Source organism: Nomascus leucogenys, chromosome 11 (genome assembly GCF_006542625.1).
Source record: "Nomascus leucogenys isolate Asia chromosome 11, Asia_NLE_v1, whole genome shotgun sequence".
In the NCBI taxonomy this organism is placed as follows: domain Eukaryota; kingdom Metazoa; phylum Chordata; class Mammalia; order Primates; family Hylobatidae; genus Nomascus; species Nomascus leucogenys.
In genome coordinates, this window is record NC_044391.1 from 51,106,008 (window position 1) to 51,250,186 (window position 144,179).

Here is a 144,179-nt window from a genome sequence, read left to right on the forward strand (position 1 = left end):
CTACACACTGCTGCTGCTGCTGCTGTGGGCTGCTGGGCTACGGAGCAGCCACTTTGCTTTACCCTGATACTGTGAGCCACTCTCCCTACGGGACAGCCCTGCTCTGTGAGCGGTCATTCTGCTGTCCACTGCTACTCTGGGCCACTCTGCCTATGGGACGGGCCTGCTCTGTGGAGTGGTCGTTCTGCTGTCCAGTGCTACTCTGGACAGCCCTACCTGGGATGAGTAGAAAAAACAAGTTTATAGCACCTTCTCCAAATGGAGAGTCTTCAACTTTAATTATATCTTCCTATGGTGCTTGGAAATTTTACTAGCAATGTCTAAGTGACCGTTTAAAAATTTGCCTTCCTATACGTTGGGTGGATATTTTCAACTTGAAGACCCATGTTTATTTTCAGCACTGGAGTTTTTTTATTGGTCATTTTTTTGTTAACTTTCTCCTATACAGTTTATCTTTTCTTTCATACTGAAACTTATTATTGGAATATTGGCTCATCTGTATTGATTGTTTATCAGTTTCTAATTTTCTTTTTCCTCTGAGGTTTACTGTATCTTTAAATCCTTATCTTTTTTTCTAAGAACGTTACTCTTGTATTCAAGCCCTTGTATAAACTTTTTCAATTCAGCAACCATATTTTTAACCAGTAAGAATATTCTTTGTTTCCATTTTTTAAAAAATCATTATATTGTTCCTGTAAGCCAATGGTAATATCTTTTGATAAAGTTCTGATAAGGTTTTTGTTTAAAAGCAGAGTTTTGTTTTTAAATTATTTTCTGTTCCCTGAATTATCTTTATTTTTCTGTGAATGAGTTTTTGTTCATTTTCTTGTCTGTCTTTCATTTTTACTTAGTTGCTCTGCTGAACATGTAATACATGTCTATTTACTATCAAGCTTGCCTATTGTTAACTTGACATGTGAGGGGAAATTTTCTTCCATTCGCAGTGAGTTCAGGTGTGCTGTTTATTGCTGTTTCCTCAAATGCTGCAATAATAACAAAGAAAACTCCCCACAGGTTTGCTCAGTTCTTCAGTGAAGACATCTACCATTTTGTATCCTGGGGCTATAAACACTAGACAGTATGGTATTTTTCAGTTATGTAGTGTACCAAAAGATACAGCTGTTTCTCTATTAAACTTCAACTAACCCCCCTGTTTTCAGCACCTCTCCTCATCTTAGCCCTGCAACAAACTGCCAAAGAGAAGACTACAGCCTTTCCTGGGTTTGACCAGGCATTCTGCATTTGTGACATACTGGCATCTTCTTATCTGCCTCATCCATTAGCATTCTACCAGTGTCCAGCTACAGAATTTATTTTATAATCTCTCATCCACTTAGAAAGACCCCTTTCTTCTCTTTGCTGTTGTTTCCCTGTTTCTATTATTTCAATGGGCCATTGGGTGTGCAGTTGGGAAATAATGGTATTTAAATGCTTATTCTAAGTCTTCCATCTTAAATTACAAACCTGTACGTAACATTTAAGTGCTAAATTGCATTTCTTTTAAGATACATTTACCAGCACAGAAAAAAAACCTCTTGAGCATTATAGTTACCAAAAAAATTTCAAGAAAAGAGAGCAGATATCTTGTCTGTGTTATTCTTCTCATGACAATGAAATTACAGCAATAATTTCCCCCAAAGAATTAAAAAGGGAAAACAGCCATTGGATTCTCTTAAGTTCCTATAAATATAATATTTTTAAAAGACTCCTTTCTATGACTTTGCACTCATACAAAATAAAATTTTCTGAGTTTCTGAATATTGCTGATTTTATTGTGTTGATATTATTGTGATCTTAATGTACTGATTTTCCTGATTCTATTTTGGCTACATAAAAAAACTGTTATTTTAAAAACCTGAAGCATGTAAAAGAATGTCACATTAAATAATTCAAATGATGTGTTTGAATACCATTCCTGTATCTATATATGAAGCATTGTGCATAAGAAAATGATAACATCATTATGTATATGTGTATACATATGGTGTATGCGTGTGTGTGTTTGTAAATATATATAATTTAGCTAGACTCCAGAATGATTCTTCTCATTGATCTGTTATTAAGAGTTTCACTTGGGCAAGGGATTTTATTTCCCTGGTTTTTAATTCTCCACCTGAGAAAACAGGGCCCATGCTAGATAAATGTATATTTTCCCTAGGATTTTACATTTATGAAGTTTATGCTTTGGTCTATGGATGCAACTTTTGTTTGGAACATCAGCAGTGAAGTTGAAGAATTTCTACTTTCAGTGATCTATCATATTTGCGAATTTTTGAATATCAATAATTTTTTAGTTACTGAACTATTTAATTCAATAAATGCTATTGAATCTTTATTTCTGTCAAATCACTGAATTTATTTTACCAAGCAAGCTAAAGCTATTTTAGGGACCATCTCAATACACAGATCAAATACATTGGGAGCCACATATATTAAGAATGTGCATGCATGTGCTAAAACTACTGTGAAATTTATATACAAAGAAAAATTAAAGTATTTATTAGATTGGTGCAAAAGTAATTGTGATTCTTGCCATTGCTTTTAATGGAAAAAAAACGCAGTTACTTTTGCACCAACCCAATATTTGGCAGGACCACGTGTGATAGATACTCCAAGGTAGACCTACTAATGTTCATTCTCTGTATATATTTTTTCTAATTGAACTTGGACATTTTCCAGAATTATAATGCACCAAGTAAGAATTATTTAACATTCTAAATTCCCATGCAGTTAAATTTGTATAACAGATCTATATCTGGCCAATAATGTATATAAGCTTTAGTCCAGGTGGCACTTTCAAAAAGCTGTTGATATCCTAAGAAAATATATCAGACTTAGGTGGCCCTCTTCTTTTGTAATTCACTTCCTTTCTGCATGATAATTATACATGCCACTTATAGATACAGCAACCATCCTTATAGTGTAAGGTAACAAGCAATAGAGTACGGATACTGAAAAAGTCAGATAAAACCACTTTTGGAAACTGATCAAATCATTGAAGTATTCACACCAGTCCCGCAATTCTTATGCCTATTTTGGCATAAGTTATTCTGTTACATGAGAAAAGTTTCCATATGAACAAGTCTCTACAGGTTTATCTGCATTATGTGAAGCTGACCATTTTATTTTTAGTTTCTTCATTTTTCAAATAAATAAACACATGCTGATTTAATAGCATATGAATAGTATAACAATATTAAAATTATCTGTGTATTATTGTAAATGAGGGCAGTTGGATTATGTGTGTATATGTATATACGTGTGTGTATACGTACACACACTCACATACATATATACTATGGAAATTCAAATAACATCAATATTTTAAGTCTTCTCAGAGAGGTGACATGCACTTGCTAGAAGGTGTGATTTCTAAATATAGATAACAGCAGTACTGAATTAGCATAATTCACAGACAGCTTTAGGAAAAAGAAAACTAGCCATCTAATTACCGTAAAACTTGACTGTGGGAATAAGGAGAAGTTTGTTAGGTGTTCCAAATGTGAAAGGATATTTAAAGCAGAAGGATCACCATGTCCAAATATATAGAGAAATAGAATTGCTTACTGTGTTTAAGGCATGTGACACAAATCAGTCTTTCCTAGTAATCTATGAGGACTGGTGATTTTGTAAATCAGATTTATCTGTAACATTTAGCACTGTGTGTAGTACATAAGAAGCACCTTCAAAATATTTATTAAATAAATAAGTGGATAAATAAATTCATAAAATTTCCATATGGTTTGGATGTGAGAGGGAAGAAAAAGACAGAGACTATATTTATCCTTGTTTAATGATTTTTTTTTTTTACCTGGTTGTAACCCTCAAAACCAGGCTCTTACTATTTAACATAAAAATAATTATCTTAGGAAGGCAATGTTTCTGTGAAAGAGAAAACAATATAACTATATACATCCAATATTAATTAATGGGTATAATTTTTAGGGGTTTACTAAACATTTAATATGTACCATGTCAGACATAGAATTTGAAAAACAAATGCTAGGTAATGGCTGTATGCCTCAGAAAATTAATCAAGATTTCAGCATTTTATGAGTTTTAGTATTTCGGTATATGAAGATATATAAATTTAAAACATATTTCCAGAAGAGTTTGGTTCATAAAATTACATTTAAGAAATGCATGTGACTAGTACCAGGTCAGATGAATTATTTAAAACAAATAATTTAGAGATTTAAACTTTCTTGATTTATATAAATATTTCCTGTAAGATAACATACATTCTTAAAAATTAAATCTGTCTGTCTAGCCAATCTCCATTTCATTCTGAAATATAGCTCACTTTTACATAAAGTCATAAAAATTGCATTCCTCCAATTTCAGTTGGTAATCAACTGTGACATTAAATGGCATAAATCTTTGTTCAATTCATTTCCTGCTTCTTCAAAGAAAATGAAAATAAAATACATCTAAAATGGCGATTATAGCAAGCACAAGAGATTCTAACTTTTGTTGCTAAGTTCTTGAAAGTTTCTACCTGGATTTAACTTCTCTTTCCATGTTATCTATAGCAATAAAGGAAAACTTGCTTTATTCTTGAAATAAAATGATAATTTAAACTTAAACTTTTTTATTATTTCAGATCAATTTGAAAGGCATCATTCAAACATAGTCCTGTGTTTTTTGGAGCAAACTTCAGGCAAAGCCTTTGAACGTTACAGCCTAATGTGAGGGTAGCTGGGCAGCCGGAGGAGACGTGTTCAAGCCAGAGATTCTCCCGAGACGGGCTTGTTCTGTTGCATTGGGCACATTCCTAAACCTCTCTATGCCTAAAGTTTTTCTTACCCAGGAAAGTTCAATGATATTATCATATCTACCACTTGGAAGGGATAATCTGTAGACTTAAGGCTTAAAGAGTATTTTTGAATCAGAAAGATTTTTAAAGTCATAAATTTGGGGGCAGATTTTTATGAAGAAAAATTTCAAACCTACAAAAGTAGATAAAAGAGTATAATTAAATCCTTAATGCCCTTGTTAAAGGTTCAACGATTATCAGTATTTCTCTTCTTCTACTCATTATTAAAGTGTCTATACTAAAAATGTAAGATAAATCTCAGAACTTGAATAATTTCACTTTGTGTATTTCATTTAACATATGTTTTTAAAGTGGGCATCTTATTACCAAAGCACTGTACTTACATCACACATACATATATTTACACCACCACCACCAATAACAAGAAATGTTTAAAATAATCATATATCCAGTTTATATTAAAATATCACTTGTTATCTCAAGCATGTCCCTTTTAGAATTTAAAGTAAGATTTGAATGAAATTTATTGATTACTTTTAGTTATTAAAATCTTTTAAGTCTCTTTCAACTAAGACTTTTCCTCCCCTTTTAATGCCATTAATTTGTTGAAGAAATACAGTGTTTTAATAAAGTTTTGTGTATTATAATAATATTTCTCTCTTAAAATTTAGTGGTATATTTTAAATCTAATTTTCCAATCCTAAAAAGTCTTTTAATGCCAATGATACTAGCAACATGAATTCTTAGCTTATGAATCTAGCTTGGAAATGCTCACTAGGATATGAGCTTACCTGTAGCTCAAAGCCTTCTCCAATTCCACCCCTATCATGTCGGTATCTTATTATTTTTTAGACACTCAGGGAAGGGATCGCAACAATGGAGGGAAAAAAAAAAAACAAATTCTCAGAAATGAAAATCTTCTCTTATTTAATTCTAGCCTTCTATACAGAACTTTATCATCATGCTTAGAGCTAGTTCTGACTACTTGTACATGCTGTGGATGAAAGACTGACAAGTACACTCTGATCAGTCAAGATGGTGCATTATTCCATGAGGTACTAGGACTTGGGCGAAGATTTGGAGTAGAATGGCTGTGCTGCTGACTCTGTTTTGCAATCTACCATATGAACTTCAGGGAAGAAGTATTCATGCCTCTAGATTCAGAGTCTTTATGAAGACAGAATTTATTTATCCTTTGCTCTATCCCTCTTTCCATTGGATATTAAAGCTATCTATCTAAGCCAGATGGAAAAGCATACCCCATGCCATCTCTTCCATCCCCTTCTATTTACTTATCCCAGATTCCCTTGTATTAATAGCCTCTCCAAAAAAAATGGAAGAAGCAAGACTTCCTTTTTGTTATCTATAAAAGACCCCATACATGTGATAACATCTGGGTTATCACTGACCTCGTTGACCTTCTTTTTAGCAACCAGAATATTGTCTGGGCTCCACTGGAAGACCCAATAATGAGCACTTGATGGTATTAGGTGAACAAGAAGAAACACATAGAATGAAATGTGAAGCAAAAATACATTCGTAATTTGGATTGGCTAGAAGTGGCATTTCAAATAAGTGGGAAAACATTGTCGTCACCTTTTAAAAAACAATGATAAGAATAAACTTCACTCTTTATATTAGTATTAACTTCAGACACCAAATATTTGCGTAGAAGAATAAAACCATGTTTTAGATTTACCAAAAAATATTTTAAATTTCAGCTATAAAACAATTTAAAAGTCCTACAAACAAAAGCCTACATGCCAGGTTGGGAAACATATTTCTACTCATTTTACAGAGAAAGAGCCATTTTTCATAATATATAAAGAGCTACAATACAACAATGAGAAAAATTCATAATGGTAGATTTTTCATAATATATAAAGAGCTACAATACAACAATGAGAAAAATTCATAATGGTAGAAGAATGAGCATAAGCTGCAATGAGATTTCTCAGGGGAGGAAATGCAAAGAAATCTTAAAGGATGAGAAATGTTCATTTCACTCATTATAAAATATATATTAAGGTTACACTAAGATTACATTTTTTTTCTATTTTCAAATTGATAAAGATGAAAAAGTGAGTACATAATGGGTTGACAAAGCCTGGGTAAAACAGACCTTTGTTTACATTATTAGGGTATGAGACATAGCGAAACCTGGAAACAGTCTAAATGTCTATCAATTGGAAAATGGTTAAATAAATCTGGTGCATCAATGTAATAAAAATGTATGTAGTTGGTTAAAAAATATAAGAAAGCTTCTCATGTAATGATTTCTAAGATACATTGTGATGTTAAAAAACTGTCCAACAGTGTGCATAATATGCTATCAAGTATGCAAAAAAGGAGGGTGTGTGCATGAGTTTGGATGCACATTTGGTTATATAACAAATCTTTATGCAGAAAGTAGCCACCGAAAATGATAACATAGGTTGCCCTTAAGGAAAGAAAGTGTATAATTGTAGATCAGGTATTTTAAATAATATGTTTTTCACTGTTGTTCTTCTACATCTTTTGAATTTTGAACTATGTTAATGTATTGCATCCATAAAAATTACTAATTAAAAACTTTAAAGTTTCAAAAAATACAATGTATGGAAAATGCAATGTACTAGCAGTCAGAATTTTTTAAATCACATTAGAAATTTGTTTACTCAAGTATATTCATTTAGACTTCTGCCTCCCTCTTCTACATTTAAAGGACATTAAGATTTCATGGGGCTCACTCAAATAAAATAAGATAATGACCTGATTGTAAGGTTAGCTTGATTATCTGCAACCCTAATTCTCTCTTTTCATATAACGATGTCTTCACAGGTTCCAGGGATGAGGATGTAGATATCTTGATAAGGCCATCATTCTGCCATCCACAACAGGTAACCGTAGGAAATGCCTCCACTTTCCTCATGTGTTTTATGTGGATATAACAACCTTAAAAGCAATTTATCCTTGAGCTCGTTTGCTATACAGAAGTGTGAATGATACTATTAAATAATGTGTGGTTAAGAGTCAAAGAGGTGCAGCTACTAAGACGAGATACGTCTGTCATCGTCCAGACATGTGACCTTGAGGCATTTCCCTCAAATTTCTTAACTTTGATTTCTTACCTTTTAATATGACAATAAAAATATGTACTTTGTGATGATCTTCTGAGAGTTAAGTGAAATAATGTATATAAAGCTCAAAAGACACGGTGGTGAGACTATTTCAACAACATAAATTAATCTTAAAGTTTAATGTTGAATAGAAATGGTAGAAAACATATATTACCATTTTTGTAAATTTGAAAGTCAAAACTTTCATGTTTAGAGAGCTACATCTACATGGTAAAACTATACAAAAATCTAGGAAATATAAATTCAAAAGTTAGACTCATGATTGCTGCTAGGGTTGCTTGGAAGAGAGATACATACAGAAGCATATAAGCATTTTCATGTATTGAAAATATTCTAATTCTTAAGTCATAAGTGAATTCACAAAGGATAAAATTATAATTTTATTATTATAGTTTCAAACATATAAACAGGTTATCAATATCTATCCTGTGTTCATCAAATGTTATATAATAAATATATAATTAGTAAATTTCCCATGATTGAAATGGATAATAAAAATAGCCTGTTAGAAGAAAAATGTCCACTTATTATGAAAAATAATCACTGCATTATCTTCCCAACACATAAATTAATCTGTTCATTATTTAAATGTAATAAGAATAAGCTCCTCTGATATAATAACAGTAGGAAATTAAATAATATCAAATATTCTTAGGGAAATATTGATTCCATTCATTGAAATCTTCTCAATTAACATTTTTTATTAAATTATCAATACTCCTCTTGATTCTAATTTCCTCTCTTGAATTGGATCCTACAGTCCAGTTCACTCCTGGGTTTACCCCACAGTAAATCTTGGCAAGTGGACTCAGCATACACTTCAAATGAGGAAAAGAAAAATGAACCTGAAGAAAATTGACCTGCATCCTTCAATTGACTTTGAAACAACCACAGAGCATTTTAAAAATCATGTTTAGGACTATTTATCCTAGTAGAAACGTAGAAAGAAAATGCTCTTTACACTAAAGGGGGATAAAAAAAAAAAAAAAACCTGGCTCCAAGGAAGCATACAGATTAAAAGCTTCTTATCAATAAAAAAGATCTAATTACTATTGTCAGGATTGTCTTTTATGTAGCACCTCCGCACTCAAGAGAGGATACCATCTGGGTAGATTTCAGTTAGATGGTGAAGGTAACCTAGCAGAAATGTCAGCAATAAAAACTGCTTTCTCAAATCTTTCAGATTCAACACTCTAGCATAAATTTACTCAGAGTTATTAAGGAAACAATTGAAGTTCATTTGTTAATCCTTGAAAAGTTTAGTCCTGAAATCCACAAATTGTTTGAAGTCTATTCTGTAATCTGATTTGCATTACACAACCTTAATCGAACCACAATTATGATTTTTGATGATGTGATGAAATAAGAATGGTGCAACTCTCTATGATGATTGAAGGATCATGTATCTTTAGCGCCTCAATTCTTTTTTATAAGGTTCTTGGTTTGCCAATGAACTGAAATCTGTAAGACTGCATTAAAGCAGTTAAATAGATATGCTTTACACAGTGAAATGTGTCGAGGGTGTACTAGTTTCCATTAAGTCTTCCTCCAGTATAAAAATACTGTGAGATAATTCTACCATATGAAGTTCACCCATTTTATTACCAATAAAAAGACCCTCTTTATGGAATTATTCCATCTCCTTTCCTTCTGGAATAAATCAGAGCTTGATTTGAAAGTATGCCAATGATACTTTGTAAAATCAAGTTGGGATCAGAATAGGATTTGTGAATATGTGGGAAAGCCAAATATCCTTAGCATAACATTCTAACATAATTCATATGCACAGAAAAGAGAAAGAGATTTCTTCCCTTTAAGCTCATTTGGGAAAGACCTATTTTCAAGCTTTTGACTTTCTTATTTTCCTGTAGGAAAAAAAATGTCCACTCTTCTCTCCTTATATAGTTTTTCAAAAAAGATGAACTTTTCCCAAAATAGAGTATTTTCTCTTTGAGCATGCTATCATTGAATCTTGATGCTCATTAAATCTGTTCATCAAGAATAATCCAAATATGAATTCCGAAAATGATCCCCATACGGAACTACTTACTGTCATTCATAAACTGTAAGTGCAATGACCTGCCTGACTCTCTTGTCTTTCTTTATATTTACTCAGCTTTTTCCTTTACCCTTTGCCTTCAGGTTGATTTTCATTATAGCTTTGGATTCGCTGTGTTCAGTCAATACATGCAGGGAGGTTTTTTCAATATTAAGCAGACTTAAATAAAAGTAAACATAAGTCATGTCTTAATGTCAGAAGCATGCCCTGTTCCTACATTGTACACCAATGCATGGGAGACAAGGCTCCCACATTACTAGTCCTCCTCACTAAATTTCTACCTTGATCTCCCATATACAGCGTGGGGCCTCACTCTCTGTTCCACATATTCCTAGAATTACATCTTGTCATTCTCTGTGTAATTCCTGCTTGCACAAGCTGCTTTGTCTTTGTTGTACTGTGTTACCTGCTAGGACATCTACTTGTTGCTTCTTTTTAAGTCAGAACACACCTACTGCTATGACTCAGTATGGAACTGGTATGGATCACTAAATCATCTGTCATACCTCTGTGAATATCAGCAGGTAAATTGAACTTAATGTATAGCTGACTCTAGTAAGCATCACTATTTTCCTAATATCTGACTCCCGTAATCTGGCCTATCCTACTACTGACAGCTTCGAAGCACATTTCTGAAAAATACTGAGTTTTTATATTCAATTTTCCAGATAATTGACTAACTTTTCAATTTTAACATATAAGTCTATTGATGAAAACAACATTGTTATGAACAATCCCTGTGGATTAAAGGATAACTTTTATCTAATATTTATTCAGAAATACTTAAATGTTTCCATCTAAACTGAACACTGCGTCATGGGGAAAAGAGTTGAGGATTAATGGTGACAGCTAGAAAATCTCTAGAATACAGACTGCAATCGAAAAGTTTCCCTTTCTGTTTTTCTTCAGCGCTAACTGAAGTTTATGAGTAGCATTAAAGGGTGTTATGCTAGTTTCAGCACAATGGGTTAGGCAGATAAATCTAACTTCAAATTCAATCATCATCACTTCTCTATATCTACATGTATCTATCTATCTATCAATCATCTATCTATCCATCTATATTTTCATTAATGTTAAATGATCAATGCTGCTCATGCTAATCACACCCAAGAAAATCTAGTTTATACCTCTTATTTCACAAATGACAAAAGTGTAATAACCTGACCAAGGTCATAGGCCTGGCTCATTAGTGGCAATCCACAGGTCTATCTGCCCTTCACAAATTTATGGAGCTAGAGTGATAACTGCCCCATTAATGCATCAAGAGGATAATGAAATCTTTTCTGTTTTGATGTAGTTTCCTTAAATTTGCCTTACTGATAATTATTTAATATAAAAGAGGTTTCTTAGTATTTGCAGTATTTTTAGGTAACTTATTGAATTATTACACAGCAGTTTGGCTTTTGAAAAGTCTAATTTGTATTCCTTCTACACATATAAGGAAGGTAAAAATTATACAAAATTTTTAAACATATGAAAATAACTGTCATATATTATTCTCATTTAATATATGAACATATTGAGATTTGACAAAGTAGAGTGATTCATTTCAAATTTATAGAAAGTTCTAAACTTACACAAAAATAGAATAAAATGAATGAGTATACAAATCATCTTGATCCAACAACTATTAAATTATAGCTAATTTTTTTCATATTATATCATTTCAATCTTCCCAAATTATTTTGCAATGCATCCCAGAACTTCATTTATTTGCCAATGTGTGTACATTACTACTGAGTTGGTCATTCTTTCCAGGCTTTTCTGTAATTAAAGTTTAAAAATATATAATTTTGTTAAGATATAGGGTGAATTCACAATTCTGCTAATTTCAAATGATCATTTCAGGGTGTTTTACTTAACTGGTATATGTTTTTGGTTATATTTTATATTCTAGATTTCAACCATTTCAACTTTTTCTGACTCTTCTAAAAATATCTTAGTGTTTACTTATCTTGGCTTTGTTACAGAGTTCAGAATTGGGATTCTTACTGTTGTAAAATTCTTCCTACCACTCCATGTACTGTAAGAAATACAGCATCTTGATACTTGCGAGAAATAAAATGTATTCAAATAGGAAGAGAGGAAGTCAAATTGTCTCTGTAGATGATGTGATTGTATATTTAGAAAACTCCATCGTCTTAGCCCCAAATCTCCTTAAGCTGATAAGCAATTTCAGCAAAGTTTCAGAATACAAAATCAATGTGCAAAAATCACAAGCATTCCCATACACCAGTAATGGAAAGAGAGCCAAATCATGAGTGAACTCCTAGTCACAATTGTTACAAAGAGAATAAAATACCTAGGTACACAACTTACAAGGGATGTGAAGGACCTCTTCGAGAAGAACAGAGGCCTCAGAAATAACACCACACATGTACAACCATCTGATCTTTGACAAACTGGACAAAAAAAAGCAGTGGGGAATGGGTTCCTTATTTAATAAATGGTGTTGGGAAAACTGGCTAGCCATGTGCAAAAAACTGAAACTGGACTCCTTCCTTATTCCCTATACAAAAATTAACTCAAGGTAGATTAAAGACTTAAACATAAGACCTAAAACCATAAAAACCCTAGAAGAAAACGTAGGCAATACCATTAAGGACATAGGCATAGGCAAAGTCTTCATGACTAAAACATCAAAAGCAATGGCAACAAAAGCCAAAATTGAAAAATGGGATTTAATTAAACTAAAGAGCTTCTGCACAGCAAAAGAAACTATCATCTGAGTGAACAGGCAACCTACAGAATGGGAGAAAATTTTTGCAATCTATCCATCTGACAAAGGGCTAATCTACAAGGAACTTAAACAAATTTACAAGAAAAAAACTATCAAAAAGTGGGCAAAAGATATGAACAGACACTTTTCAAAAGAAAACATTTATGTGGCCAAGAAACATGAAAAAAAGCTCATCATCACTGGTCATTAGAGAAATGCAAATCAAAACCACAATGAGATACCATCTCACGCCAGTTAGAATGGCGAGCAATAAAAAGTCTGGAAACAACAGATGCTGGAGAGGATGTGGAGAAATAGGAATGCTTTTATACGTTGGTGGGAGTGTAAATAAGTTCAACCATTGTGGAAGACGGCGTGGAGATTCATCAAGGATCTAGAATGAGAAACACCATTGACCTGGCAATCCATTACTGGGTATAGATCCAAAGGATTATAAATCATTCTACTATAAAGATACATGCACATGTATGTTTATTGCAACAGTATTCATAATAGCAAAGACTTGGAACCAACCCAAATGCCCGTCAATGATAGATTGGATAAAGAAAATGTGGCACATATAAACCATGGAATACTGTGCAGCCATATAAAAGAATGAGTTCATGTTCTTTGCAGGGACATGAATGAAGCTGAAAACCATCATTCTCAGTTAGTTTGCTAACACAAGAACAGAAAACCAAACACTGCATGTTCTCACTCATAAGTGGGAGTTGAACAATGAGAACACACGGACACAGGGAGGGAAACATCATGCACTGGGGCCTGTCGGGTTGGGGGGCTAGGGGAGGGACAGCATTAGGAGAAATACCTAATGTATGTGACAAGTTGATGGGTGCAGCAAGCCACCATGGCACATGTATACCTATGTAACAAACCTGCATGTTCTGCACATGTATCCCAGAACTTAAAGTATAATAATAATAATAAAAAGAAATACAACAAAATCCTATATGCTCATTGCTCATTAGGGAATACTAGGAAAATTCCCCATGTTATGCCTGATAGTGTTTATGATACATTCTAGTAAATCCTAATAGATGATCTAGAGCCTGGGTCAAGTCATGCAAAATATTTCCCTGTTGATTTACTAAAAATTCTTTTGTTGCACCATTCTGAACTATAACAGTTATGATTCAAGAGTAGAAGGGAGTATTGTCTAAAACATCTTAGCTGTACTTTGTCTCCGCAGTTATTACATTTCCCATATGAAATAGCTTTTCCTGATATGGGTTACCTGGGTTTGTAGCCAGAGTCATACGCAGATGAAAAAATCACATATTTATTTATAAAACTTTGTGAATAAAATAATAATATCTGTCTTTTTACTATGTTCAATCTATATAGAATATATTTATGTAAAGAAGAGATGAGAGTAAAAAAAGGCAGGAGACACGGTTTCCTAGAAAGCGTGGAAGATTAAATGTGGAAGAGACTGAAGTGATTATTATTGTTCAGTATTTCTGATACCTGGTTATACATGAAATCACCTGGGAAGCTTAATAAATTAAACTCTGTGCTTGGGCTCTATTTTCAGAGGCTCAGACTTACTTTATTTGGAGTAAGGTGTAGATTTTTTTTTAAAGCTCTTTGGGTAAATTTAATGGGCAGCCAGTCTTGAGAACCTATGATGCACTCTAAGCTCCTCATAAGATAACTGAAGCCCAAAGAAGCACACATTGCTGGTTAATGGCAGAGTTGGTCTTACGCACGAGCGCATATGTATCATATATCTGTATGACATGTGACCTCTTGGTGCCTTTCTAAATTCTTTGCTTGGTAAATCATATTTTTCCTCTTGTATCACTGTTCATGTGTAGTCACCATGTGTATTAGGTACTCATGCAATGAGTCAGGAGGCATTTCCAGGAAGAAGCAGACATCTTGGCAATAGTTCTTTGGACACTTTTTACTGGCAGTCCTGCCTATCAGGCTGTGTGTAGGCAGGGTTGTTCATGGAAACAGCTTCAGAGGATAACCAGCTACTACTAATCAGGATGTTTTTTACATTGATAAAAGGCTTTGTACTTCTAAGTCTTCACTACATCTCCTGGAACTATATTAGCTCCAGTTAACTTACTGCATGTAATAATATCCAAAGGAAATGACAATCTGTAAGAAATTATGGCATTCACCGCAGGGATTTTCACAGCTTGCAAAAGAAATAAAATAGCACAAACCTGCTCATTTATTGTGGGATTTTTTCCTCTTTATTTTTCTATTCATTCTTGTTGTACTTGAATATTTTAATACTGTGCTGTCTAAAGCCCAGGGTATATATTTATCATCTTGCTAACCTGAAATATACATGCTGCAAATACTGCAATACCTTTCACTAAGAAGTCACTTAATTTCAGCAAACCTTCACCTTGAGAGTTTTCTAGAATTATCTGGAGAGTTATTGACATATTATCTCTGAGAGAACCTCACAGTTTCAGTCCATGACTACAATTTTTATTTAGTCACACAATTGAAGTAAATAGCAGCAATGTCTCTTTTGTAAAATCAGAAATGATATTTTCATTAGCTACTCAATCAAATGTAACAAAACAAAATTCAAACTTTATGTCTAATTGCTTAAGAAAATTTATGATTTGAGATCATATTGTACAATAGCCAAGAGAAAAATAGTTTAGTAAAACCAAGGTCATCCTTTGCACTAAATCTGATGGGTAAATTTCATCTTTCCTAGATAGCACTGTATTCTAGGGCCATGGTTTTTATAAATTCTGTGTGCCTTTGATTTTCCTGAAGATTTAATTTAAAAGCTTATTTTAATTCAGTAGTTTCAGGGAGAATCCTGAGATTTTGCATTTCTAGTAAGGTCCAAAATATTCCCTGCACTGCTTGTACATGGCACCTTCAGAAACCTAGGATCTTCTTATGTAAGAAGTTCCTAGGGTACTGAGAGAACGTCACAAATCAAAGATAATTTTTTTGACTATGAAGAGATTGTAATAATATCAAATGTCAAATTTTCCAGCTTGCGTTTTATGAACACCCTCTCAGGCCACTTATACTTACTTGGAACTAGCTGTACTTCTATTTACAAAACCAGAGTTACTATATAAATTATACCTAAATGAAGTGGTGAAACTAGAACAACAGTTTAATAGCTATGGGTTTTTCAAAGACAGAAAATGGCCTACGGTTACTTCCTCTCCTTCATCCCTATGTTAGAATCATCTCTATATTATAATATCTATGAATTTGCTAATTGAATACAAAAGATTTATTTGAATGTTGTCACAGATCTTTACTTCAAAGTGAATTACTTTTCAAAAAGGAAAGCTCAGACCATATCTACGCATTCAAGTCTGGTGTAATGGATTAATCTGCAGAATTTTTATAAACAAGTGAAAATATTTGACATCATTCTTTCAAGATTATAAAACAGTATCTCTCTAAAACCACATCTACTTTTCTAAATCCAGCACTATTTTAGTGCATTCAATTCTTAAAGGTATTTCAAGAAACATGTCTTGTGTCAGGGAGTGAGGAAATTGGTGATCCATCTGATCTAGGCTTTTTTCCTCTCTCTTTCTCTCTCTCACAACAAAAGTTTCTTTTTACCGAAGTTTCTTTATCAAAAGCTTTACCAGAAACTTTACCAAAGTTTCCTTAGAAAAGTTTACATCTTTTCCTAAATAACTCTTCAACATTTTGAGAAATGAACAATTTTGGAAATCCTTGAAATTCCCCATAAAAAAATTATTCCAAATCTATCATGTATAAGGCTGTAGCTAACGTGAAAGTACTTCTAGTGAGGGATGTATTAACTGTAAACATCTTCCAACGGTCTCATAAAACATGTGGTTGTCAAATTGAAGTCCAGGAAAGAAAAACAACTGAATTCATATTCCAAGACCTTTATGTAGCACACACATTTTCAAAAGTAATTAGATTTTACGTTTTTTTTTATAAATAAAAAGAACATTACACTTGAGATTATGTTTAAACTACAGTTAGTTGGATCTAATTAGGGTAATGATCATCTATCAGTGTGAAACTAGAAACTGTGTATTAAATTAACAAGATTATTTTTCTGAGCAAATAATACTGTGAGATTTGATGGAAACCAATATAATTTGTGACAATAAAGCCTTAAGAAAGTGGCTTTCTAAAATCATATGGAATATCTTCTGGTTTACATGAAAAAATATTATGAGTGTAGTTGCTATATTGGTAAAATCAAAAGAAGGATGAAGAATAAGAAAAGTTATTCACACATTTTAATCTCTGAAAACATCTGCTAACTTTTTATAATGTCACATACCTCACTTGACTAACATACAAACTCATTACTAAATGAGCTTCAAGTCTTAGGCTATTCTAAAGTGCCAAGGTTCATGATTTATTATTATTATAACCCAATGATTAATATTATTATTACCCCAATGATTATAACCACCAATTAAAAAATGATCAATATATATCAATAACCAATGTATTAGTCTTTCTCAATATGTAAGAGTATAACCCTTATTGTAAAAAATAAATCTCTCAGATCCATAAAGTTTCATACCAAGTATTCTAAAATGAGCAAATCTTTCTCTTTGTTTCATCCAAATAGTAGAATGTTACCTTCTTCTCTATTCTCAATGAGATACATATTATTTTGCACCACATGGAGATTTGAAAGACCAAACACAAGGTAAATGATCAGAGACAGAAATTACTTTCTTTAATATAAATCTTCATTTTGAATGAGTATAAAGAGTTTTGTACTTAAGAACAGAGGAAAATTGTATTCTAGTAGAAAATATGAAGAATGAGCTTATTTTCTTTGAAATATTTGACACTTGAGGAAGACTCAAAATTAATATCTTTTCTCATAAAAATTGAATGAAAATGATAAAATACAATGAGAAATCATAAGCAGAGAAGATTTCTATATTTTGTTTGCCATTGCACCATTTTGTATTGACTATTTTCCATTATTTTATGTCAGAGAGAACTATCAAATACTATAGGAGCACAAATGCACAACAGGAAAAGAACACTATATGTTTATTTCAGATTAAGCAACATGAATGATAGGAGATACTTAAATGGCTTGCTAAAGATTCTCATGAAAACACAGTATTAAAAATTATAAACCATAAACAGACATTGGGAAATGTCTAACTTAGAAATATTAGAACTATTGTGGTTATCCATAGTACCAAAGTAAATGAGATTTTTAAGAAATATATCTTCGAGCAAATACAATTTTATATTTAAAATATGCTCCAAATATAATAGTAAAACACTTATAAATGCACTATGAAATTTAAATAAAATTACAATAACTGGCTGGTGTCCATTTATTATTTGAAGTATAAAATGAAATAAAAGGATGAATTAGATATGTTACTGTGATGAGATTGTTTAATATATTTGCTGTTTTGGCATCCATCTTTATTTTATTTTATTTTATTTTATTATACTTCAGGTTTTAGGGTACATGTGCACAATGTGCAGGTTTGTTACATATGTATCCATGTGCCACGTTGATTTCCTGCACCCATTAACTTGTCATTTAGCATTAGGTATATCTCCTAATGCTGTCCCTCCCCCCTCCCCCCACCCCACAACAGTCCCCGGAGTGTGATGTTCCCCTTTCTGTGTCCATGAGTTCTCATTGTTCAATTCCCACCTATGAGTGAGAACATGCGGTGTTTGGTTTTTTGTCCTTGCGATAGTTTACTGAGAATGATGGTTTCCAGTTTCATCCATGTCCCTACAAAGGAAATGAACTCATCATTTTTTATGGCTGCATAGTATTCCATGGTGTATATGTGCCACATTTTCTTAATCCAGTCTATCTTTGGACATTTGGGTTGGTTCCAACTCTTTGCTATTGTGAATAGTGCCGCAATAAACATACGTGTGCATGTGTCTTTATAGCAGCATGATTTATAGTCCTTTGGGTATATACCCAGTAATGGGATGGCTGGGTCAAATGGCATTTCTAGTTCTAGATCCCTGAGGAGTCGCCACACTGACTTCCACAATGGTTGAACTAGTTTACAGTCCCACCAACAGTGTAAAAGTCTTCCTATTTCTCCACATCCTCTCCAGCACCTGTTGTTTCCTGATTTTTAAATGATGGCCATTATAACTGGTGTGAGATGGTATCTCACTGGGGTTTTGATTTGCATTTCTCTGATGGCCAGTGATGATGAGCATTTTTTCATGTGTTTTTTGGCTGCATAAATGTCTTCTTTTGAGAAGTGTCTGTTCATGTCCTTTGCCCACTTTTTGATGGGGTTGTTTGTTTTTTTCTTGTAAATATGTTTGAGTTCATTGTAGATTCTGGATATTAGCCCTTTGTCAGATGAGTACGTTGCAAAAATTTTCTCCCATTCTGTAGGTTGCCTGTTCACTCTGATGGTAGTTTCTTTTGCTGTGCAGAAGCTCTTTAGTTTAATTAGATCCCATTTGTCAATTTTGGCTTTTGTTGCCATTGCTTTTGGTGTTTTAGACATGAAGTTCTTGCCCATGCCTATGTCCTGAATGGTATTTCCTTGGTTTTCTTCTAGGGTTTTTATGGTTTCAGGTCTAACATGTAAGTCTTTAATCCATCTTGAATTAATTTTTGTATAAGGTGTAAGGAAGGGATCCAGTTTCAGCTTTCTACATATGGCTAGCCAGTTTTCCCAGCACCATTTATTAAATAGGGAATCCTTTCCCCATTTCTTGTTTTTGTCAGGTTTGTCAAAGATCAGATAATTGTAGATATGCGGCATCATTTCTGAGGGCTCTGTTCTGTTCCATTGATCTATGTCTCTGTTGTGGTACCAGTACCATGCTGTTTTGGTTACTGCAGCCTTGTAGTATAGTTTGAAGTCAGGTAGGGTGATGCCTCCAGCTTTGTTCTTTTGGCTTAGGATTGACTTGGCGATGTGGGCTCTTTTTTGGTTCCATATGAACTTTAAAGTAGTTTTTTCCAATTCTGTGAAGAAAGCCATTGGTAGCTTGATGGGGATGGCATTGAATCTATAAATTACCTTGGGCAGTATGGCCATTTTCACAATATTGATTCTTCCTACCCATGAGCATGGAATGTTCTTCCATTTGTTTGTATCCTCTTTTATTTCATTGAGCAGTGGTTTGCAGTTCTCCTTGAAGAGGTCCTTCACATCCCTTGTAAGTTGGATTCCTAGGTATTTTATTCTCTTTGAAGCAATTGTGAATGGGAGTTCACTCATGATTTGGCTCTCTGTTTGTCTGTGATTGGTGTACAGGAATGCTTGTGATTTTTGTACATTGATTTTGTATCCTGAGACTTCGCTGAAGTTGCTAATCAGCTTAAGGAGATTTTGGGCTGAGACGATGGGGTTTTCTAGATATACATTCATGTCATCTGCAAACAGGGACAATTTGACTTCCTCTTTTCCTAATTGAATACCCCTTATTTACTTCTCCTGCCTAATTGCTCTGGCCAGAACTTCCAGCACTATGTTGAATAGGAGCGGTGAGAGAGGGCATCCCTGTCTTGTGCCAGTTTTCAGAGGGAATGCTTCCAGTTTTTGCCCATTCAGTATGATATTGGCTGTGGGTTTGTTGTAGATAGCTCTTATTATTTTGAGATACGTCCCATCAATACCTAATTTATTGAGAGTTTTTAGCATGTTGAATTTTGTCAAAGGCCTTTTCTGCATCTATTGAGATAATCATGTGGTTTTTGTCTTTGGTTCTGTTTATATGCTGGATTACATTTATTGATTTGTGTATGTTGAACCAGCCTTGCATCCCAGGGATGAAGCCCACTTGATCATGGTGGATAAGCTTTTTGATGTGCTGCTGGATTCGGTTTACCAGTACTTTACTGAGGATTTTTGCATCAATGTTCATCAAGGATGTTGGTCTGAAATTCTCTTTTTTGGTTATGTCTCTGCCAGGCTTCGGTATCAGGACGATGCTGGCTTCATAAAATGTGTTAGGGAGGATTCCCTCTTTTTCTGTGAATTGGAATAGTTTCAGAAGGAATGGTACCAGTTCCTCCTCGTACCTCTGGTAGAATTCGGCTGTGAATCCATCAGGTCCTGGGCTCTTTTTGGTTGGTAAGCTATTGATTATTGCCACAATTTCAGAACCTGTTATTGGTCTATTCAGAGATTCAACTTCTTCCTGATTTAGTCTTGGGAGGGTGTATTTGTCGAGGAATTTATCCATTTCTTCTAGATTTTCTAGTTTATTTGTGTAGAGGTGTTTGTAGTATTCTCTGATGGTAGGTTGTATTTCTGTGGGATCGGTGGTGATATCCCCTTTTTCATTTTTTATTGCATCTATTTGATTCTTCCCTCTTTTCTTCTTTATTAGTCTTGCTAGCGGTCTGTCAATTTTGTTGATCTTTTCAAAAAACCAGCTGCTGGATTCATTAATTTTTTGGAGGGTTTTTTGTGTCTCTATTTCCTTCAGTTCTGCTCTGATTTTAGTTATTTCTAGCCTTCTGCTAGCTTTTGAATGTGTTTGCTCTTGCTTTTCTAGTTCTTTTAATTGTGATGTTAGGGTGTCAATTTTGGATCTTTCCTGCTTTCTCTTGTGGGCATTTAGTGCTATAAATTTCCCTCTACACACTGCTTTGAATGTGTCCCAGAGATTCTGGTATGTTGTGTCTTTGTTCTCGTTGGTTTCAAAGAACATCTTTATTTCTGCCTTCATTTCATTATGTACCCAATAGTCATTCAGGAGCAGGTTGTTCAGTTTCCATGTAGTTGAGTGGTTTTGAGTGAGTTTCTTTATCCTGAGTTCTAGTTTGATTGCAGTGTGGTCTGAGAGACAGTTTGTTATAATTTCTGTTCTTTTACATTTGCTGAGGAGAGCTTTACTTCCAACTATGTGGTCAATTTTGGAATAGGTGTGGTGTGGTGCTGAAAAAAATGTATATTCTGTTGATTTGGGGTGGAGAGTTCTGTAGATATTTATTAGGTCCACTTTGTGTAGAGCTGAGTTCAATTCCTGGATATCCTTGTTAACTTTCTGTCTCGTTGATCTGTCTAGTGTTGACAGTGGGGTGTTAAAATCTCCCATTATTATTGTGTGGGAGTTTAAGTCCCTTTGTAGGTCACTGAGGACTTGCTTTATGAATCTGGGTGCTCCTGTGTTGGGTGCATATATATTTAGGATAGTTAGCTCTTCTTGTTGATTTGATCCCTTTACCATTATGTAATGGCCTTCTTTGTCTCTTTTGATCTTTGTTGGTTTAAAGTCTATTTTATCAGAGACTAGGATTGCAACCCCTGCCTTTTTTTGTTTTCCATTTGCTTGATAGATCTTCCTCCATCCCTTTATTTTGAGTCTATATGTGTCTCTGCATGTGAGATGGGTTTCCTGAATACAGCACACTGATGGGTCCTGACTCCTTATCCAGTTTGCCAGTCTGTGTCTTTTAATTGGAGCATTTAGCCCATTTACATTTAAAGTTAATATTGTTATGTGTGAATTTGATCCTGTCATTATGATGTTAGTTGGTTATTTTGCTCGTTAGTTGATGCAGTTTCTTCCTAGCCTCGATGGTCTTTACAATTTGGCATGTTTTTGCAGTGGCTGGTACCGGTTGTTCCTTTCCATGTTTAGTGCTTCCTTCAGGAGCTCTTTTAGGGCAGGCCTGGTGGTGACAAAATCACTCAGCATTTGCTTGTCTGTAAAGTATTTTATTTCTCCTTCACTTATGAAGCTTAGTTTGGCGGGATAGGAAATTCTGGGTTGAAAATTCTTTTCTTTAAGAATGTTGAATATCGGCCCCCACTCTCTTCTGGCTTGTAGAGTTTCTGCCGAGAGATCAGCTGTTAGTCTGATGGGCTTCCCTTTGTGGGTAACCCAACGTTTCTCTCTGGCTGCCCTTAACATTTTTTCCTTCATTTCAACTTTGGTGAATCTGACAATTATGTGTCTTGGAGTTGCTCTGCTCGAGGAGTATCTTTGTGGCGTTCTCTATATTTCCTGAATCTGAATGTTGGCCTGCCTTGCTAGATTGGGGAAGTTCTCCTGGATAATATCTTGCAGAGTGTTTTCCAACTTGGTTCCATTCTCCCCGTCATTTTCAGGTACACCAATCACACGTAGGTTTGGTCTTTTCACATAGTCCCAAATTTCTTGGAGGCTTTGTTCATTTCTTTTTATTCTTTTTTCTCTAAACTTCCCTTCTCGCTTCATTTCATTCATTTCATCTTCCATCAGCGATACCCTTTCTTCCAGTTGATCGCATCTGCTACTGAGGCTTCTGCAATCTTCGTGTAGTTCTCGAAACTTGGCTTTCAGCTCCATCGGCTCCTTTAAGCCCTTCTCTCCATTGGTTATTCTAGTTATCCATTCTTCTAATTTTTTTTCAAAGTTTTTAACTTCTTTGCTATTGTTTTGAATTTCATCCCGTAGCTCAGAGTAGTTTGATCGTCTGAAGCCTTCCTCTCTCAACTCGTCAAAGTCATCCTCCATCCAGCTTTGTTCCATTGCTGGTGAGGAACTGCGTTCCTTTGGAGGAGGAGAGGTGCTCTGCTTTTTAGAGTTTCCAGTTTTTCTGCTTTGTTTTTTCCCCATCTTTGTGGTTTTATCTACTTTTGGTCTTTGATGATGGTGATGCACAGATGGGTTTTTGGTGTGGATGCCCTTTCTGTTTGTTAGTTTTCCTTCTACCAGACAGGACCCTCAGCTGCAGGTCTGTTGGAGTTTACTAGAGGTCCACTCCAGACCCTGTTTGGCTGGGTGTCAGCAGCGGTGGCTGCAGAACAGTGGATTTTCGTGAGACCACAAATTCAGCTGTCTGATAGTTCCTCTGGAAGTTTTGTCTCAGAGGAGTACCCGGCCGAGTGAGGTGTCAGTCTGTCCCTACTGGGGCGGTGCCTCCCAGTTAGGCTGCTCAGGGGTGAGGGACCCACTTTAGCAGGCAGTCTGTCCGTTCTCAGATCTCCAGCTGCGTGCTGGGAGAACCACTACTCTCTTCAAAGCTGTCAGTCAGACAGGGACATTTAATTCTGAGGAGGTTCCTGCTGACTTTTTGTTTGTCTGTGCCCTGCCCCCAGAGGTGGAGCCTACAGAGGCAGGCAGGCCTCCTTGAGCTGTGGTGGGCTCCACCCAGTTGGAGCTTCCTGGCTGCTTTGTTTACCTAAGCAAGCCTGGGCAATGGCGGGCGCCCCTCCCCCAGCCTCGCTGCTGCCTTGCAGCTTGATCTCAGACTGCTGTGCTAGCAATCAGCGAGACTCCGTGGGCATAGGACCCTCTGAGCCAGGTGCGGGACACAGTCTCCTAGTGTGCCGTTTTCCAGGCCGGTTGGAAAAGCGCAGTATTGGGGTGGGACTGACCCGATATTCCAGGTGCCGTCTGTTACCCCTTTCTTTGACTAGGAAAGGGAACTCCCTGACCCCTTGCACTTCCCGAGTGAGGCAATGCCTCGCCCTGCTTCAGCTCGCACACAGTGTGCTTCACCGACTGTCCTGCACCCACTGTTTGGCACTCCCTAGTGAGATGAAACCGGTACCTCAAGCAGAAATGCAGAAATCACCCGTCTTCTGTGTCGCTCAGGGTGGGAGCTGGATACCGGAGCTGTTCCTATTCGGCCATCTTGGCTCCACCCTTCCCCCCCCCCCCCCCGATTTGGCATCCATCTTTAGACCTCACATAAATTTCCTGAAACTTTGCTGTTCTTGGTCACTTTTGGCCTATTTAAAACTTCCCCTCCTTGTGTGGTTGTTTGCGATATTGTCCCCTTATTTCTTATCTCACTGAGCCAAACCCAACATACCCCACAGATGCTGATCATGATAAAACTTAATGGTTAACACAAGAGTGATGTAAATAAGATTCTCTCTTTAGTAGTGTTTCCTTTAAACTAGCCAATCCACCAACCTCCTTGGAAAAACCTGGGATAATGCCCATGAGTGGTAATAAAAGATTAATTTTACAGGTGTTTTTTTTTTTTTTCTTTCTCTCTCTCTCTCTCTCTCACTCCCCACGTGCTGGTTGAGCTCCCTGCCACCTCTGACTTCCCACTGGACTCTGATCAGCACCCCTAACTTGTTCGGGAACTGTAAATAATAAATTTCTTCTGTTTCATGTATTTTTATTTCAATTTTTCATTGTGTCTCACCTGACACACACAGCTGAACTTAACTTTCTTCCTGGTCAGGACTGGGCTAGAACTTATGGCCACTCTGAAGAGATAGATATATCGCTAGACCAAATTAGAAAGAAATCATAAGAAATTAAAATCTAAACCTTTACTCTGTTCATGGATATTCAACACAGGCCTGCTATACACAAGAGAACTGAAACTGTAAGATAAGGAGAGCTTTATCTAAGCTAAAGCACTAACATTATGCCTCTCTAAATTAGTATTTTCTCTTTCAAAATAATCTTCTTGCTTTTCTAAAATATTTTAATTAGGCTATTAAAATTGTCTTCTCTACCAGAAAAATAATTCAATAAATGAGCTGAAGAATATAAAAATTTTACCCTTTGAGATTCAATTCAATTTTATGATAAAGCCAAATATTATTAAGTTAATACTAAGCTCAATCAGAGTATTATTATTGAAGGCCAAAAACAATGCATAGCTGAAAAGATTGAGAATATTTTAAAATGTGGGCTACAGGCTAGTTCTGAAAACACTTCCACTTAGTGTCAGAATATTTTGATGAGTGGAAGTGTTACAGAAATATTAAGTTGCTTCTCAAATGCCTTTCTTAATTGGATATCCCCTATGTGGCTCTAAATATTCTCAACATTACTTTTTAAAAAGTGAGAATCCTTTGTATTAATTAAAATCTCATGGAAGTAGGTGAATACAGAATAATCAACATTTTAATTTTTACATAATTCATATAATTTTAATGTAAGTTGTATAAAAAATAAAACCAATGGAGGTAGACAGTAATGGCAGCCTTGTTCCCTGTCTACTAATATTGCCTCCCAAAACAATACCAAACAACAAAAGAAAAAGATAAATCTACAGGAACTTGCACTCAAAATGACTTAAAGAAAAAGAATGACAAATTTCTAATTAACTGTGAATAAAAGGAGAAAAACACCAAATCCCTGTACATGAACTTGTATTCCCAACCCAATTTGTTGCTGCTACAAGTCTTTCTCTGTTCCGTCAAGGGAAGCCTAAAATTTAACAAAAACAAAAAGTAAACAATAATACAAAAGAATCAAACAACAAAACAAAATTTTAAAAAGAGTGTAGGAAGAAAGCAAAGAGGAAAGTTAGTGAAGGGGGGGCCCCAGTTTCATTAGAAAGTGCCACCAGAAAGATCAAGGCTGAAAATACTAAAAATGTATCCATGCAGATTAGATTATAAACCACAGGGAATAAACCTCAAAGTACATCTGATTTCAGCCTAGCCAACATGGTGAAACCCCATCTGTACTAAAAACACAAAAATTAGCTGGGCGTGGTGGCATGCGCCTATAATCCCAGCTATTCAGGAGGCTGAGGCAGGAGAATCGCTTGAACCCAGGTGGTGGAGGCTACAGTGAGTCAAGATCTTGCCATTGCACTCCAGCCTGGGTGACAAGAGCAAAACTCCGCCAAAAAAAAAAAAAAAAAGAAGACATTTGATTCGAAAGGATTAGGTATGCTTTAAAGACAAGGGCACAATTTAATGAGCCAGATAAAATTTAAAAGCTAGACATTGTAATGCATACATTCTAGCTGTCTAGCTGCAGGCCACTTGGGTGGAGAACATACAAAAGAAAACAATGACTTTTTGTCATTGTTTCCTGTGGGGCCGAAGCCCCCCAAAGAAAGGAGAAGCACCCTTTGGCATCGAAGTAGTGAAAGAAACAAGAAGAAATAAGGAACATTTTAGAATCTGCAAGACAATAAACAAATCCATGAAATCAGAAGACTCACAACTACATTTCCACCAAAATCCAACCAACCAACCGACCAAAATAATCCCACAAATCTACCTATGGTATTTATACTGACAGAATACCTGTACTGACAGAAGAGGGCATCATTAAACTAGGATTCTTGTAAAATGCATAAAAATGATAAAAATAAACAGGAAAGCCCAACTAACACAAGTAATTGCAGGAATTCAGGACATAACATTTCATGCAACTGGGGAATTTCACAATTTCAATTAAGGGAGATCCTCCTGTTCCCCCTCAAAAAATCAATGAAGCAGGAAAAATTTAAGTCAGCAGTCCAAAGAAAATTAAATATACTTGCACAAGCATTTAATTATGTGAAATCACTTTGATTCAGAAACTTACAAATTACAAGCAGAAATGAACAAAAATCATAGAAAATATTTGAATGAATTTAGCAAAAAAGTTTAAAAAATCAGATATAAATAATAAATGAGAAGTTTAAAGTGGAAAAGACTGAAATGATAATTTAATAAAGCCATTTCATAAAGAAAGGAAAATAGCCAAATAAAATAGCATAAAGAAAGAAGTGAAAAATAATCAGAAAGAAAGGAGTAGGAATGTTGGAATGATATTGGAAGTAGTGAAAATGCAAAGAAGAATAATTGCAGTATCACAATCCCTAAGAGCTAAAATAAAACAATTTAATACAGCTATTATTTAAAACTACAATCAGAAAATTTTATGGAAATAGAAAAGAGCTAAATTTAACATTAAAAAGCCTCAATGAATGGATACCTAACAAAATCAACTTCAAGGAATCAACTCTGAGTTATAGCCTAGTAAAACTTTTAGATTTCAAAAATAAATAATATATCTTCTAAGCCTGAAGGCAAAGAGTTTATATAATTAACAAAGGCAAAAGAATTAGATGGAATGGCTTAAAGCTTTTCAAATAGACTTACAGGACTTCTTGCTTCAGCACAACATAGGCATTTCTTAGAAGTAAATACTCCAGGCCTTACAACAAGAAAAAAACTGAACAAATTGAAAATCAGTGACTTCTTAAACCCAGTGGAGAAGTGATGTTGCAGAACAAAGTACCACACCTGCATGATGAAAGATGGGCAAATCTAGACAGACATAGCTGAGATCTACTTGGGGCAGAAGCTGATGAAGCCATAAATTGATAGGAACACATAAATAGTAACTTCAATGAATTAATGGTGACTGAGTGTGGATTAGTTGGAGAATGGGAAACTTCTGTGGGCCACAATCATAGCAAAACCTCCATATTTTTGTGGGGTTTTGGTAAAGAAACTCCATCAAGTTCTCATTGTGAAGATCCAAGAAAGATCCTCTCCCAGTTCTCACCACCATACCAACAAAAATCCAGTATAATAACAGTGAATTACAGCTGAAAGAGTTGCAAGAGACAGTCCCTTTCTGAAGAACAGTACTTTGAGAAACCCAAAAACAAAATGGAGGCAAAAACAAGGATGTTGCAGTAAGACAAAGTCTCTGACACCTAGAGCTACAGCAAACATTAAACATACCTCAAATACTAGCCTCATAAACATAACACTTAACACTAAAGGTCTATTTACAGGTAAACCAGAGAAGGACACCAGGATTATCCATCTGCTAATAGATTACAGTTGGAGACATTACTATGAAACTTTGTTTAGCTTAATATGGACACAGAGGGTTTAGAAGTAATCACATCCTGGCATAAATGAGTATCTCTCATATTCAGATGTTGGTTTCTGCTATCAATCATTTTCCCATAAAAGCCTTTCCCAAGGCTCCTTGGTGAAATAAGTGATTCTATCACTGGGGCAGCATTATACAAGATGAGCCTGGAGCATTTTTTAGTAGCAGAAAGTAAGTAAGGGCTCAAAGCAAAGTAACAAACAAAAACATCTCACAATGATGTCACAGAGATACAGCAGCCAACTGAAAGAGTTCTCAATGGCCAAAGTTAGAATAATTTAAGGAACAAAATAAATGAAATAACATTGGAATATAACCCAAAGTATAAAATCCATGTCCATGAGTCTATACCAATATACATAAATCATAGAATAAATAAATAGGGAAAAATAGACAAATTTCCTATTCAGAAAAATTTCAAATAATTTATGTAGATAATTCCCCCCATGAGGTACATAACTCCCCACTCCTTAAATGCAGACTACACATAGTAAATTCCTTCAAAGAGTTCAATATGAAAGGGTGAGAAAAACACCAATAAGTTTATGCTAGAGAAACATAACATCTGCCTTAGACAGATGCTCAAGCTTTGCATCAACAGAAATACATCATGTTGATAATAAGTAATCTTGACAGGATATGATGTAGCTGACACTTTACCTCCACGATCTTTCTCTCCAAAACATCTAACTTCAACCCAGTATAGAGGAAACATCAGAAAAATCCCAACTTAAGGCTTTCAATTCATCAAAATAAGGAAAGTAATGAGAAATTGCCCCAGCTAAGAAGAGCCAAGGATATGACTGCTAAATGTAGTGTGGCACCCTGGATGGCATCCTGGAATAGTAAAAGTACAGGAGACAAAACCTAAGAAACTTGAAAAATATGTTGACTTTAGTAAAAATATATCATTATTTCATTATTGGGTCATTAATTTCAACCTTGCTAATGTCAGATATTAATAAAAGTGGAAAATGTGTGTGAAGAACATGGGACTTCACTGCACATCACAACTTTTTTGTTCTAAAATAAAAAGTTTATTTTAAAACAATAAAATGTAAAGAAGAAATAAGATAATATTTTGTTTAAATACATTGAAAAAAGTGTAAATCAAGGATTTCTATCTGAATTCTTCTTTAATTCTTATGGTTGTATAAAAAAGGTTTTCAGCAAAAGCTAGAAAAACATGTACCCATAAGCCTTTCTTGAGGAATCTACTTACATAAGTCTTGGCAAACTCTTTTGTCAAAGCATCAGTTGTCAAATATTTTAGCCTTTCAAGAGCATAAGGTCTCTGTTCCAACTACTCAGCTCTGTCACTGCAGTGTCAAAGTAGTCACTGACAATACACAAATAAACCCAAGGGCTCTGTTCTAATAAAACTATATTCGTAAATATGTTTGCAAGGAGTATTTCATATATTTTTCACGTTGTGAGATTTTAATCTTCTTTTGAATTCCTTAAACCATATAAAATGTTAAAAAAGAAATTATTCTTTTTAAATTGGTTGGCTGGATTGGCTCAAGAACTAATTTTTCAACTATTACAATTATGATAGAGGATGAGCTTTATCTAAACAAATGATGACTGGGAAAATTTCAGCAAAAGAACTAATGGTGAGCATTTTAAAACATATAAATGTAGACTAAAGGTAGCCTCTAAGACTAAAGGTACTATCTCAATTGATAGGCAAACATTCTATATATTTCCATTCACATTAGGAACAAGTAAAGATGACCCCTAGCTCAGTTACTATTCCAGAATGTACTAGAGATGCTTGCCATTCGAAGAAAAAAACTTTAAAGAAGAAATAAAATTATATTTTCAGATCAATGATAAATATCTCATACAGGATAATTCAATACTAGTGCGAAATATAAAAGTAAACATACGAACAAAACTCAATAGCCTTCATCCAAACAAACTGTGACCAGTTAGAGAACACAATGGTAGAGAAAACCTCATTTGCAATGACAAAAAAAGAAAGAAAAATAAAAACTTAGGAATAAACTAACAAAAGTATGCCAAAGAAGAAAATTTTAAAACACCCTCAAAAGACACCAGAGTGAGAAGTAATTCACCTTTCTTGTATGGGATGACTCAGCATTATAAAAATTTCAGTTTCCCATAATTTACAAAGGTAACGTTATCCTAATAAAAACGTCAACAAAATTTTCCTGGATTAGACAAGCTGCTACTGAAGTATAAATGAAAAAGTAAGCATAATGTAAAACCAAAAGAACACAATAGGGGAACTATGCCCTCCTAACATTGAGAAATATTATAAAGTCACTATAATTAAGACAATGTGGCATTGGTGTATGAAAAGACAAATAGAACACTAAATTAACTATAAAGACTGGAATTAAAACAACATATAGGTGGAAATTTAGTATATTATAAAATAGTTCATCAAGTCACTGGGGGAAAGCTACGTGTTTTAATAGTGGAGGGGGCAACTGGGTAACTATTTGGAAATAGTTAAATTGTGTTTGTATCTCATACACTTAGCTAAAATAGTTCAAAATAGGAATCTCCTGGTTAAAAAATGTAAATGTTAGAAAAAAATGGGCGAATTTCTCTTTAATCTTGGGATAGGGAAAGGTTTTTTTTTTTTTTTTTTTTTTTTACCTATACCTTAAAAACAATTTGAAAAATTTGATGAGTGTATCTCTGCATGTGTGTGTAGTACATGCCTAAAAAAAAGCATAAATTAAAAAAAAATTGACAATTTGTGATGAACATTAGAATATATATAACAGACAGAGCTATATGCCTTACATGTTAAGAACTCTTACATGTTGGATGACAAAAAAACTAAAAACTACAGTTAAAAGTGGGGAAAACCTGAATAGACAATTCAAAAAAAGAAATAGAAATGGCCCTCAGACCAAAGAAAATATCTTTAAACCTATTCATTATGAGAAAAATGAAATTGAAATAACACTGAAGTGTCTTTTCTCATATATCAACTTAGCAAAGACAAAAAAATATTCTCCTTGCGAAGCTCTGGGGAAACAGGCAGTGTAATACACTAATATATAAAATGGTTTGATATGTAAACTGGTCAAACTCTCTGAGCAGAAATTTTTCAAGACTAACAAAACTACGTATGCACTTCCTCTTTGACTCAGCATTCTAACTTGTAGGACTCTATACTGGCAATACAGCTCCATCTATATGAAAATAGACAGGCACAAAGTTATTGATTACAGCATTTCTTGTAATTGCAAAACATCAGAAATACCCTGTTTGATCATTTATTAACATGTGGCTAAATAAATGTTGGTACATCCTTAAAATGGAATACTAAGGCTCTGTTACAAAGAGAGAGAGAGTGAAAAGGAGAGAGAGAGAGAAGGTAACTTCTATTGAGTTAAATATGGAATATTTACCAGAATATACTATTGTTATGGGCTGAATTTTGTCATCTCAAAGTTCATATGTTGAAATTGTAACCTCAGTACCTCAGAATGTGACTGTTTTTGGAGATAAGGTCTCTAAAGGAGTAATTAAGTTAAAATGAAATCATTAGGGTAGGCCCTAATCCAATACAACTAACACCTTCGTAGAGTAAGGGAGATTGGACATGCATACACACACATACACAAGGAAGACCATGTGAAGAGATGGGGAAAAGATGGTGATCCACAAGAGAAGAACAGAAGCCTCGGAAGAAACCGTCCTTGCTGATAGCTTGATTTCAGACTTCTAGCCTCCAGAATTATAAGACAATACATTTCTGTTTGCTAAGCTCCCAGTCTGTGGAACTTATTTGTGGAAGCCCTGGCACACTAATGCAACTGTTAATTTACTTAAAACAAGTTTAATTTAATTTAAAAAACAAAAAAAGTTTTTAAATTTAATTTAAAATAAAAAAAAACAAAGTGCAAAAGAGCACAATAAACTATACTTCCCGAAAGAGAGAAAATACACATTTATTTTTTCATCCATGCAAAAGTCATGCAGAAACAATAAACTGGAAAAGAAAAGGATTGCTTAACTACAGGTATTGAGGGGAAAGAATGGAAAGAAGAGTGGAATGGATATAAGGTAGTAAGTATTAGGGAGCAGTGCCTCCCTCCTAGTGTAGATTTTACATAGCCATCAACCTTACCACCATAGTAGTGTTTCAGAAACCCTCAAAATAAATAGAACAAATCAGAGTGGGGCTGGCAAATGGAATAAAAACAATAACAAAAGAACCTAACTGTATTATAAATGGATAACATAACTACCTTTGAGCAAGAAAATAACTAATACTTTACTTTGTGAAATCGTATCTTTACTAGATACTACTATGGAGCTAAATAGCATCTTTACTAGCTACTACTATGGAGCTAAAGACAAAGGACCTCTACAGAAATACTGAAGTACAGCTAGCAAATTGTTTTTTGACATAGATACAGTTTAGCAATTCCGAAACTCCAATATGTATATATAGAATTGAGAATACATGAAGATGCATTGTATGTATTGAACTTAATTTTTCACATTTGGAAAAATCCTCCAAATAAGGCAAAGAAGCAAGCTAGAATAAACACTATTTAATGAGAATCAATGATATTAATATGAACTCATGTTTTTCAATATGTAGATGTATAGATACAGAAATAAATATAGGGGTGTGTATATGGTTGAATTAATATGGATACATATATTTGCTAGTTCTGTCAACTGAGAAAGCCTAGACCCTGCTACTCCAGCAGAATTGAACACTCGTAGCAACCACATTTGGGTTTCTAAGCACCTTTATGCAATAAAAATAACCAGGTCTCATAACTGTAGCATCTTTTGATGGACCTCATTTGCAGCAACTATAAATATGATTATTTAAAAGGTGATTTTCTAGTTTCCTCTTTCATTTTACATTAATTAGAATTTTTCTGCAAAAATGCATTCTCATTCTATTCATGAGAAGATAAACAAACAAATAAAAAATGAGGGACTAACCAGTATTCCTGAAAAGTGCAAATGTCACGAAAGGCAAGGAAAGACAAAACATATCACAGATCGGAGGAGACTAAGGAGACATAAAAACTAAATGTAATATGGATCTTGGATTGGATTTAGGAACATGAAAAAAAGCATTAGTAGAAAAACGGGTGGAATTTGAACAAGGTCTATAGTTTAGTTAATAATATTGTACTAATCTCACTTTTGGGGTTTTGATAATTTTATTATCATTCTATGAGATGCTTATATTAGGGGAAGCTTGTGAAATGTACACATAAATTCTCCATACTATATTTACAAGCTTTTTCGTCTAAAATTATTTCAAGAAAAAAATTAATATATATTAAATGCCAACCAGTATCTGAGTATAGTGATTTAAGGTAATAGACCACCTTTAACATAAACTAGGACAATCATTAGATGTCTTCACTAGAAACAAAGAGGGTAAAGAATTCATGCTATATACTGTATGAGGAAAGGTACTATAATTTCACTGTAAAATGGGTTAAAAGAAAGAATGCAGTTATTCTTATAGTTTTCTAGTTTTGCTGAAGTATACTTTACAGATAAAAATTTTATATATTTAAGGGTTACAACATGATGTTTTGATATACATACCTTGTGAAGTGACAATCGCAATCAAGCTAATTAACATATCATTATTTCACATAGCTGTAATTTTTGTATGTGTGGTGAAAACACTTAAGACCAACTCTCTTAGCACAATTCAATTATACAGTATGGTATTATTAGCAGTCAGCATGTTCTACTTTATGTCTCCAGAGCTTATTCATCCTATATCACTGAACATTTGTGCTGTTTGACGAAAATCTCCCCATTTTCCCCATCCCCCAGCCCTTGGCAGCCAGCTGCCTTTCTACTCTCTGCTAATGTGAGTTCAACTTTTTAATATTCCACATATAACTGAGATCATGCATTGCTTAAGGATAGGGATATGTTCTGAAAAAGTCATTGTTAGGTGATTTTGTCATGCAAATATCACAGAATGTACTTACACAAACCTAAATAGTACAGCCTCATACACACTTAGCTCTACCGCTCCAGGCTACAACCTGTACGGCATGTTACCGTGCCAAATACCGTAGACAACTATAACACAATGGTAAGTATTTGTGTATCTAAACATATCTAAGCATAAAAAGATACAGTAAAAATATGGTATGAAAGATTAAAATTGGTACACTTGTATAGGACACTTACTGTGAATGGAGCTTGCAGGAGTGGGTGTCAGTGAGTGAGTGATCATGAATGTGAAGGCCTAGGACACTACTGTATACTTAGGTTGCGATACATTTATAAAGACCGTTTTTCTCTGCAGTAATAAATTAGCCTTAACTTACTTTTTTACTTTAGAAACTTTTTTACCTTTTTTCAACTTTTGGACTGTATGATAATAACACTTAATTTAAAATGCAAATACGTTATACAGCTGTAGAAAAATATTTTCTTTCTTTATATCCTTTAAGCTTTCTCTATTTTTGTTTTGTTGTTTTTGTTGTTTTACTTTTTAAACATTTGTGTTTAAAATGAAGACACAAACACACACATTAGCCTAGGTCTACACAGAGTCAAGATCATCAAGACATCACTAGGTAACAGGAATTTTTCAGCTCCGTTATAGTTTTATGGGACCACCATTGTATATGTGGTCCATAGTTGACCAAAGTGTTATTTTATGCTGCATGACTGTACTTTTCTGCCTGCTTCTGTTTTATTTCACTTAGTATATTGTCCTCCAGGTTTATCCATATTGTTAATGTCAGGATTTTTTTTAAGACTAAATAACATTCTTTTGTGTGTATATATATACACACAGACACCACAATTTATCCGTTCATCTGTTGATGGACAATTACGGTGTTTCCATATCGTGGCTATTGTGAGTAATACTGCAGTGAACATGGATGTGCAAATTTCTCTTCAAGACTGATTTTCTTTCTCTTGGATATATACCAGAGTGGGATTGGGTGGGAGCCACACCTGTCTGTGCCCTTGCTAACAGACCCACCAATCTGAATTCTCCACTGTTAATCAGACAGCAGACGTATGACCTATCTCCCACCCCAATCAACTGCTTTTCAGGAGGTAGCCCCATCAGTTTTGGTTTCCAGGAATCTTACAGTTTTGGTTTCCAGGAATCTTACAGTTTTTATATCTAAAATATGTATATAGATATATAAAATATTTAAAATATCTGTAAATATTTTAAGTGCTGACCTGTGATAATAGTTTTAAACTGGTCCACGCAGTCGTTCCTATGATGAATTGCTGGTAGAGTTAAAAAGTTCATAATCCTAATAGCTTCTACCTATTCATTGATATACATGGCCAATTGATTTTATGGCTCTCATATGATATTCAAGAATACATAGCTTCCACTCCCCATTCAATTTATAATGTATGCAATAAAATTATTTATGGAAATTCTGGAACCTACACAAAGTCTAAATCTCCTTTAAGGGAAAAAGTTCATGATAAAAGCTTTTATCTAGAGTGTTTTGCTTTGTGAATTTGTGTTTAACGGAGATGTTTAAGAATACACAGGAATTCCTGAATTATGTAGGAGGTCAGACCTGATGCCTTATTAAATCCCCTTCTAGCCTACAATTTAAAATTGCGATTTTTACTTCAAGTGTATCTTTAATGAGATAAAGAGATATACTGAGCATTAGAAGGCAGAACTTAGAATCTACATTGTTTTCCCACATTTTATACATAAGAATTCTTGGCTTTTAAATTATGCAAATTTATAACAAAATTCTACTCAAGAGTTATGACTCTATGATACCATAGAATTAAGAAATATTCTTGACAATAAAACAGTAATAAATGTTAAACATATTTCCTTTAATGTTAGGCATTTGAAGGTTTATGAATCATTGGCATTAGTAATGTACACAGGCATTTTTTGTAAATATTTATTTTTGACATATAAGCTATTTTATATTTTAACCATTGTAGCAAATAAAATGTTTTGCTTTTTTTTTCTTTGCTTGATTTATGGTGAAAGAATTAGACCCTAAATGCTCGAAAAAACTACTATGTTCAGGTACTTTGTTATAAACTACCAACTACTGCTCCTGTGGTTCTGTATTTCCCATATCTGGATTTGATCTGTGGCATCTTTCTTTCCTTACTATTGCGAGAATATATGTTCAAACCCCACCCAATCTTGCATTATACTTGGCTCTGACACACAATTCTCAAATTTCTAGGGTAATAAAATAGAGCTCACATGTACCAAACTTTGGATATTCATTAAGGCAATTAGTAATGTAAATTAAACTTCAAATGCTGTAGGAACAATGCATACTTTTGTAGAATACACAGTATAATTACTTGATTTTGTTTTCCAACCTTCATTTCTGCCTTCTAAAATGTTATATGCCTTAGATCGGGAAATGAAAGGCAGGTACACTAAAAAGTAATCTCATTGCCCTGTTGGGATTTACAAGAGTTAAGAACGATATAGCTATCAGTTTTATGCCCTTTGATGTTTTTGGCATTTATTTTCTGATTCTATAGTTTTGACAATAATATGTTGTAATGTTCAAATTATATTTGAGTTATTGGTAGCTTTTGCTGTCTAGAGTTCTTCTTGGCTAATTCTCAATAGGCAGCCTAAACTTTGCTAAGATTTACTGTGACACTGAGCATATTAAATAAGGCTATGCCACGCAAAGCAGAATATAATTAGTGCCAAGGTGATATGGTTTGGCTCTGTGTCCCTACCCAAATCTCACCTTGAATTGTAATAATCTCCACATGTCAAGGGTGGGACTAGCTGGAAATAATTGAATCATAGGGGTGGTTTCCCCCATGCTGTTCTCGTGAGTTCTCACAAGATCTGATGGTTTTATAAGGGGCTTCCACTTTCGCTCTGCACTCATTCTGTCTCCTGCTGCCCTGTGAAGAGGTGCTTTTTGCCATGATTTTAAGTTTCCTGTGGCCCCCCCAGCCATGCAGAACTGTGAGTTAATTAAACCTCTTTTCTTTCTTTTTTTTTTCCCCACCTCTCTATCTAGATATTGTTCTACTTTTTTTTTTTTTTTTTTTTTTTTTTGAGCCAGAGTCTCGCTCTGTCACCCAGGCTGGAGTGCAGTGGTATGAACTTGGCTTACTGCAAACTCTGCCTCCAGGTTTCAAGTGATTCTCTTGCCTCAGCCTCCTGAGTAGCTGGGATTACAGGCATGTGCCACCATGCCTAGCTAATTTTTGTATTTTTAGTAGAGACAGTTGGCTCACGCCTGTAATCCCAGCACTTTGGGAGGCTGAGGTGGGCAGATCACGAGATCAGGAGCTCGAGACCAGCCTAACCAACATGGTAAAACCTCTTTTCTTTATAAATTACCGAGTCCTGATTATTTCTTCACAGCAGCGTGAGAACGGGCTAATATACAAGGCATAGTCCAACCTGCATATTTATCATCTAAACTACTGAAAAGCGCCAGACTGATTCAAATAATCAAATCTTGCTTAAAATTTCAGTGACCTAATTTCATGGAATGGAATTGTGCTCCAACTGCTATCAGCAAAATGTCTTCAGTTGATTTACAAAATACTGATATAGCAAATATTATAACTGTTATCAGGAAGGCTCTAGGGACATTTTCTGAATTTACCCATTCTTCATCTTGTCATTTGTACTCAGTGAGGACAGAAACAGATATAAATTTAACAGAAAAACATGCAATTTCTATGACTAAGCCAAGTTTGAAGCATTTCATTTAAATCAAGTTTGACTTTCCTTCGGGTAATTAACAAATATTCAAAATGTTCTTCAAAATTCAAAGAAAAGTAATTCTTCTTTTCAACTGATTTTTGCCATTTTGAAATTTACACAATTAATGCTCATTGTAGAAAAATATAAGCAAACCCAGGATAACAAAAGAAGGGAAAAAAAGGGTACTTATTTCTTGTATCTAAGAGATGTTGTTAAAATTTAATGTATATCCAACTAGAATTTTCTAAAAATATATTGTGCAAATATTAAACATAGTGTTTTATTGGCTATAAGTTGTTCTCATTTATGGTTTATTACTATAAACAGTTTTTCAATTAACTTTCTACACATACTTATTTGTCTACTGTGTGATTATTATCTAAGGATAGATTCATAAAATAGAAAACTTGGGGTCAGAGGGAAAACATATCGTAAGAGTTTGATGCAAATTAGCACTTCTTAAAAATAATTAATGTGAATTTTTCTGTCACAAAATATTTGTCATAAAAAACTAAAACTATTTTTAAAAATTAATAAAAGTATTTGCTAAAATTTTCCCCATAATTTGTCTGGAAGAAAAATGTTTTATATACATATTTGAGAATATAGTTTTAAAAACTATTATTAGACACATTATTCTCACTAGTAGGAAACTATGAAAAAGATGTATTTCATTAAAGGGGAAAATAACAATGAAAATAGCATTGATTGAATGACTTATGTGAGATCAGAACAAAAATCAATGCTTTTGTATATATTATCCTATTTCATTTAATCCTCACAATCACCACATAAAAGGCACATTACAATCTTTTTTTCTCTTCAAGAAGAAGACAATACAACACAGTGATTTTAAATAATGATCACTGTTGACATAACTAATGAGTAGGAGAGCAAAATGTGAACTCACATTTGTATGACCCCACAATTTATGGTTTCTATAATATAAATTCCACAAATTTAAATTTGAAATAACTTTTTTCACTATAATAATAAAATATTTAGAAATCTTTTTATACAAGACAATTGGAACTTGAGACCTATAAAGTAAAAGATTTCATAACAATAATAAAACTCCTTCCAGACATCTAAAGGCTATTCTAAGTTAAACAGAATAACTAATATCACATTTTTTAGTCTATTGTATACAATGTCAAATGGTATACTAGTACAAGTAAAAATTAATAAATGAACACCTGGTTAAAGAATCTGGGGAAGTTTGAGTTACACAGGATAATCACATTTCTTTTAAGCATGTCTTGAATTAAGTTTGGGCTGCTATAACAGAATAGATTGCTTATAAACAACAGAAATTTCTTTCTCACAGGTCTGGCAGCTGGGAAGTCCAAAATCAAGGTGCTGGTAGATTTGGTGCCTGATGAGGGACTCCTTCTGGTTTCATAGATGTCCCTTTTCTCCTTGTATCCTAATAAGGCAGAAGAAGTGAGCTTTCTGAAGTCTTTTTTTATAAAGACACTAATCCCGTTCACGAGGATGCACCTAATCACCTACCAAAGGACTCACCTCCTAATACTCTCATAATGGTGGTCAGGATTTTGATATATGAAGTTTTAAGGAACTAAAACTTTCACTCTATAGCAGAGCAAGACCTTATAATGCTTTTGAATTACCAGTATGCTTTGAAGACTTCAAAGTGAAGGACATAATATGCAGAATTTCAAGAACATGTATTTTAAAGGAGGGTTGCAAGACCAATGCTCCAAGGAATATACTTTGCAAAAAGCTTTAGCTATTTGGATGAATGAGGTTTACCTAAAATTATCGGGTCAAATTTCCAATCCAGAAGGATGGGAGGAAGTGCAAAGCCATTTATGATTATTACCACCAGACTAAAGGCAAGTGATTGACACGAGAACCACACTAGCTCCTGCTAGAAACTCTCTCTGATGTTGCCACACTGCTTACCTTTCTCAATATCCACAAGGAATAGTTAGCTTCTACTCAGGATGCATCTACCTGCTTCTATTCAGCCTGTCCATTTTGCTCTATCTATTAATTTGTTTTAGGATTGATATATCCAATAATATATTTGCTTATCCCCTGCTGTTCTCTCTCCTGCCTTTATCTTCACCTTAATTCGGAACTCCCTTTGTTTCTGTTCCCTTGGATCCCACCTTATTGTCTCCACCCACTTGTTACCTCACTTCTGAAACATACGAAATTTCTATGTGTTTTCACCTTCCCAAATCAACACACCACAATTACACGTTTCTAATTCAATTTTCAAGAAATCTCATGTAACATACGAAAGATTAATAGCATCTTATCAAAGTCACCCCAAATAGGATGAAAACCATTCAGTGTCAAAATAATTCTATCTTTCAACATATACCATTACTTTTGTAAACGTGTATTGTGTTTCTGGGCCTTAAAGCAATGATACTAGGAAAAAGGATGAATGCCACAGGTGGTACTTTACCTACATGAGCAAAAACCATCAAGAGGTGCCTTATGATTTCCATTTCTGGGAGAACTAATTCCCACACACTGTTCTTGACCAAACAGCATTATTGTTTACCACAAGAGCAGTTTTAGAAGTGTCTGGATGCATATGCTCTCCCAGCCTCAAATTAAGGACAAGGCCCACAGCTAATTTAGTGAACAGTGAGTTAGGAACCTAAAGCAAGGAAAGCTGAAGTGTAGGTTGTGGGGTAAATAAAAAGACACATGACTCCTTTAAACAATAGGAAGAATGCAAAAATTGTACAGTATGCCTCTCTGATTAGAGCACTAGACACATGGTAATTTATAGCTATTTCAATGAAGGGACAGTCCACTATGTGGAACCAAAGATGTCAGGCAAGGAAAACATCTCATTAAGATCAGTGGGATTTGAAAAGAAATCTACCCCTACCTTCTTTGAGTAGATTTTGGCTGTATATGAAGCACATATATAGAAACCCTGTAGACAATAACATTAAAATTGTATAATGTGATTTTTAAATATCTGGCTCTGCTACTCTTCCTCATAAAGTTTAGCTAAGGTTTCTATTTTCCTTCTGTCTAATTTACAGCATCTTAAAAATACCCTTTAAACACTTTTCAAGTTGTAAATATTAGATCCAAGCACAGATAGTTTGCTCCAATTTTTATATGTTCTGAGTTACTATCCAGACACTTTGCATTTATGTGCTATTTCTTTCCATTTTACATGAACAGACATTTTCTCCACAGAATGAAAATGTAATATTTAGTTCAGTTGTTAAATACTACAAGCAAGATTTCATAAACAAACAGTTTCAAACTACATTTATTTAAGGAGTACTTAGTTTTGTGAAAATTGCACAGGTAAAATGGGCTGTTGACACCTTGAAATGTAAGGCTTTTTTGTCATGTTCAGCTTTGTTTAACTTGGGGAAAAAAAGTTTGCTTATTTTTTTAGGAAAAAAAGGAAGGCATGGTTTCTTTATTTGGAAAGTTTTGTCTGTGTTTAAATTAGATACTATCTTTTATACATAAATCAGAAATAACTATACAAGTTATCTATAAAGTATTATCCCACACAATTAACATAAATGTTAAATAGCTTAAAGTATGAAATGTCAGATTAATCATATAGTATGAAATACATTTGAAAAATTTTCTTGATTAGAAGAGAGATAAAAAAAAAACCACCTGTATTAGTCCATTTTCATGCTGCTGATAAAGACATACCCAAGACTGAGCAATTTACAAAAGAAGGAGGTTTACTGAACTTACAGCTCCACATGGCTGGGGAGGCCTCACAATTGTAGCGGAAGGTGAAAGGCCCGTTTCATATGGTAGCAGATAAGAGAAGACAGCTTGTGCAGGGAAACCCCTGTTTTTAAAAAAATTCAGATCTCATGAGACTCATTCACTATCACAAAAACTGTGCAAGAAAGACCTGCCCCCATAATTCAATCACCTCCCACCAGGTTCTTTTCACGACACATGGGAACTGTGGGAGTTACAATTCAAGATGACATTTGGGTAGGGACAAAGCCAAACCATATCATTTCACCCGTGGCCCCTCCCAAATCTCATGTTCTGACATTTCAAAGCCAATCATGCCTTTCCAACAGTCCTCCAAAATCTTAACTCATTTCAGCATTATTGCAAAAGTCCCCAGTCCAACGTCTCTTCTGAGACAAGGCAAATCCTTTCCACCTATGAGCCTGTAAAATCAAAAGCAAGTCAGTTACTTCCTAGATACAATGGGGTTACAGGCATTAGGTAAATACAGCTGTTCCAAATTGAAGAAATTGGCCAAAACAAAAGGGCTACAGATCCCATGTAGGTCCAAAATTCAGAGGGGCAGTCAAATCTTAAGGCTTCAAAGTGATCTACTTTGACTCCATGTTTCACATCCATGTCATGCTGATGCAAGAGGTGGGTTCCCATGGTCTTGGGCAGCTCTGCCCCTGTGGCTCTGCAGGATACTACCTCCCTCCCAGCTGCTTTCATGGGCTGGCATTGAGGGTCTGCAGCTTTTCCAGGTAAACAGAGCAAGCTGTCAGTGGATCTAACATTCTGGAGTCTGGGGCCCTCTTCTCACAACTCCACTAGGCAGTGCCCCAGTAGGGACTCTGTGTGGGGCTCTGACCCCTAATTTCCCTTCTGCATTGCCCTAGCAGAAGTTCTCCATGAGAGCACCCCCCTGCAGCAAACTTCTGCCTGGACATCCAGGCATTTCCATACATCCTCTGAAATCTAGGCGGAGGCTCCCAGACGTCAATGCTTGATTTCCATGCACTTGCAGGCTCAACACCATGTGGAAGCTGCCAAGGCTTGAGGCTTGCACCCTCTGAAGCCACGGCCCGAACTCTACATTGGCCCCTTTCAGCCACAGCTGGAGTGGCTGAAACATATAACACCGAGTCCCTAGACTGCACATAGCACATGGACCCTCAGCCTGGCCCACAGAACCACATTTTTATTTTAGGCCTTCGGGCCTGTAATGACAGGGGCTGTCATGAATACCTCTGACATACCCTGGAGACCTTTACCCCTCTCTTGGGGATTAACATTTAGCTTCTCATTAGTTATGCAAATTTCTGCAGTTGGCTTGAATTTCTCCTTAGAAAATGGGATTTTCTTTTGTATCAGATTGTCAGGCTGCAAATTTTATAAACTTTTATGCTCTGCTTCCCTTATAAAACTGAATGCCTTTAATAGCACCCAAGTCACATCTTGAATGCTTTGCTGCTTAGAAATTTCTTCTGCAAGATACCCTAAATCATCTCTCTCAAGCTAAAAATATTACAAATCTCTAGGGCAGGGACAAAAATGCCACCAATCTCTTTGATACAATATAACAAGAGTCACCTTTGCTCCAGCTTCGAACAAGCTTCACATTTCCATCTGAGACAACCTCAGCTTGGAGTTTATTGTCCATATCACTGTCAGCATCTTGGGCAAAGCCATTCCATAACTCTCTAGGCAGTTCCAAACTTCCCCATAATTTCCTGTCTTCTGAGCCTTCCAAACTGTCCCAACCTTTTCCTGCTACCCAGTTCCAATGTCACTTCCACATTTTCAGGTATCTTTTCAGCAATGCCTCCTCTACTATTACCAATTTACTGTATTAGTCTGTTTTCACGCTGCTGATAAAGGCATACCCAAGACTGGGCAATTTACAAAAGAAAGAGGTTTATTGGACTTACAGTTCCACATGGCTTGGGAGGCCTCACAATCAGGGCAAGGTGAAAGACACATCTTGTATGGCAGCAGACAAGAGAAGAGAGCTTGTGCAGGGAAACTCCTGTTTTTAAAACCATCAGATCTCATGAGAGTCATTCATTATGAGAACAACACAGAAAAGAGCCACCCCCATAATTCAATCACCTCCAACGTGGTTCCTCCCACTACATGTGGGAATTGTGGGAGTTACAATTTAAGATGTGATTTGGGTGCGGACACAGCCCAACCATATCACCACCTATACTGAGAGAAAAAGAAAATTGAATTAAAAAAAAAAATGCACAGTAAGAGCTATTGGCAATAAAATCAAATTTAAGGACCTAAAAACCTGTTAATAAAGCTAAATAAATGCTCATCTACATGACAAAATTATTTCAAATACTAATCTATATGAAATGAAACCAAAAAGTGGTCAAAAATGGAACACAGAAGTAAAACTTTTTTATTATACTTCAAAAATATAATCACGCTAGTAAAAATACATAAAATAGAAAATAGAGAAATTACCATTACAAAAAAGGAAAAATGATGTGTTAATAATTTAATTATATTAATATATTTTTAAATAAAGGAGACATATATGTATACTTAAAACCATCAGGCTAATAATAGTATTATATTTCTGTTTTCAAGCCTTCAGTTTATGAAGTCGTCAATGGCTTTATCAAAATTGTTCTTCGAATATTCGTTTTCAAAGATTGTACACCCAAATTTTTCAATCTGCTTTCATGTGTAGTTGATCAAAGAACAATTTTATAAACTTTACTTTTGAAAACTTTTTTTCCATAAATAAAAGACATACTGAAAGGAAAAATCTTATAAATAAAGAATGTGTTTGGTTTAAATAAAAATCCAACTCTCAATACAATGCAGAATTTGTTTTTACATTCAAGTGATCACATAGAAGGATTGCAGAAACTTAAGTTCTGCTTCTTTGTGTTTTAAATTGCCATTTTATCATAGTTTATTCCAAATTACCATTTAAATGCAGGATGTTTAAGTGGTAATTTTATACCATTTTAAATGGTAAAATCGTACCACAATGGTTGGAGACACATACTGTGCCCAAAGTAAAGTTAAACAAATATGAAATTATTCTTCATGCAGATGCCTAGAGTTGAGTGTATATGACTATATAACTGGGAATTTTCTGAATTAACTTTGATGTGTAATACAATGATCATTAAAGGATTAGCAGTAAAATTTTTCTAATTTGAAATATGTATAGTATTGAATCCAGTATTCAAACCCAAATCTACCTGACTCTCAAATCTATAAAATGCAAAGCAATGTAAAGGACATTTACACAGGGTGGAAAAGATAAAAAAGCATAAAATATTTTGGAAACCATAAGTAACAATTCAAAGTTATGGGTATCTAGGGATTATTGAAAGACTATGGTATGAGAAAGGGCTAGAATGGCAAATTAGATCCATACTACAAAAAGAATTGGAAATACTTGGTGAGTCATTAAAGGTCTTTAATTAGGTGAGAGGGCAGATTTGTGTTTATAAAGAATCCTAGCAGAAGAATGGAAATAGATTGCAACGGAAATACTAGAAGTGAAAAAGATATTAATATGCTTTTACAACAGACTGTTGAAGACATGATCAAAATGTCAAATCATGATGATGATAGAGAGAAGATGGTGAGAGGTTTTAGTGAGTTGAGTCATGAGGGAGAGGGAACTGTTTATTCTCTTCTTCTTTGTAAATACTTACGGGTGTGCCTCAAATAACCTCAGTGCCATTATCAAGAAATCTAAAAACATTAGCGAGAGACAATTTGGCTTTTTTTTCTCTAAAAGCTGATGGCCAATATGACAGTAGTTTGACACAGTCCTGCAATGTGGATAAGAATTACCTATATAGGGATTTTCAGCAGCCAGAAAACTAGTAGGAAGCTCAATGTAATTTTTTAAATAAAATAAACAAAATTAGTATCTAAGTTTTTGGTTTGAAATTTATCTCTTCAGTCTTTATCTGACATAGCAGTTTTGAAGGATTTATTACTTTTACCTATAGTTCTTAACTAATACTTAAAATATTCCTTCTTGCCTTCTAGAAAATCATGTGTCCCTGATTTTTCGCTCACCCATTGTTTATTTCTCCTTCTCAGTAATGGACTCAATATTTTTTTGCTTTCACTTCGTATACAGATCCCAATCCTAGATGGTCCATTCTTCTTTATCTGTCTACTTTCATGGTGACCACCCAAACACTCATGGTCTCAATGTATACCTATATAAATTGTTACTCAAGTCTGTCTTTCTAACTTAGAAATATATGTTAAAGTCTGATTTCCTATTTAACACATCCGCTTGTAAATTCTATAAGTCATTAGCTATATGCTCATTAACTCTATTTTTTCTTCTAGACCTGCATCTTTATTCTATGTACTGAATATTTAGGCTATATTCTAACACTAATATATCTATTTTGTAAGCAAAATAGATCTGTTTTGGGAAATCTATTATGGGAGGTTGTGTTTCACAAACAGTATTTTGATACCACACCAAAAACATGATCCATAAAAAATGATAAATGCCATTTAATCAATATTTAAAACTTTGCTCCTGGAGATATTATTAAGGGAATTAAAAGATAAGCAACAGTTTGGGAGAAAATAACTGCATATCTCACATATGATAAAGGGCATTTTTTCCTCAAAATATGTGAAGAACTCTTAAAATTCACAATGAGAAAATTATTATTTAAAAAAATAAGAAAACATCTATAAAGTCAATTCACTGACAGAAGAAAAACAGATGGTAAATATGAATATGAAAAGATATTCAACATCATTAGTCACTATGGAAATGCAAATTAAAAACACAATAAGATACTACTATATGTCTATTAGAATGGCTAAAATAAAAAATACGAATAGCTGATGAGGAAGTTGGACAATTGCAACTCTCATCCATTTCTAGTGGTAATGCACAATAATACAAATATTTTGGAAATCTAGGAGTAAAATTTATTACCAAATTACCATAAGACCCAGCAATCTCACCTTAGGCATTTATCCAAATGGATTGACAACTTATTTTCTCCACTTCTTTCCCCAAACCAAAATCTATTATCTATCTATCTGCATAATTTTATAGTAGTCATTCATATCAACAAAACTTGATGCCAATTTAGATGTTCTTCAATAGGCAAATGGATAAACAAAATATACTATAACCATATAGTGGCATACCTCTCAGCAATAAAAAAGAATGCACTATTGACCTACGCAAAAACTTGGATGAAACTCATCTGCTTTTTAAGTGAGAAAAGCTAGTTCCACGAGTTTCAATACTATAGTATTTTTTACAAAAAAGAAGTAGACATAGAAAACTGAGACCATATTATCCGGGGGACATATATTCAAAAGTCCGCAAGGGATGCTAATCTACTGATACATATATAAAGCAGGTGCTGAACTGATAGTATTATAACCCAATTTTTCTAAGTGTCATCCTCTTCCAAAACACAATCTAGACATTAATAACAACAGCAAAGGCATGTTTAATAAAACGACTCCCATACACAAATTTGGACTCAATTTGGCTCCTAATCTAACCTGGAGAAGAAAAAACTTACTCATAGCTCACCTACTGGAAGGGATGCTAACTTCAGAACATGGTTTTACATTTCCGTTCGGGTCAACATATAAATAAAATTATGAAAATGTTTGTGGGGGAACATTTCTCTAAAACACTAGTACCAGGTTTAGTTATCAAAGGATATTACAGAGCATTTCCCCTGAAACTTCTATAGCTATTTTAATACATAGTTTCTAGCCGAACTCAGAAATCTCTACATGTTCATTTTAGCCTTCTGTGAATCTGACGATTGTGAGGGTCTACTGTGCATACTCAGTTGTTTAACCTAAATCAATTCTAATATTGAATTTCTTTAAATATGCAACATTCAAGTCAGCATCAAAATCAATAGCACTGGCTCCTCATTGTCACCTGCCAAGAAAACATTTATGAAATATAGCTCAACACTCATTCTCTCCTTCGTTCACAGTCACTAGTATTCTGCACATAACATTCACCCTAACACTCTGAATAAATGTGTGCTATTCAAGTGATAATTTTCCAAGTAGGAGATCAGTTTGGATTTGACAATTAAAAAAATGTGCAACCTTTCTGAAAATAAAATAAGGCCAAACTTATATGTTTTCTATTTATCTACAAAATGATCATGCATTGGGGTAATTCAAGTGAAGGAGCATCATTCATAAAACCTATATTTGATCCAAACCATAAAACATTTTTAATGCATTGCATCAAAATATCAAAGTAACAAGTAATAGCCTAGGTTTCTGGAAATATTTGACTTTCAGGAGGACAGCCTGGGTACACAGAATGATTATACAAACATTGTAGCAATACAGTATTAATTCTACGTTTATCCTGTCTTCAGTGTGACTGGCAAAGCAATTGGTGAATGTATTCACCATGCAGTGACCAGGCTCTGCATAGGACTGAAATAGCATCATCAACAATGCATGGTTATTTGAGCTGAGTGTTCAAATTATTTATTATTTGAGTAATAACTATCAAGATAATAGACAGAATTTAGTTTTAAAACTATACATTATATGAATATCTTAAACATCATATGAATTATTTTTTCCTAAATAATTTTTCTGTTTTTCTTTTTAAAACCTTAGTGTATTTATTTTTGCTATGGGTGTTCAAAGTAAAGTTAAACATAAAACGAAAATAACTATACTTGGTGGCATTGCAGTGAGTTTGTATTATTGGAAAGTAAGTTATTTCACAAAGAAAATTCAATGAAATTCAATAAAATATGACACAATTCCTATATTAACTTTAATGAAGCTCTCCTGGAGCTAGATGCTTGGAGAGTTTTAAAAGCAGGTAGCTTGGATGCCAGCTGGGGTTTTCTCAGCTCAGTCAGATTAAGCAAAGAACACTTGCTCAGCTTTATTAACACACACAATTTAGCAGAGTAACAGTCAGGCTTCTCTATTTCATGGGTTGGTTGCTTACTGGTAATATCATTCCTGGGAGAATTCAGGACTTTTCATTACGCTGTGAATAGTTTACAGTATTGAGCTACGAAATGGAAATTAAACTAAGGACATTTTATTTGTGAACTGGTTAATTAAATAGCAGACAAAAGCAAGCTACACTTGTATAAAACCTCAGCAGATTTGGTTTGCCGGCCATGTGTAAAAATATTTTTTTCTTTTTAATTTCAATCAGTAGCCCACTGCACTGAACGGAAACTGAGTCAAAAATGGGTTTTGAACTTCTACGTAGTCACATAACATGAACCAGACTTTAAACACTCATTAGATATTCACAACCCTCAGTAAATCCACTCTACCTTTTCAAGTTTATATTAAATGGATACATTATGACTCTTGAAAAATACAGCTCATTGCTAACTCACAGTATATCTAAAATGATATAAAAGGGGGAGGTGTTTGCATGAAGCAATACAATTTTACAGAGTTGATGGAAAAGCTACTTTCCAGTATTAGACAATAATAATAAAATTATTAAAATCTGATAATTAACAATATAGCTCTGAATAATCTCACATACATTTAAAGAAAATTGTTAAACCTCTGCTGTATACCATGAGTCATATTAGATGTTGTAGATAAGTAAGATTTAATTTATTTTCTTAAGGTTCTTTTCCAGATAAAAATCTGATCATTTAGTGACCTGGTTTAGTGTCCTTCAGTGACCTCTCATTGAGATAGTGATCAAAATCTTTCACCAGGTTTAAAAGACTCTGGAAGAGCCTTGCTCTATCCATATACAAGGCCTTGCTTGAATCACTTTCCTGCGGTGTTCTCAGGTCTGGCCACGTGGCCTTTCATTTCATCAAATGTGCTAGGCTCTTTCCTGTCTCAGAGCCTTTGCTGAATCTCTTCCTTTTCCTCCGAAAACTCCCTGCTCCCACTTCAACTTGTTTCCCTGTATTTATTCTTTATAGTTGACTACAAATGACAGTTTATTTAGGAAACCTTCATGCACCACACCCAGATTAAAATCCCATTAACTCTTTCTAAGAAGGGACTATTCAATATTGTCTCTCTTGAGCAGGTAATTGTGTATATGACTATAAAGCTCCGGGAATAAGTTTAAGGTGGAAAGATCAATCTGGGAGTCAGATTTATCTTATTTATTTAAATACAAATGAATTAATATTTAAATGAATGTCAAGCCCAGAAGCTAAACGATAGCATCACAAGGAAGTATTCAGTTTGCCAATTTTTTCCTTTTAACTGACCAGCTTAGTACATTTCTTTTAATTATTTAGATCTGCTTCAGTAACATAATTTGTTATATCAGCTTATTCTGGTCTTTTGTTTATTTTAATCCTTCCTTACTTAAAAATAAAACAGTACTTTTGTTTTCAACTTAAGAATAAAATAACTTCACGGAACATTATTAAAACTCTTGATAACTTCCCAACTGCATTATTAATATTACATAGATTTATAAGACTAGGTTATGAAAGATGATAAATAGATAAAATTAGTTAGATAGATAATAGATTAATTTAAACAAATAAATATAGAGATACATGTTTTAAGATAGTGGCAAATGTTTGTAAGATACCTGCGCAGATTTTCTTCAGATAGCTCCTTAATCCATGTCTGCTGGTATTTATATACTTTATACATAAGCTCTGTTCAAGGCGGTTTTCATGTAACAAAGCTTCTGAAGACTTACATAACTGAGAATATATTTCATGCCCTCTGTTTAAATGACAATTTGCTGGATATAAAATTCTAAGTTTTTTTTTCAAACTCTAGAAATATAATTGTATCATCTTCTTTCATACAGTTTTTATAAGTTATTGTCAATCTCCTTTCTTTTTTTCCCTTCCAAATTTTATTTTAGGTTCTGGGGTACGTATACAGGTTCGTTAGATGGGTAAATTGCAAGTCACTGTGCTTTCATGTACGAATTATTTTATCACCCAGTTAGTGAGCACAGTATCTGATAGGCAGTCTTTTAATCCTCACCTTCCCCCCACCCTGCATCCTCATGTAGGCCCCAGTGTCTATTGTTTCCTTCTTGGTGTTTGTGTGTACTCAATGTTTAGCTCCTACTTAAAAGTAAGAACATATAGTATTTGGTTTTCTGTTCTTGTACTGATTTGTTTAGGAAAATGGCCTCCAGCTGCACCCATGTTGCTGTGAAGGACATGATTTTGCTCTTTTTTTATGGCTACATAGTATTCCATGGTATATATGTACCACATTTCCTTTAACCAGTCCACCACTGTTTGACATCTAGATTGATTCTATGTCTTTGCTGTTGTAAATAGTGCTGCAGTGAACATATGCATGCATGCGTCTTTATCGTAAAATGATTTATTTTCTTTTGAGTATATACCTAGTACTAGAATTGCTGTCAAATCGTGGTTCTGTTTCAGAATCTTTGAGAAGCCTCCAAAGTGCTTTCCATAGTGGCTGAAATAATTTTTCTTCCCACCAACAGTGTATAAGTGTTCCTTTTCCTCTGCAACCTCATCAGCATCTGTTATTTTTTAAATTTTAATAATAGCCATTCTAACTGGTGTGAAATGGTAACTCGTGGTTTTGATTTGCATTTCTCTAATGATTACTGATATTGTGCATTTTTTCATATGCTTGTTGGTCATATGTATGCCTTCTTTTGGAAAGTGTCTGCTCTTGTCGTTTGTTCACTTTCTAATGGCATTTTTTGTTTTTTGCTTGTTGATTTAAGTTCCTTATAAATTCTGGATATGAGACCTTTGTTGGATACAGAGTTTGCAAATATTTTCTCCGATTTCATAGATTGTTTGTTTACTATGTTGATAGTTTCTTTTCTGCACAGAAGCTCTTTAGTTTAATTAGATCACCTTTGTCCATTTTTGTTTTGTTACAATTGCTTTTGGAGTCTTCATAATGAAATCTTTGCCAGGGTTGATGTCTAGAATCGTTTTTGCCTAGTATTTTTTTAGGGTTTTTATAGTTTTAGGCTTTATATTTAAGTGTTTAATGTATTTTGAGTTGATTTTTGTATACCATGAGTCATACTAGAGGCTGTGGATAAGTAAGATTTATTTATTTTCTTAAGGGTTTTTTCCAAATAAAAATCTGATCATTTAGTGACCTGGCTTAATATCCTTCAGTGACCTCTCACTGAGGTTTGGGAATCTCTACCTAGATTTCAGAGGATGTATGGAAACACCTGGATGTCCAGGCAAAAGTTTGTTTCAAGGACAGAGCTCTCATGGCGAACCTCTGCTATGGCAGTGCAGAAGGGCAATATTGGGTCAGAGCCACAACACAGATTCCCTACTGGGGTGCTGCCTGGTAGAGCTGTGAGAAGAGGGCCACCATTCTCCAGACTCCAGAAATGGTAGATCGAATGAAAATTTGCATTGTGTACTTGGAAATGCTGCAGACACTCAATGCCAGCCCATGATCTCATCAAGGAGGGAGACTGTACACTGCAGAGCCACAGGAGCAGAGCTATCCAAGACCATGGGAACTCAACTCTTCTATCAGTGTGAGCTGGATGTGAGACACGTAGTCAAAGAAAATCACTTTGGAGCTTTAAGATTTGATTGCCCATCTCTAGGGAAATGCTTCCAGCTTTTGCCCTTTCAGTATGATATTGCCCTCTCCTTTATCTTGCTCTTTTTGTCTCTAATCTTCTTTTCCTCCCTGCAATCTTTTCTGTTCGTCTTTGTACATTAAATTTCCGCATATATGTAGAACTGTGTGTTTTTTTATTTCTCCCTTTTGGCAATTCATAAGCCCTTTCAATATCAAGATATTTTATCATTTTATTTTTTTAAATTTCAGTACATTTATGTCTATTGTTTTTTCAAATATTTTTTCTTCTTCATTTTTATCTTTCAGTTCTTCTGGAATTCCTATTACCCACATGTTACGTTTCCACCTTTATTCTTCATCTCCTTTGTATTTTCTTGTTCTTGGGATGTTGCTGCCATAGTTTGGATAGGGTTTGTTTGGCTGCTCCAAATCTCTTGCTGGAATTTAATCTCCAGTGTGGCAGTGTTGGGATGGGGCCCAGTGACAGGTGTTTGGGTTTGGGGGCAAATCCCTCATGAATCACTTGGTGCCATTCTCACAGTAATGAGTGAATGTCCACCCTATTACTGCCCATGAGAGGTGGTTGTTAAAAAAAGCTGGCATCTCCCCTCCTCTCTCCTGTTTCCTCTCTCATCATGTGATCTCTGCACACACTGGCTCCCTGCCTTTCACCATGAGTGGAAGAAGTTTGTGTCCCTCACCAGATACAGATGCCCAATTTTGAACTTTTCCTGACTTAAGAATCATAAGCTAAATAAAACTCTTTTCTTTATAAATAACCATCCCTTAGGTATTCCTTTATAGCAACACAAACAGACAAATCTTTCTTCTATGAGGCTTTTGATTCTGGTTTTCTCTAATTCATTCCTCAGCTGTATCTATTCTATTTAATATGTGTTTTAATTCTCACATATTTCCATGTCTAGTATTATAACTGGCTTTTTAATGTTTTCATGACAATATACTTTCTTATATAAGTTACTATGATTATTAAGTGAATAAAATTCTAGAACTTTTTTATATTGATATCTCTTTTCTTGATACAATGTGTGTAATACAGGGCATTTTTTGTTATCTGTGAAAATAAAGGTGGTCTTCAAATTTCTTGTTAGTTTGGTTTATGGGCTCATTTTCCTCTGGAAAAGGTTTCTCTGTCAAAGAATGTGTATGGGGGAAGGCCAGGCATAGGTCTGGTTATTCTCTATGGGCTTAAGGAGTAGTGGCAGATGAGCTTCAGAGTCCTGTCTTGGTGAAGGGGCTCAGCAGTCATATTGTTTGGTATTGTTTTTAGAGCACTCTGAGTTTTAGAAGTCTGGAAAATGGGGAGAAAACATCAAATGGAACTGTTGAGGAGCAATGAGTGGGAAAGAAGAGAATCAAAGAGATGATGGTGTGCTGACAGAAGAAAATGTTTCAAGAAGGTAGCACCAATCACAAAAATGTAGAACAATGGCCGGGCACAGTGCGTCATGCCTGCAATCCCAGCACTTTTGCCAAAGCAGGTAGATCACAATGTCAGAAGTTCGAGACAAACCTGACCAACATGGTGAAACCCCGTTTCTACTAAAAATGCAAAAATTAGCTGGACGTGCTGGCACACGCCAGTAGTCCCAGCTACTCAGGAGGTTGAGTCAGGAGAATCACTCGAACCCAGGAGGTGGAGGTTGGAGTGAGCCAAGATCATGCCACTGCACTCCAGTCGGGGTGACAGAGCAAGACTCCAAAAAAATTAAAAAAAAAAAAGAAAGAAGAAGGAAGGAAGGAAGGAAGGATAGAACAATAACTAGATAGGGGAGTGGGATCCAAATATGTCATTTGTAAGTCTGGGGAAATTAAATAATACAATTTGTGTGCCAATATCAAGGTTTTTCTCTAGAATTATGAGTCAGTCATTCCCAAATAATGAGATAGTCATTGTAAACTTGATAAACTCAATAAAATTGATACTTTTATTTTAATTTTTAGTTACAATATATTGCCTGATAATTTAGGACTAAAAATGCATTCTTTCTTTCCAGAAAAAAATCTGTATTTTGCAACTTCAAAAAATACACATTTCATAACAAAATGTTAAACTACTTCAATATATAATTTTACATTCTCTTTAGATAGATCATAAGGGAATTTTATTAACTATCCACATAAGTTTTGTAAATGTTAATACACTTGGGTTTCTTATTTTAGCACTGTTTCTGACTTACATAGTTTATAAAAAATTGAGTAATTCAGAAGGCAAATCAGAAAATGTATCATGGCTTATTTAATTGCTATTCAACTATAATACATGATGATAGATGCCTGTTTTGATTGTAGCTTAGCATGCCCTTAGGAAATAATGTGTTTGTACATATTCATTGTTATAACTGACCTGTTACAGCAACTGGCTAGCAGTAATGCCAAAACAAAGGTTCATTATAAATAGATCAGTTTATTTTAGTAAGAGTTTAATTGTGACTCCATAATCATTCAGTTTTACATGCCAGTTAAAAATATCAAATAATTCTCCCACTACTTTGGTTTTTATAAATGAATAGTGACTGTGAACCATCTTGCCCTCTCTGCCCTTATCCCACAATTCACCGTTATGTTTATATGTTTATATCTAAATCCTTAGGTTGATGGGCACAGCTTACGGATAAGTGGGTGGTTTGCATGTCTTCAGAATGGCTCTGAAGGCATATACTAACAGAAGCACTAATTAGTGAAGCGTATTTCAAAGTAAACAATTTGGTGTAGAGAACTTCACCAGAAGCCTTGTTCATGAAACTAGACACATAATTGCTAATATAGATGACCAGGTATTGCTGTTGTCTTCTCAAAATCACATGGGCAATTCTAATCAATTCTGAACTGTTGTGTGTTGCATCTTTTCCTCTGAAATACATAAGCGAAATTACTGAGCCAATTTCAGGCTATCAAATAACAGAAAAAAAGGGAAGTTTTGCAATCTAATAAAGCTAAACTTTGCCTTTGGATTCAGAAAGACTTTAGTTCACAACTCATTTCTGGTAACCATTAGCTGTGTCTGAGGAAAATTATTTATCTTCTATGAATCTGTTTGCTTATTTTATAAAATGTAATTGTATACTTCAAAAAATTGTGATATATAAAAGTCAAGAAAAATAAAGAGGTGTAAGGCAAGATATCTAGTACAATCCTTTTCACTCAAGAAATGCTAGTGTTTTTAAAAGTTATTATTAAGTCTACATATAACAGGTTGAATGAAATACAGACAAGGGAGAATTTGTAAATTTGTACTGAAAATTCGTATTTATTTATTTTCCTCCTTCTCTTCCTCTTCTCCTTTTTTTTCCTCTCTCTCACTTACCCTCTCCTTGTCCTCTTCTGTGGAGTCCTGCAAACATTCCTACATTTGCAGAATTCTCTACTTTTTTATTATAATTAGTACTACCTAACAAACAATCTCAAAATGAAGTGACTTAAACAGCAATTTATTATGACCTCGCATGTCCGTGAATTTTTTGGGCTTCCTGGGTTCATTTGATTAGTTCTTGTTTATGGTCCCTCAAGGGGCTGAAGTCATATGTCAGCTGAGAACTGGAGAGTCTTAAAGTTTGAGTGGGCACGGTACCTAAGATGGCTCACTCACATGGCTGAGAGTTGAGACTGTTAACTGAAAGTTCAACCAAAGCTGTCAACCAGATTCCACACATGGCTTCTCATGTTCATCACAGTGTGGTGGCTGGGTTTTAAAGTAAGTAACTCGAGAGTGAATGTCCCAAAAAGACCCATGTGACAGCAGTAAGAACTTTTCTGACCTTGCCTCCACCACATCCTGTTAGTCAAGAGTGAGTTACAGCGCCAACGAGATTTGAGAGGAAGATACCACAAAAGGATAGATGCATACACAGAGAAGATGGCATTTTTTAGATTGGATGCCACATGTCTTATACTCATTCGGGGGAAAATAATGCCAGGAAGAAGCAGAACATGCCAAATATTTATTTTCCTGGTGTATCTTGCTTCAAGAGCATAGACATATGCTCTAGATTCAGCCAAACACATATAGCTGCCCTAATCATAAAAGAAGTTGCTAAGGAAGTCATTTCTGGCAGGAGCTTTAACAATGGCAGTATCGCTTCTTTTCCACAGGCAGTAGTGCCTGAATTAGTGCATCAGTGACATCAGCAGCTTGCATCAGTGACAGTTGGATACTCCAATGAACAAATCAGAATGGTCAGGACTAGGGCACAAGTTGTGACATCTAGTCCTCAACCTTGAAAAGAAGATCTACTTGTTTGTATCATGCTATTGGATATGACTCTGTCTTCATGTTTTTGAGCCTCATACATCAGGCTCTTCAATGATTCTTTTTGCTGCCAATGGTCTTTTATTATGTTATTTTTGCTTACTTTAGTCAGGTATAATTTTATTGCTTATATCAATAATTATGTTTCATGAGATTTTTATATGAGAAAACTTCCCCAGGTCCAATGCTAAACTATATAATCTGTTCATATTGAGTAACCTCTACAGAATAAAACATAAATACTTGCATTATTATAACATTTAATATCTTAATATTATATTATAATTAACCATTTTACACTGTATCTTGAATATTTTTTATTTTATTTTGGTTTCTTAAGATAAATATCATGCTCCATAAATGTGGTCTCATAGCAAGTACACAGCTTAAGCCTCTAGGTGCATATATTCTAATACAGAAATAAACTTGAAAAACAAAAAAATGGAAATGGTGCTGTGCAAGCTATGTATATAATGGTTAACTTTAGGTTTTTCCAGTTTTGTCTTCACAATTTTTGCTTTTATTTTTTATGGTCAAATATATTTTAGAAGAATCCTAAGAAGAAAACCTGAGGCAGAGCAACTGTTCAGTAATATTTTAATGGAGCTGAGTCATCTAACCTATCTGCGAAAAGTCAGAAAGCTAAATAGTTATGGGACTTGTATTATCAGGGGGAAGGAGTGAGGGCACATCCTCACCAAGGGATAAGCAATGAAATTATAATAAGCAATTATATTAATAACAGTTATATAACAATTATAAGCAATGGAATTATACTAAGTGAAGAAAGGACATGCCCTAGGGTAAGCTCCTCTTAAAATATCTTTAGCAGGTTACTTACTGACTATACATCAGATTTTCTCACAGAAACAAAGATGTTACAACAAACATTACCTAGCAGAGTATTGCTAGCAAAGACATATTACAATGTTAACTCTCATTCTGATATTCAAAGAAAAATTTCCAACAATATATAACCAATTTGGAAGATACACATAAATGCAAAATTAAAGAGGGAAAAATGATTAACAAATACAACCTGGGTCCCCTAGTCATTGCAGTTAATTCAAACAAACATCAGACTAGCAATGAATATGCCTCATGTTTGATTCCAATATACTGCCACATTTTTCTGACCTACTCTTTACCTGGCTTATCTTTCAATAAATAGATGATTTAAATTCTCTGTTTAACATACTTTGTATCAGATGAGTGTATGTGTGCGTATGTGCATGTGCATGTAAAAGAAAGGGAGAGGTATGAGAGTTAAGAGTGAAAAATATTATGAAGAGCAAAAATAATGCAAATTCTAGTTATATCAATACCTTTCCATTTTTAGCAGCAGAGTCATTTACCAAAGCATGTATATCAAGGCATTGATTGAAATTCCAATGATGCCATAATATTTTCCAAAGAAAAAAACTAGTAAAAGTGTGTTTTTTCTCCAAAGGGACAGCTCACTAAGTTTTATAAGGGAGTTTCTTGGTTTTGGTGAGACACCTAAAAATTCATTAATAAGAGAGAATAAATATTGCAAAATATAATGTTAATATTTTAATTGAACTAACCTATGCCTGACTTCTGAAAAATAAGTTACATTCTAATGTTTTCCCATATTTATACATGAGAATATCTCTTAGGGGACCACAACTATGTTATAAGCATACTTTATGTTCTTTATCACGTTCCTCCAAGCACTTTTCTCAGCATTAGGCATAAAGTATTGTCAGTGAGCATTTACAGTGGTCATGCCAATATCACCATGAATCACGTTTATGAACATTTAATGAAGGCCAGTTTATCAAGTCACAATCAGGGTAGAGATACCTCATGACTCCCACACCAATGATTTTTTAAAAGTTACTAATGCTCATGTAAGATATTTATTTTAATGAATTTTCTACCATTTTCTAGAAATATTTCAAAAGAACTATCAGAAATGATCAAAACAACATATTATTCTAAAAATATCTGGCAAACCCCATAGAAATAATAACTTTGCATATGTGTATAATGGGCCAGATGTTCTCTTCCATTCTTTTTTTTTGAGACGGAGTCTTGCTCTGTCACCCAGGCTGGAGTGCAGTGGAGTGCACTGCAAGCTCCGCCTCCCGGGTTCATGCCATTCTCCTGCCTCAGCCTCCCGAGTAGCTGGGACTACAGGCGCCCGCCACTACGCCCGGCTAATTTTTTGTATTTTTAGTAGAGACGGGGTTTCACCGCGTTAGCCAGGATGGTCTCAATCTCCTGACCTTGTGATCCGCCAGCCTCGGCCTCCCAAAGTCCTGGGATTACAGGCGTGAGCCACCGCGCCCAGCCCGTTAATTCTTAAAACAACCTCAATGTCAAAGAATTACCATGAATCCTGATTTTATTTACAAAGAGATTCAGACACAAGCAATTAAGTAACTAGTCAAGGGTTACACATCTCGTGAGTCAGAGGGCCAAGATTTGAATCTGGGTGATCTGGCTCCAAAGCCCATCTCTTCGAGCTCCGGAATCTTGTCTTTATGGAGATCACTATATGTGTCAATTCTCCTGGCAGGGTCTCATAATGTATTTCTGAGGATTTATTAACTTGAGGTTATTTTATTTTCATTCATCATTAAAAGTTATTCAATTACTTAAAATTCCAAGCACTGAAGACTGCTTTAGTGATTGAAACAGGAATTGTACATAGGAAATGAAGCAAAATAGCATATTAAGAGACAAAAGCTTATTTTGAGTTGAGATGTTGTGAATCAGTGGAATAAGATTGATAATTGTATTTCTATACTTGAGATTCTCTGATTATGACACTATGATTTCTTACAGAAAGTCAAGTGGGCACTTAATATAAAAGGATGGTCCCTGAAGCTTTGCTATTTATTATGTTTTCTCTCAGAGAGAAATGTTACCTTTTTTGACTCTAAGTAAAGACAATAAAATATGAATACTTAGGATATTCCAAGATAATGCCATTTGGGTATTAGCATTTCTCAGTTTATTTGCCCAGTGTGCACAATTTAACTGAAACATAAAATGACAAATCTTGTTGTTGCATAAACCAAAACATTATCTTATCTTTTAGCTCAGGAAACTTCTGTCTGGTCATAAGATAATCCAAAAAGTACATAAATTATGATTAAGATTAGGTAAAATGTCATTTTCTTTCTATTTTTAAATTCACTCACCATTTAGAAAACAGAAACAAAATTATTCTTCAGCTTTTAAAATAATTTTTAATTTTTATTTTTACTTTGATGCTTTCATTGCCCTTTCTCAGTTGCTCTGTAATTTATGGAAGATACCCAAAATTATTTTCTCTTGTGAATAGTCTGTAAACATTTGAAAGTGCTATTAGTGCTACTGCAACTTATTAAACTACCAGTTTACCTAGTTACAAGTTACCTAGTTTCAAGATCATTTGAATCTCATCTCCATTTAAAATAAAATTTGTCAGTCATGCTCATTCAGCTATTTAACATTTATTGATTGATTAGTTTTATATTCTCAGAGCAGGTAGGAATGAACACACAAAGCTCATGCTTCAGTAGAATTGTATTCTAGAAGAGGGAGACAAAAATACCCAATTAAATAGATATAATGACAATTAAATATAATATGCATTTACATAATTGCTATGTCAAGAAATTAACAAATTAGGCAATATAGAGTTATAGGATGGTGATGCTACTCTAGTACATGTGGTTCCAGGAACCTTCTCTAATATGATGGCATTTAGGCAGATTTAAATGAAATGAAGACATTGGCCCTCTTGCAGGCCACTAAGTATGGGACAGGAAGATTAAGTTCCATGATAGGGGAAGCTTAGAGTGTCCAATTATATGTAGGGCAGAGGCCTGGGAGCTTGAGGGAGGTGTCATAAAAGGTAAGCAGACTGATTTGACTTTCATATAGCTATTATGAAAAACAGTCTTGCCAGTGACAGGTAAGAGGTTAACTTTGCAGTCATGGAATCTCTAAAGTGTCAACTGATATCTCTTCCCATCAAAAAACACATAAAACAGCACAAATATCTCATTATTAGAACATGACAATATCATATATGGACATCATAATTGAAGTATGACAGGGAACAAAAGGACAAAATTATAATAGGTGGGCACTTTTGATGTCTGCATAGTTCTCAGGTAGAGATAAGATGTGAATGAATACTCCAACTTAATTCCAGTACAGCAGGGTATTATTAACTGGTCATTATACCTTCATTTCCTCCCCCTCAAAGGCCACCATGCACACACAAAGTCATGTTTTGGTAACATCTTTTCTTTGAATAGTGTGTGGATAGAGTTTAAGATTTAGGCATTGGTAACTGAAAACATATTTTTTTGTAAAATATCACCTTAATATTCTAATCCATGAAAATAACAATAGCAAGCCCTTAATATGGTATAAACATACTTTAAAACATCCTGCTGGAAACTACGTCATTTAATTTGTATAACAATTCTATGAAATTGTATTTAAAAATCCCATTTTTATACCCATTTTACAGATGAGAAAACTGAGGTAGGGATTACTGTTTAGCAAAGTGACACAGCTGGTGATGAATACAGTTGGAAATGGAACCTGAGCTAATACACTTTAGAATCCATGCCTTAACTGCTATGCCATGTAAAACTTGGTAAAAACAACAAAACAAACAAAATATGTGAAATACAACATAACGAAATAACAGAATTTTAAAAATTCACTTATAATTTTGCCAGCCCAACATTCACCTATTACATTTTTTTCATGTGCATTTTCTATGTTTATGAATATATATGTTTTAATTAATTCTAACTGGAGTGCTCTACAATTTTCTGTTCTATTTCAAAGGTCATTGAAAACGTCAATGTTTATTTCTGCCTTCATTTCATTATGTACCCAATAGTCATTCAGGAGCAGGTTGTTCAGTTTCCATGTAGTTGAGCGGTTTTGAGTGTGTTTCTTAATCCTGAGTTCCTGTTTGATTGCACTGTGGTCTGAGAGACAGTTTGTTATAATTTCTGTTCTTTTACATTTGCTGAGGAGAGCTTTACTTCCAACTATGTGGTCAATTTTGGAATAGGTGTGGTGTGGTGCTGAAAAAAATGTATATTCTGTTGATTTGGGGTGGAGAGTTCTGTAGATATCTATTAGGTTCACTTTGTGTAGAGCTGAATTCAATTCCTGGATATCCTTGTTAACTTTCTGTCTCGTTGATCTGTCTAATGTTGACAGTGGGGTGTTAAAATCTCCCATTATTATTGTGTGGGAGTTTAAGTCCCTTTGTAGGTCACTGAGGACTTGCTCTATGAATCTGGGTGCTCCTGTGTTGGGTGCATATATATTTATGATAGTTAGCTCTTCTTGTTGAATTGATCCCTTTACCATTATGTAATGGCCTTCTTTGTCTCTTTTGATCTTTGTTGGTTGAAACCAACGAGAACAAAGACACAACATACCAGAATCTCTGGGACACGTTCAAAGCAGTGTGTAGAGGGAAATTTATACCACTAAATGCCCACAAGAGAAAGCAGGAAAGATCCAAATTGACACCCTAACATCACAATTAAAAGAACTAGAAAAGCAAGAGCAAACACATTCAAAAGCTAGCAGAAGGCTAGAAATAACTAAAATCAGAGCAGAATGAAGGAAATAGGACACAAAAAACCCTTCAAAAAATTAATGAATCCAGGAGCTGGTTTTTTGAAAAGATCAACAAAATTGATAGACCGCTAGCAAGACTAATAAAGAAGAAAAGAGGGAAGAATCAAATAGATGCAATAAAAAATGGAAAAGGGGATATCACCACCGATCCCACAGAAATACAATCTACCATCAGAGAATACTACAAACACCTCTACGCAAATAAACTAGAAAATCTAGAAGAAATGGATAAATTCCTCGAAAAATACACCCTCCCAAGACTAAATCAGGAAGAAGTTGAATCTCTGAATAGACCAATAACAGGTTCTGAAATTGTGGCAATAATCAATAGCTTACCAACCAAAAAGAGCCAGGACCTGATGGATTCACAGCTAATTCTACCAGAGGTACAAGGAGGAACTGGTACCATTCCTTCTGAAACTATTCCAATCGATAGAAAAAGAGGGAATCCTCCCTAACACATTTTATGAAGCCAGCGTCGTCCTGATACCAAAGCCTGGCAGAGACATAACCAAAAAAGAGAATTTCAGACCAATATCCTTGATGAACATTGATGCAAAAATCCTCAATAAAACACTGGCAAACCGAATCCAGCAACACATCAAAAAGCTTATCCACCATGGTCAAGTGGGCTTCATCCCTGGGATGCAAGGCTGGTTCAACATACACAAATCAATAAATGTAATCCAGCATATAAACAGAACCAAAGACAAAAACCACATGATTATCTCAATAGATGCAGAAAAGGCCTTTGACAAAATTCAAACCATGCTAAAAACTCTCAAAAATTAGGTATGATGGGACGTATCTCAAAATAATAAGAGCTATCTACGACAAACCACAGCCAATATCATACTGAATGGGCAAAAACTGGAAGCATTCCCTTGAAAACTGGCACAAGACAGGGATGCCCTCTCTCACCGCTCCTATTCAACATAGTGCTGGAAGTTCTGGCCAGAGCAATTAGGCAGGAGAAGTAAATAAGGGTATTCAATTAGGAAAAGAGGAAGTCAAATTGTCCCTGTTTGCAGATGACATGATGTATATCTGGAAAACCCCATTGTCTCAGCCCAAAATCTCCTTAAGCTGATTAGCAACTTCAGCAAAGTCTCAGGATACAAAATCAAGGTACAAAAATCACAAGCATTCTGTACACCAATCACAGACAAACAGAGAGCCAAATCATGAGTGAACTCCCATTCACAATTGCTTCAAAGAGAATAAAATACCTAGGAATCCAACTTACAAGGGATGTGAAGGACCTCTTCAAGGAGAACTACAAACCACTGCTCAATGAAATAAAAGAGGATACAAACAAATGGAAGAACATTCCATGATCATGGGTAGGAAGAATCAGTATCGTGAAAATGGCCATACTGCCCAAGGTAATTTATAGATTCAATGCCATCCCCATCAAGCTACCAATGGCTTTCTTCACAGAATTGGAAAAAACTACTTTAAAGTTCATATGGAACCAAAAAAAGCCCACATCGCCAAGTCAATCCTAAGCCAAAAGAACAAAGCTGGAGGCATCACCTACCTGACTTCAAACTATACTACAAGGCTGCAGTAACCAAAACAGCATGGTACTGGTACCACAACAGAGACATAGATCAATGGAACAGAACAGAGCCCTCAGAAATGATGCCGCATATCTACAATATCTGATCTTTGACAAACCTGACAAAAACAAGAAATGGGGAAAGGATTCCCTATTTAATAAATGGTGCTGGGAAAACTGGCTAGCCATATGTAGAAAGCTGAAACTGGATCCCTTCCTTACACCTTATACAAAAATTAATTCAAGATGGATTAAAGACTTAAATGTTAGACCTAAAACCATTAAAATCCTACAAGAAAACTAGGCAATACCATTCAGGACATAGGCGTGGGCAAGGACTTCATGTCTAAAACACCAAAAGCAATGGCAACAAAAGCCAAAATTGACAAATGGGATCTAATTAAACTAAAGAGCTTCTGCACAGCAAAAGAAACTACCATCAGAGTGAACAGGCAACCTACAGAATGGGAGAAAATTTTTGCAACGTACTCATCTGACAAAGGGCTAATATCCAGAATCTACAATGAACTCCAACTAATTTACAAGAAAAAAACAAACAACCCCATCAAAAAGTGGGCAAAGGACATGAACAGACACTTCTCAAAAGAAGACATTTATGCAGCCAAAAAACACATGAAGAAATGCTCATCATCACTGGCCATCAGAGAAATGCAAATCAAAACCACAGTAAGATACCATCTCACACCAGTTAGAATGGCCATCATTTAAAAATCAGGAAACAACAGGTGCTGGAGAGGATGTGGAGAAATAGGAAGACTTTTACACTGTTGGTGGGACTGTAAACTAGTTCAACCATTGTGGAAGTCAGTGTGGCAATTCCTCAGGGATCTAGAACTAGAAATACCATTTGACCCAGCCATCCCATTACTGGGTATATACCCAAAGGACTATAAATCATGCTGCTATAAAGACACATGCACACGTATGTTTATTGCGGCACTATTCACAATAGCAGATTGGAACCAACCCAAATGTCCAACAATGATAGACTGGATTAAGAAAATGTGGCACATATACACCATGGAATACTATGCAGCCAAAAAAAGGATGCGTTCATGTCCTTTGTAGGGACATGGATGAGACTGGAAAACATCATTCTCAGTAAACTATTGCAAGGACAAAAAACCAAACACCGCATGTTCTCACTCATAGGTGGGAATTGAACAATGAGAACTCATGGACACAGGAAGGGGAACATCACACTCCGGGGACTGTTGTGGGGTTGGGGGAGGGGGGAGGGACAGCATGAGGAGATATACCTAATGCTAAATGAGGAGTTAATGGGTGCAGGAAATCAACATGGCACATGGATACATATGTAACAAACCTGCACATTGTGCACATGTACCCTAAAACCTAAAGTATAATTAAAAAAATAAATAAATAAATAAAAATAAAAGAAAACGTCAATGTTACTTTGGGAGGCGAAGGCAGGCGTATCACGAGGTCAGGAGTTCGAGACCAGCCTGACCAACATAATGAAACCCTATCTCTACTGAAAATACAAAAAATTTAGCTGGGCATGGTGGCGGGCACCTGTAATCCCAGCTATTCAGGAGGCTGAGGCAGGAGAATGGCTTGAACCCGGGAGGTGGAGGTTGCCGTGAGACGAGATTGTGCCATTGTATCCCAGCCTGGGTGACAGAGTGAGACTCCATCTAAAAAACAAACAAACAAACAAAATAACAACAACAACAAAAATAAATACAAAAAAGTCAATGTTGGGATCATTTACAAAGTAATTATTTCAATATCTCAATACTATCACATTGAGTGGACATGACACTCAATCATTTGGGGTGATTCCAGCATTGCAAAAGTCATCTGTTTTTTTTTTTTGCATGAAGATATCTTTACTTTTTCAGAACATTACCTTGAGAAAGCATTCTAGAAAATGAGGTTGGAGTAGTTTAAAGATACAAACACATGTACGGCTCTTGATACACGTGCTGTTTATAAGATATTTTATTTGCCTGATACCTATTGTATGAAAATTGATGATAATCAGTAACTGTATAACTGTATCTTGTCTAATCATTCTAATAATATATTCTGTTATGCTAAGGCTCAGTCCCAGAAGCTGGGCCGGTTTATGAATTTTGCTAAAAGAAAATAATACAATACAGGTGGTAACACAATAGTAAACATTTAGAAGTGAGTAAAATGTTAAGCACTTGGAGAAAAAGAGTGAATACTATCCCGAACTGAGAATTTGGTATCTCTTTTCTGATTTATCTCACTTTAGAAAAAATTGTAACCCGACCTATTAGTGAATTAGATACCGCCTATGTTTTCAAGACAGCTAGATAAAAATTACAGAACAATGCAATTTAATAATCAAAATATTTTCAACAACATAATTTTTCTAGGAATGATTAACGTGAAAACTAGCTGAGATGACTTTATGTGTTGCTGGAATTATTGCATATCACTCAGACAAAACATAATAGTCTGCATACGCATTACGCTAGAGCATAAATATGACAAAGTGTGTGCCTTTCCAGAATGCTGAAGAAAGTTATTGGTCTTTCCATCATTTTTGATATTTAATGTTTAGTGATTCATACTGAATTTTTTTATGAAATATTATTATATGTGTTAAAAATTAAGAGTGGTGCTGTCAGGAAACTTCATGAGGTATTTAACATAAAAGCTAATATTTTCCATAAATATTTCCATGCATTCACATTCACATCTTTACTTATCTCAAATGAAAGCCTATGGAAAAGACTTCATTTAGGCATTCTGAAAAAGATACTTACTGAGAGAAATAAAAACAATGACTAACAAATAGCGTCATTTAATACCTTGAAACTAATGGTTTTACCATTAAAAGAAGCTACCAACAACATTGCATGAAAAGATCTTCATTAATGTAACAGCACCCTCTATGTTCAAGAGTCTGTAGTAGAGAGTAGAGTAATAATCTTTGAATAGTTAACAGAACCTGCTTTTTCCATATCAGTTTTTATACCTTAGGGTGAAATTTTCTTGTTTATCAGTCATTTTTATAGTCCACCTTCATAAAGCCAAAATAATATAATTAAGATTTTATAAGGAAAAAAATGAAATAGAATTTTAAATCCTACTGTCAATTTCTTTGGAGAAATGCCATTGACCTATCATGTTTGGATATTAAAAGCAGAAATAATTTTTTGAGCAGGAAAATAATACATTTTAATAGATATAATTAATGTTTAAAATCTTCTAAGTAATAAAAAAGTATTAGACTTTGACATAAACCACAGGCACCAATTATAGGTTTCATTCATAAGGCAAATTGTAAGGCAAGCCTGGCTGAATTATATAGAAACCTTTTACTAGAAAAATATTTTACTATAAAGATTTTTATCGTAGAAATAATACCAGAGGAGCATATAAAAGTACCTTCCAGGTAAAAACAAAACAAAACAAAACAACAACACCAAAACCTTTATTTCCTGTCTACCCTTTACTATCTATAATGTGTTCATAAATTTTCCAGTGTAAAGCTTTGACTTATTTCACTAACTTTGTCCTTCATCTGTTAAAGGCAACATAAAAATTACAATAGTAAAGGCTAGGTTTTGTGAGGGCTTACTTAAATAGGAATAGTTCTAAATGCTTATTTGTTTCTATTAGGAATTTAAAATGCTTGTTCATTTAAGATACCTATCAGTTTATGTTAATTGTTTACATACTGAGGCCATAAACATTTAAGGATACTGAATTATCTAACATTAAATGAAATGCAAAAAATGAATGATACTTGTTTGTTTGTTTGTTTGTTTGTTTATTTAGAGATAGGTTCTCTCTCTGTTGCCCAGGATGGTGTGCAGTGGCATGATCATTGTTCACTGCAGCCTTGAATTACTATGCTAAAGTGATCCTCCCACCTCAGCCTCCTGAGTAACTGGGACTACAAGCAAGCACCACCATGCCCAGCTTTTATTATTATTATTATTGTTATTATTATTATTATCATGTACAGACACAGAGTCTTGCTATGTTGTCCAAGTTGGTCAAAACTATTAAGAGACTGTGACCATTTGAAGAAATCATTCTCCACATTGTTCTCTAAAACTGCCAAACTTATTCTACATGATTTATAATACAATGTTACCAAATCTTGAATGTATAATACTTGAGATGAAAAAATAGGCAAAGTAAAACAAATAAATTTAACAGATGAAAAGTTAAACATGAATATGTCCAAGTTTATCCCTGTGATTTCCATCAAATATACAAATAAGCTATCTTATGGCTAATAAGAAATTAACCATTGAGATGCTAAAAATTATCAGCAATGTAAGAGTAGAATCTGTCAGTTCCAAAATACAAACTCACAACCTTTCATATCTCCAATTATCATCTTTTTTGAAAAAATGAGGGGCCTTAAAGTAGAGTTTATAAATAGAGGACCTATGCTTTTATTTAAGGGATGTGGTAAATGAATAAATTGTTTTTCAAATTATAAGTATATTCTACCCTTAATGTTCAGAAAATTATTAAATTGTTGAAGACATTTACTTTTCTAAAACCAAAAATATAATTTTAAAAACATAAACTCTATAAAGTTACATAATTTTAAATACTAAGAAAAAAAGGAGTGAATTTATTTACTTTTTTATTTCAAGGGTATGGAAGAAAATTCAAACAACATATATTTGAACACTTTGTTTAAGATACGGTGAGGGGAGCCAATACTTACATATCAAATATAGAGCAAATCTGTCTATACAAGAATCAATTGCACAGTACAAAAGATATGCCTGCTGTTTTCCTATTTAAGAAAATAATTAAGACTTGACCATGACTAATTACCTTAGAGATAGGTTTCCTGCCTCTATTGAAAATTAATTTGTGTCACATAAAGTACAAAAAAACATGCATTACATTAGGTATTTAGTGTCTGGTAATCAATTCATTAAAAAATAATTTAAACACTTGTAAGTATATCATTGATGCCTTTTCTACTTTTAAGAAAATTTTATCAGAAATTATTGAAAACTTTTAGCTTGATTCTTCAAAGTTTAAACCCTTCATCTGTTATACAACTGAATTTACAGTTAAATATCTACGGTTTGTGTATAGGATTAAACAGTATCACACTCTTCATGGTGTCTAGCCAAGTAGATTAATTGGAATTATTTCTGAAATGCTTCTTAAATATCAAGTACAATTCTAGGAACTAAGGGCTTAATAGTAAACAAAATGGAAAAAAATCCCTACCCACATAGCATCTTAACAGAGTACCAACCTATTACCTCAGTTTCATAGGTCAGAAGTCAGACTCGTTTTGCCTGGGTCTCTGCTTAACTTCTCACGAGAATGAAACGAAGTTGCCAACAGGGCTAGGCTCTTACCTGGAGTCTCTGGAGAAAAATGTGCTTCCAAGGTCATTCCAGCAGTTGGAAGAATTCATTTCCTTGCAGTTGTAGAGTGAAGTCTTCATTTTTTGGTTGGCTGTCAACGAAAGGTAACTCTCAGCTCTTTGTAGCTGTTACTTGTACATGACCCATTCTATTTTCAAAACCAGCAGTGACACATCCAGTTCTTCTCATGTTTCAGGTATCTCTGACATTCTTATCTGCTATCAACCAGAGGAAATTATGTTTTTAAAAGGCTTATCTGATTGAGTCAGTCCCATCTAGATGGATAATCTCTGTTATCTTAAAGTCAACTGACTTGGGACTTTCATTACATTTGTAAAATCCCTTCACAGAAGTACCTAGGTTGACGTTTGGTTGGCTATCCTGCAGACAGAAATCTTGGGAGTAGGCATCTTTGGAACTCTGCTTACCACAGAAGACACCAATACTTAAAGAAATAAATGAAATATATACTATATCAGATGATAAGGACTATGAAAAGAATAAAACAAATAGAATACAAGAAATGCTTACGTGATGATGACAGGCTAAAAGGAACATTGAGAATCCCCCTAGAATTTAAAGCAGGAGGTACTGTGATAAAGCTGAAAATGTCAAATGCGAAGAAAAAGGGAGGGATCTTGGCAGGAGTATCTAGTGTTTGGTCACTCCACTCTTAATTCCTGTTAGTGGTTACTGGCAGACAAGGTGGGAGCGGCATCTTACAAAAAATATAGACTAAGCTGTACCAATTTAAGAAAAATGCAAATAGAATCTGTACCCATCCATCCTCAGGTGCATTTTCTTCTCACCAGCCTGAATGTGTTTGTTATTATTCCAATGCATGCTCTTATTCTGAGCCTTGAAACAGAAACTATATTTTCAAAACTATATTAGGACTCACAAAACAAATAAATTGTACCAAAGCATGACACACAAGACAAACTACCTAAGCTCAAACCCGTTTATTCAGACCTATGTTCTACGCTAAAGCACAGATCAACTGATCTAACAGTAACTCCAAAACATATATTTTAAAGATAAGACCACTGATCTTCCAGCAGCTTCTTATTTTACAAAATCATATCAGTCCCTATGAAGACCATCTGATGACTAATTCCAGTATCCAAAATCTATAAATGACCTTCCCTGATTCTCCATTTTGAAAATCTTCATGGTTCCCCATCGTTTGCATTTTCTTTTCCTGTAGCAAGCTAATAAACTTAACAGCAGAGTGTCCCTAATGGTCTTAGTCTGTTAAAGCTTAACAAGCAGAATCCTCAATGAGATTTGTCAAGTTCCTCACTGACATCTACAGGGACCTCAATTCTGTAATAGTGTGTACAACTGATACATGTGGCATCAGCCCCTGCTCAAGGCCACCCTGCCCATGACTATGTACTTAAGTTTTACACCGAATCTGAGCTCCAACTGTCTCACAGAGTCCTCGATATTAGGTTTACTTCTTTGTCCTGAGAAAAGAATGTCCCAGACTTCTTGGTCATTTGGTCAAATTTGTACACAATTTCTTTGTGAGGATTTTCCAAAGCTTTCCTTTGCAACTAACCATCTTCTCTGCCAATCGATTGTCTGTAAGGCTCTATGTCTAAAAAGCTTCAGCAAATATGCTTATGTAAACAGTCAGATAGTAAATGTTTTAGGCTCTGTGGACCAGACCATTTCTGTTGTAACGACTCAACTCTATTGTAGCAGTAAAACATCCATAAATATGTAAATGAATGAATAAGTCTGTGTTGCAATAAAACTGTATTTACACAAATAGGTCTTGGTCTGGATTTAGCCTCCATTAGTGTAGTTTGCTGACACTTGGTTTATAAAATGAAGTTTAAAGGTGAGGCAGGAGAATAGGGTCTGGAGGCAGAGGGAACCTAAGGCCGATTCACACTGACTTCCTAGAACTGAGTTAAAAGGAAAACACCATGTCTCCACCCCCAAGTAACAAAAAGATCACCAGCTACTCTCTTTGCAATCCCCACCCCTTTTTCTTATTACAGATGAAAAATGAAAATACCTCTGTTTGGTCTCCTCCTGCAACTATTCAGATTGGTTGCAGGCCAAGTCTTCCTGTGTAACTTTGTATTAATAATTTCACTTCAGCCTCTGATTGGTCATGTACCACAACCAATCAGACTGGTTGCAGGGCATTATTTCATTTACATAAGGTATAAACCAAGTAACCAATGGGAAACCTCTAGAGGGTATTTAAACCCCAGAAAATTCTGTAACTAGTGCCCTTGAGCCTCTTGTCGCAGCCTGCTCCCACTCTGTGGAGTGTACTTTTGTGTAAAAAAAATTGTGCTTTTCCTCATTGCTTTGTGCATTTTGACCAATTATTTTTCCAAATTGCCAAGAACCTGGGCACCCTCCACCAGTAACAAAGGGAAGAAGGCAGATAAAATGTAAGGTAAATTGGCCTCCAAGCTAAAATAGCAGCTGAGTGCTTCAAAATTTCATGTTCCACCATGTTCTTTGGACAAATTTTATGTCAATTCACCTTTTCAAAACCTTCTAAGAATATTTCTTAGTATTGCCTTTGTGTTCCTCTGAAACATTTTATTTAATTCCATGTGCCAGAGCTGGAGGTTTCTTTTGGGCCACAAATTGGTGATTACTAGTCTATGGCCATGTTCTGGAGACACATGTTTTCTTGAGTACAATCCTTACTGATATTTGCAGTTCTCATGGAGCCTTTTAAATCTGTGTTCCCTGCAGACAGAAAACGTGTTTCTCTCTTGCCTCATATTGCAATCTTAACTCATATGTAAATCTCTCTAACTGGTATAATTTCACCAAGGGCAATTTGGAATTGCAGTGACATTTAGAGAAACTTTTAATATGAATAAGGTTGTTCATTTGAGAGGCTTCATAAAACAGGCATTTAATGACTCAGATTATAAGGTCTTGTACCATCTATTGAATCTTATGTAGGTATTTATACAAACGTAAAATGAACATTAAAAGAAATTTTTTAAAATGTTTAACTCCCAATGCTTTAAGTATTTTGACTCTTCCAAGGAGCCCTTCCTCCCCACATCCCAAGTAGCTCAAAAAAATGTTTTTTGTTTTAAAATTCAGTGAATAAACCTAAAGGTCTTGGCCTTGGTTAGCACTGAGAATTCCTGGTTGGCACTCAGAATTTTTAAATATAATTTTTAAAGTCTTTTAAAATTTGATTCATATATATAGAGTTTTATAACTTTTATTTTTTAAGTTCATTTAATATTTCTGAAGAATAGACAAGAAAGAAAGTTCTTTTTAAAAAATTAGTGCGACTATACTGATTTTAAAACAACCTTGTCCATGCCTATGTGCTGAATGGTATTGCCTAGGTTTTCTTCTAGGGCTTTTACGGTTTTAGGTCTAACATGTAAGTCTTTAATCCATCTTGAAATAATTTTTGTATAAGGTGTAAGGAAGGGATCCAGTTTCAGCTTTCTATATATGGTTAGCCAGTTTTCCCAGCACCATTTATTAAATAGGGAATCCTTTCCCCACTGCTTGTTTTTGTCAGGTTTGTCAAAGATCAGATGGTTGTAGATATGTGGCATTATTTCTGAGGGCTCTGTTCTGTTCCATTGGTCTATATCTCTGTTTTGGTACAAGTACCATGCTGTTTTGGTTACTGTAGCCTTGTAGTATAGTTTGAAATCAGGTAGCATGATGCCTCCAGCTTTGTTCTTTTGGCTTAGGATTGACTTGGCGATGCAGGCTTTTTTTTGGTTCCATATGAACTTTAAAGTAGTTTTTTCCAATTCTGTGAAGAAAGTCATTGGTAGCTTGATGGGGATGGCATTGAATCTATAAATTACCTTGGGCAGTATGGCCATTTTCACGATATTGATTCTTCCTACCCATGAGCATGGAATGTTCTTCCATTTGTTTGTATCCTCTTTTATTTCATTGAGCAGTGGTTTGTAGTTCTTGAGGAGGTCCTTCACATCCCTTGTAAGTTGGATTCCTAGATATTTCATTCTCTTTGAAGCAATTGTGAATGGGAGTTCACTCATGATTTGGCTCTCTGTTTGTCTGTGATTGGTGTATAAGAATGCTTGTGATTTTTGCACATTGATTTTGTATCCTTAAAACAATGTGTTCTTCTAATTTTATCACGGAGTAAACAATATTCTACTTTCTATAAGGCTAGGGATTATTTTATCATGATTTGAACTCTAAATTTTCTATGTTGAACTCTAAATTATCTATGTTGATTGGGGCTCAGAAATTTGAATTTTAGTAAAAGCATCATACTGATCCAGACTATCCATATGCTCGATTATACTTGGACAAACACTGGGCCCCTATTGTAAGATGCTCCTTATTTCACACACATACCAGTGATCTTATCCCTTTAGAAAGATCCCAGAATATATATTCTGTTTTTTTTCCCAAATTTCTACATAGTGCCTGCAAGGATAGGCACATATGGAAGACAGCAATTCATAGATTTCCAGAGTAATTAAATGCATCAAGTTAAAAGGTATCACTAGAATCTTAGCAAATATTAATCAAGAAGACCAACATGATACACAAATTTTATAAACCAGTTACTTAACCACTTATGAAGTATTAGCATCATTACATTGAACTTGGTCTCTGACCATAAACTAAGTACTGAATGAAATCACAAGGGGTTTTCTGGAATGGGGTGTGTGTTGCAGGGGTAGGAAGGTAGAATTAATAGAAAAGGGACAGAAACAAATTTTCACATGTGATGGAAATGTAAATCAGAAGAGAGGTTTAATATACCATACACACATTTGTCTAAAATCATTTAACTTACACTTAAGATCTACACATTTCAACCTAAGTTTTACCTTATTAAAGCCAATAAATCAATAGACAAACACTGTGAAATAATGTTCTACTTTTTGCCCCTTCTTTACACCACCCTTCAACTCTGGTCAGAGTTCTTGGCATTTTCTGTTTCCGTAACCACTGAAAAGAAGTCATTAGGCATGTAGCAATTCTGGAAACTCTCTGTTTGTATCCATTCTACATGAACTTCTCCAAGTCACCACAGCACATCACTTAAATGTACAGGTTTCGAAAATTCTGTTAAAGCAACATTAATGTATCGAGAGGTTGAAACAGATTGTGTGCATTCTTTTATCCAGCTTGTATTTATTTAGGCACTGTGTAAGAAGCAGGAACATATAGAATGGCTTTTTCACCACCAAGGGGCTCAGTTTAGCCAGTGAGAGTGATAGTTTGACAGTGGGCAAGAGCTTTTGTCGCCTCTGCTATTTTGAGATAGAGTGTAAATAATGCGCATACAACTTAGTTTCTCTCCAGAAATTACATCTCCTCAGTAATACTATAGAAACCAACCTGAGGAAACTCAACAGAGGAAAACCAACAAGGTGCTGTAAAGCATGACTTGGCTCATAGAAAGAAAATGTATGTAATATAAATAAGAATATAAATTTGTCATTGAATTTTATCTAATGTAATGGTTTAAAGGTCAATTTTTTACTCTAACCTTTGACTTCTATACATCTTCTCCTTGCCACATATTAAATGTAGAATAAGAACTGAGTATGTATTATTCATTTGACGCCATATTAAATGGAAGATAATTTTAAAAACCAAATAATACAAAATTACTGAACTGATAAGAACTTTAATCCAAGAAACTCCAAAAATTAATGTTTTAAAATAATTTTTGTTTAATTACTATCAGAAGAAAAACATTTTCATTTACAATGTCTAAACTAAAACAAAATAGAGGAGGTGACAACACATGGAAAAAAAGCATTTAACTCTATTAATTCTATTCAAGCTCCCCTCCTCGTAAGCACTGCTGACTGCCTAAGTCTAGTGACTTCATAAATAATGGCAATCAATAGCAATGTCCTTTGAAAGTAAGAGAATGCTGATTTATTAACGTTGTATTTATTCTTAATGAATGAAAATCTATATTCATGAAGTATAATTTATGTGTACAAATAAAAATAAAGAGTAAGTATGACCGGAATCCAGACATACAAATGAACAAGCATGCCATATCAGAATTTGTTAAGTTTAGTTTGTGAATGAAATAACCTTATAAATTGATTATTACAGATGAAGAGAAAGAGCTTAAAATGCAGCTTGAAAATGTGAGCATAAAATTTCAACATGTTTCTTACAAATGTTATATGTAACAAGACATTTCAAACGATGAGCAAACATGCTATACACTACAGAGAGAAACACACCAAAAGATGATGAATGAAAAGAAGCATGAATAAAAAAGTAAATAACTCTGTTTTTAAAAAAAACTGCTCACAGAGAAACTATAAAGATAGATTGGTTAGTGACAAGAATCTTACAAACATTAAATTTGAGATAACAATTTTGCTAATATAGAATATAAATGTTATAAAATGGAGTAGTAATAGACATAAGAAAAAAGGGAAAGGAAAAATAATATATAAGAAACACCTCCACTACATGCATTACATTCACACACACACACACACACACACACACAAACACACAAATCAAGAAAGGGCTATTGAAGAATGATCATTAAGTCTGGGTGCAGTAGCTCATGCTTGTAATCCCAGCACTTTGGGAGGCTGAGGCAGTCGGATCACCTGAGGTCGGGAGTTTCAGACCAGCCTGGCCAACATGGTGAAACCCTAAAAATATAAAAACTAGCTGGGCATGGTGGCATGCACCTGTAATCCCAGCTACTCAGAAGGCTGAGACAGGAGAATCACTTGAACCTGGGAGGTAGAGGTTGCAGTGAACCACAATTGCACCACTGCACTCCGGCTTGGGGACAGAGCAAAACTACAACTAAAAAAAAAAAAAAAAAGAATGAGCATTAAGAGGAATATCCTCTCAATGATTTACAAGGACTTATAATGATACTTTATTTAATTACCTACTTGTGTCCTTCAATCTGGTTTCAGTATTTCAGATAAATATTAGTGATTTTTAAGAAAAGAAAGTTTAATAGAAACAAAGGTATTAAACATTTTTAACAAATGGATTAATTTGATTAATAATGCATATAACTTTTTAACATTTGAGAGATAGAAGAAATATTGCCTTATATCTTTCTGTAGAAATATTTGACATCCAGGAAATAAGTGCTTCTTTTTAAAATGATTCAAGAGAAACCATGGTAGATGATGATGGGAAAATATGCCAAATAGAAAGTGAATTTGAGAAACAAATTATTACGGTAGAAAGAACCTCAGTCTAGAATTCAGAAGACTGGGAATCCCAGCTCTGCAATGTACTTACTGAGGCATCCCGGTTTAATTGCTACCCTTCGCTAAACTTCTATTCCTGTCTCTTTAAAAAGATGATTAATACTAAAGACATAAAGTAGTGTTAACAATTTTAAAAGGCAATGTTTATATTTCCTTATTTCTTAGTCCTCTGATTTTGAAATACAAATTTACCTCTCTTGAATTTACAGTTCTCACTGAATGGCATCTATTCTATTCACTTATTAACAATGGACATTTCACATATTATAAATTAGTACTAGCCCTCTAAAATTTGGAGCAGTTGGTTGCAATACATTGTTCAAAATAATGAGGAGAGTGACTTTCATAATCAAATTTCCAGGTTATAGTATTACTCATCTTAATATGCAATAATGCAATTTCTATGAAATAGGTAATATTGAGGTTTCGTCAAAGATGGGAAGATATAAAAGGATTAGGGCAGTGGTGTACTGGTAAATATTTAGTAGCTGGCTCTATAGTAAAATCTTGGATTTATAGCCTTTGTCAATCTGTATAATGTAACTACTTCCATCATACTCCATTCAAAGGCACCAATGTGACGTGACCTTGGAAACAGATGTGCAGCAGTATACCATTTACAGTATTTCCAGCATATAGATACAAAAGATAAAAATGACCTTAACAACACAGATAATAGTAAAATGTGGCAAAATAATTAGGAAATTATGATGTTTATATTTTCATTACCAGTTATTTTAACATCATTTATTTAATTGAAAGTTCATGTAATTTATTTTCTAATAACATCTATTTCACAACCAACTCATACAATTTTTTAAAAATTATGATTGGCTCTTGCTAGTCAGTATGAACCTGTTCCAGCATACCCTGAGTAAGGCAGAAAGTAATAGGAAGAGGGTACCATGATGGCCTAACCAGCTACAATGATGCTACAGTTTATTCACCAACTCTAATGGTCACCTGGGCCACAGGTGAATAAATATTAGCATGAAACTAGGAGATGGTAACTTACAACTATTCAAGGATGCAGAGGTGTGGCCAAGTCTGGAAGAGATGTTATAATCCACAAAAAGCAAGAGAGAAGCAGACAGAGGAAGTCTGGCTTCTTCTCAGACTTCAGTTGTGTCAGGCAGGTTTGGAAATACTAACCTCAGCATGTAAGGCTTTTTCATATCTAGAAAATATTTCTGGTTAATCCCTTCCATTTCTCAATGTCTTTTAAGTAATACATTTTGAGCTATTGTAATTTTTAGCAAAAACTTCAAAAGACAGAATCTGAACAAATGTCACCATTTCAGTTTTGGTTTTTATTTTGAAAATACTTCCCTGAAAAAAGTGAAACTCTAAAAAATTACTCTTCTTTAAAAATTTTCTTATATATCAGTAAAAAAAGCTGTGGCAACCAAAAAACATGCTGTTGGAAGTAATAAACCAATTCAGCAAAGTAGGAAGACACAAAGTCAACACAAAGAATTAGTTGTATTTCTATACATTAACAATAAAAATATGAAAAGAAAATTAAGAAAACGATTTTGTTTATTACAGCATTAAAAAGAATAAAACACTTAGTAATTAACCAAGGAGGTGAAGAACTTGGACAATAAAATCTGCAAAATGTTTCTGAAAGAAATTTAAAAAATGAAAATATATAAATGAAAAGACATACCATGATCATGGATTGGAAGATTTATTATTGTTAAGATGTTAAGACTACCCAAAGTTATCTACAGATATAATGCAATCTCTATCAAAATCTCAATGATGTTTTATTGTGGAAATAGAAAAACTCACCCATTCGTATGGAATCTCTGGGAATCCCAAATAGATAACAAAATCCTGAAAAAGAATAACAAAACTGGGGACAGACACTTCTTGATTTTAAATATACTACAAAGCTACAGTAACCAAACAGCATTGTACTGGCATAAAGACAAACATATAGGCTAATAGAACAGAATAGAAAGTTCATAAATATTTTCATATGTGGCCAAATATATTTTTTCTCAGAAGAAATAACAACTAAAAACTTTTCAAATTTAGCAAAACAAAAAAGAACCAAAATAAAAACATGAACTAACAATGCATGAAGAAAAGTGAACTTAAAATAGGATAAATGCAAAGAAATTTATGGCAAGATTTCTAATTATACTTCTGAAAATTAATAACAAAAAAATCCTTACAGTCAGACAAAAACAACTCATCTTGTATAGAATATCACCAATTTGAATGAAAGCAGAATTCTTCTGAAATCATGAAGGCCAGAAGGAACTGATACAATATATTTTTAAATAAGTTTTTGTTTTAGGTAAGTTTTAAATTATTAGAAAAATTAAGTGAACAGTATACAGAGTTCCTATATATTTCATACCCTATTTCCTCTACTGTTAACATCTTACATTAGTATAGTACATTTATCAGAATTAATGAACCGATATTAATGTTAGGGTCACCCCAACCAGACTGTTCCCCCCTCCCTTCCCATAGGTCTTACAATGCAGTCCTTTGTGACCTCTGCACAGCTCCCCTAGGGCTAAAGACAAACCCCCCCTTCACTGACCCCTCCAGTAACTGCTTGTCCAGGCAGTTACAGGATGCAGTTAACATGTCTGTTCACCTCACATAACAAAGCTAGCAAAATCATCTCCAGGATGCAGTCGAGACATCTGTACCCCCGACTCAGCTCCCCCACCCCGACTCAGCCCTCCTGCACACCCAACTGAGCTTCCCCACCCTGACCCTGTTCCTTGCCCTATAAAGCCCTGCAGTAGTCTGTAAGCGGGGCTGCCTCCTCTGCTTTTGTCGTCAGGTAGCCTGGCAGGACTGACAATAAATCAGCTTGCCTGAACTTGGGTCTACTGGCCTCATTCCTTTCTTGGCTGTCCTTCCAATTATCCCTTACAATTAATACATTATTATTAACTGAAGTTATTAGTTTATTCATATTTCCTGAGTTTAACCCCACATATTATATCAGTTCCAGGATTCTATCCAGGACATCACATTATATATAGTTATCATGTTACTTTTGGCTTCTCTTAGCTGAGACAGTTTCTCAAAGTTTCCTTGATTTTGATGACCTTAATAGTTTTAAGAATACTTGTCATGTATTATATAAGATGTTCCCATATTGCCATTTACCTGATATTTTTATCATAATTAGTTGCGTGTTACGAGTTTGGGTAGCAAGACCACAGAGGTAAAGTACTTTTTTAATCACACCATATCAAGGGTACATGTCATAAACATGACTTATTACTGTTAAAGTTGAACTTCATCACCTGGCTCAGACAATCTTTGTCCAGTTTCTCCAGTATAAAGTTACACTCCCTCCATTTCCATAGTGCATTTTTTGGAAAGAAATCTCTGCATGTCACCTGTAATTAAGAAGTGGGAACTTTTTCTCCTCCTCCCTGAGGTTGACATACAAAAATTATTTGGAATTCTCTGTACCAGATATTTTTCTATTTCTCCATTTATTTATTCATTCAGCTATTTACATCAGTATAAATATAAATATACTGATGTCAATATGTACTTGTGCTTATTTTATATTTTGAGTTATTATTTGATAAGATTTTACTCATGTTGTTACTTAAACAGTTCCAGCTTTAGCCATCAAAAGCTCAGAATTTCTTACAGAGGGCTGCTGTGTTCCTTTTACATATCACAATCAATGTGTTTGTGTTTTTGTGTGTGTATGTGTAGGTAATTTTTTTACTTTCTAGCATTTTAAGATGCTTCAAGTTTATATTGTATAATTCCTGCCCCATTGCTAGAATCAACCAGTTCTTAAAGGCTCGTAGTTTCCTTTAACTGGGGAATGGTATTAGAGACCAATAGCTGGGTGCTAATGTGCTTATTACTACTATGATGTCATTGTTTTTAGACCTCTTAACTGACAGAAAAAGGAAATATATGTGTTTATACAAAACTTTGGATGTATACGTTTATAAATATTTCTGTAATGTAACCATTGGTAGCTATATTATGCTAAACATGAGCTCACACTATGTCTCTAGCTCTATCCACTATTATGCAGATCAGTCTAGCCTCCTCCACCTGCTTATGTATAACCGCTCATTTTAACAAGAGCAATGTAGATCCCGCCATGCAAAATCCATTTACTTAACTATTCAATTGTAGTACACATGTGAAGCAGTACAAGAGTTGTTAACTCAAAATGCCACAAGAAACATCTTTGTTAACTGAGGACAATTCATAAATACTTTTGGTTTTACTCTTACAGATGCCACTCATTTCCAAGGTTACTTAGGCCAGCAACTTGCCAGATACCTCCTTCAATGAAGTTGTTTCACATATTTGTAGTACGATGAGATTATTTTGTCACATTTTTATTCCATTGTGAGGTCTTTTGACCTCCTAAATGATTTTATTTAATTGTATACACCGAATCCAAAGCCAACAAGAGAGATAAAAATAAGTACACAAGAAGAATGTAAAGCCTCTGGTACCTAAAGCTACAGCAAACATCCACTGTCCGGTTATTAACCAGATTAACAAAAAAAGTCATGTTAAAATCCTATTTACCTTAGTTTCTATTCCTTAATCCAAAGGCATGCTGAAAAGCAAAAAATAAATAAAAAATAAAAAATAAAAATAAAAAAATTTAAAAAAACTCTAAATAGACAAACAAGCATCAGAACCAGATTCATATATGATGCAGATGGTGAGATTATCAGATAGGAATTTAAAATAACTCGGATTGATATGCTAAATGCTCTAACAGAAAAAGTAGAACAATATTCAAAAACAGATCAGTCAGAGAAATGAAAATTCTAAGAAAAAAATCTAAGAAAAATTCTAGAAATCAAAACACATAAACAGTAAGGAAGAATTCCTTTTGTGGTCACATCAGTAGACTGGACAAGCATAAAAACAAGTGAGCATGTTCTATAGAAATGTCATAAAGTGAAATGCCAAAAGAAAATAATAATAACAGTATTAATAAACAGAACAGAGCATCCCATAATTGTGGGACAATTACATAAATCGTAGCATATGTGTAATTGGAATATAAGATGGAGAAGAGTGATAGACCAGACCAGAAAAAATACCTGAAGTAAAAATAGCAGAATTTTCCAAAATTAGTAACAGACTCCAAACTGTAGATTCAGGGAACTCAAAGAATATCAAGCAGGACAAATACCCTGAAAGCTACATCTAATCATATATTCAACTGCAGAAAATCAAAGACAAGGAAAAAATCTTGAAAAGATTCAGAAGCAAGCAAATAAACAGTATACCTGCAGAGGAAAAGGAATGATAATTACAGTAGACTTTTAATTTTATTATTTTAATTTTATTATTATTATACTTTAAGTTTTAGGGTACTCTAAGCAGAAATTCCAAGTAGGAAGAGAATGCAATAAAATATTTAGAGTTTTGAATTTTAAAAAATAAAATATCAACCTAGATTTATATATTCAGCAAAATTATTCTTCCACAATAAAGGTTAAATAAAGACTTAAGCAAGCAAAAATGGCATTCGTTGCCGGCACACATGTTCTGTGAAAAGAGAAGCTTTTCAGAGAGGAGGTAAATGATATGTCAAAAACTTGAATCTATTTAAAGAAAGGATGTCAGAGAGTAAAAATAAAGTTAAAATAAAATATATTATTCACTTATTGTTAGTTAATCTAAAAGAAAACTGTTTCAAGTAATAATCACAACGATGTATTTGATGATTATAGTGTATGGATATGTGAAGTGAATGACAGCAATAACGTGGTATGAAAGGGAAGAATTTGGAATACTTTGTTACAAGATAATTACACTACATGTAAAGTGATATCGTTTTATTTGAGAGTGAACCAAGATTAATTATAATGTAGAATGAAAAAGCTGTGGAAACATACAAAATAAGAAGCAAAGCTCATATGCTGAGAGGAGAGAAAGTGGAATCATATAAAATGCTCAATTAAAACTAGAGAAGGCAGGTAAAGAGGAGGATAAAAGGAACAAAAACAAGTTCACTGAATAGAAAACATATGCAGCTGTAATAGATATAAACCCACCTATGTCAATAATCATTTTAAAAGTAAATGGTATAAATGCACAAATTGAAAGCAATATTATCAGAATGGATTAAAAACGAAGCAATTCTATGTTGTCTGCAAAGTCACTATAAAAACAAAGTCTCAGACATGTTAAAAGTATAAGAATACAGAGAGATATAACATGTTAACACTAATCAAAAGAAAGCTGAAAATCTGTGATAAGATTCAGGAGAAGGATAATTATTCAAGGTCCATATGTAATGAGAATGGAGTCAGTCTCTTACAAGACATTACAACCCTAAATAAGTATGCACCTAACAACAAAGAGTAAAAATAGGAGAGGCAAATTCTAATAGAACAGGAGTGAAAAATAGGTACATCTATTATAGTTGGAGACTTCAGTATTTCTTTATTAATATCCTATGATCAAATCCTCACATGAACTTCTCATTCAAGCATCACTAAAACCTTATTTTTCCCCATTTTACAAAGAAAAAAATTGATTTTAATTTGTCCAAGGTAACAAACATCTGGGATTCTAATTCATATAAAAGTTTTACATGATGCCATTTTCTTTTATCCCGTATTTGGGTTGAGGCATCCCACAAGTGCTCAGTACAAATTGATTGAGAATAATCAGTACTATTATTTTAAATGTTCATGTCTTTACTTATGCATCCCATTATAATGATATCAGTTAGCCTTTCCTGAATATTTGATATGTATTCAGATATTATTTTAAGCTTTTGACATGGACTCTGTCATTCAGGCAACAACAAATATATGAGGAAAATAGTTCAAAATTCTCATTGTACAAATGTTGAAACTGAAGCATTAAATTATTAAATTAGAAATATATAGGATTCGATTTTAAAAAACAATCCTACTCCAGAACACGTTGCTACAGTGCTATATTCTTGGTAGGCATTTCAAAAAATTCTTGCTCATATCCCCTTTGAAGAGTCAGTATTACTTCGTTCTCATGCTGCTATGAAGAAATACCTGAGACTGGGTAATTCATAAAGAAAACAGGTTTAATTGACTCACAGTTCCACAGGGCTGGGAAGGCCTCAGGAAACTTAACGATCATGGCAGAAGGCATAGGGGAAGAAACGTACCTTCTTCACAGGGCGTCAGGAAGGAGAAGTGCTGAGCAAAGGGGGAAAAGCCCCTTATAAAACCATCAGGTCTCATGAGAATTCACTCACTATCATGAGAACAGTATGGGGGTAACTACCCCCATGATTCAATTACCTCCCACCTGGACCTTCCCACAATACCTGGGGATTATGGGAACTAAAATTCAAGATGAAATTTGGATGAGGACACAGCCAAACAAGATCAGGGTCATACAAACACGTTTTTCGTTGGTCTGTGTATCTCTGTATGTGGCAACAATATAGTTCACTCTTCTTTCTTGTTTCATCTTTCTGACTTAAACTCTCAAGTGCGGGTTGAATGTGCTTGAATCTCTGTACAATAAACATAAGGAATACAAATATCTGATGAAGTAACCAAAGGAAATGTCTTGTCACTCAAAAATGAAAGGGCACTGTAAAGGTCACGCTATTTTATTTCCTTGCTTGAAATCAAGAAATCAAATTTCTGATATATCCTCATAGCATAGATTTTAATAAGTAGAAAAAATAATACAGTGCATATCCCTTTTATTTCTGACATTTAATAATCAGTCAGAAATTACAGTTAAGTTAACCCTTAGCATTCTCAATTTCATCTCTTTCCTTAGTATGTTTTACCTGGAAACAGTTGCTAGATAAAAATGTGTTCCCTGCTATCATTTCATATGTCAGTAAAAAGGGAAGTATAAATAAATACACACACACACACACACGTGTACACACACATATATATCTTACATGGAACTTTTGTTTTTGTCTTCCTATTTACATGTTTACTTGAACTATGTGTGAATTGGTCTTAATTTTTCAGTTAATATTTTTCAGGTACTCCTGTGAGATTTTCTGTTCTTCCTCATGCATTTAATTCCTTAGATCGGGGCATTTTTTTCCTCCCTCTCCTCCTTACTTTCCTTCTTCTCTCCTTTCTCTTTCTCCTCTTTATCCCTTTTCTTCTTCCCTTCTCTCACTTTCTCCTCCTCCTTTTTCTCTTTCTCTGTTTTTCTCCCACCCTGTCCCTCCTACCCTTCCCCTGTTACCAAATACATACTTTTTCAAGCACTCCAATATAATCAATAAATAAACTAAAATTTCTATTAATTAGTGTGTGGTCCTGAACCCTTCTCCTGTAGTTCCTCTCTACTCTTTGTGCTTTGCACAAGGTTTTGGACTCCACAGTAATAATTTGTAAACCACTACTCAGGTTGATAGACAAAAGCCATCAGTGGACAATCTACATAAATATATTCTAAGGCACTCATATTTTGGTATCTAGGGTTTTTATAATCTAGTAGAAAAATACATTTTTCAAAATGCCTCTTCTACCTGAAATTGTTATTAGGATCAGGCTCTAGACTATCAGGGGAGATGCCAGTCTACTTCCCCACCTGATGAATGGATTCTATATGCAAGCTGCTTCAGACTCAGGTCATTCCAGCTTAAAAAGCTAAAATTTTGAAAAAATATATATTCTTTATATCATCAGGAATTTAAAAATATTTTATAAACTGAATAGGGCTCTGCAATTACAAGACATTACTATTCTACTCCTGATTTTTGCATTGGCAAAAAATGTACCACTACTTTTTTCCTTTAAAAATCAGGAGTAGATTAATCTACTGGGAAATGGAAATAAGTGTGAGCAAAGTTAGTGTTAGTTATTACCATAAACTTTATTATTATAATAACATGAATTATTAATGATATTCTGTCCTTTGGTAGAAGAAAACCTAGTGAAGAAGTAACAGATTTTTTTCTGTTTTTTGTCTACATAACTGATGTTTATTTTACTTATAAAGGTTCATGAAGCACCAGCAGCAAATTTCTCTTTGAATGTGTCTGAGAAACATTTATTAGAATAAAGATGAGAATTTTAACTCAACAGCTGTCAGACCAAATCATTACTTAATAGCCTTGCAAACTCTTATAACTAAACTTTTATTTATACTTTTAATCATGTCTTCAAAAGTTAAAATTAAGCTTATAGAGACAGTACTATATTTTGCTTAAAATACATTTACAGATTTTTAAAGCCATATGTAATGACAAAATTTATTAAGAAATAGAAAGAGTTCTATAGTTCCAGGTGGCAGACTTAAAATCCAAAGGAGACAATGTATTCATTCTACAAATATGCTTGAGTATGCAGAATGCAGTATGAATTGTATTATCTCCCAGTATTAAAAGCTAGGAGATAAAGAAGGCAGTCTTTATATCAAGTAGCTCAGAGGAAATAAACTGAAAGTTATGATAAGGGCTTTATAGAAGTATTAACAGTGTGATATATAAGGGCATAAACAGCCATAATTAGCTTTCCCAGGCCTAATAACACCTAATATTTATTGGCATCATGTAAAGACACAGTGCTTTTCAGATGAGCGACAATTGTATTGGGCCTTATAATAACTTTACTTCAAATGACAATAAGAAATGAGAATATATGCAGATTATATTGGTAACTACCCTCACCTACAATTATCTACCATATTTTCTCCTATTCTACAAAGATAGACCAATGAGGGAAAATACATTCATATATTTATGAGAAAGTCCACATAACTGCAATGACCTCTTTAACAGAAATGCTGGTTATCTTTATTTAAACCTATGACAACCTTAAAACATTTGTATAATTGGCTCCGATTTCAACACAACTATTAGGAAATATTTACTGCGCACAATGAACTAGTATATTTGTGGATGTAGAGATGTTGAATAAACCATAGTCCATGGCTCACACTACAATTTACGGGCATGCTCACAACAAGAAAACAAACGAGAATACAATATTCTACAAAAAAGATATAAATATTCTATGATATGTTCTAAGATAAAAGATAACTTATTCCAATGAGGATTTAGGAAAATTTTCATGGAGAAGCAGGCCATTAAAGAAAATTTCCACAGGACGAGATAGGCTATGCACACATCATGAATGAAGACACAGGTACTGAGATCTTATTAACAGAAATCCATCAGTGATGTCAGCAAGATGTCAGAGTAAGACACCAGCCTTAATGCCTTCACAAAAAACAGCAATTAGACAGCTGATCAGGAACAAAAATAGCCTTGAGAGGATTCAAGGCTCCAATTAAGAAACTGCAGCAATTCAGTTGAGCAAAAAATGGAGAATAATGACACAGAAATGGTCACTGAGGACACTGACTTACCTGAGAGGTCTGGAGGTGGCTAGGGACAAAGAACAAAGGAAGAGGCTATCAATGTAAGCCACACAGTGGGTGTCACTGAGATCCTCAGTGCCTGCTTTGCAGAGGACAGACATCACTAGCACTGACCTTCCCCTCAGAAAGGGAGAAGCTGATGATGATCCCATCAAGAAAGGGCCACCATTGTGCTAACCCAGGACCATGGCCACCCCCTCAACCCTGTATGTGCCCAGAGCTTTGGAACTCTGGCCACTCTATAAATGCCTGTGCTCTACATGTTGGCTCCATAGCTGCAGAGCACACATCAGTGCCTCATGCGTAGGAGACACTACCACTGCAGGGTAGCCTCGGCCTATGTCCTGAAGCTGTGGTCACTCTGCATCCCCATGCTGTTGATCCCAAGTCCCACCATCACTCCGTGAGCATCTGTGCCTCAAACATCAGAGCCATAAACTCAGTGAAATAGCCCATGCTCCAGACCCCAGAACTACTGTCACTCCACAAATGTCTGCCGTCTGGACCTTAATTCTGCAGCCACATCACACAAACTTGAACATCAAATGCTGGAGCCACCACCCCAGCAGACAGGTTTGTGCTCTGCATCTGAGAGCTACTGTTGCTCTGCACATGTTCACACTCTAGAAAGACCCCAGCTCCATGGCCACTACAATAGCACCAATACTGTAAACACAAAAGCTAAGGTCACAACTTCCCTCATGGAATAGAAAGATTAGGAGGAATACCCCAGCAGTATTTGCCACTGAGATGGCAACAGCCCTTGCCACCACTGTGGACACCCACATCCTTGGCCACTGAAAATCCCTGCAATCTTTACCAATCAGCTGGTAGAGGTACATGGGACTGCTACTACACCCTCATTGGAGCTGAAATTGCTGCACCCCATCAAACTAGCACCCTCACATCCACTCATAGATAAAACTCTTTTCTCACTGAAACTAGATCACAAAGTCTGAAAAAGGTGATGCACCATTAAATGTTCACACATCAACATAAGCAACAAGAAACACGAAGAAAAAGAAAGAAAATGCAACATCACCAAAAGAACACACTAAGTTTCTGGTAACCAACCACAAAGAAATGAAGATCTACAAATTGGCTAATCAAAAATGTAAAATAATTATTTTAAGGAAACTAACAGCTACAAGAGAGCAGAGAGAGGCAAAAAAAAAAGGTCAGAAAAACAATACATAAGCAAAACAAGAAGTTAAACAACAAAGACATATAAATTATTTTAAAAAGAGCCAAGCAGAAATACTGAAGCTGAAGAGTACAATAAGTTAGATGAAAAAATGCAAAAGAGACCATCAACAGTGAACTGGATACAACAGAAGACAGAATCTGTAAACTCAAAGACGGTTCATTTGAAAGTATTCTACTAGTGGAGAAAAAAAGAAGAATGAAAAGAAGGGAAGAATGCCTATGGAGTTAATAGGAAACCATAAAGAGAGCTAATTTTCACATTCTCAATGTTTCAGGAGAACAGAGAGAGAAAGGGACAGAAAACTTATTTTAAAAGGCTATGTATGATAACGAGTCTGCTAATTTTCATGACTATAGTAACCATTTCACTATTTACACTGTTGTATACCTTAAATATACACAATTTAAAATAAAATAAAATCCTTCATTAGTCTCATAATAAATGTAATAAAGGGAGGGAACAAGAATAAATGTCTGAAACTTCCCAAATCTGGGGAAAATATTAATATCCAAGTACAAGAAGCTCAAAGGTTTCTAATTAGATTCAATCTGAAATACTTTACCAAGTTATATTTAATCAAACAGACAAATGTCAAAGACAAAGAATTTTGAAAGCAACAACAACAAAAAAGAAGTTCCTCTGCTAGGGAACCTTTGTAAGGCTATCAGCTGATTTCTTAGCAATAAATTTCCATGGTCAGAAAGGACTGGGAAAAAAATGTACACAGTATTAAAAGAATGGCGAAAAAAACCTACCAAACAAAATAACTTATTTTCAGAAAGCCATCCTTCAGAAATGGAAGAGAGAAATAGATTTTCTTAGAAAAACAAAAGCTGAAGAAATGAATCACCACTAGACCTGCCTTACAAGAAATGCCAAAGGGTGTTCTTCAAGCTCACACAAAAGATTAGTAATTAGTAACATAAAAATATATGAAAGTATAAAACTTACTGGAAGCAGTAAGTATATAGGCAAATTTGGAATATTCTAATACAGTGATGGTGATAAATCAGTCACTTATATGTCCAGTTTAAAGGTTAATAAAATAATAATAGATACCATAATTTTTAATCAGTACGCAATATAAAAATGCACAAAGAATGACATCAAAAACATATTTTTTTCCAAGGGTAATAAAAGGGTAGAGTTTCTATATGAAATCAAAGTTAAGTTGTTATCACCTTAAAGCAGATTGTTATACATATAAAATGTTGTATGTAAGCATCATGGTAACCATAAAGCACAAACCTATAGTAGATATACAAAAGATGAAGAGAAAGGAACCAAAGCATATGATTACATAAAATCCTCAAACCACACACATACACACACACACACACACACACACACACACACAACCAGCAAGAGGGGAAGAAAGGAACAAAGGATATAAAAATCATCCAGAAAACAATTAACAAATTGAAAATGGTGAAACCTTACCTATCAATAAATACTCTGAATAAAAATGAAGTAAATTCAATCAAAAGGTGTAGAGTGATTGATTGTGTCTAAAAACAAAAACAAAAACAAAACAAAAACTAACAAGGCCCCACCATGTGCTGCCTATTGAGACTCACTTCCACTTTAAAGACACACATAGAATGAACATGAAGGGATTGCAAAAGTATTTCATGAGAGTGAAAGTCAAAAAAGAGCAGTGGTCACTACATTTATTTCTTTTGTTTGTGTGTGTGTATGTGTGTGTGTGTATGTTTTTGAGATGGAGTCTTGCTCTGTCGCCCAGGCTGGAGTGCAGTGGTGTGATCTCGGCTCACTGCAAGCTCTGCCTCCTGGGTTCAGGCCTTTCTCCTGCCTCAGCCTCCTGAGTAGCTGGGACTACAGGCGCCTGCCACCACACGCGGCTAATTTTTTGTATTTTTAGTAGAGACAGGGTTTCACTGTGTTAGCCAGGATGGTCTCGATCTCCTGACCTCGTGATCCACCCGCCTCAGCCTCCCAAAGTGCTGGAATTACAGGCATGAGCCACCGCCCCCGGTCCACTATATTTATTTCAAACAAAATAAACTTTAAACCAAAAACTGTAAAAAGAGATAAAGAATGTCATTAAATAATAGTAAAACGTTCAATTAATCAAGAAGAAATAACAATTATAAATCTACGTGCATCTAATATCAGAGCACCTAAAGATATAAAGCAAATATAAATAGATATGGAAGTTTTGGACAGTAATACAATTATGGTAAAAAAGGTCAATACTAGACTTTGAACAGTAGATGTATCATTTAGAGAGAAAACCAACAAAATAAAATACAACTGGACACTTCGGACCGAATGGACCTAACACACAAATATTTTAAAATATTTGGTAGAATTCAGCAGTGAAGCTATCAGATATTGGGCTATTATTTGTTGGGAGACTTTTTATTACTGCTTCCATCCTGTTACTTATTACTGGTCTATTCAGGTTTTCTATTTCTTCGTGGCTTGATTTTAGTAGGATATATGTGTCTAGGGGTTTATCAATTTCCTTTAGGTTTTCTAATTTATTGGCATATATTTGTACATAATAGTCTCTAATCCTTAATGACCTTTTGAATTTCTGTGATGTCTGTGATAATGTCTCCTTTTTCATATCTGATTTTATTTATTTGAGTCATCTTTCTTTTATCTTTAATCAGGCTAAAGGTTTTTCTGTTTTGCTTACGTTTCCCAAAGAACAACTTTCTTTTTCATTAATCTTTCGTGTTTTGTCTCAATTTGATTTATTTCTGCTCTGATTTTTATCTTTTCTTTTATTTTTTAATCTTTATATTTTATCTTTTCTTCAGCTAATGTTGGGTTTGGGTTGTTTTCTTCTTTTAATTCTTCAAGATGCTTCATTAAGTAATTTATTTGGCTTTCATTCTCATGAAATACTTTTGCAATCCCTTCACGTTCAGTCTATGTGTGTCTTTAAAGTGGAGGTGAGTCTCAATAGGCAGCACATGGTGGGGCCTTGTTAATTTTTGTTTCGTTTTTGTTTTTACACCAATTTCAAATTATGCTACAAGACTATAGTAACCAATATAGCATGGTACTGGTATAAGAATAAATACATAAACAAATGGAACAGAATAGAGAACCCAAAAATAAAGCCAAACGTTTACAACCAGTGGATCTTTGACAAAGCATAGAAAAACATAAATTGGGGAAAGGACAGCCATCTAGTGAATAATAGATGGTGCTGGGGAAATTGGATAGCCACATGTAGAAGAATGAAACTGGATCTCTATCTCTTACCATATATAATAATTAACTCAAGATGGATTAAATAATTAAATCTAAAACCTGAAATTATAAATATTCTAGAAGGAAACCTAGGAAAAAATCTTCTAGAAATTGATCTAGACAAAGAATTTATGACTAAGATCCCAAAAGCAAATGCAACAAAAATAAAAATAAATAAATGGGACCTACTTAAATTAAAAGCCTTCTGTACAGCGTAAAAAATAAACATCAGGGTAAACAGACAACCTACAGAATGTGAGAAAATATTTGCAAATTATGTACCTGATGAAGGACTAGTATCCAGAATCTACAAGGAACTCAAACATATCAGCAAAAAAAAAAAAATTGTATTAAAAAACTGACAAAGGACATGAATAGACATTTCTCAAAGAAGATATACAAATGGCTAACAAACAAAAATGTTCAACATTACTAATATGAGGGAAATGAAAATTAAAACCACAATGAGGTATCACCTTACCCCAGCCAGGGTTACCATTATTAAAAAGTCAAAAAAACAACAGATTTGGCATAGATGTGGAGAAAAAGGAATATCTGTGCACTGCTGATAGGAATGTAAATTATTACAACCTCTATGGAAAACAGGAAGGAGTTTTCAAAGAACTAAAAGTATACTTACCATTTGATCCAGCAATCCTACTACTGGGTACTTACCCAAAAGGAAAAAAGTCATCATATCAAAAAGACACCTGTATGTGTATGTTTATTATAGCACAAATCACAATTGCAAAGACATGGAATCAACCTAAGTGCCCATCAATCAATGAGTGGATAAACAAAATGTAGTATGCATATATACTATGCAATACTACTCAGCCATAAAAAAGAAAAAAATAATGTCTTCTGTAGCATCTTGGATGGAACTAGAGGTCATTATTCTAAGTAAAGTAACTCAGGAATCAAAAACCGAATAGTGCATGTTCTCGCTTAAAAGTGTGAGCTAAACTATGGGTATACAAAGGTATACAGAGTGGTATAATGAACATTGGAGACTCAGAAGGGGATAGGGAAGAGGAGGATGAGGGATGCAAAACTACATATTGGGTACAAAATACATCACTTGGGTGACTGGTGCACTAAAATCCTTGACTTTGCTACTAAACAATTCATCCATGTTAACAAAAAAACACTTGGACTTCTAAAGCTATTGAAAGAAAGAAATTTTAAATGGACAAATGATCTGAAGAGGCATGTCTCATAAGAAGACATACAAATGGCCACCATATATATATAAGATAATGCTCAATATCAGTAATCATCACAGAAATGCAAATCAAAACTACAATGATATATCATCTCACCCCAAGACAGTCAATGAAAAATGTTGGCAGGAATGCAGAGAAAGGGAAAACTTCGTTCACTGTTGATAGGAACGTAAATTAGTAAAACCACTATTGAAAACAGTGTGATAGTTCCCCAAAACCTAAAAATAGAACTACCATATGATTCAGCAATCCTACTACTAGACTGGACGGAAATCAGCATATCAAAGAGATAGCTGCAGTCTCAAGTTTATTGCAGCACTCTTCACAATAACCTAGATATGGAAGCAACCTGAGTGTCCATCAGCAGATGAATAGATGAAGAAGATGTGGTACATATGCACAATGGAATATTATTAGCCATAAAAGAAAAATGAAATTCTGTCATTTCCAGTAACATAGATATAAGCCAGGCACAGAAAGACAAATAAATACTGAATGGTCTCACTGATATGTGGGAGCTAAAAAATTGATCTCATGGAGGTAGAGAGTAAAATGATCGTTACTAGAGGTTTGCAAAAGTAGTGAGGAATGGAGGAATAAAGAGGGATTGGTTAATTGGTACAAAATTCAATTACGTAGTAGGAATAAGATCTAGTGTTTAGTGGCACAATAGAGTCACTACATGTAAAAACAATTTGTTGTATATTTCAAAATAACAAGAGGAGTGGATTTGGATTGTTTCCAGCACAAACAAATATATAATTGTTTGAGGCCATAGGTATTCCCATTACCCTGATTTAATCATTACACATTGTATGCTTGTACCAAAATATCATATGTACCTTGTAAATATGTGTAACTATTATGAACTCATAAAAATTAAAAATTAAAATTAAAAAACTTTATCCACATGATTTAACTCAAAAATCATTGCCTGAACAACAAAAAAGTTTTCAAAAGTCAAAAATCCATGGCCAGGCACAGTGGCTCACTTCTGTAATCCCAGCACTTTGGGAGACGGAGGCGGGCAGATCACTTGAGGTTAGAAGTTTGAGACCAGCCTGGGCTAACATGGTGAAATCCCATCTTTACTGAAAATACAAAAAATTAGCCGGGTGTGGTGGCACATGCTTGTAATCCCAGCTACTCAGGAGGCTGAGGCAAGAGAATCACTTGAACCCAGGAGTTGGCGGTTACAGTGACCTAACATCGTGTCATTGCACTCCAGCCTGGGCGACAATAGCGAAACTCTGTGTCAAAAGTAAAAATAAAAATAAAAATAATAAAAAAATCCATGCTAATAATTTTAATGTGTATATATTTTTTATTTTTGAGGCATCCTAAATGTTGCTGGAAAGTAGAATGCAATTGAATTAATGCTGTTTAAATAGAGATAAGTGCTATATTTTTTCTATAAATTTTTGACTAAATGAGATTGAAATATTCTGGGTAAAATGTGAGAAATTTTGAACAGTAAAGAAATTTTCATCAGAGACAAAGACTATATATTCTAACCACTTCTTCCTGAGATTGAGGTTATAAAAATCTCTTGCAGTGGACTGTAGTGGGAAGAAAAATAGACCCATGTAATTAAAAAAACAATCAATCGGAGAAAAGAAAGGGACAGGACAAGTAGGACTACTAGTGCACTAAGTAGAAAAAGAATGATTACTCTGTGCTGGAGACCTTACCTAATCCACCTGGTAGACAGACTACCCTGACGATGTGGCAATGAATAAATTCAGCAATTCTCTTTAATATTAGGAAATTAAGTCAGTTTGGACATGGGTGCCACCTGGCTGCACATCATACTGAAGTGAGAGATGACATATTGCTCTTCATTTTGAAGAACTCTTGTAGTCTGAGCATCATTTGACACTAGAGTAGGAGGAAATGGCCTCAACTGAGAGCCTGACCCAGGACTTTATCCTGTGTGAATAGTTATAGTTCCAACTGATGCTGCAATATAAGAACATGGGCAACAGTTATGCAGCAAGCAAATTTCTTAAATTTGTATGCAATTGTCTAGAACTTGGCTACAGCAAAAGAAGTTCAATGACTCTTTGAAGAGGGGGCTTATACCAGAGCAAGCTGCTTCTAGAAAAAATGGAAGATTCCTCTTAGCTCATCTGAATTTCTTTTTTGTCGTGGTGAGGCAAAAAACAACAGAGCTGTATTTTGGGACACTATTAAGCACCCATACATTCCTGGATATTTTAGGGAAAGGGATATAAAACTGGAAAATCATGTTGATTGCTGCACTTTCAAATTCCTTGGGTTGGATAATGTGCATTCTTTTCATTTTGATCTGTGAATCAATACATCTTAAGTTACTATTAAAGCATGATTTTGACTTTATAATGACATTGTACTTTTCCCGGTGTTAAAACAAATTTTCTTTTACTTATTTTTTTCTGTGCTTTTTCTTTTTTGCTTTTGATTTCCCATGGGTACTAGTTGATTAGCAATTAACTGCTGGATGCAAATTATTCTAAAGATAGACATGCAAGTCATGCTTATTTCCAAGGGTCAGAAATTTACTAATATATGTGATGATTGTGCAAGCACCATATTTGCATTCACTACCATAATTGGAAAGATAAAAATGCTTCCAAGCTTCTTTGCTTAAACACAAAGCAAAAACGATCAACCATTTTAATAATGTGGAAACAGAGACCTACAAACTGTTTCCCCCTTCCAAACATATTTTTTGTGGTTCTGTAAAAGAGCAATAGCACTATTTGTTGTTGTTAAATATCTTAACACTCATCTAATAAGATCAATCAGTGTTTCAATAATGCAGGAATCTGTGATTGTTAAAATGCTCAAAAAAACTGTTGTGGTTTTTGCCTTAGATATTTTGAGGACACTGAATTTTTTATTTTCTCTGTATTCTATTATAGTGGAAAGAATGAAATTTGATGTACAATGTTTCTGGTTTAGAAACTCTAAAGAGGCAGGATAGATTTCCCCAATCAAGTTCAGTACAGGTGTCAAGAGTGATGATGCCACATACGCACCAAGAGGGTATAAAAAGTATTGTTAACTGACATAGTAAGCCTTTCTAGGGAAAGCAGGGTGGCTTCCCAAGCCAGTATGAGCTCATCTTTCATGGTGATTATATAGTAAGGCTGGAGCCAGGCTTTCCATATGCCAGCTGGGGCTTGCATGATTTAGCTTCCACTGGTGCCAAAGAAGAGAACACCCAGGCTTTCTTACAGTGTTGCCCAGATGTGAATCAGAAGGTTAAAAGAGAGTGTACTTTGAAAACTAGTACTTTGAAAACTGAAATGAGTTGCCTGGTCACTACCGATAGTATCTAGAACTCAGAAGGGGATGAGGAGTATATTGATGAGGACTTTTATACTGGCTTTATTATGAGTGAGACATATGTGACCTTGAGCCAAGAGCTTCCCAGAATTCTTCATTCCAAAGTGGACGATATTGCATAGAACATAGTTGTTGCTGACATTGGCTGGACCAGACAATAGCCAAAGAGTCTATAAAAACATACAGATAAAACTGATCATTGACCAGTGAATCTGATGCTAAGATCACTGCCTAAATTTCAACTATTGTGCTAGACCTTGGGTTCCATCCTTGATCAGCGATGTTCTCGTTAAGGGATGAAAAGCAGCAGATCTCCAGTAAGCTCCATCACATACAATAGTGTTGCTGCCATCTGTAAAGTATATAAACTATCTTCATTTTTCTCCTCATTCAATTGATTTCAAGAGGCTCTCTAGGTGAGGTGTAGGAGTAGGAGAGGAAGTAAACTTCCACAACACCATGGAATCTGACAACACACTGGAGATAGGGAAGGCTATGCCCCCTGCAGCTGGGATATGCCAGAAGACCCAGATTTAGCTTGATCCTGTAGGTATACTTTTCATTTTAGTAAGGAGATCTTGACTATACCAAGCTTTCAGAATGCTGTTTTCACGACCCAGGGCATAATAAGCAGCTGGGTATGAAGGGTGATAGGCTCAGAGCCTGTGTGGGTCCAGCATGCTACCAGCAACTGCTGTTGTAATGGTATGCACTACAAGGAGTGCAAATGTTCAGGAAGGGCAGTTTCATGCTCTGGAAGCCCATGGGAAATTTATGGACATCCTGGTTCATTTGATTTAGAGACTACAGAAGGTATGGGAGGAGGTTGCTGCAGCTTCTGCACTGGCCGAATATCTCAGAGACATTAAGGGGAGTGCCTGTTGCATTGCAACTCAAATGGATTCTAGAGCTATTGTCATAAGGGAACGTATTCAATGTGAGCTGATTTGTAAGCAACAGTATAACTATATTTAAGTAAACTTTATAAATGAGAAAGTTGTTGCCTTCAGAACACAAAAAAAGCCTAAAAGTTGTATGGCTTGTGTCAAGAAACAGCATTGACATGCTCAGTATTGAGCATGTTTCTTGACAGTGTCAGTGATGGAGAAGCTCTTGACTAACCAAATAATTTTCAGAAATTTAACCAAGGTGGCAGGGCCTTGTACTACATATGGGTCAATGGCCCACCCCTTATTTGTAAAGCTCCTTTGTGAGTTTGTATATACCCTGAGTGAGTAAATCAAGTGAATCTCATTGAAGAAAGATTCATCAATGCAATGTCATACTTATGATCCTAGAAAAAGTTGGATAGAATTAAGATCCTTCCTGCAATGATTATGTGGGATAGCTGGGCTGTTGAAGTACTCTATGGGTAGCCAGGTAAAAGTGCATTGTGTTCATTTCACCTTGAAGGCAAACTTCAGCTGTGAGGCTATTGAAATAGGCTCTGAACATACATAGGAAGCAAATATGTAACTACAAAGAGCTTACTAAAGTCTAATTGAATGAAGTCAGTAATTTCAATAACATTGGATATGAGTGCCTTAATGAGTAAACCAACATCACTAAGGGTGATGTAATCTACAATAAGTCTCCATTCATTATTTCCAAGTTTAAAATCTGGCCAAATTATGCTTTTATGGGGAAATTACAGGGAAAATCACCCCTTTTCAAAACAGGTTTTGTATGAGTTTCAGTTCTTAAGATCTGTTTTCCTTTATACTGAATTATATTTAACTCTTTTAACTTGAGTGAGGGGAGAGGAGGAAGTCCATTGCAAACCTTATTTGTCAAGCCAATTGTAATTCCCAAAGACTTAGTGTAATTTTCATGTATTACTCATTGAATTGGAATGTCCATGCCTGCTATGGGATATTTTAGGGCAGTAAGTGCTATGGGATTTTTAAGCAAGGCAGTAGCTCCAATGGCTAAAGTGAGATTCTTCTATATTTGGTAATTCCCAAAAGAGTACAGGGGATACATTATTTAAACTTAGTAGAATCCCAGATATAACTGTAACTTGAGTGAGCCCTTCTATTAAAGCCATTAAAATTTGCCAACTGATGCATTTCAGAAGATGTTAAAGTTAATTCAGAATTTACATTGTGGAAGCACAATGGCCAATCAGCACACTTTTATCCTCTTTTTGTAAAAAAAAAAGTTTTAGTAAATTTTGGATTTCCAAATGAGTAAAATTGTGCATCTATATTTTAGGTGTTTGTATTTTTCCTCTGTATCCAAAAGGAAGCTCTTTCTCCTCTTCTTCTTTGGCTATGGTCTCTACTCCAGAAGCGTATCCTGTTTGTCTTGCCTATTTTTGTAAGTTCCTTCCTTTAGAGAGCCTTAAATCAGTATTGTCATGGTTAGGGATTTCTCCCATGCTGGTGGATGCTTTATATGTGTTAAGTAACTAGGTTCGAATCAGGTTTGAATTAGCCCTGTGCTTGTACCACGGCGGCACATGGGCATTTTTCCCTGGAACCCGGTGGATCAGGATCTTTTTCTTGTGGCCACAAAAGTACAGCCAGAAGCAAGAGCAGAAGCATTTTGTAGCATTCTAGTAAGTCATTTGCTTTTAGCAGTATGACCTCTTGATGCCACATGGAAACTATTCTTGCTCCATACAGCCAGCCAGTGGGGCATATATTGCAAAGAATATCATTCTTTTTTCTCTGAGTGCTCTATAGAATGGGTGCCTAGGCTTCTATTTAGACACAGCCAGCAGTCACAAGGTAAGCCATTGGCTTGAGCCTAACATCAGTTGTGGCATACACTAGAATCGAGACACATGACTCAAGCTAATATATAAAGATAGGTCTGGGCAAACACAGGTGACCCAAGGTCACTTTAAGAAAGTCCCAGTCCCATACTTCTGTACTTAAATGGCAACTATTAAAACTTTTGACTTATATTTATACATCTATACAAGGCCCAGTAGGATTTAACAACCACAGTACAGAGAAGCACAGCTTTAGGGCATGCTTACCAGCAGGCACCAAAACCACTTAGCAGGCCAAAGCAAGAGAGAATAATGGTGCCTAGTCGTGGTGACCACTGCCTAGACAAACTGCCCAGAGTGCCAATTGTAACCAATTCAGAAAGAAGGTGGAAACCACCCTGAGCATTGGTTCAGGTTGAGACTAATGATGCTGCACACACAGACATAAAGAAAGTATACAAAAGTTTATTCCTCACATATTGAGGCTTTCTGGCACAAGCACAGTAACTTCCCATGACAATCTAAATGGAGAATGGCTCTGCCTCTATGGTAGTTAGGGGATGCGACTGAGGTGAAGGTTCTTATGTATGAACCAGAGTTTTCACGCTTTGAACTTCCAACCAGGCTGAAAGGAGAGAGCACAAAGATTTCTTATCAACTTTGCCTAGATATGGAGCAGAAGATAGAGGAGGAGAAATGAAGCTTGAATGTTACCAGGAATCAAATATCAGAAAGGAGTCATCCTTTATTAGAGTCTAAATGCTTCCTCTAGTCTCTGATTATTATTCAATTACTTTGTGAAAGAAAAGTATAATGATATTAAATACCTTTTGAGAATAAAATGGATAAAAATAAATATGTCTATATAATATTAATACTATTATATGACAAGAAGACCAAATTTAAAATTGAGGAACATTAAAAAATGAATGTAGGGAACATTACAGGGTACTGTAACTAAATTAGAATTTTATGTGACAGAGAGCATAATAATTTTGATAATAATATAAAATGACATACACAGGCAATTAAAGTTTCAGCTCCTTTATAAAGAATTATTTTCTGGGGTGTACCAAGCTGTATATGATATTACCTTTCAACAATCATGTAATCAGATTTAATTTTGCATAGTCTAATTTGTCTGCTTAAATTATCAAGCATTAACATTGAATTTAAATAATTTAGTATTGAATATGTATAAACATTAAGGCAGAAAAGAGTAGCTATTTATTTCACCACCAAGAAATTAAAGCTGGCTGAATTTCTAAATTCCCTGAAAATTCTACATTGACCAAAATGATAATATTCAAGATAGAAACAAAAATGTATTTTTCACATTCCTAAGATTTAGAGATCAGTTTCATAAGCAGACCAATAGTCCTCCTAAATATGTCAGGTGTGCATGAGTCATGCTTGGCACTGAATAGTTTAAATAATGTGATCATTCATAACTTTATTACCAACAACCTTATGATTGTAATGGCATTTATTGAAGATGATATTCTCTTAATGCATTACAGATTTCTCTCCTCTTTCACAGGAAAGTTAAGTATCAAAGTTGACTAAATATCTTTATACCAAAGTCTGTTATAGGTTATATTGAAAGCAGTGAAAGGAAAAACTGATATTTAGCATAAATTCTATAATGTCTTTTTAACTGTCATTCACACTAATTTTTACATATAATTTTAAAATAAATGAATTTTGGCAATATTCATTAGCTATTTTTGTTTTGTTTTGTTTTTATTGTTGTTGTTGCAATTTTCCTCTTTAGCAGATACTGTTTATATTAGTCAATTATCATGCTGCCATGAAGAAATACATGAGACTGGGTAGTGTAAAAAGAAAATAATTTTTATTGACTCACAGTACTTTGTGGCTTAGGAGGTCTCAGAAAACTTACAGTCTTGGCGGAACACACCTCTTCACAGGGTGGCAGGAGAGAGAATGAGTGCCAAACGAAGGGGGAAGCCCTAAGCACCTTATAAAACCATCAGATCGGCCAGGCACAGTGGCTCACGCCTGTAATCCCAGCACTTTGGGAGGCTGAGGCGGGCGTATCATGAGGTCAAGAGATCGAGACCATCCTGGCCAACATGGTGAAACCCTGTTTCTACTAAAAATACAAAAATTAGCTAGGCCTGGTGGCGCACGCTTGTAATCCCAGCTCCTAGGGAGGCTGAGGCAGGAGAATCGCTTGAACCCAGGAGGCGGAGGTTGCAATGAGCGGAGATCACGCCACTGCACTCCAGCCTGACAACAGAAGAAGACTCCATCTCAAACAAACAAACAAACAAACAAATCAGATCTCCTGAGAACTCAGTCACTATCATGAGAAAGGCATGGGGGAAACCGCCCAACGATTCAATAATTTCCACCTGATTTCGCCCTTGACAAGTAATGATTATTACAATTCAAGGTGAGATTTGGGTGGGGACACAGAGCCAAACAATATCACTGTTGTAAATGTTTTGCTGTTTTGCTTATTTCTAATGAGAAAATCACAGAGGCAAGTGTTTAAAAATGTATAAGCAACTTTAAAAACTGTAAAGTGCATCAGAATAGTATGCTTTTATTTCGAGGAGAGCCTAGGATATTTCAATGCTAGCAAAAGCTTTAGCACATATGTATAGAAATTAAATATCCAAGATATAATTAAAGACATAGATTCATAAAGCTCTAGTTAAATAACTTGTCTAAGATCAACAGCTAATTAGTTGCAAAATCAGACTGCAACTCTAAAAGCAGTAACTCTAAGATGCCATTATAATCAAGGGACTGATGCATGTCAACCCTTGAAGACAAAAGACAAAATTACTACTAGAAAAAAAAATAGGCAATCTGAATTAGAAATGTGAATTTTTCTGTGCAATTGGTGACTAGCCTAAAATTATGGAAAATAAGCTTATATAGACAAAAGCCACAGTACATTAAATACTGTCTATTCAAGAAATACACTGGAAATAAAGTTACAGAAGTAATTTTTTTCTCTAAAGAAATTTCTCTATTTTGTGTGGGGAAAATATTTCACTGGGTTTTCCAATGTTTGTGTTAAATACCCTTTCTCCTAAAACAGTTTACTGTCTTTCCTATGGTTTTCTGTTCATCAGGTATATTCGTGGAAAATACTTTTGGCTTCAATTAACAGATAATTGACTAATAGTGGCTTAAAATACAAACACATTTATTGTTAACAACTGTGGTGTAAATAGATGGTATGTATACGGTTGTTAAAAGGTGTATTCAAGTAACTGGGACTTTCTATATTACTGCCCTACCATCCTCACCATATTAATTTTTCTTCCTTGTGCTGTATTATCAAGTTTGCCAAATGGTGACCACTGCTCCACAGGTGCCTTGAAGGTAATAATAAAATGGAAGAAGCAATGCTAGATTGTCTCTTTTATCAGTAAAGCAAAAGCTTCCTCAGAATCCCATTGACCCCAGACTTTTGATTATAATTTTATTGGCTATAGCTGAGACACATGGCCGTTTTTAACTCAAGAGAAGAAAAGAAGGCCATCATAGTTGGAATTAGTAAGAGATACTGCATTGCAAATGGAAGTTGTGTTTCTCAGCCAATGGGATAAATCACATCAAGAAATTTCTGATCACTAATTTTTCCATAAGAAATGGTTATAAGAGAGAGAATATACTGATTCCTAGAAAGGAATATCTTTCAATTAATACATTGGCAATATATTTTGTATATATTTCTTGTCTAAATTCTATTTATGTAAATTTATGTCCCTGATAAAAATGATCAAATATAAACAAAGAAAATCCAGTTTCTGGACTGAAGGACCAAGCACCACTGTAAGGACTAGCAGTTCTAATTAGGGGCTATCTCTGTGTATCTTTTTCTGAAGAAGGAAGCTAGACTCCTCTACTTCACTGTTCACGGAGTAAGTGTATTGGGTTTTGAGGTGGACTAGTAATCATGACCCTTTCCTTCTTATAGGTTCTGAACAAAGAGAGAAATAGATATAGCTTTCAAATTAAGATATTTGTATCAGCTGTGTTAATGGTAAATCTGGGCTAAACAATGTAACTTTCATCAGAGACTAAATTTTAGTCTTCATCTTACTTCTTTTCTTCATGTATAATTCACTTATTTATGGAGGATCATAGCTGTTTGAGAACTCAGTTGAATGAAAGAGATAAAGTTAAGGGTAGAGAGAGGAAGAGATAGAGACACAAAAAGACAGAGGGGGAGAGATTGAGAGATGGGGTGATGGGTTGCGAGAGAGGGGGTGGAGAGAGAACCCAACTTGCCTTACTTGGGAGATTTGAGGTCTTGAAAGTTCTAATGACTTTGATAAGATTCTCTTTTGTTATTTAAACAATTCTTCATCATGAGTGTGGATGAGAAGTGCCCTTTTACTACTATAAAACCTGAATAACTCAGATATTTGCTTTTCTAGACACCCTTCCAACTGAGGCACACACAAGTACTAGTCCTAGACTCCAATAATCAGATCCCTCTCTCCCAGACACTGAAAATAGCTCTCTTCCCCAGAATAAATTAGAAATTCCGAGTAGGATGAAGTCAATGTAAGTTTGAGTAATTACTTCAAGTCACATCTGAATCACTGAATCAAGAACTAAAGAAACATGAGCAATGCAAAATCCATGATGGCAGTGACTAAGGCAACAACAAATCCTCTTTCTGGAGCAATGATGCCTATGGTGGCAAGATTGGGATTCAGTGTTTGTACCAACAACAGCAGCAATGCCAATTAACAAACACAGATTTCCTTGGAGAAAGAAACAGTTTCCTAATTGAACTGACATGTTACCTCATTGTGTATATGGTAATGTTTACTACTGGTTGTCCCTTTTATGAATCAGTTTAAACTAGATTATGGTATTTACCAGATAAAGCAAAAACTCAGAGATCATCGACAATAAGCATTTATTTCCCCTTGGGATTCACACCTTAGGAACAGTTCCTATATGGGATGTAGTGACTTATGTGATAGAAAAAAAGAGAGATGTTAGAATCATGCAATGTCTCGTACAGCTTCTTCTTGGAAGTAGTGTTTAAAATTTCTGCTTACATTTCATTGTTCAAAGCAAGTCTCACTACAAAGCTTGATACTAGTAGAGTCGGGAACCATGTCCTTGTTCTTATCTGTTTTGTTGTTGTTGTTTTCTTGTTTGTTTTGTTTTGTTTTGTTTTTTAACTTTGCTGTCAAAACATCTTAAGCAATTCTGTGAACTATGCAATGTATTTTCAGTAAAATGCTTTTCTATTTATATTAGCAAGAGTTAGCTTCTGTTGTTTATAAGTTGACTGATATATACCCCTAGGTGGCCACTAAGCCCTGGCTCAGGTGCTCTGAGCACACCCAAACAGGAGCAGAGAAATAGTAAGTTCTAAGGAACAAAGAAAAAGCTGGTAGAATCACTGGCAGAAAAGTGTTTTTCTGTTCTTCTGTATAACATAGTAGTGGTAAAGAACTGGACTCTGCAGCCATAATGCCTTGTTTAGGATCTCAGTTGTGACCCTTTTATCTCTATGACTTTGAGCAAACTATTAAACTCTCTGTTGCTTCAGTTTCCTCATCTGCAGAAAGAGAATAATAAGGAACTTACTTCCCAGGGCTGTTGAAGGGATTAAATGAATTAATATATAGATGTAGAACAGCATGTGATTCATAATAAATAGTGTAAATGTTATCGCCATTATTATTATTATTACTCCTAGAACAGGGCTGAAGATTATTAACCCCTATTTTATGAGGTGTGGTGGAATTCCAGGAAAACACAGAAAATAGCTCTCTTCCCCAGAATAAATTAGAAATTCAGAGTAGGATAAAGTGAATGTGAGCTTGAGTAATTACTTCAAATCACATCTCATAGAAGTTAAGCCTGAGTTTATGCTATAGTCGTATTTGCTTATCAGCCTCTCCAGTGGTTTGGAAAACCAACCATCCAAAAACACAGCAGGGTCTTCATGATAAGTTTTCACATAAATGTTATGCCTAGAAATATCCTGTGACTGCAGTAGATTTGTTGAAGGAATTATTTTGCTGGACAGAACTTGGTTCTACTTAATTTTAAAGGAATGGCTGATAATACAGTGCCTTCAATCTTGACTGAAATATTGCCTTGCTGCTGTATATATATGGGCTTAATGACAATACCAGTGAAGAACAAATTATATTCTGAATCTCTCCAGAGTCCATTGTACTGTCTGCACCTATGGATCTAGTGATAACACTTGCAGAGAAACTTAATGTTGTCAGTTGGGGCTAGCATATTAAATTTTATCCAACACGAATACTCCAGTCACAGAGAGAAAATAGAAAGGAAGGAAACATGGTGTCATTAGAGACACATTTGATAGGTTTTTTACAGTTCGACAATGGAATTTGGAATGAGGAGAGTCAGAAGAAAAAGGAGAAAATTAGATGCTAGTCAGCATGTAACATTCCTAAATAGGAAAACATCTTCTCACTGCATTTTAAAATAAAATAAAATAATTACAAAAAACAGAGAAGTATATATTTATTTATTGACATCACTTTCACTGGGAATAAAATGAAGTTGTATTAACCAGTAAAAGGGGGAAAACTAAGACAGAATTAGTTATACGGTTTAAAATTGGAGTTATAGAAATATGAGGACTATAAGTGTAATAAATACATTCAAACAGCACATAAATATTATTATAAATTATTAGGCTGCTAAATGAGCTGTTGATTATGCAGTATGTGTAATTTTAGATAATATCATGAGAAAGAATATTTGCATTTTTCTGACTTCTTATTTGGAAATTTTAGTTATTATGAATTTGTTTTTTATGAATGAGCTTCTTAGATTTTAAGGGAAAGAAGACAAAAATTATATGACATAAAACTGGGGCTATGTATATATGTGTATTTCAGAGATAGTTCACAAACCTGTAATTATATTATATAAACATACTTTATTATTTATAAGCAGAAACTTGAATGTCTAAAAATTAGACCATGCTGAATTTTCAGAGGGCTACATTTATGAAAACAGCCAAGACCTTGTTGTCCAATGGTGAAGGAATAGCCATGACGACACAGCTTTGAAAAACCAAAGAGCGCATTTGACATATGACATGCTATATATTGTTCATCTATGACATGGATGGCAAGAAGTGGACTAACTGATTGGTTTAAGATTTTTATAAAAGTGAGAGTACTTTCAATTGAAGGTGAATACACATGGAGGATTTGACAGAAAATATAAAAGTAGCAACAAAGAAGTAGGTTGAGAAAGTGGATTATTTATTAATTGAATTATTAAAATCAATAACATACAATGTTAGGTGCTTTAATTATTTTATCTTATACAATCCACACAAGTTCCTATAAAAAGGGTAAATAACCCTATTTTTACAATTGGGAATTCTCATGTTGAAAGGGGTAAAGTTTTCCAAGGTCACAGGTTTGGCAAAGGGCAAAGCTAGACTAGAATTCTCATCATATATTGGACTAAGACTTTAAAACCAATAACAAAATCTGTAGATACTAACTTCATGGAGAAGAAAAGTGGTATCAGATAGACTAGAAGTTCTGTAGATATGTGCCCTAAACCAAAAAATATCAGAGGAAAATAGTCGCCTGAACTTGAAGCTCCTCTAGAAACACCTGCATGCCACATTAGATGCATGCTGTGATGCAGTACAGCTCTATGGTGAAGGTCATTCATCATGCTCACTCATTTAGATGGCACTGCAGCATCTCTATCTATGGCTACGTTTATAACTTGAAAAGTTAAGAATGGCAAAGAAGATTGATGAAAGCAAATTTTATACTTAAAAATGATTTAAGTTTGTTTTTAACAGCTTTATTGAAGTGCAATTGGTGTACAAAGAACCGCATATATTGAATGTGTACAATTTGATGAATTTGGGTATATGTAAACATCCATGACAGTATCACCACAATCCGGGTAATAGACATGTTCAGTCCCTCCCAGAATTTCCTTTGGTTTTTCCATTTTGTTTTTGTTTTCTTCTTGGAGTAAAAACATCTAATATGAGACATACCCTCTTAACATATTTGAAATTTACAATACCATGTGGTTAAACTACAGGTGAATTTTTTTAATCTAGTGTAACTGAAACTTCATATCTTTGAATAATCACTCCCCATTTCCCCCACCTCTCAGTCTCTCGAAAGCACTATTGTATTATCTGCTTCTACGAGTTTGACTATTTTAGATACCTCATATAAGTGGAATCATGCAGTACTTAAAATATAACACTTGACATATTAAATCGTGACTACAGAGAATACTATTCTTCCTCAGTAACTCTTCTTGTTTCAAGAACTGCAGAAATACAATTTACGCTTACATCTAGCCAAATATTTATAATTTTCTTTCTCTTTTTTTGGGGAGGGGGTGGGTGGATGGAGTCTCGCTCCATCGCCCAGGCTGGAATGCAGTGGCACAACCTCAGCTCACTGTAACCTCTGCTTCCTGGGTTCAAGCAATCCTCCTGACTCAGCCTCTCTAGTAGCTGGGACTGCAGGTGCCTGCTGCCACGCCCCTCTAATTTTTTGTATTTTAGTAGAGATGGGATTTCACTGTGTTGCCTAGTCTGGTTGCAAACTCCTAAGCTCAGGCCATCCGCCTGTGTCAGCCTCCCAACGTGCTGGGATTACAGGCATGAGCCACCGTGCCCAGCCAATATTTATAATTTTCAAAGCTTGTAAATCATTTTTAAAATTACATAAAATATACTTGAATTTATGGAGTATTCAATCTGTTCTAGATTCAATCTATGTCAGTTATTTTCAAGATTGAGAGGTGACAGCGTGCTGGCAGTCCTCACAGCCCTCGCTCACTCTTGGTGCTTCCTCTCCCTGGGCTCCCACTTTGGTGGCACTTGAGGAGCCCTTCAGCCCACCGCTGCGCTGTGGGAGCCCCTTTCTGGGCTGGCCAAGGTGGGAGCCGACTCCCTCAGCTTGCAGGGAGGTGTGGAGGGAGAGGCTCGAGCGGGAACCAGGGCTGTGCATGCTTGCGGGCCGGCTGGAGTTCCGGGTGGGCATGGGCTTGGCGGGCCGCTCACTCAGAGCAGCCAGCCAGCCCTGCCGGCCCTGGGCAATGAGGGACTTAGCACCCAGGCCAGGGGCTGTGGAGGGTGTACTGGGTCCCCCAGCAGTGCCAGCCCACCGGCACTGCGCTCGATTTCTCACTGGGCCTTAGCTGCCTTCCCACGGGGCAGGGCTGGGGACCTGCAGCCCGCCATGCCTGAGCCTCCCACCCCCTCCATGGGCTCCTGTGTGGCCCAAGCCTCCCCGACGAGCGCCACTCCCTGCTCCACGGCGCCCAGTCCCATTGACCACCCAAGGGCTGAGGAGTGCGAGCACACGGCGCAGGACTGGCAGGCAGCTCCACCTGCAGCCCCACTGCAGGATCCACTGGGTGAAGCCAGCTGGGCTGCTGAGTCTGGTGGAGATGTGGAGAACCTTTATGTCTAGCTCAGGGATTGTAAATACACCAGTCAACACCCTGTGTCTAGCTCAGGGTCTGTGAATGCACCAATGGACACTGTATCTAGCTACTCTGGTGGCGCCTTGGAGAACCTTTATGTCTAGCTCAAGGATTGTAAATACACCAATCGGCACTCTGTATCTAGCTCAAGGTTTGCAGACACACCAATCAGCACCCTGTGTCTAGCTCGAGGTTTGTGAGTGCACCAATCGACACTCTATCTAGCTGCTCTGGTGGGGCCTTGGAGAACCTTTATGTCTAGCTCAAGGATTGTAGATACACCAATCGGCACTCTGTGTCTAGCTCAAGGTTTGTGAACACACCAGTCAGCACCCTGTGTCTAGCTCAGGGTTTGTGAGTGCACCAATCGACACTCTGTATCTAGTTGCTCTGGTGGGGCCTTGGAGAACCTTTGTGTGGATACTCTGTATCTAACTGATCTGATGGGGACGTGGTGAACTGTTATGTCTAGCTCAGGGATTGTAAACGCACCAATCAGCACCCTGTCAAAACAGAGCACTTGGCTCTACCAATCAGCAGGACATGGGTGGGGCCAGATAAGAGAATAAAAGCAGGCTGCCCGAGCCAGCAGCGGCAACCCACTCAGGTCCCCTTCTGCACTGTGGAAGCTTTGTTCTTTTGCTCTTTGCAATAAATCTTGCTACTGCTCACTCTTTGGGTCCACACTGCTTTTATGAGCTGTAACACTCACCGCGAAGGTCTGCAGCTTCACTCCTGAAGCCAGCGAGACCATGAGCCCACCGGGAGGAACAAACAACTCCAGACATGCCGCCTTAAGAACTGTAACACTCACCGCGAGGGTCCGCGACTTCATTCTTGAAGTCAGTGAGACCAAGAACCCACCATAAGGAAGAAACTCCGAACACATCCAAACATCAGAAGGAACAAACTCCAGACGCGCCACCTTGAGAGCTGTAACACTCACTGCGAGGGTCCGCGGCTTCATTCTTGAAGTCAGTGAGACCAAGAACCCACCAATTCCGGACACAAGATCATATAGCCTCATTTATTTATTTATTTTTTCATTTTACAAGTGACACTTGAACCATTTATCTGAAAACTTCAAACAGTACATGACTAGTGAAAGGACTGCTTGCTGTTACCTCCATACCACATTCCTTCTTGATGGCAATAACTGTTATGGACTGTTTTTATTTTAGCACATTTCTTCCAAAACTCTTCATGTTCATTATATGTTCATATATATGTGATATTGTGATGTATGTATACATGTGTATATATATGCACACACAGTTATACACATGTACACGCATACACACATTTTTTTTCCTTTGGGTTTTTGAGAGCAGAAATAGAATCACATTGTATATATTCTGCCACCAGCCTTTCACTTAGCATGAAGATTTTTCCATGCTAATCGTATAGTTCCATCTTACTGTTTTAACTGCTGCATCTTAGTTTAGCATTAGAGGTTTTCACTACTACAAAATGCTCCAGGGAACATCTTTGTGATTGTTGTTCTCTAGATTAGTTTCCTGAAACTAGAATTTTTCTTATGCAACCAACACATTATGCTTCAAAATATACCAGGTATACTGAGAACCCATACTGAGTGTGAATACCTATTCATTCTAAAATTCATCAATGTGTATATTATCAATCTATTGAGGAAAAAATACACCTAAATATATTAACTTGTAATACACTATTTAACTGTGAGGTTAAATTTTTTTACATATTTTATTGACCAGTTGTTATTTCTTTTTCTGTGAAATTACTCAATATTATCTGACCATGTAAAAATCAGAGTGTCTTTCATTTACTAGTGTGTAGACAATATTAACATTATTAAATATTAATATTTTTCTCTTATCATTAAGAATATTTTTTCCCAAAAAGTCAATTATTTTTTAACTTAGTGCATGTTATTTAAATGCCCTACCTTTTTGATAGGGTAGAAATGAATTGAGTATACTTGGCCTTCTATAAGCAGAACTGACAGCAAACACGGTTTCCTTAAAACTATTTCATATGTTCCTGCTTAGTATGCCTCTCCAAATCTATCAGTATTAATAAGTGACTTATTTATACTGATCTGGCAATTCAACCAATGGAGATTTATATGGTAGCCATAAGCTGGTTGACATAGTATAATTATTTTAAGATCCTTGTTAAATCATTTGGTAGTCTTCCTCTCTTCTAAAGCTCTTCTGTGTGTGATCTCCAAGCTAATGGCTTAAGGCCGGATACACTGATAATAGAAGATTAAGTCAGGGAAACGGAGCAGTACATTTTGTAAACTTTTTATAAAATGTCAGAACCTATTACCAGGTTAACCTTTGTAAGTCACTGTTTGTCATGCTACTTTCTATTAAAAGTCTCAGTTCTTTGTTGTCCTAGTACACAAGGAAACAGTGAAATTTAAGGCTCTGCACAACCTAGTCCTACTCTACCTTGCTCACCTTATTTCTCATTCTTAACTCTCTCGACTTCATAATGAATCTATACTCCAGATAAGCTTGGAATTTGCACTTTCAACTATAATATCTAGAGCAAAGAGGTTTAGCACCATATCATAATTATAAGACTCAGACATTACATTAAAGGCAGTCAGGGGATACTTTTTTTTGCCTTGTTTCATCATGAGGCAATAAATCTTAAAAAGCTTTATGCTGTGCCTTTTTTGATTTTAATTCTCTTTTAGCAGATAGTAAATTAAACTAGCTGATTAAATAGGTAACACTCAATAGTTAATAATATCAAAAAATAATTATTTTCATTAAGTATCTTAATTCCAAAATGAAAACGATAAAGTACAAACAGAAACTTATGAATGCTTTACTCAGCATATTCTTTGTGGGTAAACCTTTCAGTTGTATACAAAAGACTGAATGTATAATTTATTAAATGGTAGCATAATAAAGCAAAAAAATTTCATTGATGAGAATAGAAGCTGAAAATGTTTAAATAGCAATTTAATATATATGAACATATTTAATAATTTCCTGAGATTGTTATATTGAACATTTTAACAATATAATTAGAACATTTATACTGCAGCTTATTCAGATTAATTAAATTTTAATGTGCCTTAATATTCATGTGTATATAATGGATTTGCTTTTTGCTACTGGAAGCAAGGTTTAAAAGCATTACATGAAATAATGCCTATGTATGCACATTAAACGCTCTATAAATGTCTAAGAAAACCTTGTATTTATATTTTATTTTACTAAGAATTGAAGTAGATATTTTGAATGAATGGGCACTATTTATTATGTTCTACTCAGCATTTCTATTATGGCAATCATCTGAAGTTATAAATTTGCCTCAATCTCTATGACACTGCCAACTGAATTCCAGCATGAAAAATATAGAAACAGAAATTTGACCATAGATTAATAATTTTTGATAGAATTTTACTCAGAGACAAGCACATTAAGAGGGCTAAAAATAGGATTTGGGAAAAAAGGGAAGATTATAGCCAAGACTGTGACAATAAAGTACATTTGGAAAATAGACAGATGATCAAATCCATTAAATTTTCCCTGCAGTCTTGTATGTGATCATGAGGAAAAAAATGTTATTAAATTACCTTCCAACTCTACTTCTAACTCCTCACAAAATAATAATATGGATGAGAAATAAAATCAAGAAGTTACAGACTATTTATCTGCCACTGTTTATGTGTTGCCTTGCCTTGATAGTCCTGTAAGCATTGCATTTAAAGATTACACTTCCTGAACACTGCTCTTGAACCCTTTTTCAGTAGCTAGCTCTCTGCTGCCCATGGGCAAACTGCTCAAATTCTGACTAACTTTGTCTTTGAGTGCTGAGTTGCTTTGTATGCAGCCCTTGCTGCCTGATCCATAGCAAGTCTGTACAGATATTTATGTAAAATGAATAATAAGAAAATTGTTTCCACATGCCTGGATGCTACATAGTAATATGCTTTCCTAATTGAAAACTTGAAATTGCCAAAATCTGACAGTGTGTCTTGTCTCACCCCCACCTAAACCTGAGTTCTTGAGTGGGCGTGTCTCTCTGATTTTTTATTCTTATGTGTAGTCAAATGTCATGACCCATTTCATCTCACTATTTGATCCTCATTAGGAATCTCAAAATATGGGATATTTTCTTCTTCTTAAGGGCTAGGTAATGTATGTTTGATTATTTCCTTTAAAACACTTATAAAAAATACCTTTTTTTTCCTGGTCTCAGGAAATAACACGTAATAGTTATTTAGAAATGATAATGTTATAGTCTGCAAATAATAAGACTATGCTTAGAATCTGAGATGAAACTACTACCAAATTTTCTAAATTTTTAGCCATGACTTACAACTGATGAGTTAAGCCCTCAGGGGATGTCCCTCCATTCAGTTAACTTACATTAAGATAATATGGCCATGAGATGATATTTAGCATGTCAAAAAAATATTAATTTTCATTACTTTCAGTATTATTTATTGTGATGCTTTACATTTAGAAAAATAATCATACGAAACAGTATTTATTACCATGTATGTTCCAGTGCAGAAGGTAGAGACAGACATATAAGCAGATAACTTTCTAAAAACAGGTGTTACTTTTTTATATAATAAATTATTTTATAATGTATTGCAATTAAAAATATAATGGCATCAGCTTTGGAATATACATATACTACAAAAGAATATATATATAGTCCCTTATTCTTCTTTCTAAATTTTAGAATTTAATTATAATTACACCAAATCTGTAATAAATTTGAGAAGAAAAACCTCTAAAATAAATATCTTCTTCACAATTATCTAAATTTATTACTGATGGCAGTCAAATATAAATACGAGGTACATGTTTTCCACATTTGCAGAGTCAGGTTTATTTCCCATTTGCCTTTGTGAGAAAATGAGGAGGAGCTCTAACAAAAAGAGGGTTCTAGAACAGTCATTATTATGGAAAAAATGTAAGGATTTACATGGGCTAAGCAGGGCTGGGTTTTGAAGATTGTCCTTGGGAAAATGGAGAGGTGAGATGTGTGTGCTCTAGGGAAGAAACTAGCGTATAAGGAAGGAACTGCAAGACTAGAGCTTCAGATAACTCAGTGTCTGAGGTGGAGCCAAAGGAGATGAGGCTGTGTATGCTAGTTTCAGACAAATTGTAAAGTAGCTTTCATGTTGTACCAAGAGGTTTGGATTTTATTCTACGAGTAATGAAATAGCCAGAAAATAAAAGCACACATTTAATAAGATCATGGTATGTACTAGAGATGAAGCAAGAGATTCTAAGTAGAAAATTGGGTAGAGATATAAGTTAAATAATACAAATGACAGTGTATTAGTCTGTTCTCACACTGCTATAAGGACATACCTGAGACTGCATAATTTATAAAGGAAAGAGGTTTAATTGATGCAATGTTCAGCCTGGTTAGGGAGACCTCAGGAAATTTACAATCATGGCAGAAAAGGCAGCAAACACATCCTTCTTCACATGGTGGCAGGAAGGAAAGGAAGGAGTAAAAGGGGAAAAGCCCCTTATAAAACCACCAGATCTCATGAGAACTCATTCACTGTCATGAGAAAAGCATGAGGGTAACTGCCTCCATGATTAAATTACCTCCCACCAGGTCCCTCCCACAACATGTGGGGATTATGGGAACAAATATTCAGGATGAGATTTGGGTGGGGATAGAGCCAAACCATATAATTCCACCTCTGGCCCCTCCCAAATCTCATGTCCTCACATTTCAAAACACAATCATGCCCTTTCAACAGTCCTCCAAAATCTTAACTCATTCCAGCATTAACTCAAAAGTCCAAGTCCAAAGTCTCATCTCAGGTGAGACAAGTTCCTTATGCCTGTGACCCTATAAAATCAAAAGCAAGTTAGTTACTTCCTAGATACAATGGGGGTACAGGAAATGGGTAAATACACTAATTCCAAATAGGAGAAATTGTCCAAACTGAAGGGGCTAAAGGCCCCAAGCAAGTCTAAAATCCAATATGGCAGTCATTAAACCTTAAAGCTCCAAAATGATCTCCTTTGATTCCATGTCTCTCATCCAGGGCACACTGATGCAGGAGGTGGTTTCCCATGGCCTTGCACAGCTCCTCCCATGTGGCTTTACAGGGTACAGCTCCCCTCATAGGTGCTTTAATGGGCTGGTGTTGAGTGCCAGTGCCTTTTCCAGGTGCACAGTGCAGGCTGTCAGTGGATCTACCATCCTGGGCTCTGAAGGATGGTGGTCCTTGTCTCACAGCTCCACTAGGCATTGCTCCGGTGGGGCTTCTGTGTGGGGGATCCGACCCCACATTTCCCTTCTGCACTACCCTAGCAGAGGTTCTCCATGTGGACTCTGCCCCTGCACCAAAATTCTGGGTGGACATCCAGACATAGCAAGAGTGGCCTTTTCTCCAGTTCCCAACAGTTCCTCATCTCCATCTAAGACCACATCAGCCTGGACTTCATTGTCCATATCACTATCAGCATTTTGGTCAAAGCCCTTCAACAAGTTTCTAGGAAGTTCCACACCTTCTTACATTTTCCTGTCTTCTGAGCCCTCTAAGTCTCTAGGAAGTTCCAAACTTTCCCACATTTTCCTGTCTTCTTCTGAGACTTCTATACTGTTCCAACCTCTGCCTGTTACCCAGTTCCACAGTCACTTCCACATTTTTGGATATCTTTAAAATAGCGCCCTACTCCCAGTACAAATTTAGTGTATTAGTCCATTCTGATGCTGCTATAAGGACATACCTGATACTGAATAATTTATAAAGGGAAGAGACTTAATTGACTCATAGTTCAGCATGGCTGGGGAAGCCTCAGGTAACTTACAGTCATGGTGAAAGTGGAAGCAAACATGTTCCTCTTCAATGGCGGCAGGAAGGAGAAGAAGGAGCAAAAGGGAAAAGGCCCTTATAAAAGCATCAGATCTTGTGAGAACTCACTCACTATCCCGAGAACAGCATAAGGGTACCTGCCCCCATGACTAAATTACCTTCCACCAGGTCCCTCCCATGAAATGTGGGGATTATGGGAGCTAAAATTCAAGGTGAGATTTAGGTGGGAACACAGCGAAACCATATCAGACATACACCTAGTTCAACATAAGATATAGAAATTATGGAAATACAGATTGGTAAAATAGATGATTTTATGCCAAATACTAGACACTTAGAGAAATAAGGACCTATTGTGACTGATAATGTATATTTAGTAGGCTTTTGAGTATCTGAATAGTATTAGTTCTCCTCCCTGAAGCAGAATATGATAGGAGGAAATAAATGAATGTCTTAAGGATCTGAAAACTTAAATCAATTATATAGCATGAAACTGGGGGATTAGCAGCTGCAGAAGACAACATTATTAGTCAAACAAAACAAAACATGTATAGGCTTAATTAACATTAAAATTTTCACCCTTTCCTCTAAGTGACATGTACAAATCAAAATTACTTTCTGTCTCTGATTTGTAATTAAGGATTACTCAGACATTAAAAATAAAAGCCATTATTACTTAATGAATAGTGAATGAACATAAACATATTTTAATGGGTTAATATATAGACTGGCTTCAAATATAAATCAGAATTAATGCTTAGTATCTTCTCATAAAACAAATAGCTTCTCAGTCATAAAAATAAGTAGCTGCAAAAACATGGATAATGTGTGTGACAGACAGAAGCAAGGTTATTTATCCTTAGTTTGATTTTCAATAACCCTGATGCAAATATTGTTTTGTATTCATGTACCTATTCTCAGTGTTTAGTTTGTCTTTCCTATTCAAAGCAGAAGGTTAACAAGAATGACAGCACAGATGGCTTCCTTTTCTTCTTCACAAGTCAAAGTGATGAGACTTATAAAAGACTGTCACAAGCATCCTTTCACCCGTCTGGTCCCTTCTGTGCCCCCATCTGCACAGAGCTAATCTGATGACTTGTACTTTCTTGACCTCTTGAAAACCAGGCTTTCTGGATCAGTTTACAGAGGAAACCAATTACAGCCTTAGATTATATTTTTAATTGTAGAGATACATTAGCAACCAATTTAATGATACAAGGCCATGATATGCTACCTACATTCCAAAAAATAAATTTCAAATACCTTTTACTTTCATGATTACTAGCTACTTTAATGTAAAATCTAATGCTGTTTTAGAGTCAACACATATTATATTTTCAAGCCAAGAGAATAAGAACCAAGCCAATAAAGTACTATTTGAACTGAAAATAATCTTTCTTTTCCTGTCCTGTTGAATAAACTTAGGTACTATGACATCAATGCCAACTCTATTCCCCCAGAAGAACTCTGTTCGTATGTCATACGTCTTCAAAAGTGTGCCATAATACAGTACTTCTGGGTAGATCACACTTGCATATTTTCACACAGCTTCAAATTATCTATTGTCATTTCCACCTGAAATACGTTAACATAGTACCTCTGTTTCTAATTCTTCAGGGGATCAGACATTCCCTCCTTTTCCAAAAGTATTAATCTTTTTTCCCTATATCCTTCAAGTCATGTCTTCAAATATACACAGTTCTGCCTTGGTTTGGATGGTATACACAAACAAACAAAAATTAATTAATAAACCAAAGCTTTACTAGAACTCTAATTAGTATTTCTTCTTCTGTTTACTATTTCTTCCTCCATTTTTTAAGCAATGGATTTCAAAATGTTTTTCTGCTGACTATAGCCTCCAGACATTTCTAATTTATTTTTTCTTTTGCCTTTCATTCTGACTACTATATTTATCACTCAGCTTAACTCACTTGCTTCACTGTATACTGGGCATGTCATTCCGGGTACATCACAGGTTCAAACTCTGAAAGGTGTAATTACCCAAACGCAGTCTTTATTCATGAAAATCTTAGATCACACTTTGCCCAAGTTTGACAGTTTATAAAACTATGATCAGAAAACTAACTCAACTGAAGGTTAAGATTATTTTTAGACTAGCTGATAACCCCGTCGGTTGCTGGATATAAAGAACCAGCTAGCTTTTCCACGAATTTACCAATACAGGTCATTCTAATTTGCAAGATCCCATGACTGATTTCCTCCAGAACATTAAGAAGTAATAGTTCATTTTGTAAGAAAAGAGTAGGAAAGACACTTAGAAAGAAGCATGTAAACAATATGCAAGCTCTGAGAGAGATGCAAGGTATTGTTGCTAGAGCTTCCTTATGTTTTGGTAATGTTCAAGTAAGATCAATGTGTATCATCAGGAAGCAAGGTGACCATAGATAAGACTGAATTATTCAGCCTTTCCAAAACAAAAAACTCGAATATTTTATTTTTATAATTGTAACTGGATATAATTGAGGCTATGAAAAAGACTGCAAATTGACATATGAAGTGGAAATTCGTTTAGTGACCATTCATCAACCTGAGAAATGTCATCTTGCAGCAGGAACTGAGGAAGCCTTACAATTACAAGAATGCAGAAATTTAGGTAAATTTTAATAATGTTACTTAGCTTTTATTTTGTGTATTTTTAAAGTTATCATCTATCTGTGGTAAGTTAAATCCATGCTATATTTCTGGTAGAAATGACATTTCTTTAAAACTGATTTAAGGGCCAAACTGTGAAGTGTGGAGTAGTCAAAAATCATTATAGGAATGGAAATAAGATCCTTCAGGGAAAATGGAAACAGCTCAGGAAGCAGCACAACATAGAGCATATGCTTCTTCCCTGCTGCAGCAAATTTATTAATAAAAGGTGGCCAGGGTCTTTAGCAAGTTGTAACCAGTACACCGGTAATGAAGGCTCCATGATACAACTGGGCATTTCCATTTATAAATTCACTTACAAAGGATGAATATAACCAGCATTGGCTGTTTAGTTATTAGGAGAGGGGTTCCTGTCTCCTTACCTTCAAGGCAGGATTGGTTTCACCAATTGCAGTCGCCAACTAAGATCCTTCCAAGAAAAGTAGTAATTTTATGGGTCTGGAGAAGAGAGAAGCTAGAAGTCTGGATAAGAAATGAGCTATGGATGCATTCTTGAATGCACTTGAGGCATTAATCTTGGAAACTCTGAGGTGGTTGTGTGTTTATTTGTTCTTTTTATTATGGAAACATATACATGAAAAAGATGGATTTTGTAATAACATCATAAAATCCCATGTATCCATCACCCACCTCCAGCAGTAAACACTTTGCCAGTCTCCTTTCTTTCTTTCTTTTTTTTTTTTTTTTGAGACGGGTCTGCTCTGTCACCCAGGCTGGAGTGCAGTGGTGCGATCTCAGCTCACTGCAAGCTCCACCTCCCGGGTTCAAGAGATTCTCCTGCCTCAGCCTCCCAAGTAGCTGGGACTACAGGCACCCACCACCACGCCTGGCTAATTTTTCGTATTTTTTTTTTAGTAGAGACAGGGTTTCACTGTGTTAGCCATGATGGTCTGGGTCTCCTGACCTCGTGATCCGCCCACCTTGGCCTCTCAAAGTGCTGGTATTTACAGGCGTGAGCCACCATGCCCGGCCGCCAATCTCCTTTAAAATGTCACCCCATCATCACTTGTTTTTAATCAAAACTACAATTGAGATTAATCAGTGGGTTTAAGTGTTGTCAGCTCTTGTAGGCAGAATTATAAAGATGCCCACTCAAGATTCCCAACCTCTGGTTATTCAAAAAATAATCTAGGTAGTGCTAAGAAGGGACTTTGTGGAGGCAGTTACAATAGGGAGATCATCTTCGATGATCTGGGTGGACCCAATCTAAACACTTGAGCCTTTAAAAGCAAATAAATTTCTCAGGCTGGAGTCAGAGAGAAGAGAAAGCAGAATTGAAGAGATAGAAAGGGGAGGTCAAAAATAGTCATAGCATGAGAAGGACTAGACCTGCTATTGCTGACTGTGAAGATGGAGGAAGCGACAAGGCCGAGGAATATAAGCAGCTTCCAGGGGCTGAGAATTCCCTTTAGCCAAAAGCAAGCAAGTCAATGGAATCTCAGTCTTACCATCCCATGGAAATGAATTATGCCAATAACTTGAATGAAGTTGAAAATAGATCCATCCCCAGAGCCTCTGGAAAGAAACACAGCCCTAATGACTTGATTTCTGCGTAGCGAAACCTCGGCAAGAAAGCCAGAGGAGCCACATCGTGCTTGGACTTCTAACCTACAGAGCTGTAATGTGATAAATTTGCTTTAAGTCACTCACTTTTGGTAATTTCCTAAGACAGCAATAGAAATCTAATGCATCAGACTTATTCCTCTTTTATAAACTTCCCCATCAACCTTTCACCACATGCTTTTAGCATTCACTATTGATCACTGCCTAGATCCATTATTTATTGGAGATTGAAAAATAGAAATTTAAAAATTATATCATTCCTCCTGTGTTTATTACCTGTGATTTTTATTTATACAGAAGATTCTCTCTTATTAACTATTGACTACCCAACAACAAAGCAGAGAAAAACCAATATTTCTTTTTCTTTTCTCTTTTACCATTTTTCAGAATAAAGAGTTGGTATACTACATGGTGTGCAAGATTTATTTGAGCAGCATTATAAATTCTAGATTTATATAGATTTGACGTGCTTCAGTTCATTGCATTAAATGTTCATTTTTAAGCTAAAATTCTCCCAATATTGACAAACTGTAAACTATATCTTGTTTTCTTTGACATGACTCCAATTTTTATGTGATCCTTTCTCTTTGGAACAGTAAGATATCATAAGTTAATTTTGCATATTTTCCCCCAGATCTGAGTCAGCCATTCTTTACCACAAGAAACTTCCTTTTGTGTGTGTGTGTGTGTGTGTGTGTGTGTGTGTATGTGTGTTGGTGTGTGTGTGTGTATGTGGGAGAAATCATATTTAGAGATTATCATCTGGGTAGTAGGTGAATTCATTGCAACTGAGTTGTTATTGCTTCTTGGACTTTAAACAGCATAGAACAAATAAAACAAAATCATATCTTCCCACTAACATTTTCATTTCAAATATAAGATTATGGGGGTTTTACTTAATCAATTGATTGTTTTACTTATTTTACCTTAGTTTAAAGATTCCACACAGTTACTCAATTTGATATATCTTACATTATACACATTATAGTTCCAAATATATATATATACCAATGTGACAATACAAAAAATAATAACACTCTGAATAGACCTCAAGATTTCTGTACTGTTCTTTTTTTCTTAGAACGCATTCTACTAGAAGTACAGATTAAATACTGCGTTTTAGGCTGGGAGCAGTGGCTCATATCTGTAAATCCAGCACTTCGGGAGCCTGAGGCAAGCGGGTTACTTGAAGTCAGGAGTTTTGAGGCCAGCTTGGGCAACATGGTGAAAGCCCATCTCTACAAAAATACAAAAAAACAAAAAAAATTAGCCCAGTATGGTGGCGGGCACTTGTTGTCCCAGCTACCCAAGAGGCTGAGGCAAGAGAGTCACTTGAACCCAGGAAGTGGAGGTTGCACTCCACCTTATCTTTTCACTGCACTCCAGCCTGGGCAGCAGAGAGAGACTCCATCTCAAAAAAACAAACAAACAATCAAAACAACAACAACAAAAAACTGTGTTTTAAAGTGTTTTACAACATTTTTTCTTTGTGGAGGTATGTCATCATATGTCATCATATTGTAATGATTAATTTTTTTCTTCTGATCTAATATTTAAAAAAATATATACAACATTAAATAGTCTCAAATTATAATTGTGGACACATTACACTTAGATAAGTTAAGTATTAATTGCAACTCTTCTATCCTGTTGCCTCGTTTTCTTATAGAAAATTATTATTATTATTATTATTTTTAGACAGAGTCTTACTCTGCTGCCCAGGCTGGAGTGCAGTGGCGCGATCATGGCTCACTGCAAGCTCCGCCTCCTGGGTTCACACCATTCTCCTGCCTCAGCCTCCCAAGTAGCAGCGACTACAATTTTTTTGTATTTTTAGTAGAGACGGGGTTTCACTGTGTTAGCCAGGATGGTCTCGATCCCCTGACCTCGAGATCCGCCCGCTTCGGCCTCCCAAAGTGCTGGGAAAATTATTTTTAATAATACTCATTCCTCTTGGCCAGGCATGGTGGCTCACGCCTGTAATCTCAGCAATTTGGGAGGCCGAGGCAGGTGAATCACCTGAAGTCAGAAGTTCAAGACCAGCCTGGCCAACATGGTGAAACCTCATCTCTACTAAAAATACAAAAATTAGCCAGGCATGATGGTGGGTGCCTGTAATCCCAGCTGCACTCCAGCTTGGGTGACAGAATGAGACTCCGTCTCAAACAAACAAACAAAAAAAACACTTATTTCTCTTTGTAATGTTTCCCTTTAAATATACCTAAAAAATGTATTCTGCCAGGCATCTTCCAAGGAGGTCCAGATATTCTTGACCTCCAAATATCACTTCCTTCTCCCATTATAAGAATTCTTCCCTGGGGGGAGAAATGAAGGAGAATCTTGAGAGACCAGTAGTATTAATCTAGTTAAAATCTTTCCAAAAACCAAAAAAAAAGTGGTTGCACATCCTTTGTGATTTGTATCTTTTCTCTTGAAATATATATTTTGACCAGTTTAAATGGCATATTTCATATACAATCTCTGCAATAAAATTATCCTTACATTTGCCAATAAACATTGCTCTTCATTTTATTTAAACTCCTCTCACAGATAATATGTGAAAAAAACTCTCTTGAACATTTAATCACATAATTTATAATCCTATAAAGAAATACATTGATTTTAGTTAATTGGTTTAAAAATTGAAACCTGAGATTAAATTTGAAAGATTAAGAAAAGGAATAGAGATAACATTATATACTTTTTCTTATTTCACAAACAGTTTTTCCAACTTCTGGTCATTTAAATCTAGTATATGAATGTTGTTTCCTTTATGGCTAGCATAAAAGAGATGTGTGTATCATTACTAAGAATTCAAAAAATTACACAAATAATAACTGTCAAATCTTATTTTACTGTAATAAAATCTGCTCATTTTAGAAATCATTGTGATAAAACTTGTTCTTGAAAACATATTTTTTTCATTCCTTACGTTTATGTACTAGAAATTACACAGTCAAAGGCATTGAGATGTTTTTAAATATAAAAAGTCACCATCATAAGCAGTAAATATATGAGTAATCATTTTTATGACATTTCTATATTTTTAAATTTATACTTATCTTTTATTTCAGGTCATTCTCCTCTGTCATCACATTGTTACTTGGGACAATTTTACTTTAAATTAATTAAGTGAAATTTTAATGCTACTGAAATACTAATTGCTATCCTGAATTAGCTTATTTGGGTCTCCCAAATATATTTCAAAACATCTTTCAGAAGGAGAATCTGTTATGGAGAATATCATATACCTTTATCTCTAATCTCACCTTCCTTTTTTAATTATTAGATTTTTCTGGCTCTACCTTCAAATTCTGAAGATACTTTAGGTCTTGATTCTAAGTATCAGTGCCTTTTTTCCATATCTATTAATAAATTGTGGCTGGTTTTAAAATATGCAAGTCATATATTCCTTTTACAAGACAGGTTGGTACATACAGAAAATAACTTACCATCCTTGATAAGGCAATAGAAATCTATGCTGAGCACTGTAATGCATTTCCTTCATTGTCTCTTCTCTTTGTTTAAATATATGACTACTTATATACACTTAAGTTATATACATTTTTATTTATTTTATTTTGAGCATTTTCCAGTGGATCTTCAAAAATAGTTGCTAATGGCGATGTGATTTTTCCATTGCTTGATACTCCTGCATCAAATTTTACAAGTTTTATGTTTGATCATTTGTCTTCAAAGCAATTAAATTTTGTTTTGTAAATATAAGTGAGAAATGTTAACACTCCCATATCTTAAACAGTCAATATATAAGGAATGAGTCCTAGACAACATCTCAAAATGGTACCTTCCATTCAGCTGGTCAAGGTAGAATGACTGTTCTTTGGGTCATAGCTGGACAATGGAGCCTGTGACACTAGAGTATCCAAAGAATGGGACCCTTACCTGTGATTGAAAGAAGGGCAAATTTAGGTATATGAGAAAATAGCATTAAATTACATGGAGTCACCAATAACAAAGTTTTTTTTTTCAAGTTTTCTTCCTCTCTCTCTCTTTTTCTTTCTCTCTCTCATTTTGGCAAGAAAAGTACTCATTTTGGTACTAGCATATCATTATTCTCTGTCCAGCACTAACTAATCCTCCTTTTCATAAGAGAACACAGATCTCACACTAAGATATTTTGTCAGGCAATAGTATTCAGAAACATTCTAATATTGTTATTTAGCGTTTTTATTTATATTTATATAATTTTCTACATCAAGTAAATTAAACTTGTTTTCTTTGTATGGTAGTGATGTTCTTTACTATAACTACAGAGGATGTCACATAATGCAGATATCAAGAAACTATAAATCCAGGAAAGTTAACAAAATGTTAGCTTCTTATACCTTGATTATTCAACAAACTTGAGTCTCAACTTCAAATTTTTACCAGGAAAAAATTTACTCTCCACCAGAAAAAGGTAGAGATGTTTTCCTTATAACAATAATGGAAGCTAGTCTTTCATTTGATAATAAGCACAGTTTTATTTATAACATTATCATCATTTGGATACCTAAGTTAGGAAGAAACCAAGATTAGAGATGCCATCTAGGTATAAATTAGTCATTCATTATCAATTTAATAGTGATCAACAGGATTCTTAGTAAAATTCTGTAAATCAACTTTGAAGCCAATTATCAACATTTGTCTGTTGGTGATTGTGTGTATCTCTTACTGTATAAAGCTTTTCTCCTTTGTTCAAGGTGAGGAACAAAAGTTAGGTGGAAGGTGGTGAGGATCAAAGATCATTCTCTTTTCTCTGTAGTTAGTTGGACATAATGTAAGTTACCCTTCCAAACCAAATAGAAAAATATAAAAAATTAAAAGCGGTTCCATTTGCCAAGCCACTAATTCTTTCTAGGAAAAGAAAAATGCAAAATGGGTATTATGCAAAGTTCACCTACAAACACACAGTGTATATTATAAAGTGAGCAGATGGGCATTGTCTCAGAATTACTTTGCAGACTACTCTATGTATTTTGATTCAGTGAGTAAAAAAGCTTTCAGGATTTTCCATGGCATACACAAAATATATAAAATGAGAAAAGCATTTAAAGGCAAGTGGTTTTGTTAGTTTTCTTTCCATGTTAATTAGGGAATTTTATGATGTTACACATTAGCTCACCACCATGCCACAGAACCTTACTTACAAAGGCAATTTTTTAGATAGATATAAAGCAGAAAAGTTGGTGTATTAGTCCATCCTCACACTGGTATAAAGAAATACCAGAAACTGGATAATTTATAAAGAAACGAGGCTTAACTGGCTCATAGTTCTGCAGGCTGTACAGGAAGCATGGCTGGGGAGGCCCCAGGAAGTTTACAGTCATGGAAAAAGGCGAAGAGGAAGGAGGCTCGTCTTACATGGTTGGAGCAGGAGGAAGAGAGTGAAGGAGGAGGAAGTGCTACACACTTTTAAACAGCCAGATCTCATGAGAATTCACTCACTATTATGGAAATAGTAAGGGGAAATCCACCCTCATGATTAAATCACCTCCCACCAGGCCTCTCCTCCAACATTGATAATTACAACTTGACATGATATTTGGGTAGGGACACAAATCCAAACCATATCAGTTGGGTTCATAAGAATTCCTGGGAGTGAGAAAGATTTTCTTCAAATGAATACTTATATTCAAGGATAGACTACAAAGGCAAAGGTAATATTTTAGAAGACTGACATCAGCAAGATGGCAAAACAGGACTTTTCTATATTCATCTCCTTGCAGAAAATAGATTTGAACAATTATCCATAAAAATACCTTCACAAAAGCCAAGGAAACCAGATAAGAGATCACGGTGTGTGGGTGTAGCACAGAAATAAAAAAACACACATTGAAGAGGATAGGAAGGATATTTTTACATTACTCTTATCACCCTTTTCTCGACTCCAGCATAGAGGAGAAGGAGAGGTAAGTGAACACTGAACTTTGCCCAGACACCAATACCAAGCCTGCCAGAGTAAAACCATGTATAGGAAAGGCCTGTACTGGGTTTCAGGAAATTCTAAAAGGAGTTCTTAAAGCTTTAAGAAAAGGATGCCAATAAGGAATAGAAAACATATGAAAGTATAAAACTCATTGAAAAAAAGCAAGTACACAGTCAAATTAAGAATGCACTGATATTGTAATGTTAGTGTACGAATCACTTATATCTTTCCTATAAAGGTTAAAAGGCCAAACTATTAAAGAAAATAGTAGCTAAAATAGTTTGTTAAGGAATATACAATATAAAAACATGTAACTGTTTAGCAATTTAAAATGTGGGATAGGAGATGATGGAATAAAAGTGTAGCGGTTTTGTGTGCAAATCTAAGTGTACTTAGCTTAAAATAACCCACTGTAACAAGATATTTTATGTAAGCCTCAAAACAAAAGCCTATAGTAGATGCAGGAAGAATACAAAGTAAGGAATCAAAGCATATCACTAAAGAAAATTACTAGTGTTTCTATACGTTAATCATAGACTACTCACACACACACACACACACACACACACACAAAATCCCATTTGCAATAGTTACAAAAATATACAATAAAGTAGGAATAAATTTAACCAAGGAAGTGAAATACTTACACACTGAAACTATAAAACATTGATGAAAGAAATTGAAGACATAAATAAATAAAAAGATACCCATGTTCATGGATTAGAATAATTCACATTATAAAAATGCCCATACTATTAAAGTTATCTACAAATTCAATGCAATTTCAATCAAAATTCCAATGCCAGTTTTCACAGACATAGAAAAAGCAATCTTAAAATGTATGTGGAATCACAGGACTCTAAATAGCTAAAGCAATCTTGAGCAAAAAGAACCAAGATGAAGGCATCATACTACCTGACTTCCAAAACCTGTAGTAATCAAAACACATAGTACTGACATAAAAGCAGATATGTAGAGTAATGAAATAGAATTAAAAACACAGATTAAAGCCACATACAGACAACTGATTTTTGACAAAGGCACCAAGAGCATTCATTAGGCAAAGGACACTCTCTTCCATAAACAGTGCTAGGAAAACTAGATATTTATATGCAGAAAAATGAAACTAGACCCCTATCTCTCACCACACACAAAAATCAAATAAAGATGGATTGAAGACACAAAAATAGTACCAAATCTGTACAAAAACTGCAAAAATACATAGGGGAAAAGCTTCATGACTTTGGACTGATCAAAGATTTTAAGGGCGAAACCTCAAAAGTTTAGGCTATAAAACCAAAAATAAACAAACGAGATCCTATCAGACTAAAAAGCTCCTGCACAGCAAAAGAAACAACAGTATACAGAGACCACCTGCAGCATGGGAGTAAGTATTTGCAAACTATTAATCCTACAAGGGATTAATATTCCAACTATACAGCAATTCAACAGCAAAAACCAAAATAGCCCAATATTTAAAATGGGTTAAATGATCTTAATAAACATTTCTCAAAAGAATACAAATGGCCAACAAGTATATGAAAAAAATGCTCAACAACACTAATCATCATGGAAATGTAAATCAAAACCACAATGACTTTTATCACCATACCCCAGTTAGAATGGCTATTATTAAAAGACTAGAAATAACAAACGCTAGTGAGGATATGAAGAAAAGGAAACATTTATTCATTGTTGGTGGGAATGTAAATTAGTATAAGCATTGTGAACTATGAAGTTTCCTCAAAAAAAAAAAAAAAAAGGACCCAGTATATAATCCAGCAATCCCACTCTGGAGTATAAATCCAAAAGAAAAGAAATGAGTATGTAAAAGAGGTATCTGCATGCCACTGTTTATTGAAGGATTATTTGCAATAGCCAAGATATGGAATCATCCCATGTCCATCAAAAGATGACTTGATAAAGAAAATGTGGTACATATGCACAATGGAATACTATTTGGCCATAAAAAATGAAATTCTGTCTTTCCTAGCAACATGAGGCTAGAAGACATTATGTTAAAAGAAATAAGCCACACACAAGAAGACAAATAGTACATTCTATCTCATATGTGTAAGCTAAAAACCTTGGTCTTACAGAAGTAGAGAGTAGAATAGTGGTTGCTAGAGGTTGGGAAGCGTACAAGAACAGGGGTGAGATAGAGAAGAGAAAAACATTTGTTAGGGGATATAATATTACAGCTAGATAGAAGGAATAAATTCTAGTATTCTACAGCACTGTAGAGCAACTATAGTTAACAGTGATTTATTGTGTAGTTTCAAATAGCTGGAAAAAATGAATTTTGAATGTCCTTTACACAAAAAAATTATAAATGCTTGAGGTGATGGATATGCTAATTACCCTGATTAATCATTACACATTGTATACATGTATTGAAATAACACACTGTACCTCATAAGTATATATAATTATTACATGTAAATTGAAAAAATAACTTTTAAAGCGAAATGAACAGTCAGATAATAAAGATATGGAAAAAATATATGATCCAAACGCTAAACAAAGAATAATTATCCTCAGCAATGTTGACATTGGACACAATAGTATTTAGGTATAGATAAATATTAGTATTATGTAATAAAAGAAATTATTGGATAAGAATATGCTAAAATAAAGAATGTGTTGGCATTTAATAATAAGTAATATACGAAACAAAACTTGCGAAACTTATTTGGACATCTTAAACCCACCAATTGCAGTGGGAAATCTTTATTAAACTCTTGGAAAATTGAGATCACGTAGATCAAAAATTTTAACGTGGATATAAACATTTAAAAAACAAAACTATCTTGCTGCATTATTGTTACTACAAACAACTAGTAGAAATTGTAAACTATTATTAAGTATATATTAAACTATATAAATATTAATTATACGTTAGGCCACTCCTAAACCTAACATTTCAAAAAATTAACATCAAATAACCCATGTTCTCGGACCACAAAACAGTTCGAAGTCAAATCAGCCACTACATTTTGCACTTTTTGCTTGTGTGAGAGAGAATACAAATAGTACTAAGCTATCATTTCTGAAAGCTCAAAAGGTTAATCTGACCTAATGTTGTTGGAAAGACAATAGAAACAATAAATTGTGCTGCCGAGGGAAAATAAAACGTTTTCTAAAATAAACTAAGATTCAGGTTGCAAATGCCTTTGTAGTTTGCAGTATCAACACTGGGTAATCACAGTGAAGAACTATATAAAGTACTTTATCCTGGTTGAAACTATTGCTGAGTAGAGGTATTTAAAGAGAGACAGGATAAAGAGTTTTCATTTTTGGTTGCATTAGTCTTTCTACACCATGATTAAGAAATCAGAACCTTGTTTGAAATAGAATTAAAAATCCAAAAAGGATTTTTATTCTCCTTGTAACTGAGATTGTCTTTTATCTTTTTCTCTCCCTTTAAAAATGGTTTTGCTTTTATAGCATTGGAGAATACTTCTGCTTATATAGCATAAGAATAACATTGAAATCCCAAGGCATAAATGTGCTCTCTGTATTAGAAGAAAATATGAAATGCCAGGAGAAATACAGTATCATGAAAAAAATTGAGAAAAGAAATGAGGGATATAAGAGGAAAGCTGATTCTCTCTTTGATAGGAGAAAAAGGAAGTTGAAGTGTAACTTTTCACATTCTAACAAATAAATGCCAATCAGAATGCACATTAAGAAAATTTTTATCCTCAGGGCAAAAACAAAAATCCTGAATATTTGAAATGCAGAAATCTTCCCATTGCTAATTGTGTTAGTTAGAAGTGACAACACACACACATGCAGAGAAGATGAGGAGCTGCTTTTCTGACTGAGCATGATATAGTTTATTTTCTGTTCTCTCTACTGAACAAATTATATTTTTAACATCAACTCCCCACAGAGACAGTTAATACATGACAACCTTTCTTGGTCAAGCATGCCTTATTTAAACAGAAGTTTCTCTGGAGAGTTTAAATGGTTTGGCATGGAAATAAATTAGCCAGTGACAGCTCTGTTCTATTTTATTAGAACCACGTTAAGAAATGAAAGTAGCATATATCCAGCTATAAATTTAACAGTTAATTCTTCTAAAAAGTCATCTTAAGCTCCCATTGATAATGTAATGGAGAGAAATAGTAATAAAACTGGTAGATAATTGAGCAATAATAATCAAAAAATTATATAACTATGTGGTAAATTAGATAATTACATGATATTGACAAACATCATAACAGGCACAGCACTGCTATAATAAGGCTACATATTAGTCTAAGAATAAAAAAGCTTACTTCCTTTGTCTCATTATCAGAAGCAACTGAGGAATGATCTAGCTTAATATTTGAAAAATATGACATCATAGAATTGGAATGAGTAAAAGTATAATGTTACCTTAACTGCTTTCTCTAAGAACCTCTAATAATTTAGGGAAGTATTTTCTAAATGAACCTTACTGTATATTAACAGATATTTAGCAATAAAAAGGCTTTTGTGCCCAAATAAGTTTAGGAAATGGTACATATTCTGTTCTGCTTGCAGATTCTCAATGCACACTATCATATTAATGGCATCAAAAAATCCTGCGAAGTAAAGAAACTGCCTAAACCAGCATGAGCTTCTTTGCAATGAAACAAATTTTTTCTTGTTTCTCTTTCTCCTTCCTTCCTTCCTTTCCTTCCTTCCTTCCTTCCTCCCTTCCTCCCTTCCTCCCTTCCTTCCCTTTCTCTCTTTTTTCTTTTCTTCCTTCCTTTCTTTCTTCTTTCTTTCTATCTTTCTTCTCTTTCTTCTCTCTCTCTTTTTCTTTCTTTCTCTCTCTTTCTTTCTTCTCTCCCTTTCTCTCTTTCTTTCTTTCTTTCTTTCTTTCTATCTTTCTTTCTTTCTCTTTCTTCTCCCCTCCCTCCCTCCTTCCCTCCCTGCCTGCCTGCCTGCCTGCCCTCCCTCCGTCCCTCCCTCCCTTTTTCTCTCTGTCTCCGTTGTGTGTGTCTGTGTATCTTTGTGTGTGTGCGTGTGTGTCTTTCTTTCCTCACCCCACCCATTTCTTTCAGGAGAGAAAGGAGGGGAGGTAGGTTCTTATAGATCTAATTTTTTGTTTGTTTGTTTCTGAGACTGAGTCCGGCTCTATTGCCCAGGCTGGAGTGCAGTGGCGAGATCTCCGCTCACTGCAACCTCTAACTTCCGGGTGCAAGCGATTCTCGTGCCTCAGCCTCCTGAGTAGCTGGAATTACAGGAGCACACCACTACATCCATCTAATTTTTGTATTTTTAATAGAGTCGGGGTTTCCCCATGTTGGCCAGGCTGTTCTGGGACTCCTGATCTCAAGTGATCTGCCTGCCTCGGCCTTCAAAAGTGCTGGGATTACAGGCGTGTGCCACCGCGGCCAGCCAGATCTGTTTCGAAAACCTAGTTTAGAAAAATTGATTTGGGGATTTGGGATTCTTGACCAAAAAGGCATTGAGTTAGTTACTTGAGTACTTGTCACATAGGAAATTTTATTTTCTTATAACACATATAAATGTATCTTTTGAATTAAAACACAAATCTTCTACATTTTTTAATTTTTTAATTAGTTCTTAGTACTTAAAAAAGTTATTCCTATGACTTATACAGTTCAAAATTTCATTCACAGATGAAAAAATGGGTTTTCATTCTACACAATACCTAGATGAATATATTTACAGTTTCTCATGATTTTGGATATTATAATGTCTCCATCTTCTGGATTATCTTTTTAAAGTTTTTGAATATACTTACAGGGAAAACTATTATAACCCATTAACAAGTAAGAAATCTTTGAACACATGATATTATTACTGAAAACTCAATATATCATTTTACTGCAATGAATGTTTGTAAATTTGTATTACTAGAGGCAATAACTCATTTATCCCATGTAAATTAATTAAAATTATTCTTAATATCTTCATGTAACCATATTTTACAAGTCAGTGGAAGATGGGATAGAAAGCTACAATGTCAGGAAAAAGATTTGGGAGTCTCAAAGAAGTAAAGTAAAAAACAAAACAAAAAAAAGGGTGGGAAGCTGTGTTTTGCTCATATGACTTTTTTAATAGTTTTTGAGAAGTGGCTTCACCCTCATGAGGCTTTTGGCCCAGCGATAGCATTGATTAGCAACAAGTTTGACTCCACTAAGGACTTGCTTCCAGTGGACCCATAATGGACTTAAGTTTTATCTCCAAGAGACTAAGTGAAATACTTTTTAGATGTCATCCACATAGGGCTCCTCAAAACTTACTGGCACTCCTGAAGTGAGAACTCTGGGTCTGCATTCAAACATCATTAAGGTTTAATATTTGGTCTATTGAGAACCACAGGAAGGTTGAATTTTCAATAAATAAAACTCAGAGGAACATTTCCTAATAAGAAACACTTTTTAAAAAACCACTAGTATAACTTATTTGTTATATTATTTGATACTAAAGTATCATTTGAAACTGAGTCTTGACTACTTACTGAAATACCAGACATTTATTAAGATTCTACTTTATGCTCATCAGAATCCTAAACCAAATCCTTCAGTAGAAAAGTATAACAAAATTAGAATGCTTTTGTGACATCACTCTCCCTCTTAAAACTAATATGACCTATAAGATGCTTTATTGGAGTGATACTAAGCTGGTAAATTTAATTTTATAAGCATGTTTAAACGTTGACTTTTCTCATTCAGGATTATAGCATCTCTCTCCACTTATTCATTCTTCTCCAAGATCCCTTGTGTACTTCTTGATGCCTTTTGATTTATTTATTTTTGCACATTTTTGTTCAGTTTACATCTAGTACATATTTATTTCCATTGTGAATAAAATCTTTATCACTTTTTCAAGTTGGATTTGAAGGATAGTGTTCTTAACCCTGGCTGCATTCTCAAATTTGGTTGCACATTAAAACCTGAATTGAGGCTCATTTGAATTCTGTCCTGCAAATTATTTGCTGCTCAACTACATTTGTAATTAGTTCTTTTCTCTAGTTTAGGAATGATTTAAATTTTGCAGTTATTTTGTATTTTTTAGTAAATAAACATGCATCTATAAATACAAGCCGGCACACAACGTAAGTTTATCCTTTAGTTTCTAAAATAAAAAAAAAAAAAACAGAGAATTCAATAAAATTAAACAATGAAATTTGTATTTGTGTTGGTGATAACAGCAACATAATAAAAACAAATATTTGCTCATTTTTATTTAAGGTCCATTCTCACTTTTCATTTGGAAATAGCATTGTGTTCCCTTTATTTTACTTTGCCTTTTGTTTTTGAAAAGCAGATTTTGTCTTGCCTAATGCAGGAATATCTGGCTGTTTAAATGTATTGTTGTAATCTCTGGATGTTCATCATTCAGATATGATCATACTTCATTCTCCCAGTGAGGAAAATACCATTTAGTCTTTTCATGATTCCATAATAAATGTGGGCCAGACACAGAATAAATAAATCAACATCCCTGGGGGAGGGCAACAACACTGTTTATTTCATGTTCTTCAGGTGACACTAACACACTGTCAGGGTTAGAGCGACTGTTGTAGGCTTGCTTCTTAGTTACTTATAAATATCTTAGAAGTTTTTTTTTTTTAACTATAATATTCTGTTGTTCTTTTAACAAGTGATTGATTTAATTCTTATGCCTATCATTTACCTTCCCTGGGAGCAAGGAATACTAAGTAGTCAATGTGCCTACTAAAAGCATTCTTTCCTCTACGATAACACATTCTCCATCCATCCTCTTTTTGCGTAGGACAGAGACCCAGTATCCAATTACGTGGCACAGAAGAGCAAATCAATATATATGTGTTATATTACTTTGCTGTATTACTTTGCTGTATGTTTTCCTTTTTTTTTTTGAAACGGAGTTCACTCTTGTTGCCCAGGCTGGAGTGCAATGGCAAGATCTCTGCTCACCGCAACCTCCGCCTCCCGGGTTCAAGCACTTCTCCTGCCTCAGCCTCCCAAGTAGCTGGGATTACAGGCATGTGCCACCATGCCCGGTTAATTTTGTATTTTTAGTAAAGACAGGGTTTCTCCATATTGATCAGGCTGGTCTCGAACTCCGGACCTCAGGTGATCCGCCTGCCTCAGCCTCCCAAAGTGCTGGGATTACAGGCGTGAGCCACCGCGCCCGGCCATGTTTTCATTTTTAAAATTTGGGTATACATTTTCCTATTTAATTTCTCCATGACCAGGAATATAGGCTTTTAAGATGATTTATTTGGGTAAAGAACATGCTCAGTATTCATAAGGCAGAATGAACTTAATTGGCCCCTAGAGAAGTTATTCCCCATAGCACTGTTCTCATAAACAGAATATTTTAACCTACTGACTTACCAATGGAAAGACTCATGATTCTGTATCACATATAGAACATCTTTGCATGAAATGTCTTACAGAAGGAGGTGGGGCTATTGCTATGGGAACAGGATAAAATTGAAGAGTACTTTGATTTTGAAACTTCTGACACAAAATTGTCTAATTTCTCTAGCTCTTACTGGAAAAATATTGGGGAGAACATTTTAAGCATGCATGGCAGCACAAATTTTCAAGTCATTGCAGAGCTGAGCTTCTGTAGATTATCACAGCTATATAAGGAATGTCAGAAAATCTGCAAGGGATCTCTTCCAATTCCAGGACATCAGGCAGTTAGCCTGTTGAATATGAAGAAGAGTGCTAAAATGTCAACAATGGAGTAAAATAAACATTTGTTTCCTTCAACAAATGCTCACCAAGTAACAGCTCTATCTTGGTGACCAAAAGTGATATTAGAATTAAATTCAGACAGCTGAACAAGTCCATGATTTATATCTTCAGAGGGCTTATATTGTAATGCATGAAACAGACAAATTATGACAGTACAACATCTAAGTGCCACAATAAGGGCTATGCACTAATGGCTGAGAACGCAGCGTAGAAAACCACCCATTGCTTAAAGAAGCTGTCACAGAGATTAATTTGTAATTTAAGTAGCCATTAAATTCTTTTAAGTCGTGTTCCTGTTCTCCCTTACTATAGCATTTATACCTGTAGATTATTCATTTCTATTTCCTAGCAATTACAGTGGTTGCTAAATTCTTCATGGATACAGACCCCATAATGATCCTTGGCTTGTTTTCTTCCAGTTTTCCTGCTATGGCTTCAATCATTTACTCTGACTTCTTGCTTATACCCTCCTCAGTCCACTCCATACATATAGGCACTCCCCAGACTTCAGTACTTGGATTTCTTTTTGCTGCATATTTTACTTTGATGATTCCTTGAATTTTTATGCCCTCTACTCCACTAAATATTTTATTCTACTCCCTCCGTTTAGCTACCAGATGATCATAAATCTGACTTGGGATGTGTTTTTAAAAGATTTAAAGCTCCTTTAGATGGCAAGATACAACACAATACTACTAGGATACATAAAAGACACCAATTTTTATTATAGCTCCTAGAGAGAAGGCTGGCAGGCAGGGCCACACAAAGAATTACGACTGGGGGCAGAGTAACAGTAAGCTGGAGCTGTTGGGGCAGTTTATGCATAGCAAGCAAGATGGGGCTAGCTATATGTTTAGTGGGCTTCCTGAAGATTGGCTAATTTGAATAATTTATTGGTTTCAGGGCACAGTGGCTCCCCCTAGTTGTATTGTAATTGGCTTTGGGTCAATTAGGACAGGTGCACAGGGGCTTGGAGTTTAACAGTTTGATAATTGGTTTTGTTGTAGATTTCATCAGCTACCCAAGAAGGGAAACTGACCAGCCTCTAGCCAATACCTCAAAACTGGGTTGAGATACCATTTTAAATAAGGTTATATACAGGATAGTTGCATGCAGTCTTTCCTTCCCACTCTCATACTGCATTTCAAACAAGTTATCTCTCTATTGAGCTATTTTTTATTATTCCAACAAACTCTTCGGCTCCATCTTCTCTACCATCAGTACCATCCACACAATGTTATAAGAATCATAATGGTAAAGTATAGACAATGTCTTTAATGTAAACTTAAATCCAAACTCCAAAGCCTAGTGTCTCAAGGAACTAGGGTATATTCTAGTTGAGCACATTCTAATCTACATTCTAATCTTCTCTTCTGTCATCATTAAATCTCTAGTTGTTGAATATTGTTCCTTTCTTTACTTCAAGAAATAGGATTATGCCCAGTCTTTTGCATAAAATACCACTCTGAAGGTATTTGTTATATCTTGTATCTTTTCATGTAACCAGATTCCCACCCTTCCACTAAACCCCAAAACAATTCTCTATCTTCTAAAAACCTTTCTCAAATTCTCTCATCGAAAATAAATCTTTTCATTTCGGATTTCCCTGGCAACTTATTTGAATTCCTAATATGTTATTTGTTTACTTATTTATTCATTCAACAAATATAGTCAAGGGGGATGTAGTGATGAAGAAAACAGGTGAGTCCTAGCTTCATAGGACACATAACAGTTTTAAAAGAAATGCTAATGATATTACTACAATTATTGCTTGTCTTAGTGTATTTGTGTGCTATAAAGGAACACCTGAGGATGGGTAATTTATAAAGAAAAGAGGTTTATTTGGCTCATGGCTCTGGAGGCTGTAAAAAAGCATGGTTCTGGCATTTGCATCTAATGAGGGCCTCAAGCTCCTCCCACTCATGGCAAAACAGGAAGGGGAGCCAGTGTGTGCAGAGATCACATGGTAAGAGCAGAAGCAAGAGAAGAGAGGGGAGGTGACAACCTCTCTTTAACAACTAGCTCTCACCTTAACTTATAGAATAAGAACTTGCTCAATTACCCTCCCCAGGGAGGGCATTAATCAATTCATAAGGAATCCACTCCCTTGATCCAAACATCTCTACTTAGACCTCAACTTCAACGTTGGGTATCATATTTCTACATAAGGTTTGAAGAACAAACATCCAAACTATATGGCATGGCTTGACATTGTCTGGAAATTAATTGCCTAAGTTCTTGTCTTTTCATTTTGTTTCATTTTTCACTATAAATCATATTTACTGCATTTGTATGGATGGGGCTAAGAATTAATTGGTTAAATGAGGCTAAGTTATAGTTATAATTTTCCTAAGAAAAACAAATAGAATGTGAATGCATTATGTTCATCTCTGTTTACATAGCAGGAATGCAATACATTTTTTAGATTGGAAGGATAGTTAATAATTTAGATTCCATAACAGGGCGAGTATGTATTAATTTCACTGTTTTCCCTGAATGTCTTTACATATTTTAATATATCTCTAAAAAGTCTTACACGCACATACAGCTTTACCAGTCTGGATTGTACCTTAGTGACACCTGACTTTGACACACAAATACAGATTAGCCCTGTAAACTGTATCAGTCAGAGCATACTTAAAATGACAAGAAGAAATTCAAGGCAATCAATGGCATACAAGTACAATGAAAAATACAAGTACAGGAATTACTATTGTCAGCCTCTACTTCCACCTTCAGGAATGTTATGAGTCAATAGTGCACTTCCCACATGTTAGAAAGTAGGGAAGAGTTGTTAAATGATTGTTCTTTTCTTAAGGAACTTACATAAAATTTAGCATAAAAATAAGGAGCTCCTTAGCAAAACCCATTCACAACCATTAATATCTTTCATCATGACAAGTACTGTTCTTGGAGGAGGTGCTTAGCCAACAAATATATTAAGTATTTCTTCTGTAGCAGATATTGTTCTGAATATTTGAGATACGATAGTGAACAAAACAGACAAACACCCTGTGAGGAGCTTACAGATTGTCAGAATTATCACACACATTCTACACAAGAAGAAAGAGACTTGGAGACTAAGTTATTTGCTTACAGCCAACACTTAGGAAATGGCAAAACCAAGACTAAAACCTAAGTCTTTTAATTCAGAACCTTATGTTTTTTCTACTGTTCTACCATTTCTCTTTCTAAAACTATCTACTGTCAGTGCAAAACAAAACAAAAAATTATTTGAATTTCCCAAACCGCTATGTAAATAGAAACTAATTTATAAAATATAATTTATAGCCATTTACTGTAACTTTCACTGACTGCAACAATTGTGAGGGGGTAATTTTTTAAATTATATAAAATATCACAAAGTTCATAAGAAGTGGAGGCATACAGATATGGTTTGGCTGTGCCCTATCCAAATCTCATCTTGAATTGTAGCCCCCATAATCCCCACATGTCATGGAAGGGACCTGTTGGGAGGTTATTGAATCATGGGGGAAGGTTTTTCCCAGGCTGTTCTTGTGATACTGAGTAAGTCTCATGATATCTGATAGTTTTATAAAGGGCAGACTCCCTGCACATATCTGCCACCACATAAGACCTGCCTTTGCTCCTCCTTTGCCTTCCATCATGATTGTGAGGCCTCCCCAGCCATGTGGAACTATGAATCCATTAAACCTCTTTTTCTCTGTAAATTACTCAGTCTCAGGCATGTCTTTATTAGCAGTGTGAGAACAGGATAATACAGTAAATTGTTACCAGGTAGTGGGACGCTGCTGAAAAGATACTCGAAAATGGGGAAGCAACTGTGGAACTGGGTAATGGGCAGATGTCAGAACCATTTGGAGGGTTTAGAAGAAGACAGGAAAATGTGGGAAAGTATGGAACTTACTAGAGACATGAAGGGCTCAGAAGACAGGAAGATGTGAGAAAGTTAGGAACTTCCTAGAGACTTGTTGAATGACTTTGACCAAAATACTGATAGTGATATGGACAATTAAGTCCAAGCTGAGGTGGCCTCAGATGGAGTTGAGGAACTTGTTGGGAACTGGAGTAAAGGTCACTCTTGCTATGCAAAGAGACTGGTGGCATGTTGCCCCTGCCCCAGAGATCTGTGGAACTTTGAACTTGAGAGAGATGATTTAGGTTATCTGACATAATAAATTTCTAAGGGGCAAAGCGTTCAAGAGGAAGCAGAGCATAAAAGTTTGGAAAATTTACAGCATAATGATGCAATAGAAAAGAAAGCCCCATTTAATGGGGAGAAATTCAAGTCAGCTGCTGAAATTTACATAAGTAACCAGGAGCCAAATGTTAATCACCAAGACAATGTGGAAAATATCTCTAGGGTATGTCAGAGACTTTCATGGCAGCCCCTCCCATCAAAGCCCCAGAGGTCTAGGAGAGAAAATCTGTTTTGTGGGCTGGGCCCAGGGCATCTTTGCTCTATGCAGCCTCAGGACATTGTGCCCTGCATCCCGGCTGCTTCAGCTCCAGCCGCTGCTAGAAGATGCCAAAGTACCACTCAGGCTCAGTCCATTGCTTCAGAGGGTGCAAGCCGCAAGCCTTTGCAGCTCACATGTGGTGTTGGGCCTGCAGGCACACAGAAGTCAAGAATTGAGGTTTGGGAACCTCCACCTAGATTTCAGAGGATATATGGGAATGCCTGGACGTCTAGGCAGAAGTTTGCTACAGGAGTGGAGCCCTCATGGAGAACCTCTGCTAGGGCAGTGCAGAAGTGAAATGTGGGGTTGGAGCCTCCACACAGAGTTGCCACTGAGGCACTGCCTAGAGGAGCTGTGACTAGAAAGCCACCATCCTCCAGACCCCAGAATGGTAGATCCACCTAAAACTTGCACCAGGCACCTGGAAAAGCCACAAATACTCAACACCAGCCCATGAAAGCAGCCAAGATGGGGCCTGTACCCTGCAAAGCCAAAGGAGTGCAGCTGCCCAAGGCTGTGGGAACTTACCTCTTGCATCAACATGACCCGGGTGTGAGACATGGAGTCGAATTAGATTGTTTCAGAACTTTAAGTTTTAATGACTGTCTTATTAGATTAGGACTTGCATGGGGCCTGTAGCCCCTTTGTTTTGACCAATTTCTCCCATTTGGAATGGGCATTCTTACCCAATGCCTGTACCTAGATTGTATCTAGGAAGTAACTAACTTGCTTTTGATTTTACAGGCTCATAGACAGAAGGGACTTGCCTTGTCTCAGATGAGACTTTGGACTGTGAATCTTTGAGTTAATGCTAAAATGAGTTTAGATTTCGGACACTATTGGGAAGGCATAATTGCTTTTGAAATGTGAGGACATGAGATTTGTGAGGGGCCAGGGGGAGAATGATATGGTTTGGCTGTGTCCCCACTGAAATATTATCTTGAATTGTAGCTCCCATAATCCCTACATGTCATGGGAGGCACCTAGTGGGACATAACTGAATCATGGGTGTGGGTTTTTTCAGTGCTATTTTTGTGATACTGAATAAGTCTCATAATATCTGATTGTTTTATAAAGGGCAGCCCTCATGCACATGCTCTCTTGCCTGCCACCATGTAAGACCTGCCTTTGCTCTTCCTTTGCCTTCTGCCATGATTGTGAGGCCTCCTCAGCCATGTGGAACTGTGAGCCCATTAAATCTTTTTTTCTTTATAAATTACCATTCTCAGGTACAGCTTTATTAGCAGTGAGAACAGACTAATCCACACACTTAAATTTATATTGGTCCACCAATCTGCACATATTTGAAAACTTAGTATGTGCAAGGCCAAACTAGGCATAATTAATAATAATTAATAATCTATAATTAATAATTGAATTGACATTAGAGGGTATAATTAATATTCTAATTGACAAAAGACTTCAAATTTATTAAAAGGATCCATATATAGTAGTCAATATTTTTATTTGGTAAAACTGGTGCTAAATATTGTTAAAAGTTACAAGATATCTCAAAATAAATTTCAATACACAAGGTATACATAATGAAAATAATACGATGGATAACTTGGCATAATGAAATTTCATTGTAGGGAGAGATCAATGAAAGCCTAAGGGTGTGGTAATGTGGAATCAAGTTCAGGCAGAAGTTTAAAGGACTGCCAAAATGTTAGTAGGCCAAGTTCTTCTAGCTAAAGGGTTGGTGGATGAATAGAGATGCAAATTTAGAAAAAAAAAAATGCAAAAGAAGGCTGAGGTAGAAGATTCTGTGGAAATAGTTGAAGATATCTGGAAGTTGTAGGTTGAGGACAGATTTTGAAGTCTTCATTTTAGAGAGGTTTTCAGCATATATGGAAAAAGGTAGAAAAATAATGAATAGTTTTTCTTGGAAGACTTGACAGCAATTTCAAACTGGGCTGGAAGGATGAAAAGGAGGAAGTCGGTCAGTTAGAAGTTTAGTATGACAAATCCAGTAAGTGGTAAAAATAACCTAAAAAAATACAATTATAGTAGAAGGAATGGAAAAAAGAATAGTTAGGGAAATAGAATAATTGAAAGAACAATCAGACATGGGTTGTGTAATCAGTGAGTTATAAAGAATAGACTGGCCACTTGCAGTTGTCTCATCCCTGTAATCCCAGCACTTTGGAAGGCCAAAGTGGGTGGATCACTTGAGATCAGGAGTTCAAGACCAACCTGGCCACAATGGTGAAACCCCATCTCTATTAAAAATACAAAAATTATCCGGGCATAGTGGTGGGTGCTTATAATCCCAGCTACTTGGGAGGCTGAGGCAGGAGACTCGCTTGAGCCTGGGAGGCAGATGTTGCAGTGAGCAGAGATTGCACCACTGCACTCCAGCCTGGGCAATAGAGTGAGACTCCATCTCAAAGAAAAAAAAAAAAAGAATAGACTAATAACTAATAAGATGAAATATTTACTAAGCTTTTACCATGTGTCATTATTTTCTAAGAGCTTTATTTGTGCTTATTCATGTAATACTATAACAAATCTATTAAATAACTGCTATTGTTATCTGCATTTTATAGATGAAAAAATTGAGACTTATAGAAGTGAAGTGATTTCGTCTATGTCCCATGGCTTTTAAATAGCCAAGCTAGAATTTAAACCCAGAAAGTTGGCTTTTAGAATTAGTTTTTACACTACTCTTCTGCCACTACATTTTAGGCTTTGAGTGATCAGAAGACTAGAGCTCAATATACAAAAGCAAAAAAAATTGAGAAGATATTATTAATTTCTTTTAACAGATGATAAAGGGCTTGTGAAGTAAAGGGCTCTTACAAGGCAAAGACTACATTCAAAAGCCACATCTTTGTGAGTCTAAACACCTTGCTCATTCCAGCATTTCATGGTGCCACTCCTCATCTCAAAGTTAGTTTTTAAGTGTGATATATTAGCAGTAATTAAAAATAGAGCTCACTATAAATGAAGAAATCAACATCAGATGAAACTTGAAGCCACTCAAGGAAATCGCAGTAGAAGTGTCTTTCATTTTGTCAGGTACACCATTACAAAGCAGAGACAGTATTGCCATGTATTGAACTAAAATTGTTCTCCCCTGGAGTCACCACATTATTTTTAGTTCTACTATTTAAAGTCACAGAACATAAATCCAATCTTACTTCCATATGACAGGTCTTCAAATTTTGGCAATAAGTGGCATATTGCTGGTAATCCTCTTTTCTTTATTGTAAATGTCTCCTGTTCCTTTCATTGCTTTTCATTTTTATCACCTTTTTTGTTTTTCGCTGAATGCATGAAAGTCGATCAATATCTTTCAAGGTATGGAACATAGAACTGAATCTAATATTACCATTATGGTCAGACTTGAGTAAAATAGAACAAATCTATACAGGTCACATTTTAGATACCATATACTCCTTTAAAAACCTTAAATTTATATTTGCTCTATAGCAGCCATATCACACTGTGGATTTGAAATGCATTAAATTTATCCAAAACTTCAAGCATTTTTCATATTAATTCTACTCTACAGTTTTAAAAATAAGAGGTATTAGGTATCCAAAATAATTTACGAAGCCTATGGAAAGACTGAAGGATGACAATGTTTCTAATATGTTTTCTAAATAATGTATTTTTAATAGGTACTAGTAGAGTTTCACTCTAGGATTTTAATTATGATTTTCTCAAATTGCAAATTTCAAAAAATTTTATGTAAAAGTGAACAGGCCCAGAATTATGTAAAAGAATAGATATATTCTTATGTATAGTACAAGGAGTTAAAATTAACTTGGAATTTGTTAATTTAGACACAAAACTTGCATAATACATATTAGAAATCCTTTGACCTATAGTCTATACATAGAACATATATGTGTCCATAATTTGCACATATACAGTGAGTATTAAATAGCAAAACTAGATTATTTTATTCTGAAATACACCTTCTTTGAGAGTTAAAGTATTAATAATTCCACATTTATGTTTCAGAAGAAATCAAGAGGTTCACAAATGTCCCTTAAGAAATATTTTACTACATATTTCTTCTCACAAATTTGTCACATGGAACTGTGCATTATCATTCATATGAATTCATAATTTAAAACCTATTTGCTCTAAAGAATTCATTACAATTTACGGCATGAATGGAAACTAAACATAGAGAAAGTGCCTAAACACTACACATTAATTCAATGGATAAATTTGTATTATAAAATAAATTATTCAGTTCATGCTTTCTGAAAAAAATCAGATCCTCCTATCATATTATTTTAAATACACTATTAAAATCCAACATGCCACATAATGTATTCATTCTGGATTCCAACAGTATTCAAGATACATATTTCCCTCTCAAAATGTTCTAATAATGGCACCTTAAAGAAATTTTAAAAAGTCACATTTTGTCAGCATCAGGATTTCAGATCAAAAGGCATAAGGTTTTTTTTGTTGTTGTTTGTTTGTTTGTTTGCTTTTTGAGACAGAGTGTCGCTCTGTACCCAGGCTGGAGTGCAGTGGCAGGATTTCAGCGCACCACAAACTCCGCATCCTGAGTTCAAGCAATTCTCCTGCCTCAGCCGCCTGAGTAACTTGGATTACAGGCACCTATCACCATGCCTGGCTAATTTTTGTATTTTTGTAGAGATGCGGTTTCAGCATGTTGGCCAGACTGGTCTTGAACTCCTGACCTCAAGTGATCTACCCGCCTTGGCCTCCCAAAGTGCTGGGATTACAGGCGTGAGCCACTGGCCTGGCCAAAAGGCATAAGTTTTATTTGCCCTCTATCAATCACATTATTTGTGATTCAATATGTAGATACAGAACAGAAATAGAGAGAGAGAGGAGAGAGAGATATATTTTGTGTCCTGTGACTGATGCCTGGCCAATGCCTAATTCTTTATTTGAAACACTAGAAGTTCTAAAAACCCTGGAAATTCAACTGAGTATTGTCCTTGGTATACTTCTTTTTGATTTTAATATTGTTTTCCACCATTTTGCTTTCTGATAAAAGTATTTCCTGCAGAGAGATCCTCAGTTATGTTTTGTGTTTTGTTTTTGCTGTAACAAACATTGAACAGCCAACCACAAGATTCACATCTTGAGAATACAATGTTATTCGAATCTCATGGTTGGCTGTCAAATCCATATCAACCAACCTGAACCCTCTCTTGCATTCTGATCACCCATTCCCTACTACCTTATGAACCATTCCACTTTTTAATCATCCATTACATTTTTTTTTCAGTTTGGTTTCTTTTCATTTGTTTTTAACTTGCTTTTTTCTTTGTAACATTTTAAACTATATATTTCTCTGTAAATTAAGTTTACATTATAAAACTTTCAGGTTATTCCATTACTTCAGTTTTAGAAAAATAATTTTTCTCCCTTTCACTTGTAACTGTTCAGTATGCATTGTAATGACTCATAGTTCATGGGGTTTATATTTTATTACAATTTGCTATCATTACTATTATTTTCTGTTAAGTTAGTTAATATTATTCTATTTGTGGGAATCTAATTTCCCCTGGTTTAAGGATATTTTTCAATAAAGCGCTGTTTTTTTGTGTGTGTCAGGGTGCTAGAATATTACGGTTCTGAAACCATCTTTCATTTTAATTTTTCAGGCTGATAATTTCCAAATTACAGTAAAATATTGCATTAGGATGATTCTTCAAAGTAGGGTGCCAGCTTAAAGATTCAGTTTCTCATTGATGACTTTTTTTTTTTACCTTCCATAGACAGGGCAGTACATAAACTTTATTTCAATACTCTTGAGTTGAGAGACAATGTTTAGGTTCCTTTCTAGGAGTAGTACATAACTTTAATGTCACTAGCTTCGTGCAGGAGTTCAATTCAAGATCTCTATATAACCCATAAACTGAGGAAGTACCCTGTTTCTTTGTGGTTAGGCCTATATTTTGGTCTGAAGGTACTTGAAATTGTAGAACCACTTCTAGCTTATACATTCTTGTTTTCAGTTGACATTTTGTTGCTTCTACCTCCAATTTTTTCTTTCTTTTCTTTGAATTTTACTTACATATTTTTAGAATTTTATCAACTGACTGTACATGTCACTACTGTGATTCTTTAACTCAACTTGAAATAGAGCTTCTTAACAGATCTATCAATTTTAACCTTTTCCAATATAGTCTATTTCTGATGCCAAATGCCTATCCTTAGTGTTATTTTTTGATCACTTGAATTCAAAAGTCTCCAATTACTTCTCCTTACCTTAGAATAGAATTTAAACTCCTTAACTTGGCAAGAAAGTCCTTCTAATAACTGTACTAAATTTAGCTTTCAAATACTCTATCAGATGAATCGATTTAGA